This window comes from Athalia rosae, chromosome 4 (assembly GCF_917208135.1).
Source record: "Athalia rosae chromosome 4, iyAthRosa1.1, whole genome shotgun sequence".
NCBI lineage: Eukaryota > Metazoa > Arthropoda > Insecta > Hymenoptera > Athaliidae > Athalia > Athalia rosae.
The window spans coordinates 9,433,048-9,565,985 of NC_064029.1; the positions used below are offsets into that span (position 1 = coordinate 9,433,048).

General features: G+C 43.9%; 8 protein-coding genes and 1 long non-coding RNA gene across 16 annotated transcripts; 5 read left to right on the forward strand and 4 right to left on the reverse strand.

Annotated features, from left to right (window-relative positions):
* The first annotated feature begins 5,018 nt into the window (after positions 1-5,018).
* Positions 5,019-63,383, forward strand: LOC105684488 (nephrin-like). 6 transcript variants are annotated; one of them, XM_020851436.2, is made up of 17 exons: positions 5,019-5,226; positions 7,617-8,459; positions 48,034-48,166; positions 48,934-49,139; positions 50,146-50,262; positions 50,364-50,567; positions 50,676-50,827; positions 51,299-51,443; positions 51,804-51,934; positions 52,204-52,363; positions 52,481-52,774; positions 53,841-54,155; positions 57,043-57,387; positions 60,118-60,384; positions 60,934-61,028; positions 61,119-61,391; positions 61,768-63,383. In XM_020851436.2, exons 2-17 carry the CDS (start codon positions 8,339-8,341, stop codon positions 61,843-61,845), a joined length of 3,036 nt encoding a protein of 1,011 aa, XP_020707095.2. In that variant the 5' UTR covers positions 5,019-5,226; positions 7,617-8,338; the 3' UTR covers positions 61,846-63,383. The 6 variants fall into 6 exon arrangements, with proteins under 6 accessions (XP_020707095.2, XP_012253287.3, XP_020707091.2 ...); XM_012397864.3 differs by having other exon boundaries at positions 57,046-57,387; XM_020851432.2 differs by having other exon boundaries at positions 60,934-61,391.
* A 5,700-nt stretch (positions 63,384-69,083) lies between these two features.
* On the forward strand, positions 69,084-73,102 carry LOC105684482 (inosine-5'-monophosphate dehydrogenase-like). The gene is made up of 2 exons (XM_012397851.3): positions 69,084-69,433; positions 69,569-73,102. The coding sequence occupies exon 2, from the start codon at positions 71,074-71,076 to the stop codon at positions 72,643-72,645; it is 1,572 nt and encodes a 523-aa protein (XP_012253274.2). The 5' UTR covers positions 69,084-69,433; positions 69,569-71,073; the 3' UTR covers positions 72,646-73,102.
* A 248-nt stretch (positions 73,103-73,350) lies between these two features.
* On the reverse strand, positions 73,351-76,641 carry LOC105684481 (sentrin-specific protease 1-like). Its single transcript, XM_012397849.3, has 3 exons — positions 76,267-76,641; positions 75,857-75,924; positions 73,351-75,746 (listed from the first exon to the last, which is right to left on the reverse strand). Exon 3 carries the CDS (start codon positions 75,702-75,704, stop codon positions 73,842-73,844), a length of 1,863 nt encoding a protein of 620 aa, XP_012253272.2. The 5' UTR covers positions 75,705-75,746; positions 75,857-75,924; positions 76,267-76,641; the 3' UTR covers positions 73,351-73,841.
* Positions 76,642-76,817: 176 nt separating this feature from the next.
* On the forward strand, positions 76,818-84,830 carry LOC105684391. Its single transcript, XM_048654261.1, has 3 exons — positions 76,818-77,941; positions 78,067-78,122; positions 78,214-84,830. Exon 3 carries the CDS (start codon positions 82,591-82,593, stop codon positions 83,965-83,967), a length of 1,377 nt encoding a protein of 458 aa, XP_048510218.1. The 5' UTR covers positions 76,818-77,941; positions 78,067-78,122; positions 78,214-82,590; the 3' UTR covers positions 83,968-84,830.
* LOC105684392 (potassium/sodium hyperpolarization-activated cyclic nucleotide-gated channel 4-like) lies at positions 83,993-86,482 on the reverse strand. The gene is made up of 10 exons (XM_048653767.1): positions 86,345-86,482; positions 86,038-86,276; positions 85,759-85,977; positions 85,528-85,699; positions 85,309-85,451; positions 85,034-85,218; positions 84,755-84,963; positions 84,436-84,645; positions 84,123-84,354; positions 83,993-84,039 (listed from the first exon to the last, which is right to left on the reverse strand). The coding sequence occupies exons 1-10, from the start codon at positions 86,402-86,404 to the stop codon at positions 83,993-83,995; spliced, it is 1,716 nt and encodes a 571-aa protein (XP_048509724.1). The 5' UTR covers positions 86,405-86,482.
* A 26-nt stretch (positions 86,483-86,508) lies between these two features.
* LOC105684486 (activating signal cointegrator 1) lies at positions 86,509-89,250 on the forward strand. The gene is made up of 10 exons (XM_012397860.3): positions 86,509-86,768; positions 86,862-86,974; positions 87,087-87,202; positions 87,282-87,375; positions 87,464-87,731; positions 87,811-88,114; positions 88,192-88,355; positions 88,446-88,567; positions 88,641-88,832; positions 88,934-89,250. Exons 1-10 carry the CDS (start codon positions 86,701-86,703, stop codon positions 89,008-89,010), a joined length of 1,518 nt encoding a protein of 505 aa, XP_012253283.2. The 5' UTR covers positions 86,509-86,700; the 3' UTR covers positions 89,011-89,250.
* On the reverse strand, positions 89,138-93,123 carry LOC105684485 (protein tamozhennic). 2 transcript variants are annotated; one of them, XM_020851424.2, is made up of 5 exons: positions 92,946-93,123; positions 92,399-92,580; positions 92,118-92,317; positions 91,865-92,044; positions 89,138-91,763 (listed from the first exon to the last, which is right to left on the reverse strand). In XM_020851424.2, the coding sequence occupies exons 2-5, from the start codon at positions 92,529-92,531 to the stop codon at positions 90,405-90,407; spliced, it is 1,872 nt and encodes a 623-aa protein (XP_020707083.2). In that variant the 5' UTR covers positions 92,532-92,580; positions 92,946-93,123; the 3' UTR covers positions 89,138-90,404. The 2 variants fall into 2 exon arrangements, with proteins under 2 accessions (XP_020707083.2, XP_012253280.2); XM_012397857.3 differs by having other exon boundaries at positions 92,399-92,738.
* Positions 93,124-93,217: 94 nt separating this feature from the next.
* On the forward strand, positions 93,218-112,787 carry LOC105684402 (angiogenic factor with G patch and FHA domains 1). Of its 2 annotated transcripts, none has more exons than XM_048654251.1 (8): positions 93,218-93,899; positions 94,003-94,251; positions 94,333-94,500; positions 94,708-94,873; positions 95,127-95,287; positions 95,368-95,810; positions 95,887-95,986; positions 107,880-110,504. In XM_048654251.1, the coding sequence occupies exons 1-8, from the start codon at positions 93,624-93,626 to the stop codon at positions 107,892-107,894; spliced, it is 1,578 nt and encodes a 525-aa protein (XP_048510208.1). In that variant the 5' UTR covers positions 93,218-93,623; the 3' UTR covers positions 107,895-110,504. The 2 variants fall into 2 exon arrangements, with proteins under 2 accessions (XP_048510208.1, XP_012253134.2); XM_012397711.3 differs by lacking the exon at positions 107,880-110,504 and adding an exon at positions 111,079-112,787 and having other exon boundaries at positions 93,225-93,899.
* LOC125500685 lies at positions 95,993-102,669 on the reverse strand. The gene is made up of 3 exons (XR_007278135.1): positions 98,274-102,669; positions 98,092-98,154; positions 95,993-96,803 (listed from the first exon to the last, which is right to left on the reverse strand). It is a non-coding gene; the product is annotated as an uncharacterized LOC125500685 (long non-coding RNA).
* Positions 112,788-132,938: the final 20,151 nt, after the last annotated feature.

Here is a 132,938-nt window from a genome sequence, read left to right on the forward strand (position 1 = left end):
TCGTCTCTCTCCGCGTTGACGCGACGCGAGATGGACGAGACGAAAAAGTTGTCGCGGAAAATATGGAGTAAAAAACAGAAATGAAATCAAAGGAGGTGGACGGGGGAGAGGCGACAAAGAAGCGGATGTCGTAATTCGATCGGTTTCTACAGAGAGAAACACTCGACGCTTCGCGACTTTGCCAATAATCTAATTTTACCACCCCCCTTCCCCCCCCCCACCCGTAGCCGTATAGTTCGGACTCTCCGGCGGCGCGAGCTTCCGCTACCCCAAAGCGTAAAATTCATCGTTTTCTGCACTACGTACACTCCACTTTACCCGCTCACTCGTATCTTCCGCGACGGCCAATATCGTCGACGAGCTTTGCCGAAGTCGATTAATGGCTAATAATGTAATATTAATATACTTCCCACGGTTCTGGTACCTGAACCCCCGTCCTGACTCGATTATTGCTCTTCGCGAGTCGAAATTTCAAACTTCACATGTATCGCTAACGGATATTTTTAACTAGAACTTTCAAAAGCTGAAACCTGAAATCTACTTTGAATGAATTACACGAATTACTGATCGGTTAATGATATTTGCGAAAGAAAAAAAAAAAAAGAAAAAATTCACCTTCAAACGATCATCCGAATATCTCTGTTTGGTATTATACATAATAAGACGAACGGGGTCGATCTCATTCTTTATTCGCGTGAATTTTGTTTTATTTTTTTTCTCTTCCGTCGTTCGTCGTTTCCTTTATTCTTCTTTTACTTTTTTTTATCTATTTTTATTTTTATTTTTTCGTCACATGGCAACCGCGAAAGTGTCCGCAGCTTTTCCGCTGCAGAGGGTTGTTTTGGGGTGTAGCGGTAGGGGCGCGAGGTTCTGTCCAGCGCCGCAATAAACCGATAGTTCTTTCTTCGCGAGTGCGGCGAAGGGTAGGGGGAGGGGGGGGGGGGGGGGGGGTGGACCAACCGGACTACGTTCGCCGATGTTCTTACAGTTAAATGGAACGAGAAAAGTCAGGATTTCTGCCAAACAACGCGAGGGATCAATACACATAGAAACAAGTTTGTCGCGCGCCGGGTCCCCCGTGTGCCCGTACACATCGACATCTTTCAACTGTTTCACCGCCCAGGAAGTCCTGCGAAAGTATCCATCCGCTATGCAGATATACATACGTAGTTTCTTTTAGGAAGTTAGCCGCGATCGCTCCGTTCGCAAACATATTCCTATCGGCGTGCGCCGGTGAAAATACGTGCAGCCTATTACACGTCGCGTACGACGAATCGGCGAACGGTGCGTCGACGGACGACACGCGCGTGCATATCGCAGTTCATCGGCGTACCCCATCGCGCTGGGGAAATAATGCCGATTCTGTGTTTGCATTCCGCGTATACGCGGAGTCTCTTCGGACGGTCAATAGACGAGTAATTACAGGCATGAAACTATGCGAGTGTGGCGTGGTATATCGTAGCGTATACGCCGCGTATAACACACCCGAAACCGGTACAGGAGCGTGTGTATAAATGTTAATCATCTGGGTCAGAGAATCGCGATCCGCGGCAGGCGGCGAGGGCCGGGCGAAGGGGAAGGGGGTGATTGAGAGTCGATAAAATTGAATAAATAAACCGCACATTCGTATCGGCGATGATTTTTGTTATTTTGCTAGATACTTTTTATTTTTTTGCCGTACCTTTTTCTCTCTCTTTTTTTTTTCTATTTCTCTTTCATTCAAATTCTCGTTTCATTATTCTTTCAAACGAGCGAACGATACGTTTTTACCTTTATTTCTCCCGTTCCGTTTTACCCTCCGGGCCCGCGCGCGGCGGCGACGGCGGCGGCGGCGGCACCGTTTTAAATTCTATTTGCGCTGAACTCTGTGCGGGCAAAAGGGCAATCAGGTTCGACGAGACAAGAAAATGAAGGAAATTAGGCATGCCGACACCTGTATTATTACTTCCGCTAAGCAAGCCCTGTAATTACCAGGTCGCCAACGCCGACTTCGCTCGCTCTACGTACGTACACGTGTACCTGTGTGTATGTATGTATACGCTCTGTCCCGTGTAAATATAAATTTAAAAGTCGATCGATGAAAATTGAGCGGGTACGGATTGATCATTTGATAAAGGAGGAATCGAGCTCTTGAAAAAATCGAAAAAATTAAATGCCGAAATCGTAGCTGAGGGTGGTAGAAATTTGTCGAAGGGTTGCCGGGGAGATGTGACTGCGGCGGATATATTTCTCAGCGAGGAATATACATCGCGCCGAGATTCCGACGGTGTCGGAGAAGAGAGAGAGAGAGAGAGAGAGAGAGAGAGGGAGAGAGAGAGAGAGGGAGGGAGAGAGAGAGGGTGGTATAAAGTCCCGCCAATCGGAGGGCGCTTAATTAGAATTGAATAAGCCCCGGGTTAACTGGAATTTGACAAATCACGGTGGTAACCGGCAGCTCCTGCAGATCGTCGCGACGATTCATCCCAGAAGTTGTGAGGGCTAATCGTGCGAGACTAAATAGTATATTGTACATATACATGTATATCGTGGAAACCAGAGAGATAGTCTCATCTTCTGTGTCTTTCAATTAATTCGCGTCATCTCCGTGTTGAATTAATTTCTAATTAATTCTAACATCCTGGATTCTCGACGTCAACCGCGATTCCCCGTTAAGGATAAAATCCCCTCTTGTAACACCGTCGACAAACTGTAAATCCCAAAAAAGTATACACGTACGCACGTACCTACGCTCCACTCGACGTTTCAGCCACCTAATTTCGAAACAAACCTACGTTTCGATTACCGAAATTACCCATCTACACGATAAGATGTCCGCCGCTGGTTCAAACATCTTCATTTTCTTATACGCCGAGCCGCGACACGTTCGTATATGTATATGTTCGGAAATTTGATGACGCCGCAGTTCAAACCCGGAGTGTTTCGTTTCGTTCGGTGTGGTTTAAAAACATTTGGCAACGTTAGCTCCGGCGAAAACATTTCCCCCAAAATAGCTGTACGTGGCAGAGCTTTTGAACATTACGGTACGTAACCCAGACACCCTTTGTGCCGCGACAAAACTGTTGTAACGTAAACTGATACCACGTATATATCAAGGTCTTAAACTTCTCTCGAAAAGAAAACGCCCCGCATGGTTAAACTCGTACCGAAAATTTCGTTAACTTTAATAAGGTGAGAGAGCGTCACGGGTATCGCGTTGAACAGAAATATCATATTTTGCTCATATTCCAGTTCCAACAAAACAAAAAGAGAGGGAAAAAAATTGAAGGGCATACAGATGTCGTTGTTTCGAAGTGTGGAAACGAATAAATAGACGAATAATCGGGCGAACTAATTTCTACGCGATCCTATGGAATTATTCTTTTCTTTTTCACCCAACTTTTTTATTCGGACCCTCGTATATTAAACGCGGTACACCGACGATTCGGCACGTGCACGCCACCGACTCGCCGAGGGGGGGGGGGGGGGACGTGGGGGTCTGGAAGTCTGAAAGTCTTCCTCTGGGAAATACCTGCCGGAAGAATCCTGAAAACTGTAACCACTTCAATTTGAAACCGCAACGGGACACCGCGCCCCCCCCTTTGCAGAGATATATACATACAGTTATACGTTTAAACGTATTCGTGTGACGTCTCTCTAAGAATACAAGTGGAATTTTATGTATTCAGTTGCACCTTGGCCAAGAAACTCGGCGCGTTGTTAGAAAATTACATTTGAATGCAAGAGCCGAGTAACAACGGCGGCCCCCGCGCCGCGCTTCCAACGTTCCCGCGGAGAGAAACGAACGGGTACGGGAAATTTCGGTGGCGCACCCCTTCTCGCGGACGCTCGCTACCCCGCATTAGGCCGCTCGCTACCTGCTCGATACTCCCCGATCACGATCGTGACTTTGCAGAGGATGAGATCGGATTATGACGATGCGGTTAACTGGGAGTTGTACGCCGCGGCATAAACTGAGTAACTAACCGTCCGGGAACGGGGCTGACACTTGACAGCTATGGCTCGTATAATCGTGAACGCATCGACGTCCGATACTTTTAAGATTCCTTAATTAAACATCTCGACAGAAACACCGCTGGAGCTGAGCCGCCGCTTCCCGTCCCGCCTCGGTATCGCCTCCCATCAATCGGTTCACCTGTAACTACGCATAACCCGCAGAGCCGCGTATCCGTATCTACATACGACGTCGTCGTTACCATCGAGAATCGAGGATATATTCCTGCGGTACGTAACGCGCTACGGGTTCCTACATACATACGTATATATTCGTAACGTAACGTAACGCGACGCAAGACGACGCAACGTTAGGGAGCGCCTGTGGTATCGGTGGCGCGAAGTTGGAGCAAGTGAACCAACGACGACGACGTCTCTAATCCCAGAAGTACACCGAGGATAATGACGTCCGTCGTTGAGCTCCCTGCGCTCATTCAAGCCCCAGTTGATGCCGCGAGGCATAATCTCGCTCTCGCTACTGCGGTAAATCCCCCGCAACTGATACCCGTAGACCGGCAGATACGATTCGTTAAAGAGGCTACGCCATGAAAACGAAATCATTCGTCGTTTTTTTCAACTCTCCGAAAGATCTCGTACGCACATTCCGACGCGGTCAGGGTTCGGATGGTTCGAACATTTTTAATCTCGTCTCGTCGACGAGGTGGATATAAAGCTTCTACGAACCACCCCTCGAAAAACTGCGGCGTAAAGCGTCTCTCATTTTCGGGACCACGTCCCGATTCGTAGACATCGGACGTCGAGGGGCCGAGAAAACTACCCCCGAAATTTGTCGCGATTCTTTTTCACCTAGCTGCCGATCGAATCGTTTGAAAGACGCGAAACAAAGACGCAAATTTGGGGATAGATTAATGAATTTTTTCAGGAACTCGCATCCTTAGGGAACTGGTATCGTTCGCGTACGTTCGGTAAGGATCGTGAACGCCCGTTGTCGGTCGGACTCGTTTCTGGTTGGATAGCGGCGCGCGCGCCTCGAGTCGCTGGAACGCGTCAGTGTTGGCCGTGCAGCCCGTACGACATAACGTGTTTGTTATCCGCGTATCGGATCCCTCGGAAAAGAGCGCAGCTCTTTCACCCCTTGCGAAAGTTTTTATCAATGACACATTCGCTGAGAATTCATTCGAATTGACCGTAACGATAACTTCGAGGTACGCTGAGTAGACTCTACGCGGTATCGAGCGCACATTGTGCACACCGTGGGAAAATCGTAGTAAAATTGTAAAATAAATTTATTGAGGGATATCTCGAAACGAACGAAAAATAATCGCACACTCGTGACTTCGTTCACTTGGATCTGATGTACCGACGAAATACAAACTTTCGAAAAGTTGAAAAAAAAACAAAAACAAAAACAGAAAAAAAAAAAAAAAGAAACACCTGCATATCGTTTATCTCACGAATTATACTCGGTTCAGGGGGGAAACAGATACGGTGTAGATATTTTATCGATGTATCAACACGGGTTGTAACTTGTCGTCTAATTAGCTACCACAGTACGTGGGATTTGAATATCGAACGATCGGTTTCGTTTTTTCGTATATATTTGATAAGAGCTCGTTTTTTTTTTGTTTATTATCTTCTCCCGTTTCGGGGCAGATTGATACGCCAGGTAGATCGACGTGAAAAAGTCCGATGTGAATCGGTGAAAGAAATTTAATCATCACCTCGATGCGAACGAAACGGAGTCAGTTCGTCGATTCGCGTACCTCGCGGGTAATTTCAGCTGGAAACGATCGAGAATGCACGCAGCGGTCGGCGTACGGTGCAGGTGGATATCGAATGCAACGTCAAAACCCGTTCTCCGCAGCGGATGAAATCGTGATTCGACGGTATCTCGATACCCCGTCACGACTATACGGTCGCTGATTTAAAATGAAATAAAAACAAAAAAGAAAAAAAGAAAAAAAGAAAAAGAAAAAGAAAAATCGAAAAAATTGAATAAAGAAATAATTGCCAACAGCGCAGTCGATGACTGGGTACGGATTTCGCGCGTCGCGTTCCACATTCGTACGTTGAAAATGCGTCGCACATTCTCCGTCCCCGATTGTTATATCTGATAAAAAATTATCCCCCTCGAACGGCTCAATTATATTTCACATTATACGCGCTTAATCCTCTCATATTCCAACAGCCGTAGAACTACTCGCGTATTACAGCTTATTAAATTACACATAAATCCTTCGTTCGTTAGCGATCGGGCGCCGGTTTTATCTCTCTTGTACTCGCGCGTACCGGGGCGCGCAACACACACGCACACGCACACGACGCGTACGAGGAGAGATAGATCTACGCTGCGCGTCGAGCGATACGTCATACGTCCCGCGTCGTGCGTAATGCATCTCTACTCCACCGTACGTCAAACTCTTTAATAGTTTTTTCTATCCCCGAGAGTTATGGAGTTCAAATAAATATCCGGATGCTTATACATACACGACTGGATTGTCCGACCCTCGGATCCTCCGGGCTTTGTACCCGTAGGAATTTTTCAAAGGAACAACCTCGACCGAAAACACTCTCGGGGCGCTAACGAGAAACGTATAGGTTTCGTCCGAGGAGTCATTCGTAACAATAAACCGTCGCTGTGATTACATTGGAAATAACAAACGGGGGTACTTTTCACTTTGTACCCTTTGGCGCTAACGGAAGATATCAGTGTTTCTCGGAGTTGTTTCTGGATAGGTATATCCAGAAGCGCCCGTCTTCCGAAAAATTCAAAAAACGAAAACGATCATTTCGAATTTTCGAACGTCGGAGGTACTCGGAAAAAATTCCGAGCGGTTACGCGCGCCCGTTCCATAATCCCGAGAAAATTGTCGATCGCGGTTAAACGAGGCGGCACGTACCTTGACGTAGGGCTAGAAAACGGGGGGAGTAGATCGGGGACGGAGGGTTCGCTTTGAAAGGGACGAACGTCGGGGGTGGCGAGGTAGAAGGAGGGAGAGAAGCGAAACGCGTCTGTAATCGCTACGATCTCCACTCTCAGCGTTTCTATTGTCGAATATAGGAGCGGCAGCGGGGTGGCGAAGCGGGTCCTCCGCGGTACATAATTTCCATTAGTGATCTTTAAGCCCGTCGATGACTCGCCGGCGTATCGCGAGCTGTGCGATATACCTGCGTCCGTTTTTTTCTCCGCAGGTAGAATCTCGTTATTGAGCATTTTCGACACTGAAACGGGCCACGAATTTCCCACGTTGTCGGACGTTTTACTTATATCGGAAAATTATACAGCGGAAGAACGGACCGCGACCACCGTATCGATCGACTTCTTCATCAAATTCTCGTTCTAAACATGACCCGATGCGGACGCGGGGTATGAGGTAGCACAGCTGATGGGTTGCCCGGATGTTTTATACTTGCTACGCCCGGCCCCCGCGCAGCGACGCACCGCAAATGAAATGCGAGTAGGAGAGAATTTTCTATATTCCACCGCGTCGTTTCCGTCCACGAAACGTGAATACGTATGCGGGGTGTTTCTCTCGTGTGTCACAGTGTGCGATATTTGACGTCTTATCTGTAAGGGGCGATGGAAAGGGTTCGCAAATGTTCGCCGTTCTTCATGTGCGCGCACACGTTAACAAATAAATGAATAAATACGTTCAAATTTTCAGTGAAAAATATTCGACGATTTCGTCCACCGTTGCCAAAAAGACAAAAAAACAACAAAACAAAAAAAAAAAACTATACCGAACGAAATACGAGGAGATTTCGAACGAATGAGAAAAAAAAAAAAATAGTCAATTTCAACGAACCGAATTCCACGTGTGCTCATCGTGATCGATGAATAAACGATAAAGGAGATCGAGGTGGATTTATAAACGAAACGGAAAAAAATGTTTTGCCCCCTCGATTGATCGCAGTTAAATCTAATAAACGGACGTAAATCACCCGGTACGCGAGTTGGTTGGCGCAAACGGTACGGGGTAAATTTGAAACCAGAAAATGTCGCTTCGACCTGAATCGTTTCCTAAGGATAATTGATAGATCGGTTGACCCGTTCTTCTTTTCACGGAACTTTGACCAAGGAATGAAACTCCGCCCCGAGACTGTCACCCCTGCGAAGGGAGCGTAAAGTGAAACGGTCGGTTGACGGATCGCGCATTCATATACCCACCTAAATTGTTCCTTCCACGAGCTAAAAGGGACCGAACGGTGCGGCAAAAAGTGGTATACGTGAAACAGTGTTCCTTGACTCGTTTCCCCTTTTCTCCCGAATTACAAGGGTGAAGGGTGAGGAGATATCGGAGAGCCGTGGGTGCCGGTGCAGTGATCCCAGTGTCTCTTCGGTGAGGTGACGACTGCGACGCCTCAGCTTGGAAAGGCGTGATTCGCGATGGGGTGCAGAGGCGCCGGGGGCGTCAGCGACGTCGTTTTTGCCGCTGGCATCGTCTCGGCGTTCGCAATGGTCATTTTGCTAGCTCCGTGCCGCGCGACCATAACCAATCAAGAGATAGGTGAGTGAATTTCGACGATTAAAATCGCCCGGATCGAACGAACGGCGCGATCGCGACGAGCCTGTAAGTTTTCTTTCTGACGCGCACAGCGCGATCAATCGGTCGACTTTTCAATCCGATCTGATGCCCGATGAATCATAGTTGTTGCACGACTGCAGCGGCGCAACCGTGACGCTATATCGCTCGCCGAATGTTATTTTTCACACACACACACACACACACGCACACACACACAACTTTTGCAACGGTCAAGAGGAAATTTTTGGCCGCATTATATTCGAATCATAAATCAAAAGCTGACGCGCGTACAGCTCCGCAATCTCCTTCTTATTCCCCGCATCATGTCGGAAATTTTTCATCTCATATTCTCATCCCTCACTCTAGTTTCGTACGTACGCTGCACCGTGCATTCTTAATTCTGGATTCTAGATTTCGTTTCGAATCCCGACCCGATATCACTCCGCGTTATTCGCGATTCGACGCAATCTAGACACTTTTTAAAACTGGATCTCTGAAGTCTGAGGTCTCGCTATCCAAAAACGAAAAGGAAATTCCGAGATATCTCGAACGAAAGTGAATTAGGGTCCGCCAATTTAGGAAAATTTCTGCGGGGATAGCGTCAAACAATTTTCGTAGCAATTATAAGTGCTTTCTTTGATCTCCGAAGAGAAGGAGAGAGAGAGAGAGAGAGAGAGAGAGAGGAAACTATATCGGACGATTTTCCAAAGTCCGTAGAGGAAATGATAATTTAAACTTTGCCAGATAATAAAAGGGGGAAAGATCGAGGTGGAGAATGTCATGTGCAGGGAAGCGGTCAGAGGCGCCGTTCCAGTTTTGCAAAAACTTTGGCGAAAAATCTCGTTACAGAGATTGGCGTAATATCGAGTGAATAGTTTTAAAAAGTTCGATATAATATGCGACTAACGAAGCGTGCAGTTAGTGAATCGCGAGGCCGAAAACATTTCATCGGGAAACAAGGCAGGGTCCCTCCTCACCGGGCGCTTTTTTCCGCATACCTACCCACCTACTATACCTCCGCCAAGCTAAAAAGTTAGAACCGTACGTATACCACTACGGCTCTCCTAAGCCCTGCAATATTCCCGGGGCGTTCGCCATCTGCTCGATATAATAAGATTTGGAAGAACTCTTTTAACAGTTATTTCTTTAGGGGCAGAGTCATTATTGTAGCCGGGTGAAATGACGTGCCTCCCACTCGGTAGTTTTCCCTTTTTTTTCTCATTTTATTTTACTCTCCGTTCCTCCCTTATTTTCTCTTCGTTACTATTTACTGCAAATGTATCTACACGCGCATACCCGTGTATAGGTATATATATACCTACAGACAAAAGTAAAAAGAAACAGGTTTCCGCTACAATTATTTCTCTCGGTTATTTTAACAATCACGGTTATCGCCGAGTGACGATACGTGGTAGGAGGGAAAACTTTTCAAAAATCTTCTTTCGCGCTCCGAAAGTACGAGACGATTTTTTGTTTCCTCTTCTTCTTTATTTCGAAAACAATTGGCGTGCCGCCTGTAGCCGCTCTGAGAACTCGCCGAGCTTCGAATCGCGAGTAATTCGGGAGAAGAGGAGTAGGTAAATAAATTTCCTACTCTCTAAATTTTTACTCCACCTCGCCAACCCCGAAATTGCCACCGAACTCGGCGTACGACCAGACGCCACGACTACACGAAACCGTAAAGCGTCTCCCTTTACGCGTTTTAACGAAATTCCCAAATTAAATCGTCGTTTTCGACGGTCATTATGTGCTCCCGATTCTCTTCCTTTTCATTTGTTCTTTTTATTTACCTATATTTTGTTCATTTTATCAAAAAGTAAACGCGTTTCGAAACGGTTTTATTACACCGACAACGAGAAGAGCGTACACGCGTACAATACCCGAAACTGCGATTCGTCAGGAGGTTCAGCTACCATAGAGAAACACTATGGAGCCGTTGCATTGTCGTCGTCGCGTAGCGTAGCGTCGCGCGTCGCGTCGCGTCGCGTCTCTTGGCAACCTTAGTTACAACCATCTTGCAGGGCAATGAGGTATCATTATGTAAATTTGTAGTCGGTCGACAATGGGTATGAGGTTTCCCGTGCAACTTGGACTATATGTTACGCGCGCACGTATAGGTATGTATACGTATATACATACGTGACGAGAAACACATGCTATACATATATACGGTCGTTAGCGTTTAGTTCGTTGGTGAAGTAGTGCCGTAGGTACGTACAGTGGTGGGTAGACGCGTCGGGGGATGCAAAACGAGGAGCCAAAAACTAATCTCAACGAGAGCGTAATCTCTGGTAAAACCCGGAACACGCGGGATAAAACCGAACCTCGGACGATTACGAAAATTATAAACCAAATAACGTATCGTCCTCGCGATACGGTAACGCCCGCTCTCCCGCTGTATACGGAAACGATCGCCAAATGTGTCTTTCGCACATGTGCTGCATCCACCGCCACGTAGTTTCCGAACCCTTCAATTTGATCGGCGTCGCGACGCCTGTGATCAGCACCTCCGATAATCGATGGCTTCGCGTTGAAATAAAAAAAAACAAGGGACGGAGAGAAATAACAAAAAGTACAAGAGTATACCGATAAAAAATGGATAGAAACGCGAAGGCGAGTCTTAATCACGGAGCACTTCGTTCCCTTCCAATTATGCAGACCGAAAAATATATATAACGCGGTGTGCGATCGATGGCGAACGGCGAAAAAAAAAAAAAATTATTTGAAATTTTTTTTCGTTTTTGCCCGAACGATCGCAAAGTAGGAAAAGAAGAGAAAAAAAACGAAAACCAGAAATTCGACGATACGATTGAAAATGTTCGGGACGCGCGTTTCGCGGGCAGGTGTTTCGAATATCGACGTTGATAAAATATTATCAATGTTCGTACGGATCTAGATCTGTATGTTTTACATCGGCGAGGGATATAATTAAGCGTGATTAATTCAATTTTCTAGAATAGATCGGTGCGCCGGTTTTGCGGTCGAGCTGCAGTTATGCCTGTGTGTCCGCGTGCAGGTACGCGATGCCATTATAAACGTTATCAAGCCGGTAGCTGAATCATCGTTTATTACGTTGCAGCACATCAGAAATTATATTCGTACACGAAGGGTACGTGTACAACAACGTGGAATCGTAGAGGTGTGGGTTTAATAAATGGAAATCAATTAACGGAATAGTAGTTCGATAATAATTATCGATGTAATAATTATCGTTGTTTCGTATCGCGGTGACGTAGATCGCGGTGGATTGTAGCGAAATGAAAAATGAGTGGTTTCGAACGTTGCGCGAGCGATCCACCGTATCACTCTTCTATTTTATTAATTCTCCTCTTTAGCGACGTCGAATTTATTAGCCCGGCCGAAATCCGCGTACGGATGTCACGCGGGATACTATACGTATCCCCTGCACCCCCGTGACGTCTGAAACCATAGCGAAATTTTGTCCATTAACTCGATTGGAAAATTCAAATATGCGCGTACAGTATATGTATGTGCACACGCGCTTGTCAACTCAGCGGTGCAATGAAGTTGGAAATTAATTGCTCGGCTCTCTCGAGCTCCCGTACCGCAAGGGTCGCCGCGGAAGTTCGTCGACGCTCTACGACTACCGATTTTCTTTGATTTTTACCTTTTTTCCTTTTTTTTTGTTATGATTATTATTTATTTTTGGCGAAGCGCACGTTTCAAACTACAAGAAGACATCCGACGAGAAGTTTCTCGGAGCGTCGGTGTCGGCCGTGTACCCGCGCACTCCGAGTGCGTCGCGTACAGTAGCGTCTATGGGTATCGCGTCCTCCGCAATTATTTCTCAATTGAAAGTAATTGACGCTTAAGTAAAGTCAACTACCGACCTGCAGCCGGGAGACCGGCGCGAATCGGCGCTGCGCGATCGGCTGCACTTTCCGAGCGCATCGCTTACGTGGTTTACTTCCAGTATTGGACGTACGTACGTACGTACGTACCTATACCGTGTACTTTATGCGCGATACGCGTATGTACGTACACCCCATCCACGAACTCGTCCCGTTGGTTACCGATTGCAACGTGCGTACGCGGCACGCCGGGTATCGAACGCAAAGTACGCTTATAGCGGCTGCGAACTGCCGCGGCGTCGAGGAACGCCGAAACCCAAACCAGCCTTGTTTCGGAAAAGTTTACGACGACGTACATCAGGTAAATAACTTGCTAATTGCTACCGTCGCGATGGCATGCATTCGTATTCACTTCCACCCGTACTCGTGGATAACTAGGATGAGCGGAGTGTTTTTGTATTTTGAAAAAAACGTGGCGCAGTCGGCGTGAAAATTGGACGTAAACGATCTCTGATTTTCAAGCCTGAGCGGCCGAAGTGAGGGACAATAACGTGCCGCGGGTTCCGTTGAGATCCTCGCGCTTTTACGGACGAGGTTTTAACGCATCGAGACTTGATAGCGCTTTTTTATCCGGTCTGGTGAACACTTTATTTTTGTTACGCAATAGGAGAATATGAAGAAGAAGAAGAAGAAGAAGAAGTAGAAGTGGAAGATGAAGGGCGACGTAAATCTCCCCATAAATTTTCTGCCGCAGAAAACTGCCATTCTCATTCGTACGTACGTACGTACGTACCCTTATATACCTAGGATCTTATACGGTACGGGGTACTTTGAAACACGGAGTGCAGTAATGGATTATTTTCAAGACTCCCATAAACGGAGGTACGTCTCTGTTTAATGCGGTGCAAAACTATATTTCTGCATCCAAATAGCCGTATATACACACGTACGCGTAGTCCACAGCCGCGGGTTTATCTCTCCCCATTTGATTTCTTTCCCCCCTTCCATCATTTTTTCCCTCGATTCGTTTAATTTCGAATATTTTACTTCCGTTTTACAAACATGCGCCTTTTACCATGCGATACGTTTCTCGGAAAAATGTAATAACGCAGAGGCGAGTCGCGACTGGGTCGTAAGCGGCGTTTCCCTTCGGGCAGGTGCGAGGCGGCGACTGCATCTTCGAATCTGGAAGAGAAAATAAAAAGGAAAATAAATTCGAGAGTCATCCGAGTCTCGTGTAAGCCTTCGGCGGGGGTGGGAAGTCACGAAGCGAGGCCGACGGGGGATGAGAAAGAGAGAAACGACGAACAAGAAAGAATGCGCGTTCCACAGGCTGCAGGGACCGACCCGTGGAATAGAAAGAGGAGATGAAGAGGTAAAAAGAAAAGAAAAAAACGGATGTACTAGCTGAAGCAATGAAAAAAAAAAAAGCAGAAAAGAACGATCACCTCCGCAGATTGTTTTCTCGAGATTGTTCCACCGAGCTTATTTATCATTTATATTCGCGTATACGTACACCTATACCACGTGTAGCACCGTACGGTCGCGTGATTAATTTCGTTGCACACACGTCGCGAAATGAAAACAAAAAAAAAAAAAACTAGAAAATCCAAATCGAAATGAAAATTTAATCGTCCGATTGGTCGGTTAAATTTTCCATCAGATTACTCGCTCTATTATAACCGTTTGTTGGGCGTGATAGAATACAACAATAGATCGGGGCATATGAATAGCCCGATGCAGAGATTTCCTGGGGGATGATGATGCAGTTTAATTGGTGTCTCGGTGGTAGACGTTTTACGAAATGGTCGGACGGTTGTAACGTTGTGTACATAAAATTAAATCAAGGAAAACAATTTTCCAACTACAATTCCGCAAGTGTTCTCGAAGTTTCTTGCCCATCGCGTCGTGCGCTGTACAAAGTCTAAAAGCATTGTTACAGCTTTTGGGTTTTAACTACACATCGTATATCGCCTCCGCTTGATTCTTGTGTGTATTACGAACTACTAACTTCACCCCTCCGCACGGCTACGCGAGATTACGCGTGAAATTTTCCGATGGATTATTATCACGCAACCCGACGATGTGATCAAATATTTACACAACTATTTAGCGTCTTATATACACCTGTAAATATACAAGGTACCTACACATATTTCGCTCGCGCGGATCGTTGCGGAGACGATTACATGGGTCTACAAACACACAAACGGTGCAGATAATAATTTTCTAAAGAAACAAATGAACGAATAAAAATTGGACCAAATTTTTTTTTCATTCGCCTCACTGCAATTCTTCTTTACACAAAAGCTAAACCTCGTTGCACTTTTTTTCCTTCGTTTTTTATTTTCATTATTTTGTCTTGTTTTTTTTTGTTTTACAACCCCCAAGGTAATTACATACTTGATGAAACGTCTGCGACATTCAAGGCAGAGCGGTGCTTAGAATCGTTACCTTCAATTGCTACGGTGGAGATTTTTTTTTTTATTTTCTCTCTTTTCAATTTAATTTCTTCAATTTGTTTTTTCTTTTTTCTTCTTTCTTTTTTTCAACCTTGTTGCTCTACGTACGGAAACTCGGCCAAGTGCTCGGCGCAGTTTACCTGCACACGACGTAATCGAGCACCCCTTTGTCCGGAGATCTCGCGTGCTCTGCAGTTTAGTATCGAGTCATACCAAATGACCGATAACGACTTCAAAATTAAACATACATAGTCTTTTTATTTCAATAGTACACAGTTTTTTCTGCTTTAGTTTGCGGCCGATTCGACTCACCTACTCTTATTATTTTCAAGTCAGATTTATATGAATTTTGTATCGGAGATTTTTCCGGCACCACCCCCATTCCGTCGGTAATACAATCCCTACGTGCAGTCACTTTTTTGATTCGAAAAAGGATCGCGTAAAAAACGAGAAACAAGTTACGTCCGCGCATATTGTATACCTAGGCGAGTCGGTGAGGGTGAAAATAAGCGAGGGTCGTCGCGGAAAAATATAATGCGAAAAAGAGAAGGAAAAACATGACGCGAAGGAAATAGGTTATTTTATGCAGCGCGCAAAATCTTTCTCCTCCTCCCCCCCTCCCCCCAACTTTTTTTTTCACTTATTTTCTCTTCGTTCATTTCTTCGACATCGCCTTCGCTCATCTCTTCATTTTTATATCGTATAAATATGTACGGCGTGTATAGCGAATATACATTTTATGTACACGTACACGTACATACATACATCTATACATAGGTATCGTAACATGCCTGCGTCAATATTTTATTTTAATCAGGATTAACGCGCGGGGTTTCTCGCTGCGGGGTGAAAGAAAAATTCTCTCATCTGCCTAATTAAATTTGCTCGAAAAATACTTTTAAAAGTATACCGACATCAAAGGGAAGAAAGAAAGGAGTGAACGAATCGGTTTGATGGAAATAAAAAATGAAGAAGAGGCTTTCGAACATCTCCGCATATTCGGGTTGCGTCGCCACCCCCCCCCCCCCCGTACAAAATCTCACGACCAACCCCCTACGGGGCGGCAACAAGATCTACAACATAACGTATGTATTCGACCTCCCCACTTTCTCGCTATACATTTTGCTCTAGCCTGCAGCCCGACAACGTCGTCGTTCTTGCGAACGCCGTTCTCACTTCTCTACGAGAAGTTTGACCTCCTCTCCTCGACCACACGTACCGTGCGGCTCCATTCTCCAACCCTCAGTTTAACCTTCGCATAATATCCCTCTGACCACTTATTCACAAACTTCAACCACCCCCACCCCAGTTTAAATCCTCAGACTGCAGACGAGGACGCAATGCGGGTAAAATGGCCACCAATTAGTGTATATATACGTGTGTTAGTACCATTTCTAGATGTATTGTACACGTGTTACTCTAATTTTTCTATTTTACCCAACTTTGTGATTTCGCCTTACTTCCAACGGACGCGAGGTTTTGTGTGTAGTTTGTTTGTTTGTTTCTTTTTTTTCTTTTATTTTTTCACGGGACACGAAATTTTTCAAACAAAACAAATTATACCGCGCCATCAATTTTTTCGCAGATTTCGTAGCGTGCCGCACGCTTTTTTATAATTGTCGACCGATCTTCGAAAAATTTAAGCGATAATAACACGGTTCTAGGTAGCGTTGAAAATTTATTCTTTCATTTTTCAATCGCCAAAAAAAAAAAAAACGTGTGGAGAGGAAAAAAAGTCGACTGAATAACATGTTTTATTTTTTGCAATGAAAACTATCGAGATAATTACACGGTGAGATGGTAACAAATTATTGACGTCGCCGACGGTTGCGTTCTATCTATTCGCATCACGTCCCGACACACAACGGCTCTTTTGTGTGCAAGGTAAAAAGGATCGATTTGGAAAATTATAGCGATACGGTGTACGGCCGGTTTTAGAAGAGAGAAAAAACGTCGGCGATCGCCGGTTTCGACGAAAGGTGGTTAACTGCGCAAAAGTACGGGTAATACCTAATCCCAAAACTCGTGATTATATGCGAGGTAATATGAAAAAAAGGATCACGAGGGTAATCGTCTCCCGATAGGTTAACGACGCCCGAGGTGATAATCTCCGATATAATTATTCGCTTAATACGACCAAGGTTGACACGGTGGTACGTACCTACAGGCGAACGAAGGAGCCGTGGATACGTACCCTACATCGTGCCCGTGTATCGGACGGATGGGAATACATTACACCCTCGTACCTATTACTTACAATATCGACGAAGATCGATCAGAGTCTGAAAGGCGAAAGTGCGTCAAATTGAATTTATCGCCCTCGCCTTTATGACTACGGAGTTTCAAGTTCACGGGGCGTGCGGTTTCTCGCGGGGATGAAAAAGAAATTTTCACTCTCCTCCTCTATTCTATTCTATTTCACCTCCGCGGGACCTGCACCACGGCCCCGACGTTAGAAGAGTAACGAATTTATCGTCCGTCGATACATCCCCTCGCGTATTCTACGACGAAAAAAAAACGCAATATAGTTAAGTGGGCAGACGAAACACGGTGGAAACAATCTGCGGGATATAAAGAGGAAAAAAACGGAAAAAGAAAAAGAAAAAGGGGTTTTCGGATTATAATACCGACTTGCGGGGGCTCACGTTTCGCCCTATAATACGTATTACGTACTCGACTGTTACAGCGTACTTATTTCGAGCCAAACTAAAAACGAAAATTACTCTTCTCGTGCGACGATGCGCTCGCATGCGGCGGAAGTTGAGGCTCCAATAGCTGCGTCGAGTTGCACGGAATTTTTAGTGACACGTGTCGCGCCTCGCGTGGCGCATTTCTCTTTTTGCGAGACGTTGAATGGCGACCCGCGGGAGTCGAAGACGTTGCGGAATATAGACAGAGTATTCCCGGGGCGCCGGGCATCGAAACGTGTTCGAGCTGATCGCGTATAGGAACGGGGGATATTTCCTTTTTGTTGACGTGTAGATGTATATATCTATATATATGTGTTTCTTTCATTCTTATCCGCACTCTTTTTCTTTCATTCCCCATTTCTTTCTTATATGCATCGCTGAAAGACGGATGAATACGCTGTAACAGATTGGAAGCCAAACGATTCGCTGAAAAATCGGAACGTCAAAATTGAAAATAGTACGATTTCGAGGCGGCCATTTTTCATTCCGGATAATATCTCACTCCGGTGAACGAGGCGTCGCGAAAACTCGCGACTGAAAGAGCGAGAAATCCGGAGGAAATCACCGAGTTGGTACTTATAGGAAGCGGTTACACTTTTCTTGGCACCTCGTTCCCGCAACGCGAAACAAAAAATTCATATTTCATCACATCCTCGTTACTGAAAACTTTCATCACCGGCAAAAACAAAATCTCCACTATTTTTTCTGACCTTCCACTTTTTTCTTCCACGTTATTCAGAGTCGGACGGCCAACGTCCAGCTTCGGGCTGAATTATCTCGATGAAACGTACGAGTTAACGCCCGAAGACGTTGACTTTGTTACATCGTCGCGCGGTGTGTAGAAATTGGCGTCTGGAATGAGAGAGCAAACGAAAAAAAAAGAAAAAAAAAAAATGGCAAAAAAAATAAGAAGAGGAAGAAGAGCGGAAGTGATCGGCGGCGAGGTATCTGGGGGACGTCGGAGTCTCGGCGGTTGCTCGGCGGCAGTTTTCTTTTTCGCGAAAGTGAAGCGGAAGCAGAATACGTCGGTTTGTGTTCGGTAAAGATTGCCACTAACGGATCACTCATCTCCTGAAAGTGTTCTTTCTTTCTGCGTCTCTGGTGACCCGCTGTGGCGAAACCGACCGCGGCAAGTTTCTCTTCGCGAGTTGGAAGGTTTCCTCCTTTTTTTTTTTTGCTCCACTTCTTCTTTTTTTTTCTTTCTTTCCTTCTTTCTTTTTTCTATCATTTTCTTTCGCCCCCGCAAGGCCGAGTCGGCACACCGGTAGCGGTGCGGCAGCGTCACCTTGTCAACGACAGAAAGATTTAAGGGTTTTCGGGGCACCGCGAAAAAAGCACCGAGTCTAATTCCACCTGCCTTTACGATCATCCCATTGTTGTCAAGGATAACAAATAATAAGGTGAGGGGGAAATGGAGAGAAAATATAAGGTGAAAAAAGAGGTGTCTCCCATCGAGCTCGAGTAGAGAAGAAAAGGGAGGGGAAAAAAAAAACGAAACGAAACTCCCGGGAAAAGGAGAAACAAAAAAACGGGTGAGATGTAACGCACATAAAGTTCAGGGAGGGGTGGGGGGGGGGGGGGGGAAGAGCGCAACGAAAACCCGGAAATTCCGACATGTAGGTAATTGGAAGTGGATCGAGATAACTTACGGCATTATCGCTATCCCGGATTCGGTATAAACGTAACGCGAAACTCACCCCCTACTACCGCTAGATCCTCGGGATTTTGAACCGAACAATTTTCGAACGAATCAAGAGCTTTCCTACAATCTGCACTCGGCTTCTCCGCTGCCGTGTAAATAAAGTAAAAAAGTTTCTCCTTTTTTTGTTGTCTTTTTTTGTTTTTTTCCCCTCTCCGCTCACCACCTGAACTTTTACAGTTCGTTTGACTTTTTGCTGCAACGTTATATGTACATATAACAGCTCCTGATTTTCCTCACCGGGTTTTCGCTCTGTGTGTGTGTGTGTGTGTGTGTGTGTGTGTGTGTGTGTGTGCGCGCGTGTGTGTGTGTGTGAGTAGAATTAACTATCTTACGGTGCAGAGGTATCGAGAATATATATGTATACAATCCATATTGTATATATGGGCGTGGTAGCGGTGTTATGACACGAGCGAAGGTTGTAATCTTGTAACTATATAGCGATATCGTACAACCTTCGCGAGAGGAAGTTGCGAGAGCTTCTATTTTATTATTAACGAATCGAGGTTAGCTTTCGGAGGGTAGAAGAGTAGTGGAGCCGCTGCAGCTAGAATCTCATTACCGGAGATAGCAAATAATTAACGTGACCCGGGGTATCTACCGTGATGATGATGTAATAAAAATAAAACGCATCACTTTGACCCAGAAGAGGAATCTCAAGATTAGACCCTAAGTAAGCTTTTATGATTAAATTGGATTTTTTTTTTTTTTCTCTCCTCCTCGAGCTACGCGCGACGAATACATAAAGTCACCCAAACCAGACGCAAGAATTTTGGGCAGGTGTGTTGTACGAATCCATATAGGATCAATTGATCGTCATCAGAAATATCAGGTTAACAAATCGGGATACTTCGATTCGAACGAGGATTTCAGGGGTGTTGAAAAATCTTGTTTCTTTCAACATCGGAATGCAGAACCAAGTATGAAAACCACAGCGTTGAATCAGAAGGAAAAAACCAAATTTCGTTCAATTCGCGAAACGCAAAAAGAAATTACCGTAGATTTAAAATTCCCGAGGTTCCGGAGCGTAGAAGAAGAATTAGGTGAAGTTTTTTTTGCTTTTTCTCGTCTCTCCCCTAATGTATTAACAATCATGAAAACTTATATTTCCACATTGAAAAATCGTTCCGCCGAGATTTGTTTCCTCTCGCTCGCGGTAAAGTACGTAACATCCCCATACCTCATATTCTTTCTCAGGGAGGAGGTATGGAAACGGAACAACTTGGTGGCCGTTTGTAACCACATTATGAGAATGCAAGTAACATAACTTCGCGGGGGGTGAAAGCTGTTTTTAATAACGGATATGCGGGCCTCGGAGTTCCCCGTCGGATGCCGGTGAGGAGGCGAGGCTCGGAGGGTGGCAGAGGGACGTACTTTCATTTGTTTTTCGAGTAATGAATGGCCCCGCGGGCCTTCGGAGAAAATTGATATTACCCGGTTGTTTCCTGGTTCGTTCGTTCGTTCGCTCGCTCGCTCGCTCGACGGTTCGGTTATTCTTCGGTAAAGCTCCGCAGCGACCCTCCCTTACTTTCTCCGTCGTCGTCGTCGTTGCGCCGCTCAAAAAAAGTACGGGCATGAATTTGGAGCCATCACTGCCGCTATTAGCACTTTCGATTCGATACGGGCTGACCGATAACAATGTCGATCGTTTCTCTTCCTCCTATATTGTTTTTTATTTTTTCTCTCTCTCTTTTTTACTTTTATTTTTCAAACAGCACACCGCTTTTTTCGGCGATACATTCGCCTGACGAGGGTCAGACGCAGCCAACCATCCGGGTCACCGCGCAGCCCGGGGACTAACTACGTTTGTATTTAGGGTGTGTGGACACCTGGATTCCAGGTTGGGTTCTTTCAAGTTCTGCAAAAAAAAAAAGAAAAAAAAAGAAAACGAACGAAATAAATAGACGGAGGCGAAAAATATGGGAACGTCCTCCGCTTACGCCGATTGTACTTCTGTGCGTACGGGAAATTATCGATCGTATCTCATGCGAGAATCTGGATCGATTTTACACGTCGCGCGTTGATTGATCGCAATAATGAATTAGGCCGATCGGACGATTACAACTGGATTACACCCCTCAGCCAATCGAGAAAATTTATCGTCGCGTATATCGAGACACGGCGACGAATTCGGCTGAGAAAGTAATCCGTCAAAAATGAAAATCCATAACCGGAAACGACCCGAAATAACTTGTATTGTTTTATTCAGCGAGCCCTGTGTGCGCCCGGGTGTAGAAAATTTGTGTAATAAATAAGGAGGGTTCAACGGAGTCGACTAATTATTAGGAACGATTTATCGTCGCTCCTTTACCACCCTATCGCGTGCGGAGTTGCGAATAAAAATTTCTCTGAATCAAACCACCGCGATTCGAGCACATAATACGCACACCCGACTCGCACGCGCATACGAACGGCGACGTGTGAAAAGTTTCTTATTTTTATTAAATTGACTCATTATGGGCTAACAGCGCTCGTTATAACATTTTGTAAGACCGTACCGAACAGAAATGAAAGAGGGTACTTACGCGCCGCATGTAAACGTACCATAAATCCAATTGAATACCTACTCGTATATGTATACGTAGGTAACTTTAGGGCGAGCTATCAACTAATATAACTAATTTTAACTCAACCCGACTTCCTCGAAGCTGCTCTACACCGAAGCATCTTTAAAGTTCAACGTAGGCGCGCTCGTCGACGGTTATGATTTTATTTTTTTTTCAGCCAACCGGACGACGGACGTGTCCGAATAAAACATCTTCAGGAGCGCTCGGAAGCTCCTTCTCAATCCTTCGAAAGCCGCTCTAATTCCAACCCCCGCGAATCAGGGAACCGTTAAAATAGAGGAGATAAGAAAAAGAGAAGGAAATTAGAAGTCGCGCTGCGGCGCGGATTTGTTCGCTGAGCTTTTCTATGCGGAGGAAGACGAGAAATTTTCTCCATAATTCGACAGTGTCGCGACCGAGAGCCGGAGCTTTTTTTTCGTACGTAGGAAGAAAAAGTGGGCGAGTAAGGAGAAGAATAAGAATAAAAGAAAAAAAAAAAAAAGTAAGAAGAACGTAAGTAAAAGACGAAGGAAGCGCGGAGTAAGCGCGAAGGCGGAGGTGGAGGCGGTACACAACTAACGTACCGTTAATTGTTCTTAATTGCGTGCAATTACTTCGAATGGGAAATAACAAGATGTTCGTAAAAGAGAGCAGGTTTTTAAAGTCTCGGTTAGCGCGAAGAACAGGGGTCACTGAATTTATACCAATTATAGCAGCGTACACGTAAGATCTCTCTCGCTTATATCCGTATCGTGCGCTACGCCTCGCTGACAATTTCTACACGTTGGCAATTCAACGAGCGCGTTTCAAGTCACCGCATTTCTCACCAACGGAGATATACATATTAAACTCCCGCTGTCGCGTATCACGTTTATGAACAGTTTTCTGCTGAACTGACAAACTGGACCGAGTATATCAACCTTCGTTCCACGAGACCGATCTTTCCTTCCCTTCCCCTGCGGGAAAAGAGAAAAAAAACGAAGAAGGGAACACAAACGAATCGAACGAAAAAAACACGAATACGAAAACACGAATACGAGTGACTGGAATATTTTCACTCGCGTCGCGTAAATATTCTTGCAAATATTTCTCTCCGTAGAATTGATTCGGCTCCGCTTCTATTTTTTTTCCCTCTCGACTCTTCTTTTTGCGCGGCTATCATATGTCGCGAGCGCGTGCTTTGCGCGAACGAGAGATACGGCGATAGAAAAAAAAAAACAACGGCAAAGAAGAAAGGAAAGGGAGAGGGGAATTTTTCAAAAACATATCCCGACGAAAGTATGTAATACATACATATACATAACGATGAAGTTGACCCAGGCGCGTTACGCGTTTATAATTATCATTTATTACGTTGCAATTACAAAGTCGTACGGTAAGCCGCGCGTCCCCATTTCACCCGGGGCGATCCGGGGCTCGTTGGTTTTTGGGGGGGTGAAATCCGCCCCTCGTGGCGAGCTGACGTCGACGCCGCGCGAGTATCTGCTGCCGCTGCCGCTGCCGTTACCTCGTACGCGACTCGAACGTACGTATTCCCGGGACGAGGTGGATCCCCCCCCCCCCGTACCGTACAGTATACCGTCACCACTTCCGGCGGCTCCGAAATCCGCGTTCGGGGTACCCACAAGTTGCTTCCTGCATGTCCTCCTCTCGCGTTGCGAAGGAATCCTATTTATTCGTTTATTTATTCCGTTCGTCGTTTTATTTTTCGTTTGTATTATTTACCCGGCTCGTATTTTCGTCCGAGAGTACTCAAGTGCGTCGAAAAAGAAAATCCTACCCTGCGCCGCGGCGCGTTTCGTTGTAAAAATTCACAGAAATGCCCCAGAACCCAGGATTTCGCGTCGGATAGCCGCGCGTAAGGTAAGCGAAGGTATACGTAACGTCCCAATTATACAAAGTAGGTATCTGTCGGATGGCGCGTCGGTTTTCCCTACGGTGACTTCCTTTCCCCCGCTAAAAAAAAATCCCAATACCGCCGCCGCGGACGACGAGAAGAACAACCACCCCCGAGGGATAAACGTGGCCCGATATCACGGCCGTGGATTATTCTCCGCTCCGTCGACCGTTTCCGCTAACCCTGAAATCCGCGTTTTCTTTCCCTCTCGAGTCGTACCTACTTCCGCCGGGAACAATAACGCCGTTCGTACGCCGCGCAGTCAGCGCCCTTTCCCGGTTAAAGTCAGGATTTCCGCAGGGACTAACGCCGCCGCCCGTGTATATAAACCGGCTGGTTTGGCGACGCAGCTCGTGGAGGCAATCGACGATTCCGCGACCTAGCGGGCGACCGGGCAACGGAGACAAAAAAACGCGAGTCGAAAACAACAAAAAGCAGAAAAAAAAAAAAAAAATCTTTCTAATTGGTCCCCGACGTAATTGTAATTGATAATAATTCAACCCTTTGCACGTGGAGAGAGTTCCACCGGTTCATTAGGTGGTCCCGCGTGCGTTCGTTTTTTTCGTTTTTCTTTTTTTTTGTTTTTATTTCTCCTCTCGTCAGCTGTTGTTACATACGTAGGTACGCGAGTGCGGCGGCCCCCCCGTCGGCCATCGTCCATAAATAAAGAGCCTCGCGTCCCGTCGTCGCTTCGGACAGCTCGACCGCTGCACTTTCCATCTGTCAAGATTCAGCGGTACGCATCGCGCGGTATGCAAGTCCAACGGACGGTACAATGGACCATTGAAACCGATCGGAGATCTGGGCCCCGCAGGTTCTTTTCACAGGTTTTTTTTCTTTTCAATTTTTTTCGTCAATTTCGTTTTATTTACTTCTCGCAGTCCTTTTCTTTTCATCCTCTCCTCGACACGCTACGCGCTCTCTCGCGCTACATGTCGCCGATTGTAAATATAAATTTCTTTCGAGAGGAAAGAGATTCCGGGATTCGAGTATAAAACTACTCTTTTCTTCTCCTCTTCGCTTCTCTTTTTTTTCACCGACACGCCTCGTCTCTCTCTCTCTCTCTCTCTCTCCCGTCCACCATTTTAAATCAGAATACAACCTCGCAGCGCTGCAGCTACTGCAGGTACATAATACCGAAGACCACTTTTACCTGTTACTTTATGCACCCGACCTCGAGAGCGTCGTTGTATTTTTCTTCTTTTGGTTTTCTGGTTTCACGTTTATCGTCCGTTCGCTCATTTCTTTTTGATTTTTTTTTCATCTATTTTACCGCGACGACGTGACGGACCGGAGGTTTCGGACCACGAGTAAGGCGTGGCGAAGAAACGTGTAAGTATAACACACGTGAGATGGGTATACCTGTAGATATCGGTGGAAGTTCAAGTTGAAACGTTGAGACTCGGAAAGTCTACGTGAAATATCTCGAGACTCTCGTCCCCCCCCCCCCCCCGCCTGCCGCCACCCCTCTCTCTATACGAAAACTTGCGCCACGTACTTCTAGGTTCAATTTCGCGTTACGAATCACCTGTCAGACATTACGAGCACTTTACGTTCGTAAATTGGCAGCCCTCACTCCTCGGGAACCCCGACCCCTAAACCAGACTAACCAACCATCCGGCGTCGTACACCCTACACAGAAATGCAGCTTTCGACGCTAAAACTTGAAACCCACTTCGTCAGACTCGCGAATTCTCAAGCTTGTGCCGTTACTACCAGCTACTCGCTACTCGGCAGTGTAAGAAATAGTTTCACATTTCCTTTTTTTTTCTTTCTTTCTTTCTCTCCTTCTTTCTTTCTTTTTTACTTTTCTTTTCATCTCTCGTTCACACCCCCCCCCCCCCCCCCCGCTCCTCGATTTTTCTTTTATCGAAATGAAAACGAGTTCGAAACGTGCGGGTGAAGTTTCAGATGAAACTGTATACGGACGGGAAACATTACGGCGAACACCGTACGTACGTAGGTACATACGGTTGTCTGTAATTGGTTCCAATCGATCAACTTCAGGAGCAACCGGTGTGACTCGCGCGAGTACCCGTAGGGCACATTATCGGTGACACGAGTACTTCCTCAACGATTACCGTAGACGACGCATCGCGCTATCTAATTGAAAACAACCGAATAAATCGACCGACGCTGGTTTAACCGTACACAGCTGAACGGGCGTATAATGGAAACTCTCCCGGTTCCTACCCTCAGAAATCCAAGCGCACAGCTGACGCATAAATTCCTGAAACAAATTTAAACTGGACTTAATCGGTGAGAGAAGCAGACGAATTTCCGGTTCACCTTGTACATAAACTGACCGCTTTTTCTCCGACTTTTTTCACCGTTTTTTTTTTTTTTTTTTTTTTTTTTTTTTTTTGACAACCAGTTCTAGATTGTATGAGATATACGAAAAAGAGAGGGAGAGCAAGAGAGAAAGAGAGAAAGAGATCGAGTGACCGAATTCCGAACGACCGTAAACGTGAGAAAAGAAGATGGAAGAGATAGAAGGAAAGGAATGAGAAAAATAAATTGAGGAGTAGGTATCAAGAACTGTGCATGAGTGGGGGGAGGTGAATGTAATTATTAAATTCGTTGATTATCGGGTAATTGAATGCCGCGGGCTGTAACTCACCGATCCGGATGATCCCCACGGTATTTAGGGACTAAATTGATCGACCGGTAACCCGATGACTTTCCAAGATCTTTGCGTCGATTACGTGTCGGAAAATTTAGCGGTACACGATCCGCCCTATGACCCCTACAGACTCGCGGTTCGTACCTCGCGTCGAAACCCCGCGAACGTACGACGGCGACGAGCGCGTTCCACTTTTCTGGTAAACTCGCGCGACTCCCAACGCGTTGGTTACATAAGTAACGTACGTGGGTCGAAGGGAGGGAAAACAACTGTGAGCGAGGAGAGAGAAGGGGAGAGGAGAGTCGAGTTCTCGTCCAGTTCGCTCGCTCGTTAACTACGTTCCCTGACTAATTACTTGAGAGTTGATCAAAGCACGGCGTCTGGGTTACGAATACCCTACTCTACGCTCTCCGCTCTCTACGCCACGGTACCGCGACCCCATCCACCCGCCCCGGAACACCAAGATTTCTTCAACTGATTCGCGGCCGGCTCACGTCACGTGGCGTAATTAAGGGTGGCCTCACGAACCGAATAAGTTTGACCCCCGAGATGTCCGCCGATTATTTAATCTCCTCGTTTTACAGCGTCCTTTGTTACGCGGCCGAGGTCGAAGGTTGGATTCGAGCTGATAACCGCGCTCTTTTGTCCCTCGACCTTGAAGCTTTCGGAAAATAAAGTAGATCGACCGGGCGTGCGAGTGAGGGATATTTTGAAAGATTCGCTTCGAACGACGTGAGGAGAGTCACGTGTACCGCGACGCTACGTCCGACTCGTATTCCCGGCAATGTGTTAGGGCTAAAAATACCCGGAGGTACAATACGGTGGACATTTTAGGACGGGGCCTAAACGTTGGCTCGCCGGAGAAAAAAAAAAAAACCCCGGTAAACTTGTATATATCTATAGATTTTTTTATTATGCATGTACCGAACCCACGAGATCAACTACAGCGCCAAAGGGATTGAATATTTCATGTTTTGTTTTCCGCGAAAATGGATTCCCCTCTTTTCCTCTCCGTCCGCGGGACATTCCGTTCCCCGATCTCCCGATCTTTTCCACTGAATACGTATCATGATCTCGCATAATGCCGTCAAAAACAAAAAGGAAAAGAAGCTCGCTCCATAGCCACCCCGTCGAACTGAAGAAATACGAGACAAAAAAAAAAAAAAGAAAAAGAAAAAATGCGTTACGGGGTCTACGAGGATAAAATATAGGAGGTTGGGGGGAACCGCTTCATGAATTTCAGTAACGGCAACGAGCAATTATCATTTAGGTCGGTCCTTTGTTTCGGCCAAGTGGGTAAGGAGCTTCCTTTGATCTTTTCTACATTAGCTTTAGCCCGGACGGAAGAAGACGCGAGCCTCATCTCGCCTCGCCTCCTACGTAAGGTAAAAAAGAAAAGAGCTTTTTCCATTTTCCGGGAGGGCCGTCAACGACTGTATAGGTATACCTGTAACCTGCGCGGTACCCTGCTACCCTTCCGCCGCGCTCTCCGCTTGCGAGAGAACTCGGCAAAATTTTCTTATCTCGACAATAGTTTCCTCCCTTTTATGCCACCGTAAAGTAGTCGCGTCGCGCGGTTCCGTTTCTCGTTTGCAGGAATTTTCGGTACCCTCGCAAGACCTAAGCGCGACGTCGGCCGGAGAAGCCGTGGGAGACGCGAACACCGAGCCGAACGCGGGTCTCACCGTACCGAGCGAAACTGACTCAAAGTGGAGGGACGTCGATACGGTCGAATGAGCGAACGCGGAAGGGCCGCCTGTCTAATTAACCGCTTGCAAAACTCGATTAAACCTGCCTAGGTGTCCTACAGACCTTCCCTACGACCCCGAACACCGGGCCACCACCCCGCGCTCTCTCAACTTTTCCAAACTTTAACTTACGATTCTCGTTTCGTCGTTGCGTTTCTTTTTTGTCCTTTTTTTTCTCTCTTCTTTTTTCCCTCACGTTTCGAAGCCACCGCGGTTCGATCGGGTACGATAATGTATGCGACGGAATGCGTTGTTTCCCTTAAATTATCAGCGGGATGATGTTGCGTTCCCGCGGAGGGAACGAGCGACGGCGACGGCGGCGTCGCGTCGTTGTAACGATCTGCGGTAGCAAATCCTCGCAGCGGGAGAATCGGGCGTAACGGGAGGTAGAGGAGGAGGAGTAGGAGTAGGAAGCTTCGCCGCAGGGATAACGGACGGGGGCGAGTAACAGCGGTGGATATAAACTACGAACACTTCGGCTTACGGCGTAACGGGTCCGCACAAAGCCTCGGAATTTTGACTTTGTGATTAAATTGATCCTCGTTGAACACGATCAACGGCGGTGTATATCCGATCTAAAGGGATTCCTGGATGCTAATATCTGCAGTCGAGTAGCCATTCAACGGACAATTTTAGAGAGTGGATATCGAATGATACGGCGGACGTGACCAGGTGCGCCGACCATCTGACTGTATGGAAACTCCGGTAACGCGAAACGTTCGACGGTATGTCGGAATTTTTCGCCGGTCACTACGGGGCAAAAGAAACAAACGGGTGAAATTGAAATACGGATAAACGAGCTCCGCTTAGTCCGGGCTAGCGACGCGTCGCTTGGATATTTTTGAGACAATATACGATTTTTTCCCTCGCGTACGTATAATTTGCGAACCACGTCAACCCACCCTGTGAACCTCGCGACGTCGTATATGATAGAGTGAAACGTGCCGCCCGAGGTATAAGCCTATAATCCCACTCCTTATATTACCGAGTTATCCGTCTTTGTCAATATTTTTCTTCTTCAGCTCTTACCGCGCGAACATGTAAGATATTCGCATCCACGTACGCCCCGGTGTAATATACGTACCTACACGAAACGGAACGCGAAAAAACGAAAGAGGAGTAGAGAAAATAATAAAACAAAAAATGATGAATTTTCATCCACATCGCGTATCTCATTGCTTCGGGAATAAGCCTATTAACGCTCCGTTATATTTATTTATTTTGTTCCAATTTCTTTTTCTATTCGGTCTGCCGTCTATTTTTCCGCGTTTAACGCGATACTCCGACTTCCGAAACGCGTATGAAAGTCTCGTCGATTTTCCGATTACTGAGAAAAGAGGAAGAAAAAAGAAAAACGGAGTAAAAAAAAAAAAATGGTAGAAAGAGTCGGATTTGTCCTTGTCATTTCGAATCGGTTATTTCCTTGTGAATGTAAAAAAAAACGTAGTGACATCAATTCACGAAACGTTTTAGAACTCTGCCGTATCCCTTCCCCGCTATAAGATCTGCGCGTATGAGAAGAAAAAGAAAAAAATTGATGACCGACGATCTGACTAAAATATGATCTTTCCGCCAACCGAAATAAAGAGCATAGAGGAAAAAATTGAAACGAGAAAGCTTTTTTTTTCACAAAAAAAAAAAAAAGAAAAAAAGAAAAAATTGACACATCATAGAAGAAGTAACGTAGAGCGATGGCTTAGATGAAAATTCTGGTTATCTCGTGTACTTCGAATACTGCTTTCCACACCAGAACATTGCCACAGGTACGACACAGGTGATAGTCGCACGTCACATATGACGTATGTACATGTATTCCTCACCTCATTCGCGAACACGTGAGTAAAAAAGCTGAACCTGCATGAAATATACATACACTAAATAATATATACCCGATATACTTTTGCCACCGTATGCGGGTACATACAGACGTCACGGTATATTATATTCATGGACCGTTGGTGCGGTGTACGGGGTTGCAAAAAATGAGGAACAAAAAAATACGGGGAAACAAAAAAAAAAAACTCTACGTCTATATTCCAGAAGCAAAATTGGCGCCGGTGAGCCGCGGGCTTTGCGAAAATCGCGCGTGGAAGATCCGCATTAGGATAAGGGAAAAAAAAAAAATGAAACAAAAAACGAAAGGAAATCCGAAACAGAAAGAGAAATGGAAGAAAAAATCGAGATTATACGTCGGGGGCGAAAAACTGAAATAAAGAAGAGCAGGAATTGAAGGGAAATGTATGGAGAAGAAAAAAAAAGAATGAGAAAATAGGGTGGTCAAAATGGGAGGACAGGTAACGCGGGGGTGAGCCGCGATACAAACAACCGGTACGCATCCGTGATACGAATTTCCATGTTATCGCTTATCGGGGGTTGAAATCATAAATATCAAGTAACAGAAGGACAGACGTCCCGCAGCGAGAATAAACGAAGACGGTCGTACGGCGAGGGTGCGTAGGGGGTGAAAATTTTGATCCAAATACACCAGAAACTGCTGGCAGGTAAGATTTCTGATGTAGGCGTACCGTGAGAAAGGAGAGAAAACGTGTTGGAGATAAAAGATGAAAAGGGAGAAAAAGTGAACAAATATTTTTTAGGACGCAACGCGTGTATTAGTATGTACCCATATAAAAGGATCCGGAGATTGAGGGATCGAGAAAGCGGGAAGGATAAGCCCAGATCGCGTGGACGTTGGTTGAGCGTCGGAAATATCACCAGGGATAGGTACAAATGTGGATGGTATACGACAAGTTGATGTATAGCTGAATTTTTATGCCGTCGTCCCGATATTCTTTTTCTTTTTCTTTCTTTCTTTTCTTTTTTTCTTTTTTTTTTTTTTCTGTCCGCTTCTTTCGCTGCATCACGAGATGAATCTTTGATATATCGTGGCGCACGTGAGAAATGGCGGCAAATCGATATACGTATGATTTCGGTGTAGATTGGAACGCTTTTTCTCCTCCCGTGTACCCCACACCCTACGCATCGGTTATGGACGCCACCCCCCTAGACGAAGCATTTCTACGCGAACCGTGCGGAGCCCTTAACTTTCCATCTTAATCTCGCCCGATATTCTCCACCGGCTATATGTATACCTATACGGTGGGCGTTCGCAAGTCCGTTTGACAGCCGCGATTCAACGCGCGGCAACAGCAGAAATGAAAAAGAAAAAAAAAAACAGAAAAAAAAAAACCCGTCGCGATTCGTTCGATCTCTCATCGTTTGTCAACGGTCATCGCGAAGAGAAGTCCTTCGGATGTACCGCGCGAGGACTCAATCGACGCGGAAAAATCTCTTCAGAAATGCGGTGGGCAAAAAGTAAATTCTCCAGGACCGAATTTTTCGTCGACTAAACCCACCCGGGCGATATCTATATCGCCTCACGGTCCGCGTAGGTCGCATTTATTACACGACAATGGAAGGTTTACAAGGTGCAGAAGAAATCGATGGAGGCATGCGACTTATTTCCATCGGAAAACACTTATTGACACAATGGGAAAATATGCCCTGCCATATAGCCGCCGTTATTTTTCCCATTTTTTGTTCTTCCCTCCCTCTTCTTCGACGGGATAAATTTCACCGGCTATCGCAAATACCGAAATTCACCCTTCGCATATGACGACCCCGAACACGTGTAACACCGCCGATAAGGAAGACGTCGACTAATTTGAGGAAGAAAAAAAAACAACGAAACACTCATAAATTTGTCACTTTTGTCGCACACTGCACCTCTCTATACCTTTCGGGAAATCGGAGTCTAGTCGCGATACGCTAGTGGATATCTCGGTATTCGGGCGTGAAGTTAAAGTTTCAAAAGTCGGAGAGAAGTTGTTTATCTCCAAAGCACCGTAACTAATACGCGAGGAGCTTATTTCGCCGCGGGGTTCGAAAGTACTGAAAGGTACTTTTTTTTTAGCGAACTATAACGGCGAGTTTTCCGTGCGCCTCGGAGTTCTTTTTAATACAGTGAAACGTGTGAATTTGTGTGCGTTTCTATAGCGGAGAGTAGCGGAAGGCGAGCCAGTTCTGGAAAGTTTCAAATAAAATCTATCAACAACAATTATAAAAGCAAACGAGACACGGCCGGGCGCTGCAGCTGAAAAGCTGGCAGCGATAAGGAGAGCGGAAAAAAGTCGAGTCGCCGCTCCAACGGCGCGACGGGTCAAAATAACTTGACTCAAATTTACAAAGGAGCTTTTTGCCCCGGCGAAGGTTAATTTTTTTTCATTGTTTTCCCTCACCGCGTTTATTGGTCTTACGCGGCCTGTAGCCACCGTGCCCCGCAGCTTCGCCGCTCTCATATTTCATCCCCACACGCATTTTCATCGGCACCGCCGCTCTACGGTGTGTGGGCAAAAAAAAGAAGAGAAAAAAAAACTAAACCGAAAGCGGGGAAACCGAGGCAGAAGCTTATATTGCCAGAAACTACCCCCGGCCAACAAGGAAACACCGCTTCTCGTACTTACGCTGCTTTCCCGGAGTTAATCGATAAAGTCCGAGAACTACGACGCCCGAAACTCCTACGGAGAGAAGCCCCTATAAACTTTGGAAATACAGCGACGATATTACCTAGCAAAAGTTGGGCAGGAAACCGCACGAGCATAAGCGGTGCGAATATCTCTCGGTCTTTTGGTTAATCGGAAATTTTCAAATTTTCATTTAAAAAATTTTCAGCTCTCAGTTTGACGACGTCTATTTGTACGACCCGGTTGTGTACGACTCCGCGTACCTCTCGAAGACCACCGCGCCACAGCGGTTACGTTGAATTTAACGGTTTGCGCACGGGAACTTTGTCAATTACTCGTAATTTCGGTGGAAACTTTTTAACCTTCCATTGTACCATTTGCGAAATTGTACACCTCTGCAAATAATACAAAGGCAAAGATTTTTCGCAAAGTTTTTCTTCTCGACCGTACATTATCTAGTTACCGAGTACGACTCCGAAATGCTTTCGTACATCTCTACGTTCAACGAGTTTGCCGCGAGTCACTTTTATTACTCTAATGAAAAACTCTGAAAATCCGAAAAACATGATTCTTGGACCGGGATTTCAGCGTTTGACTCTCGAGATCCAAACGTCGCGATTCGAATCTCTCTTGAATAATAATCTTCAACGGCGATAATCGCCTATTGCTGCAGGTTCGTAAAAAGGTGGTTTTCTTCTGGAAGAATGGAATCGATAATTCTATAACGCTTTACAACTTCCTGGACGAACCGTAGAGCCTGACGAAGAGATCCGGGACCTGGACGGTGGCGTAGAAATAAAAAGGGAACGGGACATTCCGTTCGATGAGATCCTCCCACCGCTCCTCAAAAATGGGTAGAGCTTCGAATAAAAAACGTCGTTGCGTCGTCGATTTTCGCGTACAAGATATACGCGTAAAAAAGGGCGTCAAACGTTCGGCGCTCGGTGGCGTATAAATAAATAAAACTGGCGTACACGCCTGATCGGGAACCCGCCCCGCGGAAGGCGAACGGCGCAAGGGTATAGGTATGCAAGGAGTGCGGGTTAGGTCAGTGACGGGACCGCCGAAATTTCATCCCTCCGCGGGCGGGGTGCGAAAGAAGAAAACCGCGAGCACCTCCGTTAACAATCGTGTTTCGTTGTTCGTTGAGGCTTGTTCGAGCCGAAATCATGCGATTTTCGCGAGCCCCTATTCCCGCGAAGCGGGAGAACAAATCTGGAAATGAAACAGATTTCCAATATTTCCCGTTCTCCGTAGCCCCATCCGTCTTCCTTTTCTTTCCACCCTCGACAAGATCAGGCCGTAGTCGCGACGTATTTTTTCGGGGTGGTATACACGGCGGAACGTAATTTATAAATCTCACCCCGTAGTATAAGCACGTCGAGCGGCGGCGCAGCGCAACGGCTGCGGAGGGGAACGCCTGCAGCACACGCCTATAGATTCGTATAATTGGCTACGAATCTGTCTGGAATTTTAACGACTACTTATCAACAATTAAGCGTTTCCCCCCGAAGGAGCCGACCAGACGACTGTCCGGACGCGCGCACCTCCGCCGAGATAATTAACGTGGGAACTGCATTGTTTTCCTATTTCGGGTAAACTTTTATTACACGTCCGCATGTTATGCCGACGCAATAACCGCCGTCGGGATAACCGCTCACCGAAAATTCTCTCGTCCCTTAAGCCACCGACTTATACGCTATTCCCGGTCCCTCGACGCGAGCGGGGGGTAGTTTATGCCCGCGGTCGTCCTAGGAGCGAACCCGCCCCTCTTATTTTCATTCTTCTTCCTTCCACTCCTCGTCTTCGTTCCTCCCTCTTTCTTATTTTCTTTCTCTTATTCTCGCCCCCTCTTTAACCCTCTCTCGCGTATAAAACCTGTCTAGGCGTATAGTTAAGTGTGGGTGTTATATATGATAAGTGTACATCCATGTGAAATGGGGGATAGAGGCGGGCGGGCGGGCGGGCAGGGAGGGAGGGGTGTGCGCGAGGTGGCTTTCCTGCCGACCGGAGAATATTATTCAAAATGAGATTTACATTTTTACGACGGCTTCATTTTATTCTACCAACGCTGCTGCGTCGCGACCTACCCGCGCCGCAGAGCCGCATTGCCGAGAGACGAAGAATGGGAATTAGACTTATTTACATTTAAACACGCGTGTCAGAGATTAATGTCTTGATTAGTTCATTTTAGCCAACTTATCATCCGTTGTCATAACGTAATGAACCTTCAGAAAACCACGTTCTTATATATATATATACATATACATAATAACACGTAACTACAAAACGTGTTATATAGGCGGGCCAAGCCAACCGGAATATCTCCGAAAGTTAGCAGGCGACTTTCAAATTTCCGCGAGAAACTTAACAATCCCCTCCCCCGCCCCCCCCCCCCCCCCCCCCCCCCCCCCGAAAATCGAGGGAGATTAGGTATTCGCCTACCGACACATGTACAGATTTTCGAACGCCCCTGAAATTCTGCCGCTTACGCGGAATTCGAATAGAGAATCTGAAAATCAGATCCCACGCCTTTCAGACACTCGGAAACCGATATGTAATTCCTCCGACAACGTCCCAAGGCCCTTCGAAGCGGTGCGCTCGGGCTCCGAAATATTTTCAGCGCAAAATTCGCATGCGAAATCACGTACGTTCGCGAATGAAGAATAATGGACAAACAATAATAACGCACCGCCTACACCTACATTGGAAATCTTCGTTTCAATTTTTTCATTCTTTTACTTATCAGTCTGAAAACGTGAGCCTATTCATTCGCGCGGGTTTTCACAACTTCGGAGGGGGTGAATTAAGAGGGTGACTAGGTTGGAAACCCTTTCGAAATCCATTTGTATCGAATCTCACGGTTGAGGGTTTCCACCCCCTCAGGAGGGGGGGGGGGGGGGGGGTGAATTTTCCCTAATCGAACGACGATTCGTTACGAAGCTGAAAATTCGTTTCGATTTTATCGCGGAGCTTAGGGCAGATCTCGTTCGCCAAAGAATGCGAAACTTGTCGCGGATGAGTAACGGGCGTTGTCTGCGTTCCACGAGCATTGAAAATCTAGGAGGATGAAAAATCAGTTTAACTGGTATCGCGTAAGGCGACGGTGGTATAATTTAGACGGTTAATTTACTTGTTTATCAAACACACATAGAGATTCGCTTTTATTCGCCAGACTACGTCATCCGACTGACTGCGTGTTTCTTGCCCGAGCGAATTGAAGCCAATTAAGAATTATAACATGTACTCGCGACTCGTCGCGGGTCGCGACTCCGTCTCCGACGATGACAAAGAAGTCATTCACGAACGTCGGCCGCGGGGATGGAAGCGAAGATGAAAAAACAATATTAATACAATCTCCACGAGGATCTGATAAAAACGAGGAAAAGTAGACACTCCCACCGTGTATGCGAATTTCTTCGTTTCGCCTTATATTTTGCCATTTTTTTCTTTCGTTATTCCGGTCCATAGTTTTTGCGGATATGGTCGGGGGAGAACGCTGGCGAATAGAATATACGTCGTGTGCATCGGAATACGCGGGGGAGAGAAAAAGAAAAAAAAAAAGAAAAACAAAAAAAGGAAAAAAAAGAAAACAAATACCGCCGCCCGAGTGGATATAGGGAAATGAGGGGGAAGTGGAATTAAATAATATCGGCGAGTGGTATTCCAATTGTAAATTAGAGTCGTAACGGTTTGGCGTTATTCGGGTGCAAAGTATTCGTGCCAACTTCGCAAATAGTTGAGGACGATCGCAACGGAGGTTGTCATAACACTGGCAATAAAACGGCGGCCTGAAATTGCTAACAATCCCCAGGCTGAGAGAGGCGGATAACGCGCGGCGAACAGAACCTACGCGGTACGAACGAACGAACGAACGAACGAACGTTCGCACACACCGACGGATGGATGAATTCGACCGACCAGCTACCGGAATTATGACAAAAAAAAAAACGTAATAATAACATAATAAAACGAAATAAAAAATACAGAAAAAAAAAACAAAAAAAGAAAAACACGAGATACACAGGGAGGGGGAGAAACTCGCGAAACTACCCCGAGCACCGTATAACGCTGAAAGTTCAGCGAATCGAGGAAAGAACGGAAAAGTAATAGACGTACAGATACACGCGTAAAATTTTATATACACACGTACCCACATTTCGGTGGTATTTATTCAGCGAATTAAAAAAAAAAAAAGAAAAAAAAAAAGAACCAAGTGAAATGTCTATAAATATATATACGGTGGGGTACGATGCTGCACTTTTATTTTATGATCCGAGGAAAATCGCAGGAATTTACGGTATAGGTTATACACAGCTATAACATTTTACTGTGGAATATAAAAAAAAAAAATAAAAAATAAAAAACAATATCATTCTGGATAACGGAAATAAATAATAACAATAATAATAATCATAATGAAAAACTGGTAAACAAATGCGCATATTTCTGCACGATGTACAATAAATTATGAATAACTGGCGAGTTAAAAGTTTCAAGTACCGTGTCATGATTATATTAATGCGCTTACGAATTTCAATGTTCATGTTTGAATTTATTACTCCATTTATTTATTGTTCTTGCATCTAGTTTATTATTTGATTGTTATTTTTTGATTTAACTGGAAAAAAAATTCAAAAATATTTTTCAATTTTGCAGGCAGGTAAAGGGAAGAGAGCGATTGCCAATTTCTTCTACCTTGCCAGCGCTCTAAAGATTTTTTCATAAAATCCTGTCTTTGAGATTCAAAGAAGTTTTTCAACGAGTTGTACGTACGATAAATTATTAATCGCGAAACAAAATGAATTTATCGATAAAGTTTCCAACTATTTCTTGCTTAATGGAAACTTTACATTACGTCTTTATTTGATTTATATACCTATAGGTGTACCTATAGGTATACAGAGGAGAAAATGTTCTCGATCTTTCCCAAGTTTTTATTCCCTTCTTCTTTTCCCCCTTTTTTTTTTCTTCCTACCCCCATAGGATCTCGCCTTTGAACCAACAATAAGTTGACGTTCAATTTCTCTAACGGTGTATTTATATTGACCATTATGCGCCCCGTTCCCGTGCGGCCCGGAAATTGATGGAAATATAATTCTGAGCTACGATTTCGCGATACGTGTCTCGATCAGGCGCGAGGGTGGCACGCTCTTCGCACACTCGTCGAAATAACCTCCGATGTGGACAGTTGAAAAACTTTTCGCCTGATTTTCTTTTCCTCACTTTTTTTAATCGGCGAATTTCACGCGGCGTCGAACCCGCCTCGTACCGGTAAGTGAAGAGTTGGCTTCCGGAAATCGTAAATTGGAGAAAAAAAAAAAAAAAAAAACCATACGAATAAAAACTAATTTCCATTTGTTGAGAACGACTCGACGCGAGCCTGAAGAATTCCGAACGTTGCGGGGGAAAAATAAAAGAATAAATAACGCCACGTTCGTTATGGAACTCCCTCCGGCCGACCGCGAATATATGTAGCTACGGAATCTAAGGTACTACGCGATTTTAAAATTTATCATCACTCGGATTTGATATACTCACCGTTAATAGGTAGAGAAATGTAAATTAGACTGAAGAATTATATTCCGCAAACACGACAGAGAATTATAAATTATTTGAAAACCTTAATGCCGTTTGGATAAAAAACACGTTAACAATCTCAGACATTGTACGCGTAGCTCATGCGCCACGTCGTCACGCGGTCCCTACCGATTTTCTTCAACCCCTTGGGTAGAAAAAGTGCGTGTCTGATATGGTGGTCGGTATACGTTGACGGAAAAAGAAAAAAAAAGTCTACACAACGTCTAATAGCACGTACGTGTCCCGGCGGAGTCGACGATAATCGAGATCGAAAATGGAAATAAATAAACGAATGAGAAAAGCAGCGGCGATCCCGAGAGCCCGTTGAAAAGCGAAAAACCGGCGAATCCCGTAGCGTCAACTCGATAACGCGATATACCGTCGACGACGTTTCGGCAGAGTTGAAATTTTCCACTTCCGAGAACCAACGAGAGCGTGCATCGCGGTTGACGGCGGAGTTTCGTCCAATTGAATTAGTTGAGCCAGGTAATTAGTTCGCCAAGTGTTAGCCGTCTCCGAATTGAAGTGTGAAGACTACCGAGTCTCGGACTTCAGACACCTTCTCTATCCTTCCAGTCCTCTCCTAACTTACCCTCCGGCCGTGGCTCCGGATAGACGACAAAGTACGCTCTTCAAACATCTCCTTCCTTCCCTTACGCTCTCGACACATCCGCGCTCCGCAACGTCACGAGCGATGAGAATCTAGACTCCCGACGTTCCCTCCTCAAAAATATAAAGTACGGTGCACGTAGATACCTCCTTTTTACATTTTTTTTGTTTTTGTTTCCCAACTCTGCAAGAGCCATTTCGAATGACGACTAGATAAGGGTTCCAAAAATCCATGTAATTCCTCGTCCTTACTTTTTTTTTTTTTTTAATTATAGTCTTTCGAAAATTCCTGTTGGGCGACACGAAAATCATGTTTATACGTAACGAAATAATGGAACAAAATTTGAATTAAAAAAAATAGCGTTCCACGGCCACGCGCCGATCGGAGCGAAGGGGCGTAGTAGGTACAAGGAAGGTTAGGGTAGGTATAGCATAAAAGAGACGTTGAAGTTGAATATAAAAATTCGTAGCTCGCGCGGCAGGCAATCTTCTCGGGGCTTCTGTCACCGAAACTGTCATATCCACACGTCAAAACGTAGTCGTATATTACCGGGGAATATTTTTGAACAAGAACGCCTCTCTACGAAGGTTAGGAGAAGATCACTACGGCGGATGCGAGGCAACGTAAGAATACGAGGGGGATGGAGAGGCGAACCTTCAACGAACGAGGATGCGCCGAGATGACGACGACGACGACGACGACGACGACCATCGGGGCGAAGGACCGTACGTCGGAACGTGAAACGAGGGAGGGAGGGAGGGAGGGAGGGAGAAAACTGAAGGATGGAACGAGGGTCGGTTCAGGGAATAATACTCGAAGCGAGGGTGTGACAACGGCTCGCCCCCTGTCAGGGCGAGTTTATGCCGCACAATGCTGACACGCGCGCTTGCACTCGGGGTAAATGCGACGCCAACGTGTACCGCGGTCGTATATATACCCATACACGCCCGTACCCACGCTCTTCTTTCCTCTAACGGAACAACACAAACGATCCCGCGTCGCGACGCACTCACGATTCGCATAGTCTATGAGGAATACTTGTTTCGTGTATAGAGGAGCGAAACGTTCGCGGTATTATTCACCGTAAAAACACCCCTTTCGCGTCGCGTCGCGTCGCGTCGCGACGTATTCGACTCATTTTTTTATAGCTGCCAGCACGCACGCGAAACCGTTGCAGATAATTCAAATACACGATTTTCAGCTGCGAGAGCGCAAAAACTTCGAGACTTTCCTTTGATTTTTTTCGATTCTTACAACCGAAAATTAGGGAGTCCAAAGTCGTCTGCGGTTCATGACGTGTTTTTAACTGAACGATCCCTACATCTGCTGACTAGATTGATCGTCCATCGAAATCATCAAGTTCTCTTCAATTTTGAGCTTTTTGAAGCAAATAAATAGAGATATATCGATGGGAAAAATTCGTAGCTCAATTCAGTCAAAGGAATCATGTTACTGAGGTCAAAATACTTTATTTTTGGCCCAAAAATCGAAAAAATCCGGAGGCTCCCAAGGAAAAATCCGTTGGATTTTTTTCGATTTTGGGGTAAAAAATCATCATTTTTTTTATCGGGGTTTCTAGGATATCCTTCTATGTATTATGATCTCGGGAACCCGAATCTGAGAGCCAAATTGAGCTATAAAATTGATCGAGTTATCGAGTAAAAAAATAGAAAACCCATATAGGGCGCGCTCAGCGATTGCGAGCTCGTAGTCAACTACGAAAGTCGACCCTTGTATCGCTAATTTCAACACATGCATCAGATGATCAATATACGTCGGCATGACCAGGAAAAGTAAAACTAATTTATGGGTTTTTAATTGATGACGAGGAGTGGAAATCTCTTCTTTTTCTTTTTCATTCGTTGGTATAAGGTGTGAACGACCTCCTCATCCGTAATTGAATTGATTTTACGGTGTGCGAACAACATCGTAAAATAAACCTGTTAAATCTTTTTTTTCAGTATAGGATGTATTCGTTAATTTTCCTCTCTTTCTTTCCCTCACCTTCGGGGATCGATTAACAGCGACGGATCACGAGGCGAAATGTATTCATGTCAGCATTCGTTGATTAATTTATTTATTCATCGATGTTCATGTGAAATATTTTGATCAAATTTTAGACGTAAGGCGACAGCTGCTACTGCATATTGTATGTGTACGCCTGTATACAGATATATATATATATGTATAACGAGGTGATGCGAGCGTTCGCGAAACTTGAAATAATGCAAGCCGAGCGAATATAGCATCTTTCCAATAATTTAATCATGGAAATTTAAAGCACTGGAGTTTTCAGAGTTATATTATTATTTATACCTGCACCATGCGGAATATGAAAAATCTCGCATTGCACTCCGGAGTCTAGTTTTCCACGAGGAGCTTTTACCTCAGATAAGAGAAATGCGAAAAGAAAGAAAAAAAAAAACAAAAGAAAAAAAAACATGAAGGAATGAAACATAAAATGAAATCAAATAAAACGAGTCAAAGTAGAGCGAAGAGGCGAAGAGCGTTGTGACGTGGTTTCTATTAGTGCTAGAATCGGATCGATCCCAACTTATACAGCTCGATTCGTTAAAAATAAAATTTTACGACTCGCCTGAAAGAAATGTAAAACGTCGAGATATTCATCAATTCCTATAAAATGGCAAGAATGGAGAAAAATCATCCTCGAATTTTACGTCTATTCGCCGAGACGGTATCTCAATCCATTGAATAAACGGCGCTTGTTGTGAAAAAAATTAATCCGAAACCGAAGCAACTCGAGCGTTATACCTAGATGCATGTATACGTCGATTGAAAAAGCGGAATCTTCTGCGAATCTATGAACTCTATGCATCGTCGCTGATCAAAAAATCCATCCGCTCCGCGTACTATACCGGTGCAAAACTTTCATCGTGACAAAAAGAAAAAAAAGAAAAAACAAAACAAAGTAAAGCAAACGCGTTGACACGGCGAAAGAGAGGAGAGTCGCGGATGGGTGTATATGATTTATATAAAGGGGTTGCGGTCGCGGTCCAGGTGCTGCTCCAATTTTACAATGACCATTGTCGCTCCCCGCAGCAATCACTGTTATTGAAAAACCTTTTTAACATACGCTCCGTACGTACGTATAACGCAACGTCGATGACATACGGCGGTGTAATGACTCACACGTCCACTAATGAACCGCTTGGTTGATTTCCCATTGATTTTTAACGGGAGTGGATTATTTCGAGCCAACGGTATTTTTTTCCGAACGTGCCGCGCGGTGATTCTTTTCAAAACTCTCAATCCGCGGTCCGAAACTGGAGCGCTCTGATTTCGTTTTTTTTTCTAATTTCGGGCGGTCGGAGTCGTAGATATTGGAGAGTTCGCTCGATACGGTGAGAAAAAAGACAAAAAAAGAAAAAGGGAAAAAAAGATGAATCAGTTCTTATCTTCCGAGAGAAGAGAAGAGGGGGGCGAGAGACCGATCATTAGGGGAAATAGAAAAGAATATAAGTTGAGGGGCCGCAGCTACAGCGTCGTATAACGTCCGCGTATACGACATAGGTATACAATAATACGTACGATTCGCGAGCGAGGCATCATCATCCCTCGTATTTTTTCGAGTAGATCTCCCGATTGTTTTTGCTCTCTCACGGCAATAGAATTTCCTCTTACCGCTTCCACCTCGATTTGATGGATTTCTGTTTACGCGTTCCGCCCCGTTTTCCGCCTGTACAGATATATATATATATATATATATATATATAACCGGCGTATTCCTCGCACACCGCGCGGAATACCTCGAGACAGCCGACTATAAAGCCGCCCCCATAGTACCTAGAACTATAACTGGGGTGAAATATTTTTTGTCAATATTTTTCTAACGGAGTTTGAAATATCATTCGCGTGTTATAACAACCCGATGAGTGAAGAGCCGTCGTACTACCGCGCGCCACCGAGCGAACAACTATAGATGGTTATCATCCGGCGTCGCGTGCGTCAGTTTCTACGGAGGAAATATAACGAACACCTCGGCGTTTAATACCGACCCGATCGATACATCATTGTCTGGATTAATTGCAAAGACCTCCCCCGATTGATTCTCTCGAGGAAAATTAATTTCACCCCGTACACAACCGCGGCCGTTCCCCCCCCCCCCCCCCCCCCCCCCGAGGGGATTATGAAAGGAGAAAAAAAATACGTTGCACCCTGTTCCCCGATCGTTGTCATTTCTCCAAATTTTTATCCTTGGAAACAGTTTGATTAAATAATGAAATACGCGCAAGACGGAACTGACCACAGGAGGGACGCAGCGAACCCCTCGGTTTCCTCGCTAACTTTGTAACGTTTGGTTTGTCCCATTGACCAAAGTGCAAACAGGATGTACAATAATTTCGCTCGTTCGGTTTCGATCCGCAGTTCGGAGGGTGTGCGTGGGTAAAAAGACGATTGGGGCGGACCGCTGCCTCTCGAATGGATCTTGAAAACGGGCTGCCGTTTACACCAGCGTCACAAAGGCTGTGCGGATTAGGGTAGGAACGCGTATACGCCCGTGTACTTTGAATGCGTGCAGCGTACATATATGTATGTATGTATTCATAAAGGGTGGTATCGAGTTCCGCGCGGCACTCGGCCAGCCCGAACAACCCGATGGAATAATTATGTGGGTCTCTTTTCATACGAGGGCCACGTGCAGGCAGTTTGCCACCGAGAAAAGGTCCACCGTGTGCCGCATTCCGCCGGTATATCGAAATACCAAAAAGTACCCAACGACTCGCTGCACCGGCACCGCACCACCGTCGTCCACCGACACTCCGTAACGCCGGAACTTTATCGTCCTCGAGCGGCAATTCTCGAACAAAACGTCATCGACTCCGAATAAAGTGTACAGTCGCTAACCCCCCCCCCCCCCCGGCGCATACGCGCGCCGCGTTGCAGGTAAATATTGAATAATCAACCCCGATCGACGCGTCGCTGAATCGAACTTTGCGGGGATTGTTATTATTTCGGCACCACGGTCGCCATTATGATAATTACGTATACCCGCCTCCGGGCGGGACTGCAATTTTTTATTTCTCTTTCATTTTCGATCGAATAGCAACGGCCCGAATTCGAAAAAGCTCGTGATTAGATTACCTCCCCCCCCTCCCCCCCCCCCCCCCCCCCTCCGGGGTAAATTGAATCCTGGAATAAGCTAGGTGTGAAATTGAAAGGTTGCGATGTTTTTTCCTTTTTCAGTTTCACCGTATTTCATCATAGATCATGGATAGCAATTTTCTAACGAGCTAGTGCCGTTGTACCGGTAACTTCGTTGAACAAAAATTGATAACTGGCGGCAGCGGCTTTTGTTAAATTGAATCTCGATACGCCGGAAGTGTAAAGGGGGTTCCAGCCGCGAGCGGAGGATGAAAGCTCGCCTCCCTTTTTTCCTGATAATTCAACGGTGATTAATTCCCCGCTGCAACTGTACACTCGGGCACCGCGGTGAACGGCCCCTGGGCGTTGAATTTGAATATTTCCAACTTGAAAAAGAATTCGAAAAAAAAAAAAAAAAAAAAAAAAAGGGAAATACAAACCCAGGGAATATATATATGCATACCCGTTGTCGGGGCGAAAAGCGTCAACATCAGCGAGGGGGCTTTGTCGCGCGAGAAAAAGGATGCGGGGAGAGGACAGCGCGTAGCGCGACCGGTTCCTTGTTAGGTGAAGGGGGCTCGTCGTTTTTCAAGGAGATAGTCGGCGGTGTCGGCCCACGTTCCAGGGGGGAAACGGGGGGGAGGCGGGAAATTTTTATCCCCGCGCGTTACGCGCGTCCTCCCCCTCTTCCACTCTTAAAATCGTACTCATCCCGCAGCGTCCTTGATCCCACCCCTCTCACGCTCTTCTACTCGTCGACGTCGCGACGCGTTCCAATTAAATCGAGTGCAGTGTCGTTCGGCTCGCGGTGCGTGCGAGTCTTTACACTTCTCGTTTTTTTTCGGTAGGGGTACGCGAACGCCCCGCCGCGGGCCCGTGCGGATACATGTAATACTCCGCGACGGCGACGACGACTACCGCACCGCAGGAAAAATTCTCTCCGGCCGCACAGACTTGGCAACAAATTTCACCGAGCCCCGGCTCGTCATGACCACGTCATACTCGTGACGAGGGTAATTAAGAGACGGGAAAACGCAACTTCGACGCTCTACCGGGATCCACCCGCGCCCGCGCTTGTATACCCCGCGGAGAGGGTTGTTGCAGCGAATTTCAGACTCCGCTACGCCCGATGAATACCTTCGTCGTACCTACAACTTCGTCCATAACGGGGCTTCTATTATTTACTCCGATGAACGCCGGGTTCCATGATTACCTCCCCGCCGTTCAATTACTCCTTTTTCTATTCCACTTTTTTTTTCTCCCATTCGTATATACATATATGTATATATTTAACGACGGTACAGAGACGACGGATCAGCGGTAGTCGAAGGGACGCGCATCACTCGCAATTTACATACATCTTCCGCCAATTTGGCGGCGTGCGTGCTTCCGATGAGAGATGTTCGAGCGTCTCCATAGGGAAGTTGGAAACCTTATTTGTCCTCGGGGAGGACGCTGCCGGTGGGCTACCCCTCGTAAATAAACTCCGTGCGGCTTAGGAAGTGAAGTTGGCCGCCCACCGTTTCAGTTTCTACATTTTACAACCGGTAGCTATATAGACCGACTCTCCGTTTACCGCGGTTCGTCTCCCCGGGCCCGCGATGTCGGTAGCCACACCGGGAAACGTTTTGACAGATGGATGGCACCTACGTACGCACACGCGCTCGCCGTTCACCGTCGAGAGTGAAGTTCGAATCCGTTGAGACGGACAATTCGACGCGCCAGCGCTGGTTAGGCTTACGACTAATTTCATTAGCCTCGTCCTAATTTGATGCTTATCCATCCACGGCGTACAGCTTTGAACCCCCGGGTCGGTCCTTTCGTCCGAGATCCGACATCAAAGATTGACGTTTTTTTAATCATCTCGAAGCGGAGACCGCACGCGAACGGTCCGGATGCCCCTTACCGCCGACGAGGTACCCATTAATGCTAATAAAATTCAAGTTATCTCCAAGTGGCTCCGGACCTCCCGATACTCCCGGAGAAATTTTTATGTACCTCTACCTGCGACGAAACGTCTCGGAGTTCGGAGACCACCGAGCGCCCGATCGTCATCTACGAATTCCATATTCCCGAGGCAATCGTAAATAATCGTCAGCTACCCGGTCCGAATCTTTGCGGACTTTTAGAGAAACGAAAAAAACGCTCGGATTCATTACCTTCCTCTTATCGAATCGAATGACGCCTCTTTGTACACCGACGAGATATCGACAGAAGTACAAAAAACACTTCCCGGTACAGTGTATACAATCGCATTTAATCAAAGCGTGAACTCCCTTCGAATATCCGCATTACGATAACCGAGGGACACGCGAATTACGTGACAAATTTATCGCTGCGGACGATTCGCTGTGACTAAATATGTACATAATCCTATAGGAACGTCGTACTCCGTGCATAAAGATGTACGTGTAAGGTATTCGTTAAGTTTTTCCTTCTCTCTTACACACCCTCTTCGCAACCGTTTGGCGATGCTTTGATTATTACGCACGCCCATCTCCTCCTCGTATTTCGCTGTTCTCGCGGCTACCGTACACGCGGGATATTAAACACACGGAACGAAGAACCCGACGCTGAGCGGGACTCTAGTTTATAGCTGGGCGTTCGCACGACCTCGCGTCCCTCTCTCAGGTATTCGAGCCAGGACACGTACGGGAGACACGATGAGGACCGGCAAGCGAAACAAGAGGGACCCTCTCGCCCGCTCATATCCATACGAACTTGAATACCTCGCACGCATTATACATATATGTATGTATATATACATATATTCATTGGTACAGAGTGATCCGTTTCAACGCGATCCTTGTTCCACCCATTCGACGCGACGGAAGACGAAGAGAAATAGATAGAAGAAAATCAACGCTGGAAAAATAGTCGAACGATTTGTTTCGAAAGCGATGGTCCTCCTATACCCGATCGAATTATCAGCGAGTGAATCTAATTGCCGATTAAATTTCACCCGGTACGTCTACGAGTCGTAAAAATTTTCCACGCGAATAAAAACGTCGAACGTACGTACGCGTCCTCGAAACTCTCGAGAATCTATCGGAGAATGTGGTATGCGAGATATATACGTATATCGTTGGGTGGTTATATTCCCGCGGTAGATAAATGTTTTATTCCCGGAATCTCCGTTATACCTCTTCAAAACGTTCGAGTGAAACAATTTCGCTCGGTACACACGGAATCACTTTATTCGATAATACCGATGAGCCGGCCTCCTTGAGATTCATACTCCGATCGTTGAATTTTCCGAGTAGGGATATCGTCGCTCGGCAAACCCAACGGCTCCGTCGTCGAGCCGTCGCGGGGCGAAGAAATGCGAACAGCGTCGTCGGCTGTACCGCGGATCGACGTAGACGCGCGAGCGATCGCTCTCTCCACTCTCCACTCGCGTACGGATCAACGGCGGCGTTAGCGTGTCCGGGGACTAAATACACTCGAGATAGACCGTGGGGTGTTCGAGCGCGTGGGGGTGAATCCCGGTGCAAACTCCGGCATCGGCATCGGCGGTATGGCACCCGCCGCCACGGGGAAAGCAGCAGCGACTCCTCGTTCCTACCTAACAATACACGCGTGCTTTGTCCCCTCCTCGCATTGTGCCGAGGATTCAATTTTCCATAATGCCCAGGCCCGCTTCCGCAGCCGGAGTATTTCGGTTCGAAACGCTGCGCGCTTTCATGGTTACTTACCTACCTACCTACCTACCTACCTACCTACCCACCTTCTTTGCTATCCGACTTTGACATATGGTCCGCACATACGCGGTGGTTTAGGCATGAAAAGTACCACCGAACCGTCTTTCTTTCGCTAATTCTCGACGCGGGAATCGTCGTGGTTTCACGCAGCGTCATTACGCGAGTGTGCACGCGTGGTCGTGAGAAAGAGAGTGGAGGTACTTTATTCGCGTGTAGGTCGAAGTAACCGGTAGCGTGTACGAATGAACACCGCCTAGCATAACCCATATGCCTTCGGTAATTCGCCCATTCATCGAAATCGCCCCAGGTGTGTCATGGCTCCGAGTTGTTTGTGCACCGCCACAATACCCCGAGTCAAGTAGCGTTACCGTTGATGTAATTAATTTACCGGTAAACACGTTCGCGTAATTAGCCGTTCCCTGTACATGCGAGTGGTATGTGTACATATATATATGTATGTACATATGTATATGTACACCGTTCGCAGAAAACCAAAGTTTGATCTCTACGGAACGGCACACCTCTTTCCGTTCCGTTCCGTTGACGGAAGGGGAGAAAAATCGATCAATCGCTACACGATGAATTTCATCGACTCATTTTTTCGCACGTTTTCTGATTACAGTAACAATGAACGACGCCCAGGCGGTCGCCGGCGGACTGGCCCAACTTCCTTGCGACGTCGAACCTCCCATTTCTGGCGACAGACTCCACCTCGTCATCTGGTACAAAGAGGGCTCGGATACTCCAATATACAGGTTTGTAATGGGGCGCTCTACGAGATGACGACGACGACGATGATGTTCAAATACATAACTATAACAATAAGCTGGGTGCTCGTCACGCATTTAGAGCTCACGTGTATTACAACGTACGTTCGTAAGAACAAAAGATGACGTAGACTAATCTCAGCGCGATTCAAAGAGCACGCGGGGAATCGGAATTACGTGGGGGAAAGAGAAGGGAGGGTGAGTTTTCACCCACCCCACCCCCCCCCCCCCTGTCGTAGCCGCTGCAGAAGTCGTTGAGGGAGTTTCCTGCGTAAAAAGTCAGACGGGCGTGATTGTACAGAGACGAAAGAAAATCGCGAGGACGTTATGCACGTACAGATATATATATATATATATGGGATATATTATTCTGGGGTGACTGGAACGAGACGCGCGAAATAAGTTGAAGATACGGAATTATGCTTAATCGAAAAATTTTCTAAACCTCAAAAATAAGCCTCTACCCTCGCGCGTTACCCATTCAAATCCGAATACGATGCCTCAATCTGTTGATGATCAAAGCGATAAAATCCGCGGGGTAAAGCCTTTGCCAATTTCAGAATTCTGGGGGATTTCATCGGTTTAATATCACTCGGGGTAAGAAGCTCATCTTGCAACTTGCGCGATATATATATATATATATATATACACGCAGGTAATCTTCGTGAATTCTCGAGACAGAAAAACGGGGAGAAATGAGAAAAATAACCGACGATGACCTGTGTTTTTATCTTTTTATTTTTTTTTTGTTTCAGCTTCGATTCTCGCGGATCAATTTTACAACAAGCGACGCATTGGCAGGATCCGGGACTGGCGGGCAGAGCTTTCTTCAAACATTCGGAAAGGCCAGCGAAGCTCAAACTCGAATCCATCACCGAAAAGGACACCGGTCTCTACCGGTGTAGAGTAGATTTCAAACAATCGCCGACGAGAAACAGCAAAGTCAACCTGACGGTGATAAGTAAGTTTCTCGTCTTTTTTTTCTTCTCAAAAATATCGTCATTTCCGACGTCAGCAATTTGTGTAAAAAAAATCGAACCGCTCTCCAGAAGCGCGAAAATTTATCAAGTTGAGGTTCAAGCCGCGATGGTTTTGCGTCCGACCTTAATCCCCCGCCCCGAGTCACGTGTCTATTGAAATGTTGAGTAGCTACATCTACTTTCCGGATTTATTTGTACGCCAGGAAGCGGATGCCCCTTCGATCACCTCGGCGTGTTCTGCAGGCGCCCCTATTCCTCCATTCAAAGATACCCCCACGAACCTCCGATAACGTTTCACTTTGGTCCCTGAGAATCCGCCGTTTCCATTTTACAAGAAAAATCGCAAGCCACCGGATTCACCGCGTACAAGCCCCGGGATTTATAAAAGCTCGGAACCGCGCACGTGAAATTCGGTCGAATCATTCTCTCTTCAATTGTGTTTTCCCGCTGCGGGTATTCGACTATTTCCAAGAAAAAAATCTCAAGCAGAGTCGGAGTGTTGGAGATTTAGCAAAAAACGGCGAGTTTCTTTTTTCTTCTTCTTCGACCGCCTTCCGTTTATATTGAAAAACCGTTCGTTTCCGTCGTTCATTTTCTCACACATAACGTTACCTGTCCGTTCGTTCTCGCATTACGCTTCAAAATGAGCTTTTCAAAGTAATTAGCGAACAGCTGAATTGAATTTTTTCGTCTCCCACTCTGTCGCCGCGTAGTTGTTTTAAATTAATTCGTCTTTTTACCTTTTCCGTTGTTTCCGCGTACACGCCGTATATACGCGCTGATACATACCCGTTTTACGGCTATGTGCACATACATATATGTATACACGTCGCCGGGAGAGCGCTCCCACCACTTTCTCAATAGCTTTATAGGTGTACATCCGAATCACCGAAAACTCCAGCAGCGGCAGCAGCACCGACGGAATATATTACGGTCCGCTTAGATTTATAGACAGGAACAAAATTTATCGATAAATTTCCGTTACAGTTCCCCCCGAACGATTGAGCATACTGGACGAAGACGGGGATACTCACATTCAGGATTACATTCTTGGACCGTACAGCGAGGGTGCCTCGGTCAACATCACCTGCGTGGCGACCGGAGGTGACGATTATACATTCTCTTGACGAATTCGCGACATTTCACCTAATTCGAAATCAATCGTCCAATTTTGTTGATCAATCGTCGTCGTTATGATATCGCAGGTCGTCCGCAGCCCCGAGTAACTTGGTGGGACGAGAGCGTTCTGTTGGACGACACTTTCGAAACTGTGGGTAACCGAAGTGTCCGTAATGTTCTCCGATTGGAGAAGTTGGAGCGAAAACATCTTCTCGCCACACTGACGTGTCAAGCGTCGAACAATAACATGGTCAACCCCATCGTCGGGACGGTGGCCCTGAACATGAATCGTAAGCATGATCGCCGATAGATAATAGAGAAAAATCTCAACCGACCGACGAACGAATTTTCGAACAATTAAGAGGTGTAAATCGCGTGTGAATTTTCACGTTTTTCAGTGAGGCCTCTCTGGGTGCGGTTACAGGGTGAAAATCGTGCGCTCAGTGCCGGAACCACTTACGAAATTGTGTGCGAAGTTGTCGGCGCTAGGCCGACGCCAGAAGTGACTTGGTCCAAAGGGAGCGTTCGTCTGAGAAACGCGAGGCAAACGGTAAACCAACTTCTTTTTTTTTTCCCCCCCACCCCCCGGTCTCTCTCCAGATTCAGGGCTGAAGGGTCTTCGCCGAACGTTTGTCTCTTCTCTTTTTCGGCCGTTCTTCGTTTTTCTATAATAGATCAAAGAGTTGTTTCGAAGAACTGCGAGAAGGGGGACTCTCGATAGTGTTTCTTGTTCCGTAGCCGCTCTACCGTATCCCAAATATTGATGACCGTTCAAAGACAAGCGACAAAAGTTTGGCCAATGGCTCGGCGAAAAAAATAAATAAACAAACAGACGGAGTGAGGAGTGGAGAAGTGGAACACCGTATCAAAAGTAAAACGAGGAAAAAATCCGATACTCCTCGAGTTACGTTACGGATCAGCTAACCGTATACTTTTATGACGTGGCGACGGAGTTATCGCTTTTTTTCCTGTCCCTCCGACTAATAAAGTTTATTTTTCACGCTCATACGCGGTTTAATAGGTCAGCCCCGACGGTAACACGACCACGAGTGTTTTGACCTTTAAACCGAGCATAGAGGATGCCGGAAGATTTCTATCCTGCAGAGGTAGCGTCCCTGCGATCCCACATTCGACCATGGAAGATGGCTGGAAACTCGACATTCACCGTAAGAATCAAACACACTCGATCATCCAATTTGAGGTTTCATGCTTTTTTTCAATCGCCTTTTTAAAACTGAGAATATCTTCCCACGCTCTGGTTTTCTGCGACCCCCGCGTGTCTCGTCTTATTTATTTTCATTCCGTAACAGCTGGATAGATGATCAGCGTGACGAAATTTTAGCGCTCCCATATTTTGATCATTCGAATTCGACGCCCCGTTTTTCAAACGATCGGATTCCGTGTAACTTCCCACCGCATAGTTTACACGCAAACAAATTCAATCCCTTTCAATCCATCGACCGGAAGCCGGTATTACCATAACCGAGCGTTCCTCGCAACCGTTAAAACTCCAACTCTAATTACAGATGAGCCTGTTGTAACTTTGGAACTTGGAAGCAATTTGAACGCGAGTGCAATAAGAGAGGGAATCGACGTCTACTTCGAATGCAACATTAAATCCAATCCGTGGGTCTCCAAAGTATCCTGGCGTCACGATGTAAGTCGGAAAACAACAGTTTATTCGAACGATTGCGGGGTTCGATGTATCTGTCATTGTCGAGTGAAAAAGTGACGATTCAACGCGACGTACGAATATCAAACGATTCGCTGTTTCGTGTCATCGTCGAGGTATCGCGGTGTCACATTCGCCCGTATTTTACGGTTTCCCGTGATTTTTAAATCGCACAAACGTAGAAGTAATAACTTTTGGTCGATGACCTCGAAAGAATTTGATTGACGCATTTTGAACGGGAATTCTCTGTTCAGGGCAAGCCTTTGTACCACAACGCAAGCGCCGGTACAATAGTCAGCAACCAGAGTCTGGTGCTGCAAAGTGTGACGCGTAGCAGGGCTGGAAATTACACGTGCGTAGGTAGCAACCATGAAGGTGACGGTACTAGCAACTCTTTGAGTTTGGACATCAAATGTGAGTTGTAGAAAAAAACAAAAAAAAAAAAAAAAAACAATACAAAAAAATCACAGCGGCGACGACGCACCGTTGGAGAACAATTGACGATCACCGTAATTATTTGACGATTTTCAGTCGCTCCGGTCTGCAGACCGGGTCAAACGAAGGTTTACGGTGTCGGGAGGCAAGAGACCGTGAAGATAATATGCGAGCTCGAGGCTAACCCGGCGAACGTTTCCTTCACTTGGAAGTTCAACAGCAGTATGGAAGCCGTGGATATTGCTCAAGCTCACGTGAGCTCCGACAGAGCAAGATCCGTGGCATCGTACACCCCCATGACCGAACTCGACTACGGGAGTCTTCTTTGTTCGGGGACAAACGATCAAGGAATGCAATTGGAACCCTGCGTCTACACGATCGTTCCGGCCGGTGAGTGCGACAACAATATTTATCAATCCTCGAACCCTTCGCGATTCAGCGGCGTCACAGGAGGAACGCGTAGGAGAAATAAATGTGACGGAAGGGTGAAAATAAATAATAAACTCAGCCCTCTTTCGGGTCGTGTCAGACCTTTGCCTCCGCGGGATAAATACCGCTGGGGTTGTACAGGATTTATGTTTACTTCCTCTCCATATTTTTTTTTTATTTTTTTTTTTTTTCTTTCAAATCGGAGATATTTTCGGGCGCAAACGTCGCGCTAACGGGGTGTAAAGGGTTCGCCCTCGGATCGCTTCATCGCGATTGATTCGACTCGCTATCGAGGTAAGGGTGAATTTTCGTAAGATGTACGTCGCACGTGGAAGGCTCGAGGTCTTTTGGTTTCGTCATTGAATTCCGTCGTATATAATGTGTAAGACGACGTGGTAGGATATAAAAAACTTTTTCACGATCGCTCGGCGCTAAGCGTTTACTCGCAATTAGGCGACGATCCGACCTGATATATTACGCGTAAAACTAACCCCGTGCTGAAAAACATCTCGCGAAATACCGTCGAACACGTTGGAATTAGTCCGGTTTGTTATACCGCGCTCTTGCCGCGGACGCCTACGGTCGCAGACTTTACCGGATTTCCGACGATAGAAATCAGCTTTTATCAGCTTTCGCGTATTTCCCGTTGGCTCGTGCAATAGCCCCGGGCGAACCACTCCGGAGATAGTCGTCCGACCGACCCGACTCTGCGCGCCCATAACCAACGACAGCTGAATTGCGGAGTGAGATGCATATAGCGGAGAACAGTGGCTTGGTAATCGCGGCACGTTTGCACCGACCGCAAAAGCTTGCGGGGCGAAGTTGTAATGCGATTTTTCAGGCACATCAGGTAGAACCGGGCGCCTATCCCCCTGGCTTTCCGCCCTCCCGCCCTCCCGCCCTCCCAGCTAGCCACCTACACCGTCGCGCTGCCGGCGAGCCGGCGAGCCGGGGCGAGTTTGTTTCCTCGGGAAATAAGATATTCGCTTCATCTTCATGCAACGTCCCGTCCGCATTTTGCTTGTAGGACGTCCGGACAATCCGCACAACTGTTCCGTACTCAACCAGACGACGGACTCGCTCCACGTCGAATGCAGCGAGGGTTTCGACGGCGGTCTTCCTCAGGAATTCACGCTGGAGATGGACCTCGAGGTAGCGAACGACGTGCTAAAGGCCGGCTCGTTGGTCTACAACTACACGAGCAAGACGCCGATATTTTCCGTAGGAGGACTCGACCCCGGTTCCACTTATCACGTAACCCTGTTCGCCAGCAATTCCAAGGGGCGTAGCGACCGTGTGCGACTGAAAGCCACCACGCTGAACCTCCCCGAACGACGAACGGGTGAGTTCTAATGAAATCGAATGACCGTTATCGACCGAAAACAAATATAATACACAGTTTTTCATTTCTTTGATTATTTGAACAATTTTTTTTTTTTCTAATTTTTGAACGTTGCTAGCTAACGCGTAAAACAGCGACTGAGTTTATTATTATTATTATTATTATTATTATGCGTTATGTTCCACACATCTCTACACATGCTATACTTACATTATATACATACTATGTGCGTTGATTACATTTAATTTAATTTCAAGCACTATTTGCTACGCTGCACGGCCTTGCATCGTAGAATTCACGTGGGTCCGTCATATTCAAATTATATTGAATAAAATTAGACGTCACAATTGCGATACGCATATACATACGCAATTATCCGCGGTATCCGTGCGCGTCGCTCAACGTCCATGCAGATAATTTTTCCTATTCACCTCGACTCGTTTGCCCGTTTTAGCTTTACTTAGTTGAAAATTTAAGAAATCCCCCCCAACCCCCGCAAAGTTTACGTGATGGATATTGTATGTAAACTATTGTGGATCCGTGAAGCAGATTTTGTCAGAGCCACTGTACGGTATAGACGAGCGTATAAAGTGCTGGAGGTTTAGAGTATAGCCTGTGGATATTTAAGCACCGTTTTATGAGCTCAAGTCGGTATCAATGGCCCTAATAAAGGCATGCTTCCACGTATAACAACTCTGCAGCGATTCAGTGCAACAGCAACACGGAAGCGCAGCGAGCACCACCGGCACCACCGGCGGCAGCGGCATCAGCGCGTGTGTGGAAAAGCCGGCTTATCGTTATAACGAGGTGGTAATGTCACAAAGCTCTAAATTTTCCACCAATAGCTACTTTATCGAACGAAACAGAGTCGCCCGCACGCAACAACGATATCGTTGGTAAAATATTCAAAAACAAATTAGAAACGAGATTAAAATATAACCGAAGGAAAAAAAGAACGACGAACGAAACACGATAACGATCAATCTATACCGTAATATAATACACCCCTGTCGCACCTATATAATAACCAGCCGCGTTCGATTGACCCCAGAGACTGCTAAACCATGTCACACGCAAATATGTGGTATTTACATGATTTATAACCACGAATTCGTATCAAAATTATACGAAATATGAAAATCCGACGGTGTAGAGAGAGGGAGAAAGAGATGGAAAACTGATTAAGTGAAGAAAAATGAATATCGTCAGGATAATAAAATGACGAGGTGTACGCGGGAGAAATAATTAAAAACCTGCTCGCGCATCGTGGCTCCTAGGATTTTTCCAGACACCGAGTGATTTATGCTTTAGCTTCAGAAATTTTTAATCTCTTTACATTTTTCTTATTTCTATTTTTCTTTTTTTTTTCAATCGGTCCACGTTTTAATACTCGTTTTACTTTTTTTCGAAATTTATTTATCCGCGATATGAATAACGTCGCGTACGTACACACATAGGTATACAGTCGTGCATGCGACGAGCGATTTCAAAGATTGGGTCAGTAGTTTCAGCGACCGCAGGACTAGAAGAAAAAAAAAAAAAAAAAAAGAAAATAGAGGAAAGAGAAGGAAAAAATTATGCGAGGCTCGTTGAACCCTGGAACCCCTCTCGGCAGCCGTACACCACCCTGTTTTCCGGCATAGCCGCGGAGTGCGGGAATATACCTGTACTGTATCGTTTTACCCGCTTGGAATAAAGATTTGAACCCGCACGGAATACAAACGAATAGGTTGCGCTCGCCAATCGATAAAGGAGAGAAACGAGGGAGGAAGCGAGAGGGAAACGTACGAAAGGATAGGTGCCCATGGCTAGCCAGCTAGCCGAATAAACGAATAAATGTTTGAAGCTCGTCGCGAGGGGGTCAGGGGTCGAGGCGCGCGATAACTCTGCCTTTCCTCGGTCAACCGTGAACTATAATACTTTTCAACAGCTCATATCTCCGGCGACACGACGGAAGCTTATAATAAAAACCATACGCTCCTTCCGCGTGCGGATGCCGGGGAACCCCGGACCTCCCGCTCGCCTGTAAAAATGCATATACGCAGTAGCGGGAGAGTGAGGAATTTTTTAATTTACGATGTAACGAGAGAACAAATAAACCCCGCGATTCGCCGCTGCGGCACGTCGATAATGTAAATATTAAAACGTTATACGATCCCCTTCGCACCACCTTAATGGAGTAGGGAGATGTAACGGACTCAAGAGTGCGGATTAAAAAGCAGAATGAAAAAAAAAAAAAAAAAACAACGGAGGAATGAGAAATGGACGAAGATATCATTAGTTCTGTATTGAAATTCAATGCAGGGTAAACATTTCTAAATCTCGAACCTCCGGCCGCAAGCCGAACCTCCATTACTCCGCGGTATACTCCGCGTCCACCGTATGATAATGGCGGCTCCTCCCGATACCGTTATTAAATAAAGCAAGAATAAAGTGATAGGGTATATTAAAAAAAAAAACTAAAAAAAAAAGAATCGCGATATTTTATTATTTTAAACGAAGTTGTAAAAATATACGCTCCATTTTTCCAATTTTATCATTGTTATCGTCTCGAATAACAATTAGGAGGTTCGACCACAGCAGTCACGTCGAACAACCTGCGGTAGTTTTCTTTTCTCTTCTTTTTGTTTTCTTCAAATTTGCGAACTCGGTTGTTATTCGTTATTTCGTATACTCATTTCAATGTTTCATTTTCTCCCCCCCACCCCCCCCCCCCATGATATTTGCATGCAAACTAACGAACAGCCTCCCTCCCGTTATGATGTTGAATTATATCTGATGCATTTGTATATACACGTGTATCCGGTTTCGCAAAATCCGTATTACCTAATACTTCTGAATGAAATATTTGGACGATAAGTTGAGGGTAGATTATCACCGTACCCAGCAGGTGAACGACTGACGCGTCCGCCGTCACCCGAGAACTGCACCATTCGCGAGGAGAGTCGAACAACTGTAAGGGTCAGCTGCGCGGAGAGCGAATACTTCGACCCGAACACGGCGACCTACGTCCTCCAAGTGTTCGACGCTGAAACGCGACTACTTCTCGCATCCGCGACCAGCCTCACGCCGAGCATCCTGGAGGTCACCAATCTTCCCGCCGAGAGGAGCCAAGCGGGACTCGTTCTCTCCCTCAGGATAATGACTTCTCACGCCACCAGCGATGCCACCGTGCTCCACAGTCAGCATTTCGTCCAGGAAGGCGAAACCCTCGAACATCAACGTTACCCAGGTACGGTTATATACGAAAGAGCTTCAACCGATAAGTATACTACTCATTATAACGCGAATATCTCCGAATAAATGATTGGGAATCCCTTTCGCGTACGATTGTTCAGGTGAATTATAGGTGAAGGTTTTCATTTCCCAACGCCCGTCGTTCAAAACCACCCCTCGCCCCGTGAGTTTTTTCGTTTTTTTTTTTCTTTTTTTTTACGATGAAAAATTAAGAGATACTCTAATCGAATTTGTGCGCAGCGAGAGTCGCAACACCGAGGCGTGAATCTTGTTGCAAAAAAGAAAGTAGAAAAAAAAAAATTTAACGACTATCGCATCTCGCTATGATCTTTTGAAAGCGAACGGACTCCGTGGAGTTTTATTTTTTATTTTATCATTTTTTGCCAGTTTTTACTGTCTTCATTAGAATTGAAAAGAAAAAAGAACAAATTTTATTCGTTACATTTGGCTGCATTAGCTGAACGAAATATAATCATGCCTGCTCACTTTGCGCTTCAATCGCTTACACAAAATTTTCGAACACTTTTTTACGTTTCAAATATATCGTTGTTAATACTATTATGGTTATTATTATTATTATTATTAATATTAGTATATTACTAGGATTTAGCTGCATGCGATTGACACGTAGATATGTTATACACGATGACCTGTATTACCTGGTCGTAATTATGTGTACCTATACCCGATTATTTCATTTTCAAACGAAACGTAATTCATTTGGATCTCATTGACTGCTGTACCAAAAAGAAAGAAAAAAATTGATATCGATCAAAATGAATGTCACTGTATCCCAATCGATTAGAAAAAAACAATTTAATAATGCCGCACCGCTTGCTTCGCGAGAAGAGATTGCACTGTACTATATCTATATTGTCTAGATATTAAAAAAAAAATTTCTACGTTATTATATGTATATTTTTATACTATTCTTTTTTTTGCGTTTCGTAATTTTTTGTCGTTTTTTTTTCATTTCTTTTTTTTTTTAACTCAACTTCCGCGTTTGAAAGTTTATCGCACTGCATAATACATGATGAAATATATTATGCAGTACATCGTGAAGGGAAGTTTTTCACCACGTTTTACTCGTACGATGTCAGTCGGGTTAGGTATACGGTATATAATGTCTGTTATACACAAATACGTACATACGTATACGTACACACGTGAAATCGAAACCTGGTAAAGTTTGAATTTTGAACTTCGTATTATGCATTCATATATTATTTAGAAAATCGATATTTTCGCATTATTTGAGATGCGGTATACTACGGTATGTACGTACGTACGTAGATACGTACCTACGAGGATAATATTCACCCGCATAGGTAGGTATATACATATACCTACACCCACGCAATAGGGTGGTAAGTTACCCCGTACGTGCCGCACGAGCTTCGCGGCGGTCGTCACTCTATTCTCGGTGACTTCACCTGCAGAGCAATATTGCGCAGTAATGTAGGTGGTACGTGTGTTATTATTTCCTAATCGAAGTAGAATGCCCGTATTGTAATTAATTTCGAACGTAATACCAGCAATGGCGCGTGCATATAATACATGCGTCGTTATATTAATATTGGTATAAATTAAAGTTAACTTCGGACTTCGGTTAACAATACAGACTCTGTTTCCCATATCGTACTCCGTCCGCGGTGCGCGTGACGTATGCAATACAATCACTACCGATCGAATGAATTTCGTAATGAAAATCTTAACGCGACGCGTTGATACGTTGAATTCTCTCCATCGTAATAACAATTAACGACGAGTTCGGGTCTATAGCGATGTAGTTTTGTACGTTACGTATACACGGGGAACAAGAGGGAGCATTGTTCGTTCGACAATGACCTGTATGTGTACCGGGAGAGAGACACGAGGGACGGGAAGAAGTCTTGATGCGGCGAACAATGGAGATAATTTGAGGACTTAACTTTGAAGAGCAACGGGTGGCGATATACGCGCGACCCGTACTCTCGTAGTACCCCACCTATACCACGAGTTATAGGTATGCACAAATATGCGACGTGAAATGTGCAGCGGGTAGATATATTGTACTTGTAGATAGAAGGTGACTTCCCGCCGCACCCGGTACGCTGGTATTGTAGAGAGAGAGAGAGAGAGACGGAGGTGAGAGAGCGAGAATTTGGTATATGTATACGTGTGCGTTTCAGCGCCGTAAAGCGCAGCAGCGACTCTTTCAATTACAAAGTTAATTACTCGACTAGTTATTAGCGATTGTTCTATGCAACCAGTACCACCACCAAAGCTCGTAATTATAAAACAGTGAACATCACAATTAGCTAATTACTTCTAGACTCTCGCTGCCTTGCACCACATGCACCCGAAGTCATGAACCGTTCTAGTACACGTTCACAGGCATTACGTTCGATAACGTATTCTAGAATAATATCAAAACGACAAATTTACACGTACGACGCGGTAATTGATTCGCGACCTGTTTTTTTTTTTTTTTGTTTTTTTGTTTTTTGTTTTTGAAACCCGCAAACTAATTTCAAAAGGTGTACGATTTTTCGTGAAAAGAAAAAAAAAAAAAACACATCACGAAAAGATATATATAAAGATTAGATCCTGCGATCTCGGTATGAAATATATCTGCACGGTTTTCCTCTGGCCGAAGGACTGTACGGTGCTCGGATTGTTTGTTAAGCACAAGGGATTGCTTTTGGGTTCCTCGCAAGATTAAAGCGAAAGTTTATGTCGACAGCTCTGACGCCCGTAATGCTATCTCTGTCGGGTCCGTTGCTTGGAGCTGTCGTGGGCGCAGCTGCCGGCCTGCTTTTAGTCATATTCGTGATAGTCCTGGCGGTCCGGCTTCGGTACAGACCTCGTCCTCAGGACGACAAAGACTCGCACGACGACGGAGGGATGGCGAACCTCGCAGCCCCTCATGAGAAAACGTCCAGCCTCCCTCTGAACACCGACAGCATCGAGAGCTTCGAGAAAAATCCCGACATCATTCCCCACGCAAATGGTGAGTGTGCAGCAAAGTTGGTATTGTTTCGAGTAAAAGGTATTGGAATCAAGTGGTGTACCTACTTGTATAAATTCGATTCGCTCCTCTGCCGGCGAACAGTATAATTGAGTAGTTTTCCCGAGGGTGTATTTTATTTCTATAAATACTAAATAATTGCCTTTGATATTCGCTGCGAATAGCGTAGAAATTTTAAGCGGCTCAACGAAGGATATCAGCTCGCGGGGAAATAAATTGCAAGAATTCCGCCATTGATATAATATACGAACTAAATGCGGACGATTGTACGGAAGATCTGATGTTATAGAAAAATATTACCTCCGTATATATTATCGGCGAATTTATGGTCATTTTCAATTTTTACTATTTGCCGTTCTTCCGGGCGATGAATCACCGGCGATTCTTTTCTCCCGCGACCGCCTCGCGTTGCGTTCGATTATTCCGATTTGTTCTCCACCTTCGTTTGCAGAAGGAAAAAAACAATAAAACGAAAACACTACCCATTTCTGTTTATAATTTGTTTCATTATTGTCGAAACTCCACTTTCAGAAGGATCTTACGCTGAACTTTGCAAAGGTACATCGCCCCGTTTTATCCTCCAACAACCCCGAATGGAGCAGCCGTCGTTCGGTAGCGGAAACAACGTAAGTTTCCGCGCAATTTCTTCTCCTCAAAATCCGTTCGATACGACGAAACGTCTAACGAACGATTATACGACGTCCGTGAAACCGCAGAGTACCGAGTTGACGTACGCTGAGCTTTCTTTGAGAAGTGGAAGACGTGTTCCTCCGAATTGTTACCAACCAGTTCCTGTTTCGAGTGTTCAACGCCCTCAACTGCTCCCGATGTCCACTTTGACTCGGCGTCAGCAGCCTCTCCAGGAACCGACGATCTACGCACAAGTCGCCGCAGGGAAATCTGTTTACATTCCACCGCCGCATCCCTATCTAACGAGGGGCGTTGACGAAACTACTGCGGAAACACCTCTCATCGGTCGCGAGAACAAGGTACGTGGATTACCAGATCGACAGCTAGGACAAATTTCAAAGACGAATTCCTCACTCCCCAAAGGGAAGAGCGGCGCTTACGGTTAGTTGGGTGAAAGTATTCTCTGTCCAATCGAACCTTCACGATCCCAACCATTTATCGTTGGATTTGTCGCGTATATTTTTTTTTTTCGTCCATTTTGGAAAAAAGCTCTTTTAATCGGAGTACCTAGAAATATATAAGAACGAGGGAAGAACGCCGAAGATTGTCTTTCAAACTCGACGTGTGATCTGAATTCACCATGAGAATGTCCGACTTTTATGCGCGCTATCTAAATTGAATCTCTAGAATTGATCGATCGGTTTAAAAATATACATGTATTCATTTTCCATGCAGATAACAACGATCACAGAATCGGCAAATTCTTTGTGGCGTTCCGCCACCCCACCAACGTCGATGGCACCGGCCACGTGACTCTATAAAACCGAGCTGTAAACTAAAGAAAAAAAAGGTAAAAATTTTGCGGTGCAATCAATTGAGCACTTGGTGATACAATGACGGCTAAACATCCCTGAGTGATTCAGATATCAGAGAGCTAATTGAAGTCCACCCAAAGTAAATGGGATAACGTCAAATTACGATCCCATGAAATTTTCTACCACCAACAACAAACGAAATGCAGAAATATCTGACCTTCGTGGTTTGAGGCGGTTAAAGAAAAGAGAATCATCAGCCTGTCGGGAATCGTCGTGATCCAATCTACACATCTTACGATCGTTAAAGAGTTAATTTTCGAATGTTGAAAAAGGATTTATTTTCTTTCCTTCTCCAATTTTCTTTGACCACGTGCAGAAGATGAAGAAGAAGACGTACGGAGAAGACGTGATCCCAAGTGATCATATAAAATGAAACGCAAAATAATCGGAAACAAAGGAAGAAGAAGAGGGAAAAAAGGAGATTACAGCTCTACAGGCAAATTTATTATGTCGGGTGGTTCACCAGTGCGCCACCACGATGTTCGAAATTACAGGAATTTGATTCTCCGAACGATGCGTAGAACTGAATACTACGGCGTCGGAGATGTCTAAAGTTTTAACCACAAATGGTACGAAGGGTCTGACAAAGTTCTTTGCCTCAAAACATTGCGGTTCACCGGATTACTAGGGCTCAAGAACTTCACGATTAGGTGGTGGAAGATAGGACTAAACCGAGCCATATACCGGGGTGATTACATCGAAATAAAATTCCGTCTATATTCTACACAGTGAAATTTGTCGAACGGTCGATGAGAAAAGGAATGGGAAGAAAACCGAGATTACTTCGATCAAAGTGAACGCATATTTCGTCATTTGATCTACGCAGAGACAAACAGTTATAAATGTAAAAATAAAAGATATATATGTATACATATATAATATAGGTACATAATATACGTATTTACTTACTGCGCGCGTGTGTTAGTTGTTCAACAAATATATTATACCTAGGTATTTATATAATACATTAAAGAAGAAAACAAAATATATTTAAGAACGAGTAGCGAGAAGAAAAACGAAAAAAATTGAAAAATTAAATAAAAATGATGTTTCCAATACGTGTTTGTAAAATAATCAGGGTGTAGGCTTAAGATGTAAGTTCGGAAAGTACGAAGGGTGGAAAAAGGTCGGAAATATGAAATGAAAGTAGAAAAAGTTAATACCGTAGAAAAATAAAATAAAAAAAAAGGTACACAGAGGGAGAAAAGGAAGAGCAAAGCTGCTGTTACCGGGTCGACTGTCTTGGGAAATAAACCGAATAAAGAGAAAAGATTAAAGGGAAAAAGATACAACAGGTTCTGCAAAGACAAATGGTAAAAAGATTAGACATTCTGTCTGAAGATATACGTACACATAAGTTATATCTCTATCCAACATTCTATGAAAGACTTTACCGAGTTATACTTAATATTACGACGAATTATAGGAAGTAAATTTAATTTTAAAAACAGTTTTGAATAAGATACAATATATACATATAGGGCATCCTTACGTCGAAACGAGGACGTTCAATATACTTACCGGTCTCCGATTGCCTTCAAAATTTTTCTCAAACATAGTTTTCGCAAACCAGAAGCCGCACCCGAAAGTATTTTTTAATTAGAACTCTCATCTAACATACATTATGCATTTTTAGAAATTCACCTTTCTACAAAAACGAAAGTTTTGATGTTTATTTTCTCAAGGACAGCTCATTCTAGAAAAAACATTCAGAGACGTAAGATGTCCAGTTTAATTGTGAGACAAACTCTCCAGAAAGAAATGATTGCATTTTAGCGTCAACGATTTCGACGCGACATGAATGAGAATATAAACAATCAATTTACGAAAAAACTACAACTTCGATTGAGAATTTTCTCCCCCAAGAAGTGTTAGAGAAGTCAAAAACTTTGAGACCAGAATCGAAGTAGACGCTCGATTCTACGAGCTCTCGTTCAAGAAATTGCGAAATTTGGTTATATTTTTTCACTCGAAACAAAATCTGTATGCGGGGTTTTCCACCTCAGAAGGGCCAGTTTTTTATAATATTCTTTGAATTTGACGAAACTCTTTCGACGTCTTAAAGGGTCTCATAAATTATGCTTATTGTTAGACCACTAATTAACGCCAACAGTCAAAATCTCCAAGCCACGATTTATAAACTCAATCTTTGACCACAAAAACACGTCTTAAAAATTTGAATTCCATCGCTAAATTGCGATCGTTCGTTCCCAAGATACAGCGGAAAACGTGATGGCAGGTTACGTATAGGTCTGAATTCGTTGGTTACGTAGCTCGAGATTTCATATTTTGGCGCGCCGCGCTCGAGCGCTGTCGACGTTGTTCGTATTCCTACCACTCTGTGGCGTCTATCGCCTGGCGCCTTGCCAAGTCTTCTCGCAACCGAAAAGAAACCCGAATAAAATAACCCAAAACGCAATCGATGAAACGGTAGCGAGCCCAAGCTCAGCTGAAACCAGGTAAATATGCGTCATTCATACAATATCCTGTTTAAACACTAACGTCGGGCATTTTGACGGCTGGCACGCTTAGGAGTTCATCTTTTTATGGCTCTGTAATAGTTGTTGAGGTTTTCAAATCACTTTCTTTTCTGTTTTCTTGTTTTCCATTGTGAGTTGGTGTCAGACGAGCTGTCAACACCTGAAAAACATCTTGTTTACACCTCATCAATTACCCCTCTGAGCCACCCGAATGGTGGTATCCCTTTGCGGTGGTATTTCCACGAATTTCTATATAACCGTTGAAGGAAGTAAATACGTAGAAATTCAGTACATACTGAAATGGTTCAGAGTACATTAAGAAAGTTCAATTCTGTCGCGTTTCGCCTTACTAAAGCATAGGTCTATAGTTCAGAATCAGAGACACCAAGTGTACAAAATCAAAAAAAATCCAGAATTTTTTTTTTCGTACATTGCATTATTATACATTATAAGAGGGGGTGACAGACATTATTTGTTAATTTTCTAGCTCACGATAATTAACACAACTGTTTTGTTTTTAAATTGGTAATATTTGAATTATATCTTTTATCGAAACGGGTAGTTCACCATCAACATTTGTTTTTTCGCAACGAAAAAATTGAAATATCCTGATTGGTTCTAATCTCAGCCTAATTTAGTAAATTACTTCATGTTTCTCAGATCAAACTACATGAGATTAGCCAATATACTCCTGTAACAAAAAAAGTTGAATTCGACCGAAAATCCAGAAAAATCCAGGAGGTACCCCTTTGGATTTTTTCCAGTTTTGGGCCAAAAATAGAGTATTTTCAAAATGGATCGTGTGACGCTTATCCAACGTATTTCGATCTCAGGAACACAAACCCGTCGACTAATTTGAGCCAAAAAAAATCCTATCAAGATATCCTTAATTTTTACCTTTTTGAATCGAAAAATTGACACTAAAAATGCAATCATTTTTTTCTGAATGTTTGTCTCAAACTGAACATTTTATATCTCGTAATTCTTTCCCTAAAATGAGCTGTCGAAGAGAAAACAAACATCAAAATTTTTGATTTTGCAAATATCGTGAATTTCAAAAAATGCACAATTCAAAGATGACAGCTCTGATCAAAAAATGCTTTAGGATGCGGATGCGTGTTTGGGAAAACTATGTTCAAGAAAATTTTGAAGGAAATCGAAGAACAACATCTTCGTTTTAACGTGGAATGCCCTATACATATATTTGACTTTGACAAAATAAATAGATATATATATATATATATATATATATAGATAGATATATTGATAGAAAAGTATTTGTGTAAGACAACAAAAAAGAATAAAAAACATTAAGATTAATAATAATGATTGTGCTCAAAGAAAATTCAATAAAATAACAATTTTGCCTATGCTAAAAAAGTGAACAAAAAAAATGGATAATTAAAAACTCGAAAAAAAATTAAAATTAAAATGATAAACATGAATATACGATAGTTATTTTTCATATGTTGTGCCAAGGTATAAAAGAAAGAAAAATGTAAAAGTTATTCATATTACCTACATAGGCTAATATAATTTAATTTAATATAAATACGTGAGCAAATTTATTATTATTTTGATTGTTATTATTATTATTACGAGCCCGCGTATTCAGGTATAATTATATACGTACGAAATAGATAAGTTGAAAAAGATTCAATTCTGCGTTGTACGCATCTTATACGCTATGATGGAGAGGTGAGAAGCAAATTGAATAGGAAATTTAGGTGATTCAACAAAATGACTAAATGAACTGTCAACCTCTGAGGAATGGGTGTTCATAAAATAAAACGAAAAAACACAAAAATAAACCTAACTAGATCGTTGTTCTATAAGCTATAGCTATCATGGCATGATAATAATTATTTTACTATATTAGAGAAGTGAAGAAAAAAATGAAAGAAAAAAGTAAAAGACAAAAAAAATAATATCTCTGTAGTATCTATTCAATATACTCTATGTAATTACTGTATACGCAAACACGACGTCGCAGTCGATCAACCGAAAATTATATAAATATTAATTACATACTTATTACTATTCGATATTAATCGCAACACGCATACGTGAATACCGTTGAATTCATTAGTTTTGTTGGTACAAAACCTTTATTGGAATTAATCAGAGCGACTCTGTTTCATCAAAGAATTGTGTCGTCCTCTTCATCTCTGATATTTTAATTAAAATCATCGCGACGTATCCTACAAATTAAAAAATAATTAACGAAAACTCGTTGCCGCTCTTAATCGTTGGGTCAGTGAAACTTTACGTCAGTAATTTATGTATTTTTTTTTTTGTCATTTCGAAATAACGTCATCCTACGAAGCATCCGTTGTAGTTGAATAAGAAATCAGGTTTCAATTCATTTATACAAATGGAGAATCTAAATGCAAAAAGGAAGCAAATCGATTATTCTATCGTACGTAAAGTTTTCAGCGTTTACCGTTCGACTATAAATATATTCAATAAATTCATTCAAGTTGACAATTTATAGCGTAGAACTAAATTCTAAAGTCTATAGGTGTTGGCCCATTTTTACTTACCTAATCATAATTAATTATAAAGTATCCTACATCGCAGTGTAGCTACACTTTTTCCAAATTTTTGCATTTTATACCATTGCTTGATTCCGAAAAAAATATTTTATGTAAGCGAACATCTGAAATGGAGATCTTGTTGAATTCTCACTGAAGGCGATACGGTACTTCGAAATAATCCCGCTCAATGTTTCAGTCCTTTGATAACACCGATCAATTTTTATAGCGTCTCTAGCTCATAAATACACCGAGGACAATCACCCATTTTAATCTCTCGCTGATCGAGCTTTCAAGTTCGTCGTGAGATTTATCTTTCTTCCTCCTTGCTCTAGCCACTGCTTTACAATTAGAGGGCTTCAACTTTTACTAATGATCGATTCTGATTTTTAAAGTCGCACAGAGAATAAAAAAATCTCACAGTGTTCGAAAATTATAGGCATTTCATTGATTTTATAAAAATTTAGCGCCTTCGAAATGGAGTGTAAAATTTTTTTGATCGACCCACAGATTCGCGTGAAATCGTAATTGTAAAATATTTCCTTTTACATTTCTATAACTGTGCTTACCACGAACTTCAAAATTCTACCCTCATATACACACGATATTAGATCTGCATATGCGTTAGATATATACACATACTATATTCGCCATCACTTCACGGTTCACTCATTCGCTCATTAACATTTATAAATAAATGATACATTATTAATATTAGATAATTATATATTATTTGACTTTTGTATGCGAAGGACTTTTCCATTGTATAATTATTATAAGATATATATTGAATGAAAAAAAAAGAATTGAAAGAAATAAAATAAAACGACAAAAAAAGGAAAACTAATAATATTAGGTTAAAGGTTGAGTGCCTTCTGTAATCTAAAATACTGTATACTTTGTACTATATTTCGTGTTCGTTATAAATTCAAATGTAAATACAATTTTAAACATGTATAATGACGTTTGGATTTTTATATTTTCTCTCATTGTCCCACAGGCATGAATTATCGATCTCTAATTTATATGCAGGATGAGTAGACCTCGAAATTGACGAAGAGCCTTGTCATCCGGATGAAAACTCAGCAGTAAATTCAATCAAATGCTATCAGGTCAGTAAAATCTTGTGAAAAATCGTAATCCGAAGCGGCTGTTCCCCAGGCTCTGATTTCAACGTCTTATGTCTTACACGACAACGTGCTTCTAACTCCGAAAATAACAGAAAAGCTGATCGTCTATAGCCAGTCAGGCAGATGGATTAAGTCAGGCGGACGATAAACGGATAAACGTGTAGCAAGACGTATTTTTTTCATCGATTCCTGAAGGGCAAAAACGAGATCTTTTATTCCGCTTGAAAACTCACCCCGAGGTTTCAACATGTGACGATAATTTTCCGATTATTGTTTCCTCATAAATACGATCTTTTTTATAGCTTTCGAAGAGAAAAAAAAAACAGATCAGACAAGATTCGTAACCCAAATAAACCAGCTCGTCTTATACCTTTTGGACCAAAATAGATTTTGCGCTAAATGTGTCGGGAAAATATAGCTCTGCGCTTATTTTTGACAACCGAAGAAGAGATGAATGTGGCTAATCAATAGGATATAAGTCACATGAGATTCGTAAACGTCGTGATTTGTCTGAATAACTTAAATTGTAGTAAATATTATGCCCGCGGTAGCCGAAAATTTATATGCAGTATATATGACCTCAGTCGATATCCTCTACTCGTTATAGGAAGTCAAATTTACCATTGAATAATATTACTGCGGGTTACTGACGTCGGACTGAATACATACAAATTGCGAGCCATCAATCAATCCGTTTCTATGGCCGCCAAAACGTTCAATCATAAGTCGAAGAAAAAATGAAAACTATATACGAAAGTCACGGTGGCATTTCGATAAAAGAAAATTCTATGGATTTTTGGCAAATTTTTCACAGAAGTTTGAAACTCAATCGTAACATTTATTCTAGAAAGCATCGGTTACGTTTATTCCCAACCCCTGCAAGAACCGATATGGGTTAATCCGCGGCAAGAACGAGCGGAGTAACGAAGACAGACACATCACACTGGATTACATTGATCCACTAACGTTCCTAAGGATTCCTCAACTATATATTCGGACTTTTACTCTTGTGCAAGAACGACTAGTTTCTATACGAGTTTTGAAACGCGAGAAGAAAAATAATGAAGAATATTAAACAACAGGGTGGACAAAGTTCGTTCATTACACAACATAACGACGGGCTCAAAAATTGTGGAAACAATTGCTCTACTTGACGAAATTACCTCGCCTCGCTTCAAATTGTTTGAACGATGTTTATAAGCCAATTACTGACCCTTGGGCTGCGGGGAACAATTAATTCAACACTACACTCCGACGAATTTGCTTATTTCTCATCACGGGTCCCCGCAGAATTACGAATGACGAAACACGCTTCGCGTCACCGAAGCGTCTTTTGGCTCACGGAAGCTGAAAATACAACTCGCGGAAATAACGTTTACCAGGTGACCAAATAATTCGGAAACAACATTAATTTATTTCCAAACCTCTCTCATTTATTGTATCTCGTACGTAATTTAAAATGTATCCTTAATTTGGAGTAAGTATTAGCAGAATACCTAATCCTTCCCGTTGCGTAGTTTTCAGCGCCGTTTCCAAATAATTTCCCAAATATTAACGCGAAGAGAGAGAGAGAACCCTCGGTTATATGAACAATCGAGAATGATATTTCAAAGGGTTTTTGGGGTGGATATAACAGATATACGCCATATCTGCAGGGTGTGCGGACGATTTCAGTCCCATTTGGTAGGTATCTGACCGTGTCCTAAAGTGATACGGAGAGCGTCGAGGTTCGGTAAGCTTTGCAACATTTAATTGAATTCACCCCACGCGAATTTCTATAACGACGAGGAAACGTAGACTATAGAACGAGGATAATTTCCACCACAATTCAGCATCGCCAAATGATGTCGGGATACTGTAATTTAGCGAAGTTGGCTGATTGAAATTCCAGTGCTATATTCGAGTCGGAACTCGCAAGGGATGTGTCGTCATCGGGGACTGTGGCTCCTCGATACAATAACAAATTATGTACTCGTTGTCGAATTAGGTGTAATTACAGAGTCGTAAAAATGAATGAGATATTTATTGAACATAAATGATATTACGTTACAAATTTACAAAGGTTCGAGTGTTTCAACTCTTGAACTTAACGCCGTACGGCGTCATTACCGCATTGCTTTGTGTATATCATGAAACGGTCGTACTTTCAATTTACGACGTATGAAAGTAAATTTTTAGTGGTAATCGGAGCATTCGAAGCCATCACCGAATTCCATTGAATATTCTTTCATTCAAAACCTATTTATTAAATAGAATCCTCATCCAGAACCGAATCCCATTTCTCTCCGATTTATCCTATAGGATGAAAAATAATCGAATATTGCAAAATTCAAGCGGAATTCAAAATGCCACCTCCAACAGTTCATAGTCGACTCCGATTTGATCACTCCATAATTGCTTCAGCGAAGTAAAACTAGTAATTCAATTTAGCGGGCACACACACGCACACACATACACACGTTCGTCCACGTTAAACCTTGCCTTGCGATTGCAGGCTTTCAATAAGTGACCGAGGGCCAAATCTTCAATGATTGAAGGAAAAATTTACCCTTCGATCAAGTCATAACCGAAAGGTCAATTTTACCTAAAAGCTGAAACAGCTGTCTTTTCAACGAGAGTCTAAATATGGCAAATGTTAACTAGACCCGACGGAAGTTGGGGGAGGAATTATTTTGCCCAACTGTAGTTGATTCGCGATTGGCCGAGGGTAAAATAGCGAGGGTGAAAACTCACCCTCCGAGTACAAAGGCCGGCGACGCGCCATTCGACGGTGGAGTTTTGTCGGAGGAGGATGGAAGAGAGGAGACCCATAAGTGCGTGCGTAACAGTATTCACTCGGTGAACAGTGAGTCGGAGTTAGCGGGACTACAATCAATACGGGAACTTCGTTTATAATTTTCCATTCACTGATCATATAAAGCGAAGATTTAGCTTCGGTGTCGACCGGATATATTGTATACAATCATTGGAGAACTTGTACACTCCGTAAACGACCAGCCGCGTGTTAAAACTTGACAACTCAATGGCTGACTACGTGTTCGAAGATGCGCAACAGGAAAGTCTTCCGGTCCCCGAAGACGGACTTACCGCGAGTCAACTGTTCTCTACCGGGGAAGGTCTCACTTATAACGACTTCATAATATTGCCTGGATACATCGACTTCACCGCTGACCAGGTCGACCTTTCGTCGTCGCTGACCAAAAAGATCACCTTGAAAGCACCGCTGGTGTCAACCCCCATGGACACGGTCACCGAATCCGATATGGCAATCGCGATGGCACTTTCGGGAGGGATCGGGATAATTCACCATAACTGTACGCCCGAGTACCAGGCGATGGAAGTTCAAAAAGTTAAAAAATACAAACACGGTTTCATCAGAGATCCGGTTGTGTTATCGCCAAATCACACGGTAGCCGATGTTCTCCGAGTCAAAGCCAAACACGGTTTTTCAGGAGTGCCTATAACGGAGAGTGGGAAACTGGGTAGTCGATTGGTTGGAATAGTAACGTCCAAAGATATCGACTTCATCGAAGATGTCGAGAGTCAACAAAACGAAAAACTCGGTCGTGCGATGACCAAGCTGGAAGATCTAATCACTGCCAATTCAGGAGTCGCTTTACAAGAGGCGAATTCCATCCTAGAAATGTCGAAGAAAGGTAAACTTCCCATAGTCAATGAAAGGGGGGAATTGGTCTCCTTAATGGCGCGGACCGACCTCAAGAAAAACAGAAGCTACCCCAACGCTAGCAAAGATGGAAACAAGCAGCTCCTGGTCGGTGCCGCGATCGGTTCTAGGGAGGAAGACAAAGCGAGACTCAAGTGTCTCGCAGCCGCCGGTGTGGACGTAATCGTCTTGGACTCGTCCCAAGGAAACTCAAAATTCCAAATCGAGATGTTACATTACGTCAAGTCAGCGTATCCGGAGCTCCAAGTTATCGCTGGAAATGTAGTCACTTGTGCACAGGCAAAGAACCTCATCGAGGCTGGCGCCGATGGACTCAGAGTCGGGATGGGATCCGGGTCAATTTGCATCACCCAGGAAGTGATGGCGGTCGGGAGGCCGCAGGCAACAGCTGTCTATAAAGTCTCGGAATACGCGAGGAGATTCGGAGTGCCGGTAATCGCTGACGGCGGAATTCAGTCGATCGGGCACATAATCAAAGGTCTGTGTTTGGGCGCGAGTACCGTCATGATGGGCTCCATGCTCGCTGGTACTTCGGAAGCTCCTGGGCAGTACTTCTTCAGTGACGGTGTTCGCCTGAAAAAATATCGAGGAATGGGATCGCTGGAGGCAATGGAACGAAGGGATTCGGGGGGCTCGGCGATGGACAGATACTTCCACAACGAAATGGACAAATTGAAGGTGGCTCAAGGTGTGAGCGGTTCCATAGTGGACAAGGGATCGATCCTGAAATTTTTGCCCTATCTACAGTGCGGTATCAAACACGGATCCCAAGATATCGGCGCCAGATCGGTTTCGGAATTGAGATCGAAAATGTACAGTAATGAGATTAGATTCGAAAGAAGAACCCAATCTGCTCAAATAGAGGGCAACGTTCACGGCCTTTTCTCTCACGAGAAACGGCTCTATTAGATCCGGGACACCACGATTGTTCTTATACATATGTAGGTATAATGTAGATAGAATTGAGGGGCCATGTCTTCAGGGGCTTTTTGAATGACGTAATTTATTTTTTCAACATACTATGTATTCCATACTGAAAATTTTTTATTCCAAATTTACATGTGTTAGACTGCTTCAAAACGCCTCTGATTCAAATTAGAATATACTACGTTGTAACAACCTATCCTACTTATACAAGACGCGAAACGCTTGTATACACTGGTATGCATCGAAAACTGCGCCTGAAATTGTACCTGCATTAATTATAGGTATACATAAACTGCGCATGCCACTATACATATTGTACGTATAATCGCATCATCGTTAGGTGTGCCAACTGTTTTATAGAAAACAAATTACGTTCCTCGATGTTGAGTTTATTTATGTATTATATGGAATATTCTATAAATAAAATTATCAACGTTTACCCAATTTTCAAGTTGAAAGGCAGACCTGAGGTTCTTACTATTACGTGAAGCTTTTCAATCGTCAGAGGTAGAATAATATGAAAAAATTGCCATCTTCTCACAAATTCTTGAACTGTCGCGTAGAACGGATATACAAGAGAAAAAAAAACATGATCCTACTCGTATTCAGAAAAACGACTAGAAAGTATACTAGAATCATGAACATTGAAACCAATTTTATTTTTTTCAAATTATGAAAAATCATTAGTTGATTTAGTCGGCATTTTATTACGGATATTCAATTTACAAATCTGAGACGCACAAATGACGAATTCATATGAACATGAAATGGAAAATTTCTTCTATTCTTACTATGATAGTCCCTTTTTCGTTCCAAAATAGTAAATAAGGGCTGTCAGAAGCGTGGAAAATTAACAATAATCAAATTTTATGTTATTATTCTTATGTGCATTAAAGTCTAATGCTTATCATTACAATTTATAGCTACTTTGTAAACCAATGAGCGTGTAATTAATTCGGGTACACGCCATTGATGGTAGCTGATGAAAATTCCTCGTTCATTCATTACAGGAGGTCAACGGAGAAATCAGTGAAATCGACCCCAAATAAAATTTTCAATTTGTTACTTGGTCTACAGTATGTGTATACCATCGTTGTGCATAGTTCTAATTGCGACTGCACAGCACTAAAAAAACATGAGTTTCATTGGTGATCCTTTAAATAATATTTTACAGTCTGTTATAAAAGTTTAGATTTAAGTATTTCGTAAACCATTTTCTTTCTGAAATACGGCATGTCTTTCTGAGTAAACGTAAGTCTCTTGTTTCCAGATATGTATTCTGCAAACATACACGAAAACACACCGCAATCACTCCCATTCATCTGCTGTGGAACATCTTTTACACATTCTAACTTCCAGCCAGTCATATCGAAAGGCTGCTTTTTTTTGTCCAGACTCTCGTCGAGGAGATACTGTTTCAAGGCGTTGAGACACTTTACATTGGTGCCTCCCATACTATCGAAGTACCGAATGGATTTATCCCGAAAGTCTACTATCGACATGCACCAATGCATTCCGAGATGTATGGGAACAATGAGCAAGTCTTTTGAGAATATATCAACTTTTCTGGTCCACCGTTTCAATGACGAATGACCTCCAGAAAGCAGTTTTGGGTAAAAGAAAGTATTCATTACATGAACTTTTGGAAAATTGCCACTTTCGCCGCGGACGATCAATAGATTCATATAGAAGTTAATTATCTCATCATTCAGCCAGTTCAAACCAACCAAAGTATGAAGATCATTCCTCGTGATTTGCAGCCCAAACCCTTGCGCAACAACTTGATTGGGTGGATTAGGGACAAGAGCTTGCCTAATCTCTTGTAACATTTCAGGTGTGAGAACTGGCAGTGGCTCTTCTTCTGGTTCTTCTCTGTCATCGAGAACAGCTTCACACAGCCGCATAGAACGTGCAAGCTGTTCTTCTAGACCTGCTTCTCTGAACAGTCTATTATGCTTAGCCAGAAGACTAGTTTTCTTCATTAATTCTTGAGCTTCTCTGTTTTGTTCTTGAATGCGCTCGTCATAGCGTTTGGTGAGTTCCGGAATAAAATTATCCTTCATAACTATTTTTGAAGAAAATTTATCCCGCAAGGAATTTGAAACTGTGCTTTGAGAACCAAAGGATTGCTGCGACGCAGCTTTGGAGGAAGAAGAGGATGATGCACCAGCTTCAGAGCTGAGAGGTTTGGTGACCGAGATGGATTTTCGACAGCTTGGATCATACTGCTCGGTCATGGTTTTTATTCTGGACATCTCTTTTGATGGGTTCCGTGACAATACTGTGGAATAAAACAACGATTCTCTGATTGAGGATCCACAACGTTGGTACTGTTTCGGTTCAGACTTTTCCAGATTTATAACTTGTGGAGTTTTTTTCAAGTTCTTCTCATCACTTCTTTTGCCCAGTATCTGTATTCGCGATGTGAAAGAATTCTGCAGCATCTGTCCATACTGTGTTTTTTCCCGCAATCTATGCGTTTTGCTCAATGTTGAGTCCTTACTGTCAGTGAAGACATTTGGATTACTATTCTCTGCAAATGAATCCATTGCTGATCCGTTATGTTTAGCGCATTGAGGTTTGATGGATTTAACGTGTGTTCTCACGGTTGTTGCAAGTTTGGCGTAACAACAACCCTGAGTTTTCTTAAAATTAGTCCCATTAGATAATTTTTTGGAGGCAGAAGTTTCGGGAGTTGTTATTGAAACAATCTGGACGTCGTCATCTCCATCAGAATTGTATTGGGAAACATTGGGTGTGACCAGGCGATGGCTCATCTCGAAGCTACACTGTTCCCTTTTAACTCGCTTAGTACCCAAATCTGAGCTGTTCAAATCATTTCCCCACCGCTTCCTTTTACCTCGCGTAATATCCTCATCTGAGTTGCTCAAATTATCCGCCCGCCGTTTCCTTGTGATCTTATCTGACCAACCCAACAGGTTTCTGAAGAAATCGAATAACATGGTGATTTTCTGTGTTGCTTCGATACAAAAAAACTCAAAAACCGAATCTTTCTTTGGAACATCAAGTCCATTCCGCATAACAATAGTGATTAATCCATCTTGTTGGCCATTACGATGGACCTGTGGATAGGAACAAAGGTATCGCATTAGAAAATACGAGCAAAAAAATTAAATGTTGAATGTTTAGTGAATATGGGAAAAAACTCATAGCCAATCTTTATGGGTATTACCTGTTAGGATGACAGCTGCCAGCGTTCCTACAGCATCATTTTGGTCATTGAGTGGTATACTGTATATCCTGGAAAAGTCATTTTATGTGAATATTATGTATGATTGGCCTGGGGTATGATTTTGCTACGCTGATCTCCTCTAATGAAGATAAACAATCAAACAATAAACTTGCACTGAGAGATAGTTTGTGCTTGGGAATTGCATCGATGACTAAAACCTAACCTATTCTAACTTGTATCAATTTTCATTCCACATTCAAAAAGGGTCAAATCTGAAGTGAAAGCATGTGGCTCATGAAAGATATCCTAAGCAGAATTAAAAATCCGATATTTTTTAGGAAAAAAGCATGAAAAGCTCAATTCAACAACGATAAAATCAAAGAAAATTAAGGGCATTTAGAGGCACTTACTTAGGGGTAAGATTCGTCCCTGTTCGGGAATTAAGTCATGACGGCAATGCACTTAAGAATTCTTCAATATGAAAGATATCACTTTTTCAAAAATTTTATCGAATTTTTGGATATTCTAATCCTTTTCGCAATTCATTTAAATGGCAGTTATTCGCAGTTATTCGTTACCGGAGGAGACGGAGTGGCGTGAGAAAACTTGGATGGGGTAAAAGTTCACGACGGTTTTCACGGTTTCATATTTATATTTTGTAGTATCTAAGTGGAGCTTGAACACTGCCTAGCCGCTTGTTTGGGTACTTGAAAACAAGAAATTTGTCAACACCGAAATTTTTCAACGTAACCGTACTCCCGGATCGAATGTGCAATGACGAAATACCTTCGAAATGCTCGTTTGGATAATGTAGGAAGAAGGAATTGTTGCCAGCGCTACGGATAATCGGTAGGGACATCTACTGAGTCTGAATGTAGGTGCACGGTGCTTGGTCGAAAACCCTCACAGTGCGCTGGCGCTCGTCACCATTTGCTTGTCGTACTTCGAAATGGTCTAGTTGTTGCCCGTGTCGCGCTGTGAATTTAACTGTGCCCGTTGCTGTGCCGAACAATACCGAAATCTGAATCTCGTCATAATCAACCAAAGAATTCCGCCTCATTTACTTGATTAACGCCGCTGAATTAAACGCATAACAAATGTTGATACGTTGTATCAAAGTCAGTAGAAGTCGCGAGGTACAGCGCGCCTCTACGTGGATGCTGATTGGCCCACTCAATAGAAGTGGGGGAGCTGGTACAGATTACGAGCGCTTGCCCGATAACGCCATTTCTACGTCCGCGGAACTTCGAATCGTGTGGTTAATCTCCGTGTAACTCGCTGTGAATTTAACTGTGTACGTGATAATAACGCATTCTGAATCTTGAAGTAATCAATCGAGTATTCCTACCTGATTCACGGGTATAATACCGCTAAATTAAACGCATTAAAAATGGTGATACGTCGTATCAAAGTCAGTGGAAGTCTCAAGATCCAGCGCGCCACTGGTTGGTATAGCGTCGTCGGCCATGTGTGGTATAAATATAGAGCGTTTGGCGGCAACGCCATTTCTACGTCGAACTTCGATCGTATAGTTGTTCTCCGTATCCCGCTGTGAATTTGACTGTCCCTAATAATATCAAATTTTGAATCTTGTCATAATCAACCAAAAGATCTTGCTTAATTCACGTGTCTCACGCCGCCGAATTAAACGCATTAAAAATGGCGATACGTAGTAGCAGTCGGTGGAGGTCGCTTGATCGACGCATCCCCTGATTGGCCCGCTTAGTAGCTGTAAATACGCCATTTCTACATCAAACTTCAGATTAACTGCTTTGTCTCCTCTAAATTCGTCGCTAATTCAAATAATACGTTGTAATATTGGATCCTAAAACAAGTGACGATCGGCCGTACAATGACTCTAACAATCTTAACTCATCTGAGGGTATAATTGGCTCGATAGAACGTATAATGATGGTGATACCGGTGATACTGGACGCAACAAGTCGAAGCCGGTAGCCGTTGTGAATAATTTTTGAATTCTTGCCGCAACTAGAGCTCCTCCGCGGTAGATTTGAAGTGCATAATCGGTGCATACAAATATTTGGGAGCATTCGTACCGGATCTCCGCTCTTCTTAACACGTAAGGTGAGTCCTGATCTGATTAATTTTTTCTCAATTTCTCTGTAGCGGAACTTCGTGCCGCTATTTCCGAATTTCTTGATTCGTGATGCTTGCGTACACGAAATAAAAGTGTTGAAATTCTGTTTCAGATCATAATGTTATTGCTGGCTGATCATCAACCATCCACCTAAAGTGAAAAATCTCGGTGATTAAAATTTTCTACAACTATTTATTTCCTTTAAATCACAAATTTTTGATTCTCATTATTCGGGGGTTTTTCCTTGCTATTTTTACAGCATCGTTCTTCGTGGGTGTATCGCATCAACTTTACATCGTACCAGACCTACTACATTCAACCTACAACGTTTCAACCTACTACATAGCTATAGCCATCAGGGAGGCTGAGACATCCGGGTAAAATCCAAGACCCCCGAGACCTGGGAACCGGCTCGGGTCCGGTCTTGGTGCTGGCAGCGATGGTGAGTCCCAGCACTCAAAGTTTCTCGACTTCTTTGCCAGCTCACACGATGGTGAACGCTGGCATCGGGTCGTTGTATTTTATATTGTGTCATTCCTCTGATCCCTTTTTGTTACATGGCGTGGCGGTACCCTGAATTTCAATTTTATTAGATCAGGTAATTGTAGGGTTGGTTGCTGTTGAGCATAGCGCACCTGCACCCTGTAGCGTCAGACATATAAAACTCTTCCTTGAAATTAATCAGTCAAAAAACCAATGAATGATTGAGTCAGTCAGTCAGTTTATTAATTAGTCAATCGGTTATTTGAGCAATCAGTTAACCATTAGTTCATCAAATGTGAACTATTCAAATAAATCACATCTTTGATAAATTCAATTGCAAGAGTGTGCAGCTCATAGGCAACGGTACAGACCGTCGTTCAATCGACTCAAGTATTTTTTGATTTTTATATAATTTTCGGTGATCGATCTCGTTTGCGTCGATCACTGATCGGTAAAAAAATTTTGTTGTGCGAATGATGGTCTTACCATAGGTTCAGCTTTTTCAGGTACACCAGGAATTGAATTGGATAGCTCTCGCGAAAAATCAGAATCCATCTAGACTCAATTTAACGGTCAGCCATCAGCTGAACCAATTTTGAATTTAATCTCTAAATTTTTGATTCATTTGCATGCTTGATATTTCAATTTATCTAACTCAATTTGAATCAGAGTTGAACCCGTCTTTAGGTACCCACATATAAGTAAATTCACTAGAACTATAACAGGATGTCTAATGATTATAGGAATTTTCTTCCCTTACACACAATTTTCAGCCCTGAACTTCTTCTTACTTGATGAATAGATGTGAGATTAATTAAATTCATTATTCTACTGATGATATTTCTCAATCAATTCTATTGAATTTATGATTATATCAAATAATTTCAATTGTCAAGAGTGAATTTACTAAATTCATTCAAAGATCATAGATGTTTTTCAAATTTCGCACCGATAACAAACAAACTTTTCTCAAAATTTGAATAAATCACGGCTTCGGCCGGGGCGTGGGCAGCCTTTATATTCCTATGAACACAACAGGTCTACAGTAAGTTTTTTGAACGAGATACCACGGCAATGAATGTGAGATGTGAGTGAGATCGAATTCTCGGTGCGCCGGCGCAAGTATGAATCGGGGTTTTCGTCAGTAAAATCATTTCTTGGATAAATATAGGTGAAAGGCAGGTATAGGTAAATTCATGAATCGCGAAGGCATGTATATGCAGTGTGTGTGCAACTAATAGTTTTAACCGTAGGGTGGGATGTGGGCTGACCAAAGTGGGTAGGCAAGAAATCGGAAGTGTAACTTTTCTTTCCACAGCGATTCCAAGTGATCAATTGAGTAGAATTCATCAAATTGCGTTAGCTAATTTTCTACAACATTTTATTCGACATTTTCCTAATAATTCTTTTCGTGTAGTCTTTTAGATCTCTTTTCTGAGATCTGATAGATACTTTTCCTTCCCAACCAAACAATTCCAATTAGACTGACTTTTTATCTTCCCTGTAATATTTGCGGTCACTTGGAATGGGCAAAATGCGTCCGCCTTGCTCTCCGTACCAGCCGTGGTGCATGGAAGTGAGGTGGACGTTGAGCTCGAAGACTTCGCGTCGAAGAGGATCGCCGACCGCCACGCCAAAAATTTGTAAACCTATCCCCTTTCCTCTCCCCAATGCTAATTGGAATAGGAGGATGCGATTAAAAATTGCATTTCTTCGATTTCCATTAGCATAAATATTCCGAATCTGACGCTGCTCGCGCGTGCATAGCGCGAGGAGGAGGAGTCGTGTGATCTATGTTTGTTGTATTTCTGTTTGTGCCGTCCTCAGGGGTCCTAAGAAATGTTTTAAAACATAAAACTAGCGTGACTTGCCATCTTGCAAGGCGCTTTAAAAACTTGACTGATATTGGCGATGGGAACATGTATTGAGAGATTTTCTTTCAGGAATTTAAAGTGCAATAAAAACCCAAGTTTCGTCGCTGCTGTTCGTATGCGCGCGGACTTGGCGCTTAAAACATGCATTGCAACGCTTTATGCGTTATAAACCAGAAAACCGAAACATTGTAAGGAATCAAGTACCTACTATCGCACCTTTTTGTTCGTGGTACTTGACTTCCTCGCGATTATCTTTAAGCTACTAATCCAAATTTTAATCCAAATCCAAGGACGATGGCCCCCATTGTTGTGTCTAAGAGATCTCGTTTTCGTAAAATTGATTCTCTACGAACTTATTTATGGTTCGGAGTATTTTTCTGAATTATCTGTGAAAACTTTTCTGTTATTTCAGGAGTGAAATCAATCGTTTATTATCTACATATTTAAAACAATCCTATATTTTCCTGGCATCCCAAAAGGTAAATGCGAAAATGATTTCCCTGGTTGTGACCGGTTAATTTATCTATGTTATCAACGGTGATCGGTATGCACCCCTAAGTCAGAGGTGGTTCTCAGGTGCTATTAGTTTAACAAACTGGTTTATGGGTCCAGTGAGAGGGCGTAAGGCAGTATTTTAACAAATCTCGCGAGATGAGTTGAATTGAATATGATTCAAATTGAGACGGTGCATATCGGCGCTGATGTAGTTGGAAACACCGACACACAGAGTCGGTAAAATGTCCCACCGGGCTTTCGTGCAGCGCAGATATGGAGGGTTCTACCCCTCTATGGTCTACCCTCCATAAGCGCAGAGCTTTACAGTAGCGCTACCTTTAAATGCCACATAATTATACTTGCCAACTGATGATAAAATATCAACGTGAATATAGGCCACAAAATTTATCAATATACTGTCGATCATTTCCCCATTACTGTTCTTGTAAAAAATTTCAACATTAAACAAATAGAGATTTGATTATCGGAATTTACTCTACGTAGGTGGGATTTTTTAATCGTTGAATTACATTAGAATATAGCCATACAGCCATACGAATAATTCGACATTTTTTAACCCAATCGAAAAGAACCGAAGGTTCGGAATTCTTTCGATTTTTCGCGCCAAAAATTGAATATATCTGAAATCGGTCATTCTGACTTCGGCAATATAAATCTGCCAACCCAATTAACTTACCCAGTTACAAGCTTTCACCTTTGCTTTGTTCAGAATTTTTTCTTCGAATTGCTATCGTATCTTAGGACTAATTACAAAAATCCTGTGTTGGTGTAGTCAATTAATCTGACCAGGAAAGTATCTGCACTGCACTATAAACGCTTTAAAATAATAATTACATTCGGCTTTTCATTGATTCACCGGATGCTATTTATAGAAAGATCGTGATGTCTGTAGTTGATACCAAGAAAGATATCCGACCGATATGTATTTAAAACTTGAAATTCGTCCGACTATGGCAGTAGGACACGGCGGTAATAATCGATACATATCCTAATATTAGCACAGCACGCATTTGAAAGCTAATCATTAACCTAGTTATTTTACCTGCAAATATCTTGTTCCGCATATCGCAGTCTAGATATACATTAGTCTAAACAAAGCGCAATTCCATCATATCATTTGTATTTTAGAATAGCATCTACTCCTCATGTCAATCTAACTAGTACTGGAAACCGTCGTCTTATATCTTGTGCATCGTCTTACGTTTGCATCTTTGAATGGAACTTGATTTTCTTCGAAAAATTACTTCTTTCTCAATCTGAGAAAATTGGAGTGTATCTGACATCCGCGAGGGTCTGTATCTGATTATATTGAGCTATTCCGTTGTCAAGCAGGTAAACATTCCGTTACTCGGCTATCCTCGGGACTAGGCGGTTCAGACCTAGTCCAACACTCTTCGAATTCAGTCGATTACCGAAGTAACATTTAGTCGGTGCAGCTCCGATTAGCTTCGCATAATAAGGCAAACTGTCCACTATGACGTCGTTAAAATTTTGCCACTCTCAAACTGCCCCTGACATGCTAAAAATCAGCTGGCCTAGTAATATCGTAAAATCAAAATGTGTACAAATGTTTACGTAAATTTATTACTCTAAAATTATGTTCGGGAATAAACTTCATGGGCTTCAAAATTTTATTGGCCTCATCAATTGTACTCTCTCGGTCATCCGCCGTACCTATTTCGTACAACAAAATTTTCAGAATCATAATTTTATCGGAGTGAAAATTACTCAATCCAGAACAATATCCGCCATAATATACTCGGATGGAACGACGTATTCAAAATGGCATGGAAGAACATCGAGAATGTGGTTTGTACTGTCCAGGAAGTTTTACTGAACCCGAGTTTCGTCCACCCGAAGGATTCAACATTCCCACATACGTCGCAGGAAACCTGAAGGTTCGCCCGTCACTTCCAAAAACTATGGGTTCACGTTCACTTCGATCCCCAAAGATTCAACACACGCACCGTCCTATAGAGATGCCAACTTGTCGCGATAATTTCGCGATCGCGCGAAAATTCCACACGGAAAACCTGGAGCATCAACCGCTCCCGGACCGCGTCGACGACCGTGTATTTATGAATGGGAATTTCGGGCGAGCCAAATCTTGCGGCTCTTTACCCTCCTGTAAATCATATAGGAAGTATCAAGAGATTACGCCAAAGGTCTTCCAGAGGCGACCGCGAATCCAGACCGTCACACAGCTCTACGGTCCAGTACTCGGCTGCAAAGTACCGGAAACAAGAATGGATCTAGCCATCTGTTGGGATACCCCGGTGGACCCATCTTATGAACCTAGAAAACCAGTTCATATAGACGGAAGCGACGGCGGACCGGCTCCCGGAATTTTCACCCTCGTTCAGCACCCACCGGGCGTTTCGGCATCAGATTTTTATTCGCCAGACTTTTCCAGGCCCAGAGCGGCATCCGCCGATCCAGGGAAATTCGAACGCCTTGTCAAAGCTAAGCCCCACCCTACAGAAAGGCATAATTGTAGGACGCCGTGTCCCGAAGTTTGCGTTAATTCGCATGAAAAGCTATCCGTTGATGGTAGAAGTTGGCCCGAAGAAGATGATCCAATGGTTCGCGGTAGATTAAACGTTCTGACGGGATACAAAACGGAAGCCGAGGAAGAGGATGACGTAGCTAAAGCTAAGAATCTGTTGGGAGAATCGACGAAGTGCCACCTGTGCAAGGGATTCGGTGAAATTCGAATATCCGAGGCTGATCAAGAGCTGGCAAAACGATACACCAGTTCGCCGAAACATCAAAGTAGAGACAGACGGAAGCACGTTGCTTATCTTAGAAACTGCACCGCTTGCGAACAGAGAAAGAAAGATGAGGAAAAAGACGCATCTCGGCATAAACAGAGACTCGCTCTCCACTCGGCCGCGCCCAGACTCACTCACGACGATCCCAAGAGGAACGGTCTTCCAAAGTCTTTGAACGTACCACGACCTAGGACTCCGTTTGCCAGGCGCTCGTTTTGCATCGATACACTCACCCCCCCGTTCAGCGTAGTCAAGGGATGTAGAGATGCCGATTACCCCGAACATTGGAGGCTCACTTCGGTTTACCAGCAGTCTTACAGACCGCCGCGAAATCACAAAACCACTACGCTCTCGCGGATGAAAAGATAGGGGAGAAGGAGTTGTTGAAAAATTATTACCAAATAGTATAGATATTGTAGAGATGGCGAATCGTAACTCGTTCTGATAAAGGTAGTTCCAGTTTTTATTATTTTCTTTTCTCGTAGATTTTGAATTATGCTGATGAATGTTCTCGGGTATGTTACCTTCTAGACGGTAAAGCTCCCCTAAAAATAACGTCTTCTCGAGTCTTTGTAGAACCAGTTTTTGCAGGGAATTCATAAGGTTCGGGTAACGCTCTATTGCCTGCTGGAAATCTTCACGTGTCAAAACGTACAGTTCACATATCTCGGCCGCTACCACACTCGCTACCCGCTGTTCGTTTTCCATTATCAAAGCTATCTCGCCGAAGTGCGCGCCGTCCTCAAGATGGCAAACCTTGCAGTAAAAGGAAACTTGCAAATATGTACAACGTACGATGCAGTCACAGCATTCAGATTATGCATCCTGGTTACGAACCTCTTTTCCTAAACTTGTGTATATAGCGACGGTTCCAGAAGCAATAAAATACATACTATCACCCGTTGTACCTGCTTTTATTATTACGTCGTTCGTAAGAAATATTTCTGTGCGCAGCGACATCGCGATACGTGACACTACCGATTCTGGTAGGCATTTGAAAAACGTGACTTTTTCAACCAACTTTCGAGAACGGTGGAGCATCAATTCCTGAGTAAAAAAAACATTTATCATATCGGATTCATCTGCAATTTATTACTGGATGAAAATATAAAAAAAGGAAAACTTCCGGGTTATCGGAAAATCATAAATCATTTACTTCTCTCAGTCGCACGGACACGAGGCTCATGATACTTTTTTCAAGATCGATACTTTGCTGGATGCAATATCCGTAGTAGGTCGTCAGACGATTTTGAATTTCTATCGGAAGTTCTTTGTGTCGCATGTACTCCCGTAATTGGGGTAACAACCATAGGTAACTATTATTTGTTATACCACGGAAAGTGTTCGTGAGTTGTAGCCACTTAGCTGGGATAAAATATCAGGTTGATCGTTGGAGTTTGAAAAAGTTTCGATAAAAAGCAGTTGCACGATATACCTATTAAATAAATATTCGCAACTCGACCAAATATAGAGAACACTGCATCGGATACGACATCCTCAACCGCGACCAGATCATCGTGCTTCAAACACCCTACCATAGCGGCTACTGATCTGTACAGGGAAACGATGTACTTGAAAAACGTGCTGTTATCCCTAACGTACGGTAGATTAGTCCAGTTCCTGTAAGAATAAAACAGACTGTCATTTGTAGGAAATCTTTTCGCAGATAAACAGGATTCTCCCATCGTTAGGAGATACGCGATAGCTTACTCGTGCGATTTACCGGAAGCTATCATTGCCCTTCGGACTGTTGCAGATACGTAATATTCGGCACAAGCTGCCCAATGAAGCACAATTACCATCAAGACACCGAATTCTATAGATTTCTGTGTTTGGAACGAGATTCCGTAGACCTGAAAATTGAGTGAAATGTAATAATTGATTGCTATCCTACGGTACAGTACAGTAGATTTGCAGGGAAAGACTCACACGTCGTAAACGGCGAACGTAATTTACGACAACTCGCAGCCTGAAGATTTTTAGAATTTGGGAGTAGGAATAGAGCTGCACCCTTTGGTGGCTCGCATTCCCTAATAACGCAAGTAGTCCCATGGGTAACGACGACAATAAATCGATAAAGAACCAGCTCGTGAGATATTTACTGAAAGTTAATGAGCGGGTGGATTATGTTTTGTAAACTACATGAGACGTGTCACAAACCGTGCGATTATTCGAGGATCCAAAACAACGACATTTGTACGCAGCTCATAGTATCCGGTGAAAAACCATAGCACGATATCGCACAAGAGAATGCAATCCAATATTAGAACAAAGAATAACCATTCCCCATGCGGTAACTCGAAGAAAAACGTGACCCGATATGGGATGGTTAAGAGAGCCATCAATGTTGCCATTACCATTACAGTCTGCCAGCATACTCTGCGAACATCGGTATTTCCGTGATACGTTTGATCTTTGATTTTGATTCTAATCTCTTACCTGAATTCGCTGAAGGGATGAATCATGTAGATATACGAGTTCGCATGGCGGGTATATTCGTACGACATCGTGGCCTTACTTTTCAACCAAAAACGAGAATCTGGATGCCTTTGAGATATCAAACATTTTCGTCGAAACCACCGGCGAGATCTAGCGCAGAACCCATCGCCTTCGATCACATTTTTCAATTCGTCGAATTCAGGAGGTATTTTACATTTGTGCTCGACACGTGGAAATCCCTGGATCCGGTTGTATCGGCATTAATGACAATATATTTGTAACCAATCATTTTTTTTATCATACACACCTGACTACTCTCAGCATTGAGCTGCTCTTCTGACGTCGGTACAAGCATCATAAGATCCATTTTTTGGTTTTATATAATCGCTGAGAATATTACAAGTAGGAATTACAATTCCTTTCGCACACCTAGCGTCAAACGATTTTATTTCATTCATTTATTCTCGCGCCATGCCGCTTATATTTGAAATTTGAACTTCAACAATTGCGCCCTTGTATGGTTGCGCCTATAGAGGCCGAGCGGCAATCAACAAAAACCTGCGCTGTACGCTAGTCGCGGATTGCAAAATTTGTGCAATAGTATTCGCAACGTGCTGCAAGCTACTTCTGACAGTAACAGATCCAGCAATAAACGTGATAAAAATGGAAATTTGGTTGCAAGAAAATTTATCGGGACTCCTAGATTTTCCAGTACCGAGCGATTTGACGTCGTGAGTAGTAATTTAATGTGTCATATGCCTGGCTCTACGTGTAGGTTACAATTTTTTCAACAGTATGATAGATCATTCAATTCCATTTTTCAGCTACATTTTGCAAATGCATAACTCTCGAGATTTAGATGAATACCTGAAAACTCTGCTGGACTACGACAATCCAAAGCACAGGCAATTCGTTAATGAACTGAAAAAACGAAAAGGTTAGTTCCATGAAATGTCAAAGTCATATAAGACAGTATGATCTTTTTGATCCTAATTCTTGCTTGAAATGAAAAAACGCCATGCTCAAAATTTACATGACATATCTCACAGCGTCAAACAATGATTTGATTGGCTATAAAAAGTCAACTGTCGATGAAACTTTCATCAATCAGAAGCAAAATGAAAAGAAAAAAGGCAAAGCAAAAGCATCGAATCAACAGACACAGGTAAATATTTGCCTGCTATGAAATTCGTTGTTGGACTTCTAAAACCTACTGTACTGTTATACATATCATTCATTGCCAGGAAATCATTAAGTCTGAAAAAGTAGAGAAGAAGAAAAACAAGTTTGTCAATCTTTACTCAGCAGATGGTAAAGACAAAATAATATTATTAAAAGGTAATAGTTATAATTATAATTAAACTAACAATGGTGAAAGAAAAATCTCATGCGATGCGTTTTCAATCGAAACTCACTTCTGCAATAGGTAGGCATAAGTGCAATTGCGAAGCTAAGAAACATGCATTAGTGAACAATTGCGTTAGTTGTGGAAGAATAGTTTGCATGCAAGAAGGAGCTGGACCTTGTTTTTGCTGTGGAGATTTAGTATGCTCTCCTGATCAGCAAGCTCTACTTTCGAGTAATAGTAGACAAGCTGATAATCTATATAACAAACTTATGGATCAGAAACCACCTAAAGATGTTGAAGAATCCCTCAAACACCGAAACAAACTTCTTGAATATGATCGCAATAGGTATATTTAACCGATTTTTCTCAAGAATATCTGCCAACTTATTCTACTTCGTTCTACAAGGAAATTTCTGCTTTTTTAGTGCGCGAAGAACAGAAGTAATTGATGACGAGTCAGACTATTATCAGACGAATAGTGTATGGCTTTCCAAGACTGAACGAGAAAAATTGGAACAGCATGAAAATGAAATGAGAGCTAAAAAGCATGGATCACGTTTGAATCGAAAAGTCACTCTTGATTTTGCTGGTAGAGAAATAATTGATGAGGCTGACTATATCGACGAAGCGAGTGACCCAGTATTAAGAAGTATTATCGCTTCTCAGTCAAACAGTAATACTAATATATGTAGCAATATATGCCCAACTGTGGAATTCAATCAACCATCCGTAAGACGACAGAATTCCGTATTTTTAATACGTCTTTTTCAGAAATTTTATGTCATGTTGTGTTCGTATATTTATAGTATGTGGATGTTGGAATACTGGATTCAAAGAGACTTAGAAAAATGGATCCTACTTTAGGTCACAACCGAATTCAGGATAAAGAATATTTAGAAATGGTTGACGAAGGCCTGTGCCTTAGCATGCATCAGCCTTATGCCTCCCTTCTTGTTTCTGGAATAAAAACGTAAATACCACCGGTAGTTTTGGTGAAAGAACCAATTTGAGCATCTGCTTCACTATAGTATAGTCTACATCTAACGAAATTTGTTTACAGTCATGAAGGACGGGTCTGGTATTCAGCCCATAGAGGCAGACTCTGGATTGCAGCAGCTTCCAAAGCTCCGACCAGCGAAGAGATCACCATATTAGAAAACAGATATCGAATTCTAAAAAGTGGTTGGTATCTCGGTTTGGTATGTTAATTTTGTGCTGGTGACATTTGTTCCACAGAAAAAATTATTCGTTCCAGGAAACCTGAAATTTCCGACCAACTACCCAACCAGTTGTTTGTTAGGGTGTGTAACAGTTGTTGATGTACTTTCTCAGGAGGAATATCGTAAACAATATCCTGAAGGGGATAGCGACAGCCCATACGTTTTTATTTGCGAAGATTGGCATGAGCTGCCCATAAGATTCCCCATACAAGGGAAACACAAAATCTGTAAGTTTTTCATTTTCTCCGTATAAAATGACTTGCCCCTGTATATTTTTCAGATGTTTAGTATCCTCAAAAAATATTAATTCGATAAATATATTTTACAGACAAATTAGACAGTAAAATACACCAAGCCGCAATGAAATCTTTACAGCGTAAAATGAAGCTATTAGGAGGATCGTAATTTCACAATTAGTTCTTTGTCGAAAATTATAGCTTCCTGTATTTTCCTCTGGAACAAACAAATTCCATTCCAGTACATCTCATTGATTGCATTGGGTTGAAGAAAAATCACTCAAGGTACAAAATACTTGATTAGTAAAAATACATCTTTTATTATCATAGAAGTTCTATTATATCATGTATCATATTCAAAACAGTATAATTTCACAATAACTTATGCAAATACAGAAAGTCTGAAGTATGCCAATGATACGTTTCTTACATTATTCATCGTGATCAGTTGCCTATTCAATTAACAGATGTAATGTTGCTATTGCTGTCGTGTGTAGACTATGTACTCTATAATGATTTGTACCTTGTAATTTTCAAGGTAAACTTCGAATAACAAAGTATTGTGTGTTACCAAATAGGTATTGACTTTCACCCAACAAAATCTATACATTTTTCAGGGGAAATTTAAAATGATACATTTACATAAGTATGACTAAAAAATGGTGGAAAATTCTAATTTGTTTTTCCAACTTCAACCACTACTTTCAGAAATTACTCGAAGTTATTAATGAATTATGGCTATATTTTAAGGAAAACCCAAAATTAGAGCGTATTTCCAAACCAAAAATATGATCGGATAACAAAAAATAAATAGATGAAATAAATTAGTATTGCGTATAATGTGCGTATGGTGATTTATGCGTTAGGGAATCGCGATGACGACACGATCGCAATTTAAAGAAATTTGCTTTAAACATTAGTAAATCTGCCGCAGATTAGCTTGCTTTTAAAAGTTTGTTGAGGCAAACTTTGACAAATCGATAAATTATTAATTTATAGCAGCCCTAATAAAATGTCGAGAGATCAGCTAGAAAAAAAGATTATAGGTATTTGGTTATCTTTTTTTCCCGGGATTCTTGCTATAATAATGAAGCCACCAGAATTCTCGGCTGTCATTTAACTTAGCAGTAAAAAAATTAACTCGAGTATTAGGCCAATTTATAGTTGCCTCGAAAGTTTACACTACCATTTCTAGAATGCATGAATGTAAAACCATTGGAGTTATTTCTACAGATAATGTTGTTGCGTGAATTTTTTTCAATATAGTTTTCACTACAGATTAGGGTACCAATTATCAATTCAGCAAAGAAACTAACTGCTGAACTTTGGACTATTTTGGCACCTTTAAAGACACTCCAGGTAAAATCCACCCATCGTTACAATCATCTTGCACTTTGTCCCTTGGTCTATATTGCCATCCCTAATTCTAATTCTCATGATATCAGAGCAACATGCATCAGATAACAAATACTTTTCATTCTGTGATGCAGAACATAGACTAGCCCATTTCATCTATGAATGAATCCTCTTGGAGGACACACATAATATCAAATTTAATTTTTTTCATATGTAGGTGGGAGAATCTTTCAAACTAGCTCCACATGCGTCACAGTTAGATACATTTCTTTCATTTACTAAGGTACAATGCGGACATTCTTTACCTCCACTGGCAAGGGGCTTGTCCTCATTACCCTTCCGTCTAGACTTGCCACACATTTCACAAATATCTTTGCCGTGGACATTCAAAAACGTGCAAGTTGAACATTGCCATTTGGGCTGTTTTTCACTTCTAGAATGGTTTTTGTCAAGGCCAAGATTCCGCATAGAATCGCTCACTCTCCCCACTGGATCAACTGAACGATGTTTATGTTGACTCGGCAAAGTTTGACTATATTTTTTATTCATGTCGATAACATTGCTTCGTTCTTGATGTGTTCTATCTCTCAGCTCTTTATTCAAATCATCAAATGAAGACTTTTTCTGAGGAAGAAATGATTCCTCAGTGCTAACTCTCCCATTTGCAGCTAATCTGTCTAGTCCTTCAAAGTTGGAGTGAACCCTTCGTTTGTCTGAATGATTGAATGTGTACTTTTCCTCCTGATTATTGATAGTTTCCTTAATAGGCTTTTGCCGAATCCTGTACAAATCTGATTCCCTCTTGTGCAAGACATCCTCTCGATCTCCAAGGTCTTTCGAATAGCCAAGACTTTCCAAGTTACGATAGACAAAATCCCAGCTACTGAAAGAATCTTTCTCATTACCCCCAGGAGGTGCTTTTAAGGGCTTCTTCTCAACTTTAGCGTACTCGTAATTATTCAAGTCTCCTGGTACACTCTTGCTGGAATCTGGCTCATCAAAATCCCGAGTATAATGTAGGATTGTGTCAACTATTTTCTTGTTATCTTTGTTCTGGTGGTTAATTACAGGCATTGGTGTGTCCAATTCTATCAGTTGCCCTATCGGTACTCTCGCAGCATAGTTAGAGACCGGCGCACAATACTCATTGGCATTTATTCCACTAAAATATTTACTATCTACCCTCGGATGCCCATAAATGTTACATCTATTACCAGAATTTGGATCGACTGATTGAACATGCTGTAGGTTCATGGGTGGGGCATGGTTGTCGTTGAAATGCTTGTATCCAGTAATAGGATACTGGGGGGAATAAGTATTGTAGCTATTTGGAGGGAAATTGTAAGGGGAGGATGATATTAAATCTAAAGTATTCAGGGGCAACTGGTGGTAATCTCTATAAGTTGAAGTCTTGACTCGGTTGTGATGTACTTTTTCGAGAAAACGATAATTCAAGGCTCTTATCGCTTGTTCTGGAGTTCCAACGTGATTTTCTCGAAATTCTAATACTTCAAGCCATGAGATAGTAAAATTCTGAGACACACTTTCCCAAATCTGTTTCAATATCTGAAGAAAGAATAAAAATACGAAATAATGAAAATTTCAGAAACCACGAATATTTAGCAGTCGGAATCTCTCGAATGGGCTTGATTCAGCTGAGTTGTTACCTGGCATTCGACAAATGCTACAATCGCGTCCCTGCTAACGTTAGATACTTTATCTGGGTCTATGGGGCCTTCAAGTGTTAATTCACGTAAGCCGGCAAGTCGATAACCCATGACCTCAAACATCCATTCCCCTCCAATTATATTAGCATCCACTTCATGTTTCCAATAACCACTGTAGGTCTATCAAAACACAATGCTTTTGATGGAAATCTGCTACAGTATCAATTTATCAGAAATGTAGACATGAACTGACCTTTAAATTTTTGTATTCTTTTCGCCAAGGTTGGGCCAGCAAGTTAGCAGCATACAAAGCAATTGCATTCCATGCATTACATGCTCTATACCCACTGAAGTCTTGCATGGAGGCAGCAGAGCTATGCAAGACATCTGCTGTGTCTTGAAACACATATTTATTGTCATTCGGGACCAAACATAGATATTCCTTGATGAAACCTGAGCAAAAGAATATCTGAGGTAGATCAGTTTTAAAAATGATGATTTTTCACTATTGTTGGAACATAATATGCCTTATACCTTCAAGCTTCTGGCGGTGCTGCAATTTCAATGGGCTGTCATCAGTTTGAAGGTATACAAGATGACTCTGCTCAAGTTTGATACGGATATCGTGCAGCCGATCACGAGATCTCCCATTCAGATCTTCAGCCATCTCTAAATACTTTTTCTGTCGCACTTGTTGGAGTATTCATGAATAATAACTGAACACGGATTATGAATTATTATTCTTTGACAGCAATTCTTCAGTTTGCATCAAATGTTATCACCTACTGTCTCACAAGTTGGATGTTTTATCATTCGGTGACTTATTAGTCTTCGAAGCAGATATTTATTTAGTTAGTGTTATATTATTTGGAAGCTGCTGAAAGTAAATTAAGCCACTGTGGAAATATTTGTGGAGGAAAGCAATATGTGATGCATGACAAAGAAATGCGAAGGCATTCGTGTCTAAGACACTAGCCAGAAACTAATCAAACTGATAACATCCCAGATATAATCCCGACTTTAACCGCTACTGGGTTAGCTCCAACCTATAAATAAATACTATATTTAGACGCCATGCCACCTTTAATTACGATGACAGTGGACATGTCAACATATTTTATACGCAACGGCTATTCCCCGAGGAAGCAAGCTTTTATTCGTTTCGAATAAGTTTTTATTTATCCGAAATGCAAATTGCAATTTTTTCACAACGCTCGCAGTTTGCTGTCAACTTATCAGGCTTTCACCCACTGCGCTGATTGCAATGCTGTTCTACAATAGGTATGAATTGCATGTGTAAGTAGGGGGTGTGGGGTGGTGTAGATCTTTCGATTCGATCACTAGCGGTGGCGTTAGTAGTGCGGTTAATTAGGGTAAATAATGGTCAACTCTAGCACGATGTAGTGATAAATTCTAGCATTCTAGGGTGATTGTCGTCGGTTGATCTGTTATTTGTGTGAAGTATTTGTTATGATCGTGGACATACAGAGAGGCAACGTGAAGTAGTAGGGTTATGATCGTTTCAACAAAATCAGCTGTGTTTTGTAATTAAAAAAAAATTGATCCGTGTTTGACAGGCTTAAATCGTCTATTGTCAGAAGTTCGAGTAAAAATTGTCAAAGCTCTTCGACATCGAGCTAAATCTTGAAAATTACCGGTTTTCGGGTTGTTCATTTTTAGGTTATGCTTATTACGATTTGATTGTGGTTACAAATAAAATATTTTATGCTGTGACATAACTATTAAACGGTCATTGTTTATGTCAATGTATGGATGTGCGTGTCCGAAAACATGCTTGTGTAACCTTTGTTTTCAAACGTTGTGTCAAACGAAACCTAAGGTTTTTTATACAGTGGACACAATGGAAATTTCCCAAGCAAGTGAGAGTGAAAATCTGAGATCAGATCTTAATCAAGACTTTAAAGAAGTATTACAAGATCTTCCAGAAGTCTTAACATTTATACATAGACTCCAAGACCACATCACATGGCAAGAGAAGAAGATCAACAAATTACGCAACAAATTAACTGGACTTGTAAGAGAAATATTTTATTTTACTTTGGAGTCATCCAGTATCACAGAGACTATTGATAAATTCATATCATCGCTGAAATTTTTTAACATGTGTGTATTTTCAGAAAAAAGAAAACCTACTGTGTGAAAAAAAAGTTTACATTGACTGTGGAACACAAACAGAATCGAAAGATGCTGAGAATAAGTCAATCCCTGAACAAGACTGGACAGTGCTTCCTTCGACAGAAACTGTTGAAAATATTGTGGAGCAAGTCACTAAAGCAGCAGAATCCGCACTGCAACAGACTGGATTTGTTTATGAAGAAACATCTGGGCTCTATTATGATTATAATAGTGGATATTACTATGATGCGGTAAATGCATAAATTTTCAGCCCAAAACCCAGTTCAGTTTGATTCTTGATACAGTATCTAATCTTGGAATTTTACATCCAGGAACAAGGTCTTTACTATGATGGAAATTCAGGGACATATTATTATTATGACGAACCAAGCAAATCTTACAAGTTTCACAGTCAAGCTGAATTGACTTCGAGTGAAACAGCACTGCAGAAACAAACAACTTTGAGAAAGGAAAAACGGAAAGCCAAAAAGGCGAATAAGGTAATCATTATGACTAGTGAAAAGCTGATGCAGATTTTACTCTTCTTGATGACAGAGTCACTTTTTGTCGCTCTTTTTGTTTCAGGTTTCGGATGAGATACATGAGTTAATAACTGGGCTTTCAAAGATATCAATTGAAAGAAATAGAAAGCAAACCTTAGGTAAATATCCCAAGCCTTTTAATACCTACACATGTCTCTCTTATAGGATGTGGTGAAAAAGCGCAAATCGTTAATGGCCAGGAAAAGCGAATCAGGAAATGAAGATGACCAAGAAGAGGGCGAATGCTCAGCTAGTGATACCAGTTCGAGCACTCAAGAAAATACTTCTGAATTATCCTCTAGTAACGAGAGTGAAAACGAAGGCGATCAAGGTTTATTTTTAATTATTTTTATGATCATCATATCATACCATGTCCTGCCAATTTCTATTATCTGCTTTTCCGTGAAGAAGAATGCCATATGGATTTTTTATTTACCTAATCATAAGCGACTGAACTTTTTCTTGCTACTCTTTCACTCTTGATGTCGGTACATGATGCAATCACACCATAGTAGTACCGCTTATGCCGATTCCAACCAGTCCTAGAAACTAATTTATTCGAATGCCTTTTTATGTTATTCTAGAAGTAGCAAAGAGCTACCCACCTTGCATCAGAATTATCGTCAAGGAAACCAATATACCCAAGTTAAAACTTGGATCTCTGTTTGTGGTTGCTTACACAGGTGGTTCAATGGGTAGAGAAGGCGACCACGCTGTTCTAATACCAGACATAAATATTAGCAAGGTTAGTAACCAACCATTTATTGATCTTTTACCCAAAGGTCCTCCATATAATTTTATTGAAAATGATTTCTTCGATTTCAGCAACATGCAAGATTCCAGTATGACGAATCGAAGAAACAGTACGAAATAATTGATCTCGGATCTAGAAACGGAACCTTATTGAATGGAAAGAGGCTGTCAGTAGCCAAACAGGAGTCTGATCCCTCCGAGATCGTGCACGGTTCGGTAATACAAGTCGGGTCTACAAAGCTACTATGCCATATCCACAATGGATACGAAACTTGTGGTCACTGCGAGCCAGGATTGGTGCAAAAAAGTGCCACTGTCATGGACAATGTTAGTGAGAAGAAAGATCAGCATAAATTGGAGTTGAAGAGATTAAAACATAAATTTGGTGTCGAGAAGAATAACGTTACAACATCTAGTCAAGTTGCACCTGGTTATACAGATCGAGCTCAAGCCAGAAGAGTCTTAGTCGGATCTTTGAACCATCATGCTAAAACTGAACAGAGTTCTTTAGATACGTAAGTAAATCTCAGGAACTACAAAAATAGACTTCATTGCCGGTAATTCATGTATTTATTGACTTTCTTATTACAGTTCTATAGCCAAGGACAACAAAGGTTTCAAACTGTTATCGAAAATGGGCTGGTCCGAAGGGAAATCACTCGGAAAAGACGGCGATGGTAGAACTGAGCCGGTGAGTGTTTTTTTTTTTTTTACAATTTTGAGCGATCGTTTATCATGTTTTGCTGTATGATTGCCGTACTGTTTCTCTGCTGCAGTGATCATTGAAACCGCGTGCTTACATCGTTCTTATTTCCGTCTTATTGTTAGGTATGACATTGGCGAATTTCAATTACTTGGCGTTATCACAATAGCTCGCTAATGTGTGACCTGAAATTGTAAGCATAATCGAATACGAGTGAATTTGCGCGCGTAACAAGGCGGAAAAGAAGTCCATCCATTTCGATCATAATTACAATCAAGTAAAAATTAGGTCCACGAGAATCCATTTCGCAAAACTCTATCCACGTGAATATACACGTGGGCCATGAGGGTAAAAATCAAAAACCAATGTAGGAAAAAATTCAAATAATAGCTAACAAAAACCACAGGAGAGTAATCATCCGCTCAGTCAGTCCGTAACATTACCAGGTGGCTAGTTAGCGCAGCGAATCCGGGTTCGTCGCTTAGTAGCGAGCAGAGCCCCATAATCACGGATCGTCTATGCCTGCCATCAGGATGCACCGTGGTAGCTCAGAATAATGATTTAAGTGTCTCCCTCGGGGTCGGAACTTGGAGAGTCCCCCGGGTCCCGGAGTAATTTGTCCACTTTTTCATATCGAGTACCACCTCCGGAGCTCGCTTTATCCCCGTCCTGTCCCGTATTACAAGTTTCTTTCTTTTTTTCGGTTCACTTCGGTCACGCGGACTATCCGCATACCCGATTTCCTAGGATTCCGCCGCATTTTCCCTTCTTCAAGGAATTGGGAATCGTTACAGAGACACGTTCTCTGGAGAAATAAAGAGAAAACATCAATGTTTGTTACCACCCAGCGTCAGTAGTCGATTTCTCCCGCATTTTTCACAATTAATTAAAAAGACATTCTCGTTTGATCCTTCCGATTCGATTCGTAGTTTTTATCAAGATTGTCAGTCGTTACCTAATAAAGAAAAACCGTTCAAACCTCACGATACAGAATCGTCACAATGCGAAAAAAGAGAGGAAGCGGATGGTTAATTCAAAAACGAGGGAAATATTTATATACGTGCGCGTTATTCGTGGTAGTGCAAATAGCCACGACCACGTATGTTGTAATAACAAATGCAAATGTATTGAAATTCAAATCATTATTTTGTCTAGACGCATCACATGCCCTATTGCTCCCACGCCGTGCCGTCCCACGCGTGACGCTCGCAGTGTTCGTTTGCTTTTGCTAAATTTGTTTGGTCTGTCTATCTGCCCGCCTGCTAGCTGCTCTGGTTTTTTTTAAATCATTTAATTTATTTATCTGCTATTCTTTTCATTTATTTTACTTTTTGTTTTTGAAACACGGATGTAGAATTATTTATAAATATAACACCCGGCCAGCTGAACCCGACGTGTATGTATAATTGTGATTTCTATGCATGCCCATCAGCGCGCTATCGCCGCGGGGTTAATTGCAGTTCGCATAGTTTACATATTTTAAATATTTTTTGTTTTTATATCCGCTGCACATTATTCGATGAATTTCGACGTCGGCCGAGTCGAATGTAAACGAGCTGAACGACGCTTACCTATACATATAGGAGCAGATATTCCTGACGCTTGCCTGCAGGCTTATACCAGGATATTTCTAATAGGTAGATGATGCGTGGTTTAGCAAAAAGAAAAATTTTAGAAGCGAATAGAAACGTAGGTAGAAAATCTGAAGAGATACTTCTGAACGGAAGACGCATAATCGTCTACTGCACTCTTAAGTACACCGTATTATACTTCAATACATATTGCGATGCGATATATCTGGCAGCTAATATTATGCCGCAAGAAGTTTTCCGTTGGTATTTCTTCAGTCTCGTTTTGTTGGCCTAGGTTTTGTATTTCACGTTATAATATTCTTCATATTTTTCCGGTATATACATTCAACCTATGTACGCAATAATCTTGCACCTTGGTTGATTCTCGGATCGCGAAACAAGTTGCAAGTCCTTACCCTTGGGCTACGGAAACGAACTGATCTTAGGTATAATAGCCGCAACGTCAGTGCATAGGTACCTCTTATAGTTTCTTACCGCGTATTCAAATTACCCGCACTTTACCTTGGGGTAGAGAAATGCGAGATTCCTGTCCGCTGCCAGTCTCAGCTCTTCTATCAACTGCAACTAGAACATGTGAATAACTAAGGAAATTATACGTACAGGATACGCCAAAAGTTATCAATATAGCCCAAAGACATTTCATCGAGTCGATACATACTGTATATGAGTATATTTGCACGTACCTATACCTACGTTAGCTCGCTGCAATATTCAAACGCGTTTTCATTGTAAGCAGCGTTTCAAACTCGTTACGCCTATAACGTGTGAGATAAACTTAACATTGATCAACGCGTTTCCCAGCTAACAAACTCTCGTCGATGAAGCGACGTGATTAAATAATTAATTAACTTATCTCGTACGTCGATCCCTCGAGGCTCCATGCAATTCAAGAATAAGTTTTGCGCTTCGCAAACCACGCTGCTCTAGTCGTTTCAGATTAATTAAAGCAATTGAAAAAAATTAATAAATATACAAAGCGCGGACTAGCCTGCGAGGTCCGAGGTGACGAATGCAATAAAGTATGAAGCTGATTGTCTAGCAACGTATATATTCTGAAAATCTGCTCGTAGTGCATCCACCTCTACTCCCATCGAATATGTGTAGTAACAGCAACGATGGGCGATACTTATATGCCCTGTATGAATGTAGCTATCGAAGGGGGAAATTGCGTGCCGACGTACTTGCGGCGAGGTGACGCGTAAATATGTATCTAGGCACGTAGTAAACTGCATATCTATACAGCCTCAGGCTGTGCATCATACACTTCAACGGTATGAGGTATATGTCGTATCCTCATCCTCGTCGTCGTCGGCCGTCGCACTCGTAAAATTAACTCTAATACTCTGCGTCGCATCTTTTAGTGTTGCAACTGAGTAAGATTTCTCGCACGATAAAGACAAATAAATAAATAAAAGGTGTTACACACCGACGGGAAATTCGTGGACGTAAAACGTTATCGTTGGATATCGTAAATCGAAGGGTTGTGATATAAGTATCCGTACATCTGCATATAGTGACGAGTCGAATCCCATTGGGACTCGCTAGAAAGTGGAGTTGAAAACTGCAACAGATCTTGCGGGATCTCGCCGAGATGTATACCCGCTGCAGTATCGCCGTAAAGCAACACAGTGTCTACAGTGTAAGTTGTAAAATGAAGCGCCGCGTGATTGTAAACCATAGAATAAATAAATTGCAAAACCGCGTTAAACCAGTTGTTGCCGATGCCGCTGCTGCTGTTCGGTATACCTTTCCAGATGCTGCACTTGCAACAGTCTCTATATCTACTTCGTACAGCTTCCCATACCGTATATAAGACTCTGGTAGCGGCAACAAATAAACCGCGGAAATCTGATCAATTTGAGTGGTGCCTGGCTACAGCTACCGCTTCGCCGTCAGCTATTCCTTTTCGTTCTTGAGCTGCGGTACACCACGTTTCTCACACCCCTTTGATTTTTATTCATTTATTTCTTTATATTTCGTATATTGCACTTTTTTTTTATAGACGCTGCTCACCCTGTTTCCATGTACCTTGTGTAGTTTTGCTATTATCTTAGCATATTTGTTTCCATGGCCAATCCAAAACTGAACTTCGCGAAGAGATCTTTCGTATTAATAAACGAAGGAAATGCTAGGACGGTCTTAAGAAAATTCATGTTTACAGATTACCGTGAAACGTATAATCGATGCAGTAGAATAAGGGTAATTTGGCGTTTTATCAAAAGATACCTGTTGTACAAATAAACGTGAAATATATGCGGCGATAGCAACTCAGTGCTTCTGCATGTCAGATAGAAAGTGTCTAGTTTTATGGATTTCTCGCTAGCTTCGCGGCCGTTTCAACAGCTTAACATTTTACCATTTTACGGGAAAAAGTCCATTTTACGATTTACAACGATTTCCCGTATACCTATCTCGAGTTCATCGTTAAAATAACCTCGACACGTTTTACAACCCTATTACATCCGAACAGTATCCATTGCTGCAAAAGTACAAGCGGATACACGTACGAAGAAAAAGGGAGGGGAAAAAGTAGGTGTACAAGAATCTCAGTATGTCGAAGCAATGTTAAAATCAGTTTCCTCATTCTCATAGTAACGCGTGTCCACATACCTTGAATATATTTTCCCCTCATTTTATACGGGAATATATGTATATGTACGTTCACGGGAGAGAATTATGAAGGTGATCGGAGGTGATGATCGCGTATTACGTGTACGAGTATTTCCCGTTGCGAAGAGTGAATGATTAAATAGAGCGTAAAGGGTATGGGGTTGCTAGGGCATATTATTAGCTCGTAAACGTCAACCCTATTTCTTCCTCTCTGCATCTCGCTTTTTCTCCTCCTACCCTTTCCATTGATAGTTTTCTTTGACTTTTTGTCTCGATCTTTATTATTTTGTTTCTCCTCCTGTCTCATTTACCAATGCCGATCGTTTTTACTCCACTCACACGCCACCCTATGCGTATCTACGTATCGACTGGTAGCTAACCGAGTGACGATTTACGAACCATTCCCACTTTTAACGGCTGCACCTTTACACGCGTTTAAAAAATTCAATTTTCACCACCCGACGGACATCTTGCAATAAAAGAGAAAAATGATATTATATAGATGGAGAAACCAGTGCTGTCAGCCCTGTACCTTCGAAAATTCAAAGTAAAAGTGATCGGACACTTTTTCTTACGTAACATTTTCTTCTTTTTCCGCATCCCCTCCGCCCCCATTTTCGAATCTCATTCGAATAGGTACGCTACGCAATATTTGCACGGGGTACCTATGGCGGAAGTGAACCCGCAGTTTCTTAACCGGAGGGACACGAACGCCTTTAGCTGACCATCGCCCGGAGCGAATCGCGGCAAGACAACGGAATGCAAGGCCGCGTCGATATTATGTAATACGAGGCAACCCAACGAGGGAACCCCTTCTTTTTTCGTTCCCTTTCCTCCGTCTGTTTTTTTTTTTTTTTTTTTTTCATTTTGTTCGTTTTTAGTTTATTCGTCGTTTTATTTCTCTTGTTTTGAAATTTTTTCTTTTTCTCTTTTTTTTTCGCATCTTTCTTAGAACCGGCCAGACGTTATTGTCTTGGGAATTAGGTCACCTGTGCAGAACGTGCTGCAAGACGACGAACGTTCAAAGGTGACTGACTCTGGCTACTGGCCCGTAAGCTATTTCCCCGGATGAAAAATTAAATTTAACTTTGCATAGAACTTGAATACATCTGTCATTCGCTACGAGGGTAAATAAGGACAGACAAAATGGCGGTGCGTGTGATTTTCTAATTCTTCCAGTGATGAGAAACCGTACACACATGCATCCGCGAGATGTAAAGGTCTAGGTAAAAGTAATAAATAACTTTGCTTTTTTCTCCGGGGAAGAAAAATCTATAACCCTCGTCACTTTCGTTTCCTATTTACTTTTCACTATCTCAATGCCTTCCGATCGCCGAGATGATTTTGCGAATTTTCATCGAGACTGGAGAATGGAACAACAAATAAAAAGAAATGCTCCAATTTTCGTCCGATGAAAAATTCAATAGCGAAACTTCGAGCGCTCCGAGCTTGTAATCGGCGAATATCGAGTGACCCCGTGTTTCCGGTTAACCCGGTAGCCGACATTGTAAATTCTCGGATTATTAGAATCGACCGAAGGTGATTAGTCTGCTCCAGGTGAGAGACGGTCGATAAATCCTCCCTCCGGTTCGGTCGCCGCTCGATGCAAGTCCGCCCCGGTGTGTGTCGGTGTAGCAACCGACGCGGCGACTGCAGGAATCGGTGGCTAGACTTCTGTAGACCCTCGCGAAGTTCGGGGTAAGGTGGGGGTAGACTCGATTTCTAATTAATCGCCGTTTGATTTACGGAGTGGTCCCAGCGACTGCCTGTCAAAGTAAATAACAAATGAATATTATATGCGTCCAATTGAAATATCGCTTCGAGGTAGGTGCGCCGCTCAACTCCACTCCACGCTCTTCCCAACTCCACTCGACTAAACTCGACTCCACTCCGTCGCCGCTACAATCCAATCCGTGCAACGCCACTCCACTCGACTCCCATACTCGAACTGTATACGCCACTCTGTCATTTGCGATAAACTTAAACTGACTAGCAGCAGAAGGGAATTCAAAGATGTTGATTGCTCGTTCGGCGATGCATCGCCAAGGGATCGTAAAACCGGCAACCACCGACCAGCCAACCGCAAACCTGGTCTTCCCCCTTCAGTATCAAATTTAACGTAACCTGTCTGCCCAGGGCTTAAAATTGTTGTACACCATACATTGTATTAACGTTGCCGGTGATGCCTGTCTCCCATAATTTTACCTGGCTACTTCTCAACTTCCAATGCGCCGGCCGGTATACCCGCGACACAAGAGGTGGAGTCGATGTTATTCCATATGGAAAGTTACGTCCCAGAATCGACGAACCGAACCTTCGTACACACACTCCGAATATACCTCCAATAAAGCTGTCGGTTACAAATTGATCTCAGCATCGCCGATAAATTATACTTAAATATATACATTTCTCTCTTATCGGATATCCATTTACATATCTTGATCAAAAAGTATCATCGAAGATGGAGGGGGGGGGGGGGGGGGGGGGGGAAGTCATTTGTCGGTTCGCCGTTATTTCTCCAGAGAAATACCTACTTATACGCATATTGGTAAAACGCCGGTCTGATATGCGCTCTACGCTTGGCGACGGGTATAAGGCGAACGGCAACAGGTGGGATTTGCTCTGAACTATACCGCGAACCTAGAGCACAACGATCTCACAATCAAATCGAAACTGTTCCTCGTTGCTAACGGACAGAGCGAAACTGGCCATGATCTCGAATAAGTATCGAACGTCTGTAGACGGTGAGCCACTGCAGCTGACCGTAACACTTCGTCCTGCCCCGAAGGATCGCCTTCGATCCGAAGACTCGTCCGTCCGACGGCTTTTTCCCCTACCCACGTTCGTCTCATTCTACAGATTTCAAGGTTCATTCCGATCACATATTTTTCCCTAATTTCAAAATGTATACCTCAACGCACAAACGGTTACCGCGTTCGTTGATTTCTTTGGTTCTTTTTGGTTTTAGTTTTGTTTTGTTTTTTTTTTTTCTTTTACATTGCACATGTATAGTATAATTTCCATCAATTTGAGGGAAAGAAATGTGATACGAGCATGAAGTAAAGAAGTTTTAAGAGATATAATTTATCGCTGGGGTCGGTACCGCGCGATCGTTAAATATATTCTGCGGCTCACAAGTCGAGGCTCGATGCAACTCGGTGTACGGAGAGACGGAGATAATTACCTGGTAGGTGCGACTGCACAGTACCGCAGTAGTTAATATCGCGCTAGTATAGTCGGACCGCTCCGTCCTGTCGTACCTCAAGATGTCTTACTGTCTGCACCGTCGGTGCGAAGCGTGAAGTTTAAAGACCCCTCTGCTTCTCTTAGCTTCAATGACGGGAAAAAAACTGAGTCGAAGAAACAATTGAAAAAGTAATGGATCGAAAATAAAGGCCGAACGATATCGAGGAATGGCTTTTATTTATTTATTTATTCGTTTTTCTTTGAAAACGCTATCGAGAAATAGGGGAATGAAACCGTGTATTTTTACTTTTATTTGTACACGGTAACAATATTTCAGCAATGTAGAAGCTCGAACGTTACGCTTGGAGGGGTTAGAAGTAATTCTTTTTCTAAAGAGCTAGCGAGTTGCAGCAGCGGCAGCGGCAGCGGCATCGGAGCGGTAGCACTTTACAGGGTCGTCGTCACCGTCGGACACTCCTTGTGCATAACAAAACACGTCAAGGTTGACGAAGAGTGATTGCGCTTTTGTTGCGGTGGCGAAAAATCGTTTTTCTTCAGTCTGGCGCGCACCGTAAACACATTAACACGTCGACACACCGCACCCACAGCCTCCTCACTCACCGACACCGCTTCAGCCAAACTATAATATCTGCACATAATGTATAATAGCGTATAATGCACGGATAGAAATCTCACGGAGTGCAAAAGACGCCTAGAAATCTAGAGAGTGCATCGCTGCCGCTGCCGCTGCTGCTGCCGCTGCTGCAGGTGAAGGCGCGTCGGGGTCGACGGGATCCGGTCGATCGGTCTAGACTCCAGACTCCAGACTCCAAACTCTGGGCTCTGGGCTCTCACCGTTCCGATGACGATACCCGCCAGACTCGGCTAGACAAACGGCTCTAGCTGCTCTCGTCATTCCTACCTATGAATACATCGATCAGTTAATTAGCGCGAATCAGCCATCCCGCGGCGAGAGGCTTACAATTAGTTACCGTGGAGCCGCTCATTGTCAGATATGTTATACCGCAGTCTCTATGCGTAATCTGCGATTGCCCGATATAGCCTACGTATAGGTATACCATAGCCGTTCCGACCACCGAAACTTGACCTACGATTGGTTAAAAATAAATCTTTACAGCGAAAGCGTCTCGCACGTTTAGTCTGCTCCGTATTTTCGTTTTTTTTTTTTTTTTTTTTTTTTTTTTTCGAAGATCCGACCAAAGTTCCGAGAATTTTTTATCGGATAAAGCGAAGACGGACGGAATTAGCCGGTGCCCGTTGCCCCGTTCCTCTCGCCGCTGCACGCAAAGCGGAACGGGGTGCCACGGGACCTTACGGGTCTTGAAATTTTCACATAATGCAACCGTGCAGGAGAGCTAATAAAATTCACGAGGTAACGCACATCCGGTCATTTCGCGTCTGGACGTAGTCTAGCGGCCAACTGGTCTCTCTTTTATCCTTCTCTTTATCTTTCTCCTACCCCGTTTTGCTCTTTCTCTTTTTCTCCGAGACTGCCCTTTGCCTTCTCTTCTCACTTCCCTCGTGCGCTCCGTCGCGTACACTCTCCTTCGCGCAACTTATTTGCTTTCGTTACCTTTCATTTGTGTCAAGAGGAGGTTTTACCTCGTACGCGGTACAACACCGTAGGTATGTAACGCGCATGCCATGAGCCTAGGTGTACAACGAATACCTTAAGGTACATCAGTTACGTACACCGCGCTTCATATCTACAAACTCGCACACCACAAACTAAGCTAATTTACCCTGTCCGTATAATACCATGTATTATATCCTGTATGATTATCATTTTTACCTCACCGCTATATGGACACAAAAAAAGGCTATGCGTATCCACGCTGTGGTAACTCGAATAATAACAATAATTTTCACCGCCACACCCGTCTAGGTACGACGTTACGGGTATGTCCTCTGTAATCGAAACGAGGAAAATTTATCCCAAGCCAGACACTCGTTTACCCAAATCCAACAATTACGACGATCTACGGTGAACGCAGATTTCGGACTGTTGCACGTGTATTACATCCCAAAAACCGCGTATGCGAAATATTTGTAAAAATTATGCCTGAAAAAGTTGATGCAGTCCGGGCGTATAAAGTTCGCCGACCGTCTCGTGGAACCTGTACCGTTTTAACCTCAGCCGTGGCGTGGCATCTTCTATCACGGCGAGACGTTTCTCGTCTGCGCAAACAGAACCGGGGAGGTGGTGGTGTGGAGTGCGCCCGGTGGTGCAAGGTTGTTGTGTTGCCGTTGCCGGTGCCGGTGCCGCTGCCGCTGCCGCCGCTGCCGGTGATGCCGATGCCGGTTGCGAACGTCGTCTGCAGGCGAGGGTTTTGGCTAGGGACATCCATCACCGGATTATAATGCAACCGTGGAATCTGCACCACCTACCCATGCATGTATGCATTCACGTTATAATAGATATGTAGATACACCCGCGGCATGATCTCATGAGCAGAATTTCAGAGCGGACTGGGTACGGTAGGTATAACGATGAGCGGGGCGTCGCGACGAGGTACGTACACGCGGAGTCTCGGTTCGGTCCACCCCGCGAGATGTTCATCTCCGCCGGTCTCGTCTATGATGAGAAAGCATCCGGTCGACGACATACGCGATGACGGGCATAGCGGCGCCGATATCATACTCCGTACGGTGATGATAACCGGCGTACGTGCAACAGTCATTACGGTTGCCGTTTTTGCTGAATCTGCAAGAGCAGCATAGCCGCCTTTACCTATAGTTCGTAGTATGGTCGACGTCACGGCTGCAGTTGCAACGATTATACATGTACCCGGAGCTACCCCGTATACCTAGACCGTAGTCTAGTTTATACGTAACGTAACGTACCTACGTACGTACCTTATACCGTCCTACCGACGCAACAGCACAGTTTAGTCTAGACGACGAAACGCTAATTAATGCCGAGCAAACACCCACCATTGCTGGCTGCTGGCTGCTGCTGCTGCTGCTGCTGCAACTACCAACAGTGCAGATCGTGCTCGCTGATGGCTGCAGCCGAGTGCAGCTATAGGTACCGCAACGAATCGCCCTAGACTAAACTGAACCATAGATAAAATGGTCCCACCCGATTCTGCTTACCCAAAGTTTTCTACTTTCTTTTTTTTTTTTTCCTTTCTTTCTTCTCTAGCTTATTGGAGCGTTTCGGAGGTACTGACCGTCGGTATGGCGAAAAATGAAAATCAGATCGCGTGCGGTGTGTGACGTGAAAGTGACCGCACGCGTCAAGATACGGGGTTGATTTACGCGCTGTATAATTTTCAGAGTCACCGTATCGGCGCGATAGCGAGGCAGAAATGATCCCGGTTCCCGCGGTCAATCGTTCCGCCTCGAAGTGCCGTGTAATTCGTTTAAAACCTACGACCCGCGGGCGTCACCAATTATCCGATTTTTTTTTTCTTGTCATAACTATTTTTACCAATCGTCGCCAATTAGAAACAATCATTGAACTATCTCGAAAACAACGAAACGGTGCGATTATGTCGGAATACATATACGTATACGTGGTACGTGCAACGTTGTGGTAGAAAGTCGAACGTTTTTTTTTTTTTTTTGTTTCTTCAATTTTACACCAAAAGTCAATGCGCTTGTTGACCTCAACGTTGGTATATCGCGGTATATGAACTGGCTGACCGAGCTAATGATCCAAGGAGAATGAAAAATAAAAAAAAAAAAAAAAAATAAAAAATAAAGAATAGCTCTTAATTAAAAATAATTTTCAATTAATTTTAGATCATGCGCTTCTTTTTTTTTGTTTCTTTATACTTTTCATCCTATTAGTCAGAGCGTGCGGATTAAAATCGAGATACTCGGCAGGAATACTCGCTACCTGTACCGCGTGCATTCGCAATGTAGGAGGTGCTCTCGGCGATGGCCGTTCAATCCGTTAATCAGCTATTGCAGTCGATGGTGTTCATGGTGCAATAGCAACGGCAACAGCAGCGCGCGCGTTGTGTTGTTGCCTTGAGCGTCTAGCCGTCTCGGCGTCTCGTCAGTACCGATATATATTTTCTCTAGGTTGCAATTTTCTCACCTCCCCGGAGCTTATTAATTGACTAATTAAATTCTCTAGTTCCGATATACCAGCGCCGCTCTCTACCTCCTTCTACTACTCGTTCTCGGGCTGCCGGTGTAGGAGGCGACCCGATTTAATATTGAATCGAACAACGTCTAGACGAACGTCCTCGCGTTCATTTTGTACACGGACAAATGTGGCCTCATCGTTAATGCAGTACAGTAAAGCAATGTGCCCGTTATATATATACCTATACGAACCCGCGTTATGACTCCTCTCGATACTCTTCGCTTTATTTCGGGATTCTGGAAAATTTCTAACGATTCGCCGGTCGAATCGATTGATTCGATTAAACGGTCGTCGGTCTCCCTGACGTCCTGCGAACGTTAATTCCTACCCGGACGCTCCTTTGCTCACCCTATTTTTTTCGCCTCTTCTATAGGAATTTTCTAAATAATCGTTGAACGTTGAGCTCGGGAGCCGAGAAACTGCCAACCAGGTATATGGGCAATGATCCGAATAAACCTGCTGCGGTGTCTCGAGTGTCAATGTAAGCGCGGCATGGAAGCGGCAGCGGCGGCGGCGGCAGCGGCAGCGGCAGCAACAGCGGCGGTGCAAGGTGGACGTGATACGGAGTTCGGAGGAAGGTGTTGGTATATCTGGTCAAACACCATCGTAAACTAAGTCGTGATCCGCGGTCCGTTCCCGGTGGTTGGGAAAGGTGTGCGAATGCGCGGTATACATTATAGGTGGGTGAGTTTTACTTTGCTGCGAGGATATCTCCGCCTCTCTTTCTCCTTCTTCTGAACCCGGGAGAGAAGAGCGGTTGGCACTTGCCAAGGGAGTTTGGAAAAAGGGTGAGAGAAGGAAGGAGGAGAAAAGTTGTAGAGCGAGAAGAAGAAGAAGAAGAAGAAGAAGAAGAAGAAGGAGCTGTGTGCTGCGGGGAGTCGAGAACTGAGAACTGGGAACTTGGAACTGAGAAGAGGAGAAGCGGGTATTAAGAAAGGTTACAACAAGCCACACAGGCAATAACAGCGGCATTAAGTGGTCTAGACAGATGCATCACCATCAGAGTGATCAGGGAAGCGAACCGCGTGGGCGTTGACTTCTCCTTTCCTATATACCAAACCGAGAGCTGCTATCTCAACCTGTGGAACCGAGTGAAAAGTCGGTGAGCGTCAACCGTTTACGACCGGCTCGATTCGATTCTCCGTTTCAATTATTATGAAAAGCACCGAGTTTTAATGGCGGGAATTTTTCTATATTTCGACGAGTCGTTTTTGGGCGTTGGTAAAAATTATCGTACGAAACGCCAGTTTCTGGAGGAATATCAATCCTCCCGGTGTTATATACGATCAAAGATTCTCCTAATTGGTACCGCGTGGTGCAGGCGACGGGACAGCCAATAGAGTCTGATATTTCATTCGCACCGAAAGTGGCTCTAAAAGCGTCTGTGTATAGCTCAGTCATCCGTCCTAAAGATATATACGCCAACCCTCCACGCGCTATCGCCGTATTCGTCGTTCTCAAATCCGCTACGGTACAACGACGACGCCGAGCCATCGCACAGCCCCCTTTTCTTTTATACGTACACATCGAGAGGTCCGACGTCTATTTAACAAACACACTTAGGGATGCACGGCAAAGTCGCTTTCGAAGGTAAACAAATCTCGGATGAGGGCTCGCGACATATCCGCGGGTGTAACGTATACGACGCGTATTATACTACGGCGCATATCCTACGGGATATTATACTCGTATTCCAAATTCAACCAGGAAATAAAATCCCCCTCCCCCCTCATTTACAATATGTACCTACGCGTTTTGTATACACTTGCGAGGTGTATTGGAGGATAAGGAAGAGAAAATAGAAGGGAGAGCAAGGGAACGAAAAAAGGAGAAGCTCGTGTCTAAGATATGGAAGGATGATACGCGTGGTGCACAAGTTTGGCGAGGGCCGAGCTTTAAAATCCTAACATCTATATATATATATATGGAAACGAGCCTCGGCTCGCAAGTAAGTCAAGTGTCTGAGGTAGGAGAGCTCGGCGAAGGGGTGAAAGGGGGTGAGAGGGTGTTGCCGGGGGCTGTAGAGGTCTCATTTACATCCAGACGGGGAGACACTTGCCCCAAATACTCGTGAGGATTCAGTAGAGTATCTCTTCTATGGCCGGCCAACCGAAAAACTAAAACTGCCTCAGCTTTTAGCGATAAGAGTGCCTCGCTCCGGTATTCGAAAAAGCGTTCTCCGTGTTCCTAAAATATCTGTACCTATATGAATGGGTCGAAAAAAATGGCGAGTATCCGTTTAGCGGAAAGAATTTGCCGGGAAATACAGTATGAAATTTATAAAACCAACATCGACTCGTGTTCGCGAAACTCCCTGAAAAAAATTTTGTTTCTCACGTTATTACATTTTCCCACATTTGTTTTTCCCCCCCTCGAACGGTATGTAGATTATTCCGTGAAAATTTAGTTCGTCGTTTCCAAAGGTATGTCAACGACTTATCTATAGGTGAGCAGCGAGTTATATGAGGAATTTGCGGCGGTATAGCGAAAAAGTAACTTTCAGCTCGTATGAAACTTTTCGTCGGGCAAATATGATGCATTGTCTTAAAATAATTCAGCTTCCTTTTTAGTCTGGCAATTTTAAGAATGTCGTTTAAAACTTACGTAAGACACACGTGCGCCAGACATGGGGTGGTATTTGTTACATCCACGTTATATATGTATAATATTTACTCACCATAGTCATCCGCTCGTTTTCTTCGGGCCTTTGAGCCTTTGGTAGAAAGTTTCCTGGGTTATTGTCCAACTTTTGACATGGATACCTGTGAAAGTTCCCGCGAGTCTCGTGCGCGGAAAATTTTTTCAACAATCAAAAATCCCTTACCTGGTGTAGTAAAAAAATCATCCGCGGGATTTATAAATGAAATTTTTTTTTCCTGTCCCTTTCGGAGGACTTGCGCAAATACACTCGAAGAAAAGTCGAACGATGAATAATCAAATCAGAACCCTTCAAATGGCAGGCAGTTTTTGGGGGACAGAACAAAATTTTTATACCATCTCCCCCCCCCCCCCCCCCCCCCCGTGCGCCCGGAGTCGCGCTACGCGGGTACTTATCAGAAGTTGTCTGAGAGCTGGTAAATTTGCATAGATATCTTTCCGGCGAATTGTATACTTATAGGGGCCGATCGTCGAACCGCGAGCCGAGCGTTTCGAATTTTTTAACGTGTATTATTGGACCCTCTTCCTTTATTTTTTGCACGCTCTCGCGGAGTGAATTGATTTCTTAAAAGCGAGTGACTCAATCCCCCGCCCCCGCCCCCGCCACCTCCCCCTCGCTCGTCTCGTTCGAACAGAAAGTCGAATTTATTCACAACCAAACAATAACCCTGGCTCCTAATATCCATACCACCGCCAACTACGGATGAAAGCGGACGGGGGACAGCGAGCTTCTAGGTGTCGCAAGGTGGCGAAATGCAAATTTTTCACCTACGCCCACCTCATCTCGTCTTCCATGTTTCAATTGTTGTTTTTTCACGCCGTCGCTGCAGCAGGGTTTCGTCCGTCTGTTGTTTAATTTGTGTCGCGAAGAAGTTTTTCTGTTTCGATCGTCGAATCTCTGCGTTTGATTTCAGGTTCCCCTGGTATCGAATCACAACAAGGCAGGCCTCGGCGCTTCGGAATCCGAACTTCCGGCTGCGGACAAGAACCCGAAGACTGAAAAGAAGAAAGCTATCTGGAAGAAGACCCAACAACGTTACGAACAATCCCAAAATTGTTCGGAGAACTGAAACTTAATTGACGTTATTTATTTTCTCCTATTTACTCGTCGATCGTACCAGACGACACAGTTTGCTTTTTCGTTTCTTTTTCGTGTTCTCTTGTTCATCGATTATTTCATATTTTTTAATGCCAAAACGAAAGGAACAACGAACAGTTAATTTCGACTATTATACTCGATTTATAAGTTAGCAGTATCACCGAAATGAAAAAGAAGCGAGTGGGTACCCGGTGCGGTGGTAGTTCGGATGCACCGCTGTACGCTGTAAATGTTGAAAGTAGTTGAAAGTAATGATATTCCTCCGAAGAAGTTCGACTTCGTCACGGTGGCAGTTCGCCGGCATTTGGTCCCTCGGATGTTGAATAGGTATATAAAAAGTGTAAAAAGGTTCTCTTTCTTGCCTCGCCATTGTTTTTAGACATTCTTAGAGACGCTGCTGCGCACGATAGGTAACTGCAAGAGAATACCGGAAACGAAAATAATTCTACCGCGGTGAATCGTGAACTCCATCACGGTCCAGGATTACAAAATATACACGAGAACCCGAGGTAACTAGTCGGCGCAAACCATCGGGTATGTTATAAAATACCGGTCGGCGTTTGTTGGGGGGGGGGGGGGGGGGGGGGCAAAAAAACATACAAAAATCAAAAAATATATTTCTTTTACATGGACAGTTTGATTAGAACAATTAATTTCATATCAAGTTAATACACGTTTTGAAGTATATCTACATTAGAGTATACGTATTTTATTTAATCGCATTATTTCAATGTTCGGCTCATGTACATTATAAACATTTTTGTGAAAAAAAAACAAAAAAAAAAACGGACACATATTTGAAGACCCAAGTGTAACATGCGTTGGACAATAATCATTGTAATATTGGTTCTAATAATAAGGATGGTGATAATATTGTCGAATCTATCGGTTTGAAAGAAAAGGAGAACTAATTTGGGGGATAGGAAAAAGTTTCTCTGGCAATTTACGTGTAATTTCCTCGTGCCGCAATCAGAGAGAATGCAGTTATCCGAAGTGGTGTAAAAAGAGAATGCGATGTTTGATAATGTCAGAGGGTGAAGCGGATGCGTGTATGAGAAAATCGTAATATACATACGGTTGTTTCGGGACGGGGGTTGAAGGGGGCTGCTGGTACTGGGCGTACCTACGTTGTGCATCAACTCGCGCCCGATTTATGGAGGTTATTAATTGGACTGAAAATTACTATAATTTATCGCGTAGCAGTTACAAATACAATAATAACACACGCTCTCCTCTTCGAGTAGGTTCATATATCATCGTCGAGTAGCCGTACACACATACACACGTATACACGTACAGCCGTGTATATCGGTACGTATTATACGTATGAAAGAATGTACGCGTCGCATTCAACGCGTTGCACGTACACCTATACATAAAAGCGTAGCTTTACATATTTAAACGTTACACATATCCTAAGCGTGAAAGCTACAAACGCATTATACGCGCATCATTTTTACGATGTATTCCTACGCCTCGGACTGCATCGGTGTAATTTAAGTTATAAAACATTTCTTCTACGTTCGTTGAGTTTCTTTTTTTTTCTCTTTCTTCATTCTCTAGTTATATGTATAAAGCACGTGACATTACACGCTGAATTTGTCCGCCGAATATTTCGGTCAAAAGATATTTTTGCAGCGGTAAGGAATGCCGCGCGGGCTGTGATCCCGCTCTCTGGAGCCATCATCCTGCAGGCTTCGTTCGCTCCGCGGTACTGCTGTTGCTGCTGCGGCTATACGGAGTCTGAAAGCCGAAAGACTCGAGACTCGAGACTCGAGGGCCATGCGGAGCTGGAGTCGGGCTCGAGAATATTGTGAAATTAGTTTATTGCTCTCCCGTACGGCTGGCTGCAAGGTATGTAAAAATCTCATCTCCTTTACCTTTACCTTCATACCTTTCATAGTTTCGCTTCGCCTCTTCTCTCTCCACTTCTTCTGCCGGACCTCTCGAAATTATCAGCCCGGTTACGCTACCAAAATGGCGTCTTCAATGAAAAAAGACGGGGAGAAATATCCTCTCCGAGCATATCCGCTAAATAAAGCACAGCTTTCGTTCCTTTATCTGTTTAGATTTATTTAAACGGGATAAGAAAATAAAAAATCTATTAGGAATTCTGCCGTCTGCTGCTAAGGAGCCGTTCTTGTAGGAACAAGTCACGGTCCTCTTTGGCCGTTGGCATCCGCGCACACGAAAATATAGGCTCGCGTCTACACGAGGTACGGAGGTAAGTGTTGGTAAAGGCCACGGGGGTACGGCGGGGGAGGGGTGGTATGTAGGCTGAGTCAGTCCGGTGATATCATTTTTATAAGGCTCATAAAATCCAGAGAAATAGTTTTGGCGGGCGAAACGACGCTATTAGCCGGGCCGCCCGTGTCTCAGGTCGGTTTCGGACGATCGTGCAAATCCCGCACATATCCCCCGTGCTCAGGATGAGATTCGCCGCTTTTACTTTTACACTCGCGCCAACGGGGCTGCGGTATACGTGTATATACGTACGTACATATATATACGGTATAGGCCAGTTTTTTTTATCGCAGGGATGCCAGTGAAAATTAGTCAAGCGACATATCTCGGCTCCCTTTCCCCCCCGCCCCCCCCCCCTCCCCCTCCCCCCTAAAACCCTCTTTCCTTTACCTTAGCCCTGTTCGACCCTCTTGACCCTTCCATATACGTATAAGGTGGACATAACGAAAAAACCAGGCCTATTTTAACAGCTCGGTATACGCGCCATAATACCCTGGCGACAGGGAGAACCATCCACGGGAACGACGAGATAGCGGAATGGGTAAATGATGATCGAAAGAACCCACCAACGCGTCGCCTTTCGAGTTATATCAGATTCTTCTCCGATCATCTCCTCCTATAGGTACCTTCTGCAATGACGATGAAAGGCGTTCGAAAGGCTCGAGAATAAGCAGAACTTTGGGTGAAAAGTAAAAGATTCGCGTTCGTCTCTTCATTTCTTCTTATGCTTCCTACTTTTCGACTCGTTTGCATTTTTTACTACCCTCTGTAACATAAAACGGCGAAACATGTCCCATGTTTTCGACAGACCCGAGACATCGATGTCTCTTCTTCTTTTTTTTTTTTTTTTACTAATCATCCCGTGCGACTCGTTTATCGGGCAATACCGGCGCTGACGTTGGACTGACCAGGCAGACCGGCGGGCGGAAAGCTTTCGAATAAAACCCTGGGGAAGGGATGAGGACGAAAAGCTCTATTGACGACTGAAGAGGGGTAAGAGGGAAAAAAAATTATACAATTCCACGTACAGAGGAACAGAGGAACGAGGTCCCGTTGTTCGAATACTCGTCTGTACGGATACGTTCTTCGAAATTTTTTCACCCTGAAAATGGCAAAGAGTCGCGCAGACGTTGTATACTTCCGGCGAGTGGAATGGGAGGAAAATTAGGGCAATTACGGTTGAACTCCCGTCTAGAGACTTCGCGGAGCAAAAGTAATTAGCGACATTAGATCCAGCCGGGGGTGGGCGCAGTTTCCGGTTTTCTTCTGCCCTTCGCTGCTGAGCTACTAGGTAACTGGGTCGCACGCGTGGGAGTTTCACGATCGATTTTCTTCACCGCTAGTAGGTGAATTCCGTCGAACTCGGTTTTTCGCACATCTCGTTCGAATTTTCTAGACGCGATAAAGATTTATTTTGGGAATGTTACGACACCTTATTCCATCGCCTCACCGACTCGATGCGAAGGATAACGCAACTTTGATCAATCGTCTTTCATCGCGAGGTAAGGAGATACGAATTCGACGCGCGTTATCCGCACCCCCGAAATCCGCGAGCGGCGCATCGCGAGTTTTCGAAAACTATACTCTCGAGATCCGGACTCGGTCCAAGGTCAAATCCGTACACGGGACAAAAGGGATACGCGAAATTGTTGACAGGGTACAAATGAGGGCCATTTATTAGCGCTAGGTTGGACCTTCGGGTTAACTACGTTGATTTCGAATTCGGTCCCTCGCCGCAGGTTTGCCCACTTCGCGAACGAGGACCAACAAATAAAATGCGTACGCTGATTATTGCCGACACACCGCGAGGTTTGCACTTTTTAGTTTCACCTTTGCACGGCGCTTCGTATATTACTTCTTTTTCTTTTTCCCCTTCATATTTCGTTCATACTTTATACCTAAGAAGAAAAAAAAGACTAGTTTTGTTTAATAAAAAAAAACAAGAAAAAAAAAAACTAGGCAACCTATTCGACGAATAAGTTTCAAGGTGCACGATCTGTGGCCTGATTACTCGATTTCTGCGTCAATTGTCGTTGTTATTATTATCATCGTTATTACGATTGTTATTATTTTTTATTTCATGCGTATAGGAAACTGAAGCGATAAGTATCTGTATACAGTCGGTATACCTACCTTTGTATATTTGCAACTTGCACTACAGTACGTTGCGCAAAATAATTAAATGGCTTGAAGCAAAACTAGTATAATGCAACGTGCAAAGCGGATAGCATGATCATGCATTGCAATGGCGTAGTTAAAAATTTTCCGCGATACACGTACCTGTAATTTAGCCAAAAAACACTTACAAATTTATGTATATTCCAAAATGAAACGGCAAAAATTAATCTTCTTTTTCCGCTGAATCTTGACGATGAAAAAACCAAAAGATTCTCATCTCATTTCCGAACGTCGACTGAATAATCGCATCGATGTGGGAATAGATATTATTTGAGCGATTCGAGTCGGTGTTAAATATACTTTAGATATGTATACTACGCCTCTGTGATTAACGATTAACAGACTATACAGCGGCAAAGCTAGCGCGATTACGTATGTGGGTACAGGTAACTCTCGTTGGACGCTGCAGGAAATTGAACGCTAGAAATAATTAGCCGGTTTATTTATGATGCTCTTCGCCTTTCAATTGTATTGTACTACACACCGGGGCTGTTGTACGCAGCTACCGCTGCCGATCCCGCATATCCGCGCGAGCGATGAAATGAGTTCGCAATTTCACTGCATCAGTTTTATGCACGTACCTCACGTACACGCGCTTCTTCGGCGTCCACCACGATTCACCGCCGTCATCATCATCGTCGTCGTCGTCGTCGTCGTCGTCGTCATCTGGGATGCAAGATGCAGCTGGCCCGGAGCTTACATTAGAACGCATACAATACGTACGTACGTACGTACGCATACTATACGTCCGATAAAATACGCGTAATCTAAGCCGGCCTAAATGGCGTCTGATTCGCTGCGCTGATCGCCTACTAGCTGTTATTGTATATGTATGTAATAGCGAAACCTGATGCAATTTGCGGTGGTAGTGGTAGCGTTGCAAAATGACGTACACCACCTATGTATACCGTAGCCAACTATAATCCTATATAGCCCCGGCGTGTAGTTCCAATCCTGCAGCGATTGTAGGAATACTAAGCCCACGGTATCGCGAACTAATTAATTAACCAACGGATTCAATTGCAATTAGTGTAGGTACAGGAGTTCATTACAGGTACGCGAGACCCCAGACTTCCCGATCACGTCGTTGTTGTACCAACGTGAGAAAATTTTCCGCCATATTCTGACAGAAGTCACGTTACATCCGGTTACGCACGTACATACATAGATGTAATACGCGATTCATTGCGAATAATTTTTCGAAGATTCGAACGCGGAAAAATCGTTTCAAAGCTCACAGCGGAGGACGCGTTACACGTACAACAGTCGGATGGCCAAAAAGGCTCCCTGATCCGGTCCCACCGTACTCGTCAAGGGTTCATAATCCGAAGTCTACGCACGATGCGTTCAGTGGTGTAAAAAAAAAAGGAAGGACCACTTGACCCAGATTAGACGACGGTTTCGTGCGTAGATGTCCGTCCGTCCGTCTAACCGTGCGTGTTATTTCGTCTCTACCGTCCGCCTAATATCTCTACGAGGCTAGATAGATAACGGTCTATTGACGATTCTACTTTGTATTTAACTACGATAATTTTAGAATTGAAAAGCTTTTGAGCCGAGTTACGCTTAGGTATGCTTTACAGAGCGAGAGGGGTCAGTCTACGTTACCATTGTAATGGGTCTTATGACATATCCGGTATTAGACGGCCGACAATGAGCTAAGCTATCTGTGAGCTTATTAGTTTATTCTCCAATTACCAATAACGCACGCGTTCTTTTCTATTGCCGTGTTATTTACGATCCGGTATGGGCAGTCCGTAGCAGTACAAGTAACATAAACTAAGGTAAAATAGCCGCTCTAATAGAATCCCGCGTGTCTTGATTGACGATTCAGACCCGCAGTCTGGTTATTACGTGTCTACCTATAGTCAGGATCGAGGGCTCCCCGTGTAACAATCTGATCGACACGCCCTTACTTTTGTCTTATTTCTTTTCCTTTTTCGCCTCGTGGTTTGCTTCTTTTTTTTTTTCCTTTTTTCTTTTCCTTTTTCTTATTTCCTTTCTTTCTCGTGCGTATACATGTATAGGTAAGATTACGTCTCGCGCGTATGAACACGACGACGAACATACCCACGCCGCGGCGTTCGCTCGGAGAGCCGCGAGTTCTCGGCGGATATCTTTACTCCCATAAATCACAACGGTGCTCGCGAAGTTGAGATATTATACCGACCTGCAGTATACCCTATACGCGCGATCCTTCGCGAAATAGGAAAAAGGTGCTGTACCCTGAGATATTGATGGGGAAAAATCGAATGTAGGTATATATCGGTATCCGAAAATTTTCTCAAAAAAAAATAACCAGAGCGAGCGGGCTAGTGAACAAAAAAAATTGATGAATAAATGAGGAGAGAGCTCTCTTCGAGTACCTACAGGTATATGGGGCATTTCGCGTCGAGTACGGGCCACTTTTGTTATGAAATATTTTTTGAACTTGATGAAACTTTTTCGACGTCTTGAGGGGTCTCGGAAAACATGCTCAGACAGCTTATTAACGCCAAGAGTCAAAAGTCATGAAAGCTAGGATTCGTTTATATTTCTGCCCCGACAGACCCGAAAAATAAAGAATTCCTATAATTACGTATTCGATCGGATATTTTTCGTAATCTCACGCGAAATTTCAATTTCACTTTTCTCAAAACTCACCACATTTGAATTATTTTTCAAATTCTTGAAAATTGTGTATCGTAATCCATTCTTGACCTGGCGTTTTTTTTCGAGGTAAAATGTGAAGCTGCTGCAAATTTTTGATTTCAGGACGCTATTTTGTATGTATTTTTGCGTAAGGAATACGAATACGTCGATTAAATTGAGCTACGAAGTAATGCCATCGAGATATCCTCTCAAAACGTCGAAAAAGTTTCATCAAGTTCAAAAAATATTTGGTGAAAAAGTGACTCATTCTACGTGGAATGCCCAATATGCATGTTCGGATGGTACAAAAAAAATTTCATTTTTTCCACCCAAAATATATACATAGATTTTTCAGATACCCATACGTCTAGTTCGATCAGACGCGACGGGATGAGTCACGGGATTCACTTTACTTATCACGTGACGTAAGTGCGCCGGTGCAGCAGCAGCAGCAGCTTTTCTATCCCGATGCGTCCACCTGTGGCATCAGGAGCGTCGAAGGGACGCCGTAGCCTGTGAACGCCTTTTAAATTTTTCATGCAAAATTATCGTCTACCGTCTCATAAATATCACCTTCGCATTTCAGAATGACTTGGGCGAAAGTTTTGCGGAAAAATTATCGCTCCGGTTGATGTCTATAAATACCGACAGGATAAAATCTTTTCATCACCTACTTATATTCCCGGACAAAACCAGAGAAAAAAAAAAAAAAAAAAAAAAAATACAATAAGGAAACTGAATAATTTATCGCTATTATCATACCGCGTATATTATATGAGTCCGTCTACGGTCGACTCAAAAAAGAGAAAAAGAAAAAATTCTACAACTGCAGTCATTTGCGACGCATAACGAGACTCAATGTAAACTGGAACTGAAACTGCATCGGATCTATACGTTCAGAAATGACCGGCGGGCTGCAGCGTCCGTTATCTTCTGCGATGTTATTCATCGGATCGTCCTTTCGTTTGCTCTGGTATTCTTCGTAAACGTACGCATAGGTGATTACGTGTAGACTCATGCTACGTATGAGATAATATTCGCTGCGCTTAGCACTCGAGAGTTCAGACGACGGATCGCGACGATCATCACAGACGTAAGCTTGTTATGTCTTCCACTCAGGTACATACATATACATATGATACATAGTAGACGAAGACGTTACTCCGCTGATCATTTGCGTAGTACCGACGCACAGCGGGGCAATCGTTGATTAAGCTCCGGTAAATCGGACGGCGATAAAATTTCCCATGATCATAATCGGAAATGAGGCGCAGCGATATCGACGAGAAAGAAAAGAACATATCAATAATGAGAATGATAATTATAAAAATGAATCGTCGATGTATTCGTACGGCCGAAATGCGTCGTTCGAAGTCAGTGATCCTGCCGATGACATTGGGGCTCCGAAAACCAGTATATCTACTCTCTGATAAATAAATTGCACGCAATTTTTAGGAGGTAAAGATGAAATAGTCCATCCTTCTCTTTTCTCAACACATTTATGAGTGAAAAAAAAAAACAAAACTCTCACACGACTTCCGGTAATTTATTCACAAGGTATAGGCGAATGTAATAATAATGGGTGATAACAAGTTTTTTCTATCATACAGTTTTACGATGTTTCACACGTAAATTTTCACGTCACATTCAATGGAACGAATTCGGAACTAATCCAGCTGATAATTACTGTCCCATTATTTTCGTTCGCTCAGCTCGATCATTACACCTACGTGAAGTTCGTACGTGTGCTTTTCGCCGATCGATTTATTCAGAGGGTACTTTATTTTCAATTTTGTTTTTTTTTTCTTTTTTTTTTTCATTTATTGTTACTCATACGCGCGCGTTGTAATATACACCGGTTATAATGAACGCGAACAAACGACGCTGGCTGTTGGCAAGTGAGTAAGTAGCCACTTGCCTTTAGCGCGTTGTTATTATACCTAGAAACGAGCTATTTTAATCTCTGCAGCTTATACTTACGATGTACGTACGTACGTACCGTAGTGTATAACTTTATACGCATATGTAATAAATATATCCCATAATACGTTGTAATACGGGAAACAATAAAAAGTAATGAAACACGAGTGCTTCGGAATACGACGAGGATAGCGTGAAATTGTATAGCGAGATACGTATGTTGAAAATGAAATGGAAATAAAGCGAAGAAAAGAAAATAGATTCGAAATTCCTCGGAGAGTTTGGGATGCGTTTAAAGTCAAGGTAGAAAGATAAAGTGAGATTTAACGAAAATGAAGATAGAATAAAAAATAATGAATGCAGATCGGTTTGGGAAACGTGTAACCACACAGTCGTTCTATTTATACGTAGAGGTGTAGTAGGTATATATATTTCAGTTTTTGTTTTACATCGCTCGCTCAAGTATTCCAGAATTTATAATGTTACATTATTCGTTCTAGGTAATTCTGAAACAAAATTCTCTAGTCACTCTTCACACCCCCCCACTTCTCTTCTGGAATAAATATGCCGCGGTATAAATAGTTTTATGAATGGGTTCGAAATGCCGAGAAGAACTGATTTGTTTAAAACCGCGTGATCGTGCTGTTGCTCCTGCTGCCGCTGCCGCTGCTCAAACTCTCTTCTATCTCGGATATTTTCAAACTTTGGAGAAAAAAGAAGAAGAAGAAGAAGAGCCGGAGTAAGAAAAATTCAAAGTATGCGTGGGTGTCAACGGACCACGTAAGAAATTCAGAGGTACCCGGTAAAACGGTACGGACGAGAAGAAGAACCATTTCACCTCCCGAACAAAAAAAAACAAAACAAAAAAAAAAACAAATGCCCATCGAAGATATTTCGTTCAAAATTTGAAAAAAAAAAAAAAAACAACAACTCGGTACACGCGACGGCGTACGGTTGATTGAAATATTGATGCGTGGGCAATTAACGGCGGCGGTCGCGGGAAACCGATATAAGCGGGGATAATTTAAAAATGTATGAATGAGAAGGGACGAAGGAGGATCCGTACGGTCGTCGTCCATCGTAATTAGACGGCCGGGGTTATGTCAGCCCGGTCGGTGGTCGGCCGGTCGCACGTACGCGTAATGATACGCTCGCGAGAGGCAAACCCGGTACAACGTCTGACGCCGGTCTAGACGGTCTGCCACGTGTACGCGGCCCCCGCTTTCCTCTTCGCCCGGTTTGCCCCTCGGGGGCCGGCCGGGCGACGCGAACGGGGCCCATCCACGATCCTGAAACACCGTCGTCGTAGCACAGTCGTTGTCGTCGCGACCTCGCTTATCGCCGGTACTGCCCATCTACGATTATTATATTCGTTTCACATTTGCGTCGCGTGGACACACGTACATCTACCACTACGCGTATAACGGTGCGACACTACCTCAGCACACGTACGAGATAATGCGCGTTTTCGGACCCGCGATCGTCACGATAACGTCGTTGGGTTACGGGGGAATTTTTCCAAAGAGCCCCGAGGCACACCCTACGCTTTTGTCGTCCGACGATATAATTTCTCTCGAGTTCATCATTCCAGGAAGATTTCGGGAAGTATAATGTTCGTCATTTCCATATCGTTCGAACATTATTATACGAGAGGCGAGATCTTTCGACTCGACGATTTATACATGCGCTCACCAAAATACTGCACCGTCGTCATCCACGAAATTCTTGGAAACTATCGAATATCGGGCGTACGCGCCGTTATGCGTTACCGCCGGGCGAACCTCCGCGCGCAGCCCGAGCTTTCAAACTTTCATTTACGACGTCGGAAGGGTTGCGGGTTATGCAGATGCGGTCGATTTTTATGTTTTATTTATTTCTTTTTTTTTTTTCCATCCGGCGGACGAAAATTGAAAATAAAGAAAAAGAAGAAACCAGAAATGGAAGAGAATCTCCAGTGCGTGGAGGCACAACGTCGTCGTAGTGCTTGGAAAGCTTAAGCGAACCTCAAAAAGCTCTTCCGGGATACAATAATGGTCGTCGTATATCCACATCTCGCTCGTGTTCTCCCTCTCCTCTTTCGCCCCGATGGTCGAACGTTTTTTCCGCCGCACCCCCCGAGCAACGTTGCATTCCTCTCGCGTTGCACGTATGCGACCGGCGGGTGGCTAGTGGTCAATTTTCCCCTTGTAGAATATAATCATTGAGCGATTAGCGCAACGGAGAGCAAGGGATGCCGATGGGGTTGATGCAGTCAGTTATATATATATATCGCGTCGTGAACTCCCCGTGCAACGTCAAGTAGAAAAAGAGCGACGTCGATCCCCAACTCGTAGCACAAACCGCAGTTGCACCACCAGCTGCCCTCTTCCCGCTCCTCGAGTCCCGAGTAGCTGACCGTTCGTTCCCATTTTATTTTTCCACCTCACCCTATACCGTCAATTCTTCTCTCTCTCTCTCTCTCTCTCTCTCTCCTGTTTTCTTTTTTTACTTTCCGTCTTTCCCATCGCATAAATTTCATGATTAGAAGTTATTACGGTATACCCACCCGTTCCTATATCTCTCTGGCTAGGACAACACACCTCTTATTTTCGACAGGATGCAGACCCGTTCCCCGTTTACTCCGAAGGTCATCATCGCATTAATACGGCTCTTGCGCTATCAATATATAAGCCGTAATACTTAACCAGCTGTCGTAATAAATCTGAGCGGCAGTCACAGCATCGGGGGCCACCGGTTGTACGCTATCCTAAATATTATACGTATATACAGCAGCGCGTCCGCACCCGCGATACGTCGCGACCGAAAATTGTTCAAATGAAAACGAGTTACGCGTTCGATCGGATTTCTCCTGTCGTTGTTTACGGCACACGTTGCCGATCGGCCGGTGCGCGTACGCGACGCACTCACGAGTCCCGCGTAACTGGAAGGGTTTGCAGATCGCTGCCGCGCGCCGCGATGCACCCCATTTAAAGGCATCCCCGGGGCGCGGGGTCGTGGGCAGAACAATATAAAAGACTTTAAGGGGTCGGACTCTCTCTTTGGCGTTGCTGTATGCGGGATCAAAGGTTGCACCCGAAGGGTGGTAGCCGGGATTTTGCGGTTGAATGGTTCCTCGGAGTGGCTATTAGCCACCCAGTCATCCAGATCCTGTGTTGCGGCGAGCGCCCGTCATCGCTAGCAACGCCGTAGACTCTCCTACTTCGCCGGCTCGCCCACCACCACCTATTCGCTTATAATCATTACCATTCAAGATCTTCAACTCTCCCTACACAGCGAGCTTATACCGAGGGTTACACGTGCGTGCGCCTCGCCGTTACGTCCGATTCTATATCCTCAATACTCACGCACCGTACCTACGGACGTACGTTGTAGGCGCAACATTTTTTACCCGGATCGAAATGTGACGGGGACAGAAATCCGTTGCGGGGTCGTTTCTCCGTATAGATAGCGGACTCGTTTAACGACGATAAAAATAACACGGCAAACGAACGATCGGTTCCCGGTGATTTTCGGGTGGTACCTATTAGCGATCGGAGAAAAAAAAGAAAATGTTGGAGGGAAAAATAGGGAATCTTTGAACACTCGGAATTTTCATTGCCGTATAGGAAGATGAGGTGAGTGCGCGCAACAGGTGTCGACGATCATTATCTCTTCCTTATAGGTGTGTGACTTATTTTTTGACCCGATAGAGACGAGGGAGAGAAAGGATACGTGCGAAGGAATCGCGCTCTCAAAGCTCGTATCGATAAACGATCTGAGAAGGAATAGCGAATAATTTCCAAGGATGTATTTCCGATTAGATCGGTGCCCGGCGCAAAAGTAAAGATGATAAAGTGCCGGAGGCGAGTGTCTGCGGAGGGCAAAAGAAGTCAAACCGCTGCACCCGGCCGGCCGGCCGGCCGGCGTTACAAGACGCGGGCAACGGCAGCGGGAGCAGCGGAGCGCAGTTGGTATATAACGAAAAACGCGGCGAGAGTTGCGACGCCGGTTTCTCGGAAAGGTGTGCTGCCGCCGTCGGTGCAGCGAGACTGCAACGGCTGCAAAGGACGACCGGGATCGGACGTTCGGGCGTAAGAGTGCAGGTATAGCGCCCCGACCTCGAACCACCCGAAGTCGCCGGCAGCGTCGTCCTCCGAACGAGCGAACCTCCGAGACGTCAACGTCGATTTCGTCATCGTCATCGTCATCGTCATCGTCGCGCGTTGTATCGCGATCGAAGTCATCCGCACGGAACCACTCGCAAGGGATCAAGGGCGTTGTTACCCACCCCGCGAATAAATGGCAACTATGTAACGTCGCCTTATCGATGTTGAATCCGATCGGCGTCGAGGAGAGAGGGAAATACCTATAATCGTTCCGTGTCGTCGCGTAATTTGGCGAAGAAAAATTTTAATGCAAGGGAATCGGAAACAGTCGGTCAAGTTTGATTCGCGTACCGCGGAGGCGCGTCGTAGCTCGCAACGGCCTTAAAGGTGGATTTCTCGTCCGCGGAGGTGAAGTTCCTCCCGTTCGGGCTCCCAGCTACGGTCTAGACTGCCGGCAGACGTGACAAAACGACCATACCCACCTTTGCAACGGCACGGCCTCTCCTCATTGCTAGCCGCCAACGCCGAAACGACGACGCGCCCGCGGAGTCCTCCACCGGCATCCCCTCGACGCCGACGTTACTACCTTCTACTAGAATGTAAACGGCGGAATACCGCGAACCCGAATGACCGGAGTCTAACGATAATCAATTAATGAAATCGCCCCGCTTCGACGTGTAAACGCGGAGGTCGAGTCGATGTTATATATCTATATTTTTGAGGATACCAGAAGGAGAAATGAGGTATAAGTTAATTGATTTTAATTGTATCGGAGCAGCTGGTGAGGCCCGGACTCGCACCGAAATGATGACTGGGGAAAAAGAAACGTGCGAACCGGTTCGGGGTACCTGCAGAGGTAGCAAAGAAGAACAAATCAGGTGAGCGTACGCGATATATGTATACAACAATATAAAATGACTTTACGGAATATACGGAGCGATCCGAGGCGAGAGATCGGTGCGGTATAGGTTGCTGAATAACGCGCTTGTAATATCGCGACAATTTCCTACGGACGTTACGACGCGGCGTAGTAGCGCCGCGCTGCTGCTCGTGGTACCAAGCGGATCTTGTAGGGTAGAAAATTACGGTCCAAAGCCGCTAAAACCAGATATATACGTATACCGAGGCTTGTATACATAGATAGGTACGGGGCCGATGTCGAAAGCGAGAAACTCGAGAAGACTGTCATTATCGAGTCATTACTCAGGGCGGGCTTACGGAATGTAATTGGGCAACAATGTTGCCATTCGGCCCTCCTAAAGATGAGCATATTTTCATTTATCTTCATCTTGCGGTCTTGGAAACGGTCGGGGCGACCGCGTAACACGCCGAAACGTAACCGCACGCCGACCGTTTCGAAATGAAAATCGGGCGAATGTCCCGGAAATTATGATCATCCCGCACCGTTTGCAATCTCAACGGCGGGGGGTGATGTCCGCGAGCCGGTGGAGGCGAAAACGTAATTTCGAGGGGGCGAGGGGAGGGGGGGTGAAGGAATCGGGGGGGGAAACTTTGACACGCGGCTTGATCTTTTCATTCAATGAATTATGCATGCGGAATGGATGCGGACAATGTGTATATCTGATCCGGCGTCACGCTAGCTTAAAATCAATTTTGCATACCTCGACGTCTCGCGTCCCCGGGGGAGCCGTACCAACGAGAAAACGGAGGAGAGCGAACGAGACGAAGAAAAGCGGACGACCATCGCCGTCTACGGAGCCGGAGCCGGAGCCTTCGTCATCGCGTCAAAAAGCCACCCGACCTCAGTCGCGTATATCCTATACTTTACGCAATCTCGCGATTCGCCGATCTCCAAGGACGACGTTACGCTCCGAAACGTGTAATAAGTTATTACATAAACGCCGTTACACGTATGCACGTTGAAGTCTATATATACATATATACAATATAAAGATCCTCGTTTAACTCCAGGTATAGCTAAAGACGTTACACACCGTTATCCTCGATAAAATTAGATACCGATTTTCTCTCTCCTATACCGTACCGTACGGTACGTACTGTACACGTAACGTTCGTTTCACGAGAAATCTGAAACTATCGCGAGGAAGAGCGTAGGTACGATTCAATTGTCATTGGTAAATTTTGTCACGTTCAACGTCTGCAAGATTGTCCGATCCCGTACGAATGTGAATGCAAACTACACGTACGTACGTATACCCGTGTCGTATATAAAATGGACTGCGAATCTGAGAACATATATATATACATATATATATGTACGTTTGTTCGCTCGTACGGTAGGCGGTGTGTAGCGGGAGAAGCGGCGACTCGACGAGAGGAGATAAGATCGGCCTCTGAATTGCTTAATTATTTGAGCAATTTTCACCGGCCTCATATACTCGAGCGCGGGGACAAGTTCATCTGGATAAGAAGCGATCCGCGAATGCGATAATATTATGCGTCGTCGCGCACATCGTCCGCGAAGTACGGAGAGAGAGGAGAGGACCCCGGGTACCTCCGTACGCGCGATATTTATCTCCCTTGACTTCGTCATATCTGGTCTCGCCTCGGTACTCGCGTATCCGCAACAGAACTCGAAAGGTCCCGGCAGTGTAACTTGGGGTGGTGCGCACCTCCGAGCGAGCGCGGGGCATCGCCTCGCCATACCTGAAAAGTCCACGTAGGTAGATGACGAGCGAAGTGAGCAGCTTTTGACCATGTCCTCCTCGCGGGTATATATAAGGCGGCAGGTCGGCGTACGTAAGAGAGAAAATGGTCAGCCGTAAGGGAGCGAGGCGTGTACGCGTGTATTCATATTCACGTATGTCTACGTATATGTATATATGTACGTATATGTGTGCGCATAACGTCAAGTTTGCATTATTGCCGTGGCACAGCTGAGGTTCCAACGCGGATGGTCGTCGGGTACATAAACTTCGCCTTCGGACCTTATAAAGGAGTTCTGTTGTCTTGTTACGCGAGATATAAGATATTCTTTACGTCGCACACGTGTACGGAGTAAATCTCATCGCTCTCGAGCTAAATTGTTTTCACGATCGCTGGCGTGCGCGCGCGCGCGCACGCCGGCGATCCTCGAGCTTCCACGCGGGGATCGGGACAACGGAGAGAGAAAGGAGACGCGGTACCGAGAAATAAGAACTTCGCGGTTCGCGTCACCCGCGGTGATCTCCGCGATGCGGGAAAACATCACCCCGGCTAAACACGCGTCTCGATCCGAAGGGCCCCTCTTCCCTTCACAACGATATTAACGAAGTTAAAAATTTATCTCTTTACCAAAATCGCTAAGGTGAGACACAACGACGGCGTGTCGGTGTAAACCCGACAGTGACGCATAATGATCCGACCACGACGGAGCTCCATATCCGCGGTGGACGTATACGTATATATATACGCGTACGAGTTTTACAATCCGAGCAGGTGAGCACATCCTAAATCGGCGTTTCGTATACCAAGGTGTGTTCCACGTCTGTTTCATTCCGCGGTCCATCCGGGCGTCGCGTCGTTCGTCCGGTCCGTCTGTTCGTTCGTTCGTCCGGTTGGTTTTTTGCCGCACGGTGATTGGCAGCAACCTGCCATATTGAGCGGTCAGGTAACTCCGCTCCTCGTTGAATGAATGAAGAGCTCGTGACGAATCTGGCACTGCACTCGGTTAAACCGTCGGCCAGGAGCGCGCCCCTGCTCTTCGCCCCTGTGCACCTCCGTCGTACCCCCGACGTCGCACTGCATGTTCGAACCTACGTACGCAGGTGCCGACCTCGCTTCGCTCCCCAAAATTCCTCTCGCGATATCCTTTCGTTCGTTCGAATCATTTTCATCCCATTTTCACCCAGCGGGCAAAAGTTTTCGCAACCGCTCTGTTTCGGTTGGAGACGACGGAACGAAAAACGAATTCGGACCTCGACGTTATTTCTCGGTGAATGAGAATCCACGCTGCAGAAATACCCTTGCTTGTGTATATATGTAGTATACATATAGCTACGTGTATCCCGCGAATCGCGGCGCGTCGGGTTCGTCTACTGCAGTTTTGAGTCAGCTGCACCCGAGACTCGCGCGCGCGCTTTTTGTCGCAATCAAGACGATTTTCTCGGGGCAGGGGGAGGGGGGGGGGGGCGGCTTTCGTATTAGGACATAAACCACACACGCTTGTGTCCACCTCTCTTTCGGATCACGGTCACTCCACCGACCATTTTGGCAATACGCGATACTCGTAGGGTATAAATCTCCCTGCTGCGGTGCAGCCTCCACCGCTTCGTCGTCTGCGCCACCGCGATGAACTCCTTCCTCTTCTTTTTCGACCGACTCGTTCCTTTTTTTTTTTTTCTTTTTTTCTTTCAACTTTTCTGCAACGGTTTTATTATCCCGCTGCACTCCGTTCGAAACAATATCACGTACGATACGTGCGGTGCGTAACGTAAACACAATTAATTATCGGCAGCGATAAGATTTTTTTTAAAATTGCATATCCATATGCAGTTTTAATTAATCCGTATACAAAATCAATGCGATTTTCTCATCGAGAGATTCAAACGCATAAATAGTTACTTTACATCGCACCGATCTTCCAGCCAATCGGTCGATCTATCCAATCAATATTTATCTCAATATCCGATCGCCCATAACCCACTAGATATTTACGGAGGTTACACGGTTGCAGTTTACCATTACAGATAGACGATGCACGTACGTGTGCATCTACCTGCATCCGCCCACAGAGGCGAGACCGGCCCGGTTATATGGGTCAAGTTCAAGGTCACTACGGTCCCGTATTCGTCCTATGCGCGTCCTATATCTAGACACACTCTCCGGTATACATCCCGGGGCACCGCCGCCGCGTCTGCAGGATCTCCAATTTTTTTTTTGCCACCGCATTTTTATTTCATATTTTTTTATCGTTCGAATTTTTTACTCATTTTTTTCTTTTTTTTTTGCTCGTTTCGTCTCTTCTATTTTTCGTCGGCGGGCGCGGGTCGGGCGCATACTAATTTGCCGCGTTGCTCGGTCTAGCTACGCCGAAAACGTTACGTAATTTATAATACATAGCAATGCGCGCATACGTACGTAGGATCCTCGAAATCGTAAATTGGTTATTCAACTACGCGCCTGTGAAATAATGTTAACCCCAACGGTGAAGTTTGTTTGGCGAGAAATTTGTTCGATTCTTGTTTGTTTATTTAATTTTTTCTTTCTCTCTCTGATTCTTGTTGGGCCGTTTATTTTTCAACGTTCTATGCGCTCGGATATGAACACATTATTCAACGTTCATTTTTTCACTATATACGTTATTCGATGTAACGGTTGGTCTTTGCCGCTCATGTGTACCAATTATGACCGGTATAGGATACGTGCAATAAGTATACGTACGTACGTACATGTAAAGGCTGTTAAATGGAAATGAAATCAGCTTGCCTCGTATTGAGAGGAGATTGTCGCCGGATGACGTAACGGAGCGCAATGATAATTGCAAACACGCGAAGCCGGTGGAGACATTCTTCCGAGAAATATCGCGTGTATATAGGTGTGCATTATAATGGCGATTATTATCTATACGCACACCAGCGTCAGAATCTTTGGACTATCTCCCGTACACCAGATGGCATACACACGTATGAGTGTATACGCCTGTAAGTATAGAATTTATAAACGCGGCCGGTTATTATTCAATCGGCACTCGTGCCACGGTGCACCACAATCCTTTTAGCTGCAACGCGATCATCGTACCGATTCCCCGTCCTACGTACTCTCGGTATAACGATGCACGCGCGCGCCGATGATTAAAAATACAAATTGCGCAATCCGAGAAACTGACTCAGAATTGTATTAGAACGTAACCGCTGTTTCGCATAAGGCAAAAAAGAAAAATCGAAGCGTACGTGGAATAAACGTCATTATTACATTACACGTACACGTATACTTCGTGCACGTTGTAATACTTGGAAATTCTGCAGAGAAAACTAAAAATAGCGAGTTTAATTTTCACCGGATCTTTCGCACCCGCTCCCGCTCGTATACGGGAATTGTTTAAACAAGAAGACATGTGGGAGAATACTTGACAGGGAGTATAGTTCGAGTGGTGAATAAATCTACTGAAGAATTTCAGCCCTGAGAATCGTGAGCGCGGAATATATATCTTTGAGAGTCGGTTGAATTTGGCCGCGCCCAGGTACTCGTTACGATCGGTTCGAGTACCGCGTTCAACCCACGGAGTGGACGCGAGTCCCATTGACGACGTCTCGTTCGCGTTGTCCGCGCCGGAGTTTAGAAAATAGTTGTCATTTTTGTTTGTTTTGTTTTTTTTTTTTTTTTTTTTTTTTTCCTTTCTTCTATTTTTCTATCGCGTACGTTTTATCTCGGTGTACAGATGCCGAATACGTATAGCGGATAAGAGCCGGCGAGCGCGATGCTCCTGTACGGTGAGTTATCGAAGGCGACAGTATAACGTTTACATAGAGAGTTGGAGTTGCACGGTATAGTTGGTAGTCGGAGGTAATTTTTTTGCCCCGAGTCTAGCGGGAGCAGAGCAGTCGCAAAGACTGGCTCGAGTTACGCTCCCTGCACCATAGTGAATCATGTCCATTGACTGGCAGTCGCTGCAGGCTACTCGCTCGATCAGCCCGACCATCTACAGACTAAACTCACTAGTTGCTCTCTCTACTATAAGCGCCGCGTAGCCAATGCGGCTCTATACGTTCGTCCTCCAGTGTTGCCGATTTATTGATCCAGCTGCCCTTAGTTATCGGTTATATTTATTCAACATATTACACACGCACACCGTACTTTTGTACGGAGGACTTGGGCGAAGATCCGAGGAAGAAACTCGCTCCGCGAGAAAGCCGCTCGATTTTCAATCGGACCCCCGGTTCTCGCTCTTCGCCCCCCCCCCCCCCCCCCCCCCCCCGAGAGTTTTCAGTCGGCGTGAAAAATCGGTAGTGGAGAAAAAAAAAAAAAGGCGAGGGAGATCGTTCGACGGATCCCGATCGGCATCGATCGTGAGCGAAAATCTTGCGAGGCGTATCGACGAGAAAATTCGATTGTATTTTTCATTTTTTCAGTTTCGTGGGATCGGATGTAACATACGTCGAGATATGGGCGAATTTTGCATCATTTATCGTTGGCAACGCTGCGGCTCGAAGCGGGATGGCAGTTGATTCTCGCAAAGAGACGATCGTGAGCTCGGCCATAGCCTGCTGGAACCACGGCCATCTTTGATTCTGAGAAAACTAGACTCGAAAAATCTACAAATAATGAGCCATTTTATTCGCTTTGACTACGCGACCAGGAAGGGACTAGCGACTCGCTGGTTCAACGGAACGGATAGCCGGGTAACAACGTTCGTAGGAATGCAATGATTTGAATCTCCTCGAGTCTCTAGCTTAACGTCAATTAGAACCGCCGATCTAGGTACGTTTTACATCCGACGTTATCGCTCTTATGCCGCTATTTCATCGCGGTGCAATGCCTCCCCGTGTCTGCCGTATACCCTCGATCGACATCGTCGTCCGATTCGCAACACGGCCGTTCGCCATTTCGCTTATGGATATTTAATTATATACTCTGTTGGAAAATAGCGGTTCTCGGTGAAAAAAAAACAATCAGCCGAGATGCGAGACTAGCTGCAGTTGTGGTGAAATCTGCAGCACCTGAATCAGGTAGATGGGGCTTATCGGTGTCACTGGAGCGGGTAATCGATAAAATAATTCGGTCCCGAAACCAGCACAGTTCAGAGGGTCGTCACCGTGTTAGATCTTGGTATATATAGAGAGAGCGACGACCGACCTACCGGCTCTTAGACTCGAAAAGCGGCTTCCAGCTTCCCGCGATCCGCCGGCGATCCGCGATGACGCTTCGGGGGTGAAAAAAGTTTAGCGTATAACGTAATCGTCAAAGTCCTTCCTCGACAGTCGCGCCAAAATACTTACGGCCATTTTATCTTTCAATTTTTCTCAGATTATTCACTTCGCGCGGGGTGAAATTGAGGAGATTCGATCGAACCGGTGTTTTCCAGATACCATCGTTTTTATAGCAACCGAACGTCGTGGAAGAAGAAAAAAACCGTTCTCTTCGGCATCGCGCGCGCGCATCGAACCAACAAAATTCACCACCACTTTCAATTGGAAAGTATAAATACGTAGGACGACGATGCGCCCGTCTGCGTACAAACGAAACAAAAACCCCCGTAGATCTCATCCGTTTTTTTTTTTTTTTTTTTTTCCACTACGATTTCTCTTTCCTCATTTTCAGGCATTCGTCTGGGACGAGGTCCTCCCCGCGGGGTGTCCCGTGAAACGTACCTATGTCTTTTACACGCCAGTCGGAATAAAACTAAACTATCGGTAGGTATATGGAAAATGTCTGCGGGAAAACATGGAGGAAAATGAGAAGAATATTGTAGGAAAAATAGGGGGGGGGACGGTCCCCCGATTCCTCGGTATATCTGCAGATGGAGAACCGAAGAGTAGGTATAATACACGTATGTATCGGGGGTGTAGTAAAAGTGGTCCATGGCTATACCGACTGGATGGTTTTCTTGTCTGGGTTTATACGGCTGAGAAGAGGGGGTTGTTGGTGAGTCTGCACGGGATCAGGACGAAGAGTGGGAATACCGGGGGCACGTGGGGAGGGGTGGTTTCGCGGGGTA

What these genes read in the sequence shown, in the direction of transcription:
- LOC105684485 (XM_020851424.2), bottom strand. Translation starts at nt 92,531, where the DNA reads ATGGCTGAAGATCTGAATGGGAGATCTCGTGATCGGCTGCACGATATC. An exon ending in GCACCGCCAGAAGCTTGAAG is followed by an intron (nt 92,318 to 92,398) that starts GTATAAGGCATA and finishes TCTTTTGCTCAG; the next exon opens with GTTTCATCAAGGAATATCTA. An exon ending in AAGAATACAAAAATTTAAAG is followed by an intron (nt 92,045 to 92,117) that starts GTCAGTTCATGT and finishes GTGTTTTGATAG; the next exon opens with ACCTACAGTGGTTATTGGAA.
- LOC105684488 (XM_020851432.2), top strand. Translation starts at nt 8,339, where the DNA reads ATGGGGTGCAGAGGCGCCGGGGGCGTCAGCGACGTCGTTTTTGCCGCT. An exon ending in AAGTATCCTGGCGTCACGAT is followed by an intron (nt 51,935 to 52,203) that starts GTAAGTCGGAAA and finishes TTCTCTGTTCAG; the next exon opens with GGCAAGCCTTTGTACCACAA. An exon ending in TCATCGGTCGCGAGAACAAG is followed by an intron (nt 61,392 to 61,767) that starts GTACGTGGATTA and finishes TTTTCCATGCAG; the next exon opens with ATAACAACGATCACAGAATC.
- LOC105684391 (XM_048654261.1), top strand. Translation starts at nt 82,591, where the DNA reads ATGGAACGACGTATTCAAAATGGCATGGAAGAACATCGAGAATGTGGT.
- LOC105684392 (XM_048653767.1), bottom strand. Translation starts at nt 86,404, where the DNA reads ATGGATCTTATGATGCTTGTACCGACGTCAGAAGAGCAGCTCAATGCT. An exon ending in TGCGAATATTTATTTAATAG is followed by an intron (nt 84,964 to 85,033) that starts GTATATCGTGCA and finishes ATTTTATCCCAG; the next exon opens with CTAAGTGGCTACAACTCACG. An exon ending in ACACAAGTTTAGGAAAAGAG is followed by an intron (nt 84,355 to 84,435) that starts GTTCGTAACCAG and finishes TTTTACTGCAAG; the next exon opens with GTTTGCCATCTTGAGGACGG.
- LOC105684481 (XM_012397849.3), bottom strand. Translation starts at nt 75,704, where the DNA reads ATGCGGAATGGACTTGATGTTCCAAAGAAAGATTCGGTTTTTGAGTTT.
- LOC105684402 (XM_012397711.3), top strand. Translation starts at nt 93,624, where the DNA reads ATGTCAATGTATGGATGTGCGTGTCCGAAAACATGCTTGTGTAACCTT. An exon ending in AAGCCAAAAAGGCGAATAAG is followed by an intron (nt 94,501 to 94,707) that starts GTAATCATTATG and finishes TCTCTCTTATAG; the next exon opens with GATGTGGTGAAAAAGCGCAA. An exon ending in GAACAGAGTTCTTTAGATAC is followed by an intron (nt 95,811 to 95,886) that starts GTAAGTAAATCT and finishes TTCTTATTACAG; the next exon opens with TTCTATAGCCAAGGACAACA.
- LOC105684486 (XM_012397860.3), top strand. Translation starts at nt 86,701, where the DNA reads ATGGAAATTTGGTTGCAAGAAAATTTATCGGGACTCCTAGATTTTCCA. An exon ending in TGAACTGAAAAAACGAAAAG is followed by an intron (nt 86,975 to 87,086) that starts GTTAGTTCCATG and finishes CATATCTCACAG; the next exon opens with CGTCAAACAATGATTTGATT. An exon ending in ATATCGAATTCTAAAAAGTG is followed by an intron (nt 88,568 to 88,640) that starts GTTGGTATCTCG and finishes TATTCGTTCCAG; the next exon opens with GAAACCTGAAATTTCCGACC.
- LOC105684482 (XM_012397851.3), top strand. Translation starts at nt 71,074, where the DNA reads ATGGCTGACTACGTGTTCGAAGATGCGCAACAGGAAAGTCTTCCGGTC.